The sequence below is a fragment of the Ursus arctos genome, unplaced genomic scaffold (genome assembly GCF_023065955.2).
Source record: "Ursus arctos isolate Adak ecotype North America unplaced genomic scaffold, UrsArc2.0 scaffold_3, whole genome shotgun sequence".
Lineage (NCBI taxonomy): Eukaryota > Metazoa > Chordata > Mammalia > Carnivora > Ursidae > Ursus > Ursus arctos.
In genome coordinates, this window is record NW_026622985.1 from 93,256,719 (window position 1) to 93,400,897 (window position 144,179).

Below are 144,179 nucleotides of genomic sequence, written 5' to 3' on the forward strand. Positions count from 1 at the left end.
GGGCTAGAAACAGAAGGAGGGGGACAAGCCAACTCTGAGCTGAGTGTGGAGCCCAACACAGAGCTCAATCCATGACCTGAGGCAAAATCATTGACTGGTTAACTGACTGAGCCACCCAAGTACCCCACCATTACATATTTTCACATGTCTTTTAATTTTTGGACAAAGTAAATATTCTGGTACTCATCAGGAAATTCAGAGTTGATTTTATGGTGTGATATGGGATTTCAGGTCTTCTCGAGGGACACAGGCATTTTGTATCAGTCAGCTTTTTTGTTGTTGTTGCAATATCATACAGCCCTCGAATCTCAGAGGCAGGTGACGAGAACATTTGTTTCTTGTTCACATGGGGACTGCATGGTGAGTTAGGGTTGGCTGGGCTCTGCTGGGCTCAGTGTCACTTGACTTCATAATTCAGGCCTCAGAGTGACAATGGCTGGGTCGTGCAGTTCTCAGGGCAGAGGACAGAACCGGAGAGAGAGGGTGAGGTGGACCAAGCAATCACATTAGAGATTCTTCTTAATCATAGCAAGTGTCATGGCTGATCGTATCCCTTGGCTAAAGCATGTCGGAGGACCAAGCAGAGAAGTCAGTGAGGACCAGACGCTTACTGCGCCCATGGACGGCACAGGAATTCTCACATGATTGTAGCTGACTTCCCATAATCTTATTGCAGGAACTGAGCAAAATAGTTGGGAACAGTAATCCAGTCTCACACATGCCATATCCAAATCACCAACATAGAATCACAGTCCAATGTGGCTCTTCACAAAGTTCCCAATGAAGATTTTTACTGGAGATAGAGAGCCCTGCACCCTAACAGGTCACTCTTTATTTTCTGTGACTGCATTTCCTCTCCACCCACCACATACATTTGAATTTTCTGTGGCGAGCCCAAGGACAGAAAATGATTTTATTAGTTTTAGATTTTACTTTTAAAATGTGTCTTACTTTTCCATAGCTTTTCTGTCCTTACCACCCGACCCTGAACTTTAGACTTTCTTCATTTGCCCAAACTCTAACCAGCAAAATTTTAACTTGACTGCCTGTTGCAAACCACTCCCATTTTGTTTTGTGGAAAATAACTCTGTTGGCACAAGAGAAGGTTAAAAAAAATGCGGAGAAAATGAAGACAGCAGAGATGATGGGACCTGAAATCTTACTGTATGTCAGGAGTAGGAAGATAAGGAGGAATCTGGAAACAAGTTGGTAGACCAGGTGCTGCTCAGGACCAGAAGAGAGCATTTTCTCCAAAACATTCACCCTTCCACATGCAGAATGGGGCAGATTAAGTGTTGTGCTTTCCATGGCCCTATTTTTTTAAAAAGAAAGAAAAAGTAAAATAAAATAAAAACATTGAATAGCCAATCACAGAGTCAATGGGATAAAAGAAAGCTGTTCAGACCATAAATATGATTATGTTAATTTCCTACTTCAAATGTATCCATGATGCCTTATTGCTACATGACAATGATGATGGTGATGCAACAAATATGAAAGCAATAACAACTACTCCTGCCAATTATTGTTTGCCTAATAGGTGCCCCACTTTATCCTAGAAATTTTACAGGCAGATCTTATTCCTCACAGTAAAGATGAGAAAATAACTTCACCAAATTCCCATAGTTAATAAAAGTCCTTCCTTTTAACCACCATAGTACTTGGAAAATGTGTAATAATGTACTTTTCATGATTTTGTCCCATCCGGCGTCCCCAACTTGTCTCTTGCCTTCCCCTCTATGATTTATACACTGAAGTACAAACCCACAGAAGTCCTTGCCATTGCCTTGTGCTCCCATTCTATCCCAAGCTCTGTGGCTCTGCATACATGAACTTCTCTGCTTGGAATCTCTTTTCTAGCCACATTGCTTTTCCTCCCACCTGGACGAATTCTGTGTCTCTAGGAGACAGTCCTTAGACCACCAGCTCTAGGAAGGCACAGCTGCCTTCTCTCCTGCATACACTGTCATCACCGTGCACACAGGGTGCTGGGCTTTGAACATCGACCTCTTCCTTGGCTCACCCAAGTCTTCCACCCTTTCCTAGGTGTGAACACCTTAGGGAGCTTGTTTCGTCTGACTTTAGCTTATGTTCCAGTGCATGTTCTAAGAATTACTCAAGTAATTAGAATGGAAATCCCAATATCCAAAATGAGTTTTTGCTGTATATTCTTAATATTTACTTCTAAAAGAGAGTTGGATGGATTCAGTGCAATCATCTGAGATAATCATATATCATAGTTAATACTGTGATAATCATAAAAATTGAATTTTAAGAAATACCTTTATCAGAACCCTTGAAGAAACAAAAACTCCAATGAATCTGAAATATATTCTACCTTCTATAGATACTAATGTATGTAAATATAGTATTTTACTGTCTTCATGCACATGTCATTTCTTCTAGGGGCTTTGAAAGCTTGCATACACATTTTATCTTTCCAAAATAAATGTTTAAAAAATCAAGGAATTTAGGTGTTAAATCAAGCATCTGAGCTCTAAAATATATATTGCTCTTATCACAGGAGAGGTAGTCAGGATGAAAACCAGGCATTACAAAAGCATAAATATTTACTATATTGTATTGAGAAAAAGAGTCCAATGATTTTACTTTGTTAGTCTTGTGAAGTAGCTGGCATGATTTTACAGGAAAAAAATCTGTTATTTGAAATAGTACTACATTTGTGATGGAGATGACAGAATCTAATAGTATCTAAAAGTATCATATTATCAACAGAACCTAAGTAATGTATTTGAAATTTTGTGTCTGAATTGAAAAGAAGTATGAGAAGCTAAACAATTATGTGCTGAGCATTATCAGAATAGGCAGCCATAATGAGTAACTCACGGACCTAAAACTACCCTTTCCCCTCAACATTTTGGAAAGAGATTGACTTATTTGTGTATAATCTGCAAACTTAAGTCATTCCAATATTTTTTAGCCATTAATAGTATTTACTTACCTCTTCGTGGCTGTGCTTTGTCACAAGATAGAATTCAAATGTAACAAGAAAAAAAAAAAAAAACACACACACACACACCAAAACCCAGTTTTCCAAGTAGGGTGGATCATTTTAGAAATAAGCCCATTAGTCTGACATGTTCCTGAATGGCTATTGTCATGGATCTTATTGTCATAAGATGGAGTGGAAATTCTTACTTTTAGATTTACAGAAGAGTTGCAAAGAGTGCAGGGAGTTGCCATATGCTTTTCATCCAGCTTCCCCTAATGTTAATATTGGACATAATCATGGCATATTTATCAAAATTAATAAATTACTATGGGTAATCTACTATTAAATAAACTATAGACTTTATTTGAATTTCACTTTTTTTTTTTTTTTTGCTAATACCCTTTTGTTGTTGCTTTTCTAGGATCCACGGTTCATTTAATTACCACATCTTCTTTATCTTCTCCGATTTGTGACAGTCGTCTTTCTTTCTTTTTCATGGCTTTTGAAGAGTACTTTTGTATAACGTCCTTCAATTTGAATCTATGGAATGTTTGCTCATTATCAGACCTCCAGGAGCGAGGAGTGTCAAAGAACTTGTGGATATATGTTAAAATCATTAGAGTAATTAATAAATACTTGGGGGAGAAACTTTGAGACTGTCTAAATATCCTGTTTCTCCTTAAAGTTCTGCTAATTAATTTTATAATTTATCAGTGGATCTTCCTACAGCAATTATTACTATTTTAGTGGCACTTTTCAATTTCTTTCTTTCTTCCTAAGCTTATTATTTGTAATTCTTTATTAAAGAAGATTTGTCCTTTTTGTCCATAATTAATTGATTCAATCAGTATAGACTATGGCTATATATAGATACACACATATATATAGAGACAGAGAAAGAGGGAGAATGACTCTGACTATGTGGGTATTTTATCCTTTGAGTTATAATATAGAATTAATATTTATTTACTTATTCAAATTGTTTCAATTCAGTTGTTCCATTGAAATTTAAAAAAAAAAAAATTGGTCCCTATGCCCTTGATGTCTTTTTGACATGCTTCCATCTTTTCTTTCTTTTTCTTTTTCTTTTCTTCAGGTTTGGGGGACTGGAGTGGGCTCACTTTCTTACTTTCTGGGATTACAAGATGTTCCAGGCTCCTCTTGTGTTTTCCCTGCCCAATGATAGAATAGGCATTTCTCTAAGGAGCCTGCTTCCTTTTATTGTGAAGATAATACGTCTTATGTTATATGATAAGGGAATAAGGTAATGCATTTTAATGAAAAATGCTTACAGTACTCCTTGGCATTGAAGTTCTTAATAAACATTGCTTTCCTTTCACCACTGTCCCATTCATACAAGTCCTACACAGGGTAAAAATGATAAAAAATGACAATGAAAGCAGGAAGGAAGGAAACAAATGGAAGAAGTCATTAAGATTTGGCTCTATGACTTCCGAGAGATGCCCTGTCAGATGGGTTCAGATGAGTAATGCTTTATTGGTTAGGGGGGTAGATGGGCAAGGTTATTTTAGGACAAGATGAATGGAACCAGGGTAGTACATGTCAAAATAAGGGAAACAATGCATTGTACCCTTTGTCTGGAGTTTAATTCAATGTAGTAGGAATATTTTTGATAAATAATTACAAATATTAGGTGCATGCCAGATGAATCAAGATCTTAAAAATAAGGATCCAGCAAATATTTATGAAGAGAGAAAGAGGTAATCAGAAATGTGAGTTTCAGTAATTTGGCTTTTAGCATTTTCAGGCTATTGCCAAGAAATATAGGAAATATAATGAATAGGCCAAATTTAAGTTTTTCATACTGAAGTTTAGAAATATAGATTAGTATTGCATACTAGGGATCAGCACTGATCATAAGCAGTAGAGCGGCTAATTTGATATCAGGCAAATAGTGAGCTAAGATGTACCTTTCTGTGCTTTTCTTCAGTAGCATATGTTACCTAGGACCTGCCTTAGCATAAGATGTTGGCAGAAACAGGGGCTCCTGGGTGGCTCAGTTGTTAAGCGTCTGCCTTCGGCTCAGGGCGTGATCCCAACGTTCTGGGATCGAGCCCCACGTCAGGCTCTTCCGCTGGGAGCCTGCTTCTTCCTCTCCCACTCCCCCTGCTTGTGTTCCCTCTTTCGCTGGCTGTCTCTATCTCGGTCGAATAAATAAATAAAATCTTAAAGAAAAAAAAAGATGTTGGCAGAAACAGATGAATAGAACATGCAAAGAGTTAAGAAAAAGTCATAAGAAAGAAAGGAAGGAAGGAAGGAAGAAAAGAAAAGAGAAAAAGAAAAAGGCATAAAGGCATCTGGGGCATTTGGAGTAAATGGTTCAAAGCAGGCTTCATGAATGCAAAGCTGGGTAGTGAGTACTTGGAGCACAGTGCCGACTCCATTCAGAGATGGTACAATGCAAAGCGGGGACAGTGCGCCTTTGTGAGTTACGGTGGGTTTGGGCTGTGAGAGGCGTAGCATGATATGGCTGGAAAATATAAGATCAAGGTTCCAGATGTGGCACTGGAGCAACCCATCATGAGGACGAGATCCTGGATTTGAGAGTGAAGCTTTTATACAGGAAGAAAAGTAAAAACAAGAAGGATGAACCCACTTCAGTGGGACTTATATTTTTACTTCTTTAGTTTTGCGTATGTGGAAATCTTATTGCCAAAGAAAAGATCATTACTAATTGTATTAGTTGGGGATGAAAAGAGAAATATTAGCTTATTTTATTGGAGAAAATTCAGCAGCCAAGATGTATTGAAATAGTCAATAAGAAGGAATTCATGCATGCATAAACTGTGTTGGGGGCAAACCCCATTGGAAGCCTGTTTGGGTCATAGGTCTTTCTGGCCTTTTCATTCCTGCATCTTCAGCAGATCAGCATAACTTTCTAATTCTAAATCCTGAAAATTGCCTATGAGCTAAATTCCTATTTGATTAAAAGTGCAAGAGAGACTTCTACAGTCACTTCAGCTCTGATTGAACGCATCGATTGAACACATGATAAAATGTAATGCAATTTGAGCATTTTATTTCATGATTGTAGTCCTTAAATCTAAGGTCCATTGTATAGAATTTTTAAAAATTAGAGAGAAAGGGTTTTTTAATATTTTATTTGCCGTTATTGGTATGTGAAATAATAATGCATGTGGTATTCAGGCTTTCTATGAAAAAATATTTCTAGTCAAGATACTAAAGAAAAATAATAAACACCAAATATACAAAAGAATAATATTTTGGAATAATAATAATTCAAACACAGCAACCACCAAAGTTGCTGCCTTTGTTTTAGTAGCAATAAAATACCAATTAAAGAAAATGTAATATAAAAATATTATAATAAAACCTCTTAAAAGATATCTTCAGGAAATTTCATTCACATACAAAATCCTATTACCACAATGCTGCAGTATTTTTTTCAACCTGCAGTGGGAAAACTGAGATAGAGAGTTAAGTAAAATGTCTAAAGTCAAATAAGAAATAAATGACAAATTAAGTTTGAGGGTTTTTTTCCTGCTACCTCCAGAAATACCCAAGGCATCAAGGGATTCATTTAAACTAGAACAACCAGAATGTGTTCTAGAAATGGCATCCATAGGATAGTTTAATAGCTAATGGTAAAACATTTGTCTACAGTGCTTTCAAGTATATCTTCACTTTGCTTTTAGCATTTTACCTGTGTTTGAAAAGTTTCATTTAAATAACCTCATCTACCAATTACTTGCAAATCCATTTGGCCTTATTCAACAGTTCATTGCTCTTATTTTCCTTTAAATAAACAACTAACCAACTGCTATTTTTTTAAAAGATTTTATTTATTTATTTGGGATACTGAGAGAAAGAGAGATCACAAGAGTGAGAGCACAAGCTGGGGGAGGGGGGATGAGGGGCAGAGGGAGAGGGAGAAGCAGACTCCCCAGTGAGCAGGGAGCCTGATGCAGGGCTGGATCCCAGGACCTGAGATCATGACCTGAGCTGAAGGCAGACGCTTAACCGACTGAGCCACCCAGGAACCTCTAACCAACTGCTATTGTGCACACATTTTGTATTGGAATTATTTTGCTGTAAGAGAGAGAAATTATTTAACTGACGGATATAACATGTGGAATATAACGTGTACAGAGATATCACACCAAACTCAAGAACAAAAAATACGGCCAGAAATTACATATGGCCAAACAGACCACAAGCAAAATATGGGAACAAGAGTGGCTACTTAATCATTTCTGTCTCTCTTTTCTCATCTGCTCTATTTTCCTACCTTTGTCCATAAACCAACACCCTCTGTTGTCCACAAGACCCTAAAATGTCTGTTCTAGTTATACTAAGTATACCTGATTTCCCAACTTCAACAATGATGTCCAGCTAATGGATTTCCAGTCTTGAGGTCTCTTAGATTAAGTCCTAGAGGGAGAGAATATGATTGGTCCAGGTGTCCTGTTGGATGGTATTCCATTCTGTGAGTAGGAAGGGGCAGGATAACAGAGGATAAGCATGGAAGCAGGGGACCAACATGTTAGCCTAGACTAATGTTTTTCAAACTTTAAGACTGCATCAGAATAATGGGAGGCTGTATTTATGCACAGGTTTCTAACGAATGTTTAGATGATGCTAATATTGCTGGTCCAGGGACCTTACTCATAGAAGTGCTAGTTATGCTATAGAGCCATAACATTATCAGCAAGAGGAAACAGGTAAAATAGTTCAGTTTTTTGTGCAGTTGAATTGCTTTGATTATCCAGCTTTTTAAAATTCATTCATTGAACATTATTGAGAAGTTATTACTCTATAAGCAAATAAAAATGTATATATACATAAAAATTAGTTCCTTCATAAATGTAGTCCACTTATCTGCCTGAATGCTAAGCCTATAGTAATTATTTAATTAATGTATATTTTTGAACACACAAAGAAAATATCTAAAACAAATCTACTTTTTATTGAATTATCTAACTACAGAATAATCATACTTTTCAAAAGTACAGCAGTATATATTTTGTACTTCATTTATTTTTCCAAATATTCATATTTACTAAATGTGCAATATTGAAAGAAAAAAACACAACCAAAGTGGTTGCAGTGTTGGTGCTTTTGAGATTTTATTTACTATAATTTTCTTTATAAAAAAATATTATGGGGCGCCTGGATGGCTGTCAGGTGTCTGACTCTTGATTTTGATTCAGGTCATGACGTCAGGGTCCTGAGATTGAAGCTGGTATCTGGCACTGTGCTCAGCAGAGAGTCTGCTTGAGATTCTCTGTCTCCCTCTCTCTGTCTTTCCCCCACCCCGCTCGCACGCTCTCTTTCTCAAATAAATAAGTAAATAATACATCTTTTAAAAATACTATATGTCCACATAGTCTTGGGATCAGGTATAAATTTTACTTATTACTACTATTTTCAAGAGTCAGAATACTTTGAGGGCGAGTAACCTCTTTAAACTACCTCTCTTTAAACCTAGTCCCACAGTAACATAGTTTCCTTACGTGAGTGCAAAGGCATCAGAGATCAGATACTTTGTTAATAATTGCTACTTTCTTCTGAAGTGATCTTTCCTATTTGCATGATCTCTGATAATGTTTTATTGCATAAATTATACTGTAATTATCACAAGCGTATAGTGAAAAATAACATTTTTTTTTCTTCATTATTTTAAAAATACTTAGGGGCGCCTGGGTGGTGCAGTCGTTGGGCATCTGCCTTCGGCTCAGCGCGTGATCCTGGTGCTTTGGGATATAGCCCCACATCAGGCTCCTCTGCTAGGAGCCTGCTTCCTCTCCCACTCCCCCTGCCTGTGTTCCCTCTCTCACTGGCTGTCTCTCTCTGTCAAATAAATAAATAACATCTTTTAAAATATATAAATAAATAAAATACTCAGTTACTGAGATTATGACTAGTCAGTAAGTCACTAACAACATCATTTTGTAACTAAGAGTCACAATATTATTTCCCCCCAATTTTATGTGTGTTATTCATTTCGAATTGGCCTCCTCAGCTGTGCCATTCTCATCTAAGTCATTCTATTTCTCAACTCCCCAGGCTACCTCGTGTACAAGTGCAATTGTGATAACTAATGTAGAATTTACTAATGAGGTTTTGTGAAGGGGTGAAAGTGCATGGGTACACCAGAGATTATGCAGTTACACTTTCTGAATGTCCTCATATGTGGTCATTTTCAAAATTTCCTTCTCTAAGCCGCTACCGGATCACCATACTCACAATATCTGGCAGACACTTCTAGAATATCTGCTTCTTTTTCTCCCCAGTACAGAATCTCAAAATCCAGATAAGTTTCATACCATACTCTGCAGGACTTCAAGCTAGCTGAACAGTGTCTGGAAAACAGGAGTTCAGCCCGCAGTTCAAAACGCTTCTGCTCAAACCTAACCTGAGTCTAACTCCACCCTCTTACAAATAAAATCAATATTATGTCTCACTTTGAAATGAAGTCCCAGTCTACAGCCATACCACCCCGAATGCACCTGATCTCGTCTGAAATGAAGTCCCATTATTTATCTGGGCTTTTTTTTTTTTTTTTTTTTTTTTTTAGAAGTTTCTGAGTGGATTCTATGCTTGAATGACATTTAGAAACCGTGATTCTATGGATAGAAAAACATAAATTTGGACTGATCAATAAGCAAATACCTCTGAAAGACTGCAAGAAGAATTCTAAAATATTCTGCCACATCAGTTGTTAGAAAAACTCTTTGACATGTGTGCTGCTGCTGTGTTTATTGTGCTGTTTGGGAAGTGTGAGAGACGCAGGAAGGTGGGAACTTCCCACAGCGGGCTTCACCGGTCCTTTCCCTCAGGTGTTCTGTTCCACCCCTTTTGCAGGACTTTAGCCATTAGCTCTTATCCCACCCATCTTGATAAGTCCAGACTGCCCATGAAACAGCTGCTAACCACAAGAATGATTCCTGCCTTTTCCAGACACCATTTTGACCAGCCATTCTGGAAACTATCTGAACTTCAACTGACCTCTCTTGCTGACCTGTAAAATGCTTGCCCCCTCCATTTCAAGTTACAACACTGCTTTAAAGTCTTTGCTTACCTTTATTTTCAATAAACCTCTGTTAGCAGTGCTCTGGATGACTGTCTTCCCCTAGAACATTCCATGAAATCCTGATGAGCAAAGTGCTAGCTCTGTGTGCATTTCAAGATACAGAAAGGAAAGATGATTTTGTCTTTTCCAGCGTATGTAATCATTTTCCAATGTATGCAATATCAAGATTCTTATTGATAATTTTTTTAAAGTAAGAAACAAGCAAGGAAACATGACTTTAGCAATTATTGTTTATGATGCATTTTGGCAAACAACAGGGAGTAGATTTTCTGATGGTAACTACTGTTGAACAAACTTCATAATAAATAGAAGCTTAGTAACAGCATGAAAATGGGGGAACGTTAAGGTTAAAGATTATGTCTTCATTTTGGTACCTGTGATAAAAATAATAGGCATCTGATTTTGGACATTGTTTAAGAAACGTGATTTCAGTTTTAGAAATACTGTGATTAAGGTAAGAGTAAGTTATGCACTTATGAAATGTGGGAAAGAGTTGGAAGTATATGTAGGAATCACCTTAACTCTCTGATCCTTAACATCTTATTACTAATTGCTCAAATTCCTACCTCACTCTTTGTTGGAAAGGTTACTGAACTCCCGTAGATTTTCTGCAAACCTCCAGGGAATTTTTACTCTGACATTCGTCTCTGCCACAGACTTCTCATCTTGGTAAATAAGGTCAGCCCCAGCACTTTGGTCCACAGGCTGCCCGTGTTCCTCAAGTGTTGAACTGGAAGTGGAAAGCAGTTCTTTTTTTTTTTTTTTTTTTTTAAACTTCCACAGAATCCCCCTCAAACAAGACAACTGTAGGTTTGGGGAGAGAGGTAAATGTATATTACTATGTAAACAACTTAAAATTAAATACTAATTTTAAAACTTATATTTAAAATTATTCTCTCTTCTGACTTGGAAATGCTCCCTTGTCTCCTCACTCTAACTCTCATTTCCTGTTCATTTCTTCTCTTCTCCAGCCCTAACCTCTCAGGAAAAAAAAAAAAAACCAAAAGAAAAGTGATGGAAAAATATAACCTCAGGTTTTTGTATCAGAGCAATTCAGCTTTTCTAACCTTACAGGCAGATCAGAACTTATATTTTTATAAAAGATATTGAAATTATTATCTGTTAAGTCCTGCCTAATCAAATATTTAGATAAAAATGCACTTCTTGTGCCATCCTGGGGGTGCAAACAAAAAAAGATATGGTTCCATTTTTCTTACTTACATAGAGAACAGAAGATCAAGAATGATTCAAGGATAAAGTTTGTGGTCAGGAGTCATCTATGAAATAATATTTGAGAAGCAAACTAGAGAATTAAAGACAGATCTCTAAAAGAAAATATAGAAAGAAAACAGGAAAGTTTCAATGTTCACTTATGTTTAAAAAAGTAGGGTAATGAATTAAAGACAGTGAAATTCCCTGAAAAATCATTACAGTAGCTGTGTGGGTTAGATGCAGTTATTTTAATTTATTGTTAAGCAAAGTAAGGCATGGAAGTGAACATATTTGCCTGTAGTTACAGAGCTGACATGCAAAAGGGAGGATTCTTCCCCAGCTGCTTTGACTGAAAGATTGTCCCCTTTTTAGGACATTAGGACCTCCCTACTGAATTCATTGTCCTCTGAAGAGTCAGAATTGAGAATAAGAGAGTGAGAAAGTTTTACTTTGGAATACTCCAATGCAAAGGAAACAATAAAAGCTATTAAAAAAGCTTGTATATGAAACAATTTTCATAAATAATTTTTATATAAAACAATTGGCTGTGAGTCAATAAGAGAAGAATAAAATAATTGGTATAGGGTCTATCCAGTAAAATTGAGTGACTGAATATCTTTTTATGGCTTATCCATCAAAATCCATTAGTTTGATGTTTGGTACAGATGAGAGTGGGAGTAACCTGAACTTTGACATTGATATGAGAGACCTGAGGAAATAGATAAGGCATAAGGGACTACCTGATGCTGGGAGGGAAACCTGAAATGATACAGCACAAAGTGCCAGTGAAGCAAGGAAGCCACAAAGAGGAGTCAAGAGCAGTTGATAGTTTGAAGGAGTCCATTTCTGGTAACTTTGACTGTTAGAGAAGCAGAGGGTTGTGGAAGTCACAAAAAGAGAGTGGTGACATTGATTCGAAGCAGACAGGGAGATTACAAAATATGGTGCTCCAAATGTGATTGCCAGATGACTTACCTTCTAGAAATACTATTCTTGTCATTATATCACAAATATAGTGAAGACCAATTATTCATTACTTTCAAGGGGAGACTAAGTGAGTAGCCATATTCATAGTGAGGTCAAATAAAAGATTGTGACTATCTTTTTTTTAAAATATTTTTTTATTATATTATGTTAGTCACCATACAGTACATCCCTGGTTTTTGATGTAAAGTTCCATGATTCATTAGTTGCATATAACATCGAGTGCACCATGCAATACGTGCCCTCCTTACTACCCATCACCAGTCTATCCCATTCCCCACCCCTCTCCCCTCTGAAGCCCTCAGTTTGTTTCTCAGAGTCCATAGTCTCTCATGTTTCATTCCCCCTTCTGATTACACCCCCTTTCTTTATCCCTTTCTTCTCCTACTGATCTTCCTAGTTCTTATGTTCCATAGATGAGGGAAACCGTATGATAATGCTTTCTCTGCTTGACTTATTTCACTTAGCATTATCTCCTCCAGTGCCGTCCATGATGCAGCAAATGTTGAGAAATCGTTCTTTTTGATAGCTGAGTAATAATCCATTGTATATATGGACCACAACTATTGTGACTATCTTAACACACAGAGGAAGGGCTGCAAGGAGGAAAACACCAAAGTTTATAAAATCATTTTGGCTTTATTGAATGTGAACATAGTGTGACTCTGGGAATGCTGAAAGTATGTAGCCCTGTTGTTCTTTAAAAAAAAAAAAAAAAATATATATATATATATATATATATAAAACGTAGCAGGTTTTAGAAGCTAACAATCTAAAAAAAAAAATATATATATATATATATATATAAAACCTAGCAGGTTTTAGAAGCTAACAAAATTAGTCTCAGAAAATTCCTTTTCTGTTCAAATATATATATATTTTATATATATATATATAAAATATCATTTTGTACATAATCATTACATTTTATTAGTATTATATTATACATAAATATTTCATTCTATTATATTATAAAACTGCTATATGTAATACCATTATATATGGTAATGTATTGTTGAGACATGTTTCTAAACTTTTTAAAAACACCATCATTTGGGTATGTTTTCAAATCTAGAATACTGAGTTTGATGTAATTTAATCAAATGCAATTTGGAAATTTCTACATTATATTATTGTAATGGGACATTTGGTGTTATCATTATTGTTTTGTTTTGCTGCTTCACAAGAATTGATTGAGCCTCTTTCTTATGTTTGGAGATCTCTTACTGATGGGTCTTGGAAGTAGAAGACCATATAAGCCTAAAAGGGCAAATATACCCTGTCCCATCTTCCCTGGAAAGTAATTATAAGAGTTCTATGGGTCATATGCAAATTATATTAATTTATTGATGAGGAAAGTGAGGACATAAGCATATGACCTCAGCTTGGCCAGTCTCAAGCATCAGTCTGAAAACTGTGGAGGCAAGAAGACAAGACTAGCATAGGTCCCTTCAGGTCCTGGCAGTGCACAGAGAGTTCTGATATTTCAGAGCCCGAGATGGTACAAGCTAAAGTGTCTCGTGCTGATAAATGGTGCTAACAGTGTCTTCATTGGACACTTATGTGGAGTGATTTTTGACTCTGATCCTTGCTGTCTAGAATTCATGGTTTCTTCTTGTTTTTCTGAGCTGGTGTTTTAAAGCACCTAGCAGGTTTTAGAAGCTAACAAAATTAGTCTCAGAAAATTCCTTTTCTGTTCAAATCCTTCAGAGTTAGTTTCTGTTGCCTTCAACTAAAAACTTTGACAAGTCGAGTAGATAAGGCATAGTTTGGGACTATAACTTGATTTTTCATTTTTGGAATGAAATTTAACTTGTGGAGAGACTGATGTTCTCTATCTCTTCAAAAATTGTTTTTGTTATAAGCTCTATTCATAAGTGAGTTGTAATGTTAAAGAGAAAAAAAGGATTTTAAATTGCTTCCTGCAGCAAGATGTGAGGCAGTAAAAAGTACAAACTGCTAAGCGGAGAAAACAAGACAATAGAAAGAAAAAACTGCTCTAAAGAGCAACTGACAAGATTGGTGTGAAAAAATATACGGTCTAGGTTTAAACTGCATATGTGACATGAAAGATGTTGTGACAGGGAGAAAAATGTTTGTTTACTCACAAGCCCACCGTATCTCGACTTCAAACATCTGCACACACACATACACACTCTTCTGAGGAAGGTTCCATGTTGCTGGATTGCTTTTTCCAGTTGGGTTCAAAGTTATCTTCAACATAATAGCTTTTCATATACTTGGATACAATGTAAGGTGATAGGTGTCTAGTTATTTAAAACAAAATTATAAAAGCCTGGGCCAGTGCAAATAGTGTTGCATAAAGAAGGGGGGATTGGGGAGTAGAGATAGGTAGGAGAGAGGACCAGGAAAGAAAGGAAGATGAGGATTTTCTCAGAGGGAAATTCTTAGTACTGCTTAATATAACACTCCCTCCATTGCTCATCAGATGGCCATCAGTCTCCTCTGGTCATAGTGGTTTGTGAGATATACTTGAATAGCAGGTGATGCTCTAAAGCACTAAGTTACGCAAAAAGTGGAGAGATATAATGAATTGGAGGCCAATTACATCTGGGCCATGTATTATTTCCATATTTATGTGGTCTTCTCTTTGTGGCTTGGACCTGCCGAAGGTCCTAACTGAATGAAAGCTTTCAAACCCAGATACTATAGTAAAAATAGCAAATATGAGAGATGTATAAATCCTCTACCACATATATTCCATAGATATCACAATAAAAGAATGAAAATGCAAAGAGTCATAATGTCCTACCTATAATGTATTTTATTCATGTGATTAATGAACATATGTGCCAAGACGTAGGAGGAGGAACATGAGAAAACCAAAGTCCCTGCCCTCATGGAGATGTTTGAGGCAAGAGAAGTTAGAATTTCTAAAGGTGTTGTGGTTATAAATTCACCTCATATTACTCCAGTGAAAGACACTGCATTATTTCTTTGTCCTTAACCATAATAATATTATATCTTATTTAGAGCTCCAGCTAAATATAACAGCAAGACATTCAGACTTAATCAAGTCTGGGAGTACTTTCATCTCTGCCTAGTGTTGAGTAAATATCCAGGAAGCTCATGCAGTACCGAGAAAGCAGGAGAGGTCTAACCCTTCACAGAATAAGGTAAAACTTCAGAGTCACCTTTGCTCTTAGGGCTACTAGTGTTGCTGAATCTGGTCCTCCTTCTTATATTGAAGCCCTCATTCCCCAGGTAGTACTCCTCTTGGCCCCAGAACTTCCCAGGTCCATCTTTTGAGGTCATCCTACAGCCAGCTAACTACCTAGTCAGTCAAATAGATCTTCACTATGAACAGGATTGATGGATTGATTGATTCTTTTGAAGAACAAAGTTGTTTATATTACACTATCAGTTTCTAAGCTTTACTGTAAGTCTGTAATAATTAAGATAGTTTTGTATTAGCATAAGAATAGACAAAGAGAACAGTGTGACAGAATAACAGTCCAGAAAATACTTCAAAACATTTCAAATACATGTCTCTTTCTTTCTCTCTCTATTCCTACTCAGTTCAGTGGGAAAGATTGTTCTTTTCACTATGGAAATAAATGAACCTTGACCACTACTTCACAACATGCAAAAAATTAATTTGAAAAGGACATCAAACTAAATGTAAAAAACAAATCAGTAACATTTCTACAAGAAAACAGAATAATATCTTCATGACTTTGGGCATGTGTGATACCGTGATTTTTATTTAGAAATATGCCTTTGGTCTTTGTGTTTCTGCTACAGAGCTCCTAAAACTCTTAGAATTTCCTAAGTGTTGAAAGAAATAAAAGCATTTTTTTTATATATCAGTGTGTTGACTTTTGGGAAGCACCCAACAATGGGGGTTGGTTGCTAGGAGAATGAACCATTTGACTGGAGGATTGGATCTTTTAGTCCCATCCCCCTGACCTCAGGAGAAGGGAGAGGGCCTGGAGGATGAATCAGTTGTCAGTGGCCAATGATTTAAACAGTCGTACCTGTGTAATGAGGCCTGTGTAAATATCCAAAAGGACTGGGTTTGAAGAGTTTCTGGGTTGGTCAACACTTGGCGATCTGAAAGAGTGGTGTGCCTGGAGAGAGTGTGGAAGCTCTGTGTCCCTTTCCCACTTACCTTGCCCTGTGCATCTCTTCCAGCTGGTTCTTCCTGAGTTATGTCCTTTGATAGGAAAGCAGAGATTTAGTAAAATGTTTTTTCTGAGTTCTGTGAGCTGTTTTAGCAAATTAAACAAGCCCAAGGAGGGGAGAATTAGTTATTGGGAACCTCTGATTTATAGCCAGTAGGCAGAAGTACAGGCGACTACCTGGGCTTGTGACTGACTTCTGAAGTATATGTGGGGGGTGAGGTGGAGGCAGGAGGCTCAGTCTGTGGACTGACCCCTTAACCTATGGAATCTTATGCCATCTTCAGGAAGATAGTGTCAGAATTGAGTTGAGTTAGACACCCAGCTGGTGCCCAGAGAATTCTTGTTGGTAATGTGGCAGGAAAACCTGTACCCACACATCGGAATTTGGTCCCAGGACACTATTAGCATGCAGAGATTTTTTTTAAACAAGATACAAAAAGCACTAGCTATGAAATTAAAGTTTGATGAATTGTACTTACTTAAAAGTAAGAATTTTATTCCTCAAAAAGCACTTTGAGAGAGAGAAGAGGAAACCACAGAGTATTCGTGCTGTACAGGATATATGAAGAATTCCTATATTTCTTCTTAGAAAAATATAGATAAATCTTTTCTTTTATGAAGTCACAAAGATCTGTGGAATAAATGAACCCTGATAACATCTCAAGAATCTCTAGTGATGCCTAATTTTCATTCCTGGTTATTGGTAATTTTTATTTTTCCATTTTTTCCCACCATGAACAGGATTTAAAAACAAATAACAACAAAAACCCAGGGCCTGACTGGCTTGGGGAGATATGACTCCTTTTACCCTTTGGTTGAATAACCTCTCCTCTTCCAACTCTCTCCTTTCAAAGTTCTCTTGCTTACCTTTATCTGGATCTATTTCTCCACATCCATCTCCAAAATTGCTCCTGGGGCAGAAGACCTTGTACCCAGAGGAACACAGAGGAGAGGACAGCTCATTTAGTTCTTTTCTTGGAATAGAATTAAGGGAGAAAAATAGCTCATGTTCTTTCAAGATGGAGCAAAAGACAAATTAATATTTCACCAGAGTGTCCAGAGCACATGCAAAATCTACGTGAATTGTCTAATTTGATTGATTGGTCAAAAGATTCACAAGAAGATAGTTCAACAACTACCTCTGTACTTTCGGTGAAACGTAGCTGAAACACTACTAGGATGAATTGGTTGGAAATCTATAAAGCAATGAGAGAGAATAGCATAATTTAAAGACATCCTGTTTACCCAGCGATCAAAGTCTTCAACCTTTAATAGAGACTCTTCATAGAAGCTGGCAAAAGGGTGCCACACCAGAGAACATAGCTTGAGTATGGCACAGAATAATCAGGAAGGGATCATTATCCTACAGAAAGATAAGGGAAATTTTATGTAGGTGGCATAGGTATGATAACTAATACATTCCAGGAAGGGTTACCAAATTGAATTTTTTACAAATCTGAACTTTTATTCCAAATTATTGCTAATTTTGTTATGGGGGAAGTAATCCAAGATTTATATTACTTAATTCATCATTGAAGAAAAAAATGTTATATGTCAAATATACATTTTAAAAACAAGAAAGAAAAACATAGTATAATAATATTTTATTTTACTTTTGAGGTCTTTGTGTTGGGATTAAGTATTAGTAATGGGAGAAGAAAATCACTCTTAAAAAACAACCAAAAGGGTATACAAATTTAAACAATTACTTGAACAAATGTAAACATAATTAATTCTGACCACCTCTGTACATGCATTCCAATGGCTGTGGTTGCTTGTTCAGATAGTTACCATTTGTTGTTTTGTCTGAAGATGAGAGACAACCTTGACTGGCAGACTATACCGACAGCTCCATATCCTCCTGACCTTCCTCTGGGAAGTCCACTTTTGCCTTTTGTTCTCTCCAGTTTCAAACATTGTAATATCTTTTATATGTTTCTGCCATTGTAAAAGACAAGCGACTCAAAACATGTCATCTCTTCTGGAATTCGTATCTCTCTTCTCTTCCAGTGTTTATGACTACTGTCTCATTTCCGGCTCTCATTTCACCCTTCCTTGGGCCATCTCAAGAGTCTTATAGCTGGCCTTTCTCACACTACTCTGCCTGTTACCCACTTCATCCTCCACACTGTCGCTGTAATGATCATCTTTAAATTACAAATCTAATCATATTATTCTTCTGCCTGATTGCCTATAGCATAAACTACTGAGTCTTTTCTATTACGTACAAGACCCTCCATATTCGTAATCTGTGACTCTGGTCCCTAGCACTTAGCACAAGTACCTGGCACATCGTAGACTCTTAGTAGATGAATGTATATGGGGTAAAATGTATGTGGGGTATGTATCAGTGATTAAGTGTTCCTTCCACCAAATAATGACCCGTTCTCTAGCAGTAAATGAATTTTGCTTGTTTTTAGCAGTTGCTTAAAAAATTTCAGTCTGGAATCTCTTAATTAGAAGAATTAGAATTTCTTAATGATGAAGAACTTCATCAGTTGTTCTGATTAATCCATCTCATTTTACTCAATTGCTATGGTGGTCATCAATAATTAGTAGTATTAATAACTGTAATATAGAAGGAAAGAATACAATTTGATTTCAGACAGTTTTTCACATTTCAAAAATCTGTTGTTGTTTTAGAATCAATTATGTCATGAGAACATACTCACTGAAGCAGAATTCCAGGGCCAAAGACCATATAACATCTTAATCCTTAAGATACATGTTGTAACATGGTTCTGTAAAAACAAATCAGTTCAGACCCAGATGTTTAATGTTATAATCAAATTACTACATTTAATTGTCATAAAGAAAAGTATATTGTTTCATACATAGTACAAATTTAAAATTTGTTAGCTTAAAAAGTATGAAGTCTCAATGATCACAAAACAAAGATTCATTCAGTAAGAATTTCTTGAACACCTAGTATGTATAAGACACCATCCTAGATAAATAAATAAATAGAAATGTAAAGACTACAGTTAATGGAAAAGATGATTATGTAAACAACCAAAGTCCATAAATTAATTTGGAGTTGAATAAAAATAATTGTTCTTTATAAATATTCAGCATTATTCTTTAGTGGCACTTGCTGAATATTTTTTTCTCAGAATGTGTTAACTTGTGATTTGCTTCAGATATCACAGGTTCACAAAAGGAGTCTAACACCTTTTCTTACAAGACATTTTTAAGCCATATTTAGTCATCGTGACCAAATTTATCAAACCTAACCCTAAAACCATGTAATTTCTATGTATTTTAGTTATATTTTAGTTTCTACTTACATCTCAACAGTGTCAGATGACCCCAATGGTCTCAAGTAGTTTATACAAAAACACTGTAAGGATATTGCTTTGCTCTATCTAATCTTAGACTATTTAATTAACAATATAATTTAAAAATTCTACTTTTTTTTTTTTAAAGATTTTATTTATTTATTTAACAGAGATAGAGACAGCCAGCGAGAGAGGGAACACAAGCAGGGGGAGTGGGAGAGGAAGAAGCAGGCTCCCAGCGGAGGAGCCTGATGCGGGGCTCGATCCCAGAACACTGGGATCACGACCTGGGCCGAAGGCAGATGCTTAACGACTGAGCCACCCAGGTGCCCCAAGAATTCTACTTCTTTAAATTGAATTAACTCTTTAGCTTCAAAGGACCCCAAAAAGAATGAGAAATAATGAAAAGTATTTTAATGAGCTTTTAACTTTTTATAAAATATTTGCTTTTATTCAGTCACACACTAAAAAGAATTTGTGAAAACAAGCTTCATAAATGTTATGTTAAAATTGTTCTATTTTAGGTTTGATTTTTTTGTGGTATGTTTTGTTTATTTTATTCAAGGACAAATATTAAATGAAATATACCCATTAGTTTTTATAATTTCTAAAAATTTCTTTTAGAATCCTAATATTTTTATTGTCAAAATATTTACAAATCTGTAACATTTGAAGTTATTTCTTGATATCTTAGTATATTATGTTTATTCAGATTTCATGCCCATCTTTATATCAGTTAAATTATTGCTTAAATTGGGTTTAAGCAAAAAATATTTTATTATTACTTAAAAATAATGGCTTATTTTAAAAGTGTTTTGCATTAGAAAAGATGAAAATTTTCAAAACGATTATATGGGAATTGGATCTTTACCTGCCAATAAATCTCTAAAAATATGTAAAATTTTATGAGTAATCAGAGAAAACAAAATTAGTAGAACATTGCAAAACTATTGCTTTTCTTTATGCAATTGGCTAAGTTTTCAAAAATGATAATATCCCACTGTCAGCAATGACCTGGAAGTTACTCTTGCTCACTTTTGTTAGAAGTATAAGCACAGCTTTTCCAGAGGGCTTAAAATGTTATATACCCTTTAATCCAGTAATTCCACTATTATGAATTAATCCTGAAAAAGTAGAGGCCTGAATCCTGAAAAGTAGAGGTTACAAGAAGTGTGTGTATGTGTGTGTGAATATGTGTCTGAATGTATGTGTGTTTGTGGGTATGCACACACACATGTAAGTGCCCACGTGGGTTGCAGTATGCAAAAAGAGCCAACAGCAATGAATTGGGGAGTAAATGGGAGCAAAGAGTGATTTTAGACAAGTCTTCCAGAAGTTCAACAGGAAAGAAAGGAGAGAGAACAGATTGGTAGCTACAAGGAGAGATAAGACTGAGGAATATTACTTATGTTGGGGGAGATTTAAATCTGTTTAACCATTAATGAGAAAGAAAAAATAGGTGAAAAGTGGAGTAGACAGAAGGAGCATTGATGGAGGAAGTCACTGAGATACATGAGGCCCAACATCTACTGTGTAGACCGGAGGATTCCTGTGACAGGGAGCTGAGAAGCAGTTAGCCATAGATGGGTGTGTATGTAAGAGGCTAGGGGAGCTGAGCAGAGGGACAGAGGATTTATCCAGAGGCAGAACCACAAATGCTCTCCTGGGAAATGAATTTTTAATAACAAATGCCTCACATGCAAAATACTTCAGAACTCATTTGATATGTATTGTGAAGACTGACACTATTCTCAGCTTACCTAGCAATTAAAAAAAAAAAAAGGTTTATTCACAATCATACCTAAGCCAAATATGAGAATAGAAGAGAATTCCTTTATGATCTAGAACAGTAATTGGTAATTTTTTTCTGTAAAGGGCTAGATAGTATTATAGACTTTGCAAGCTATACAATTTATGGCACAACTGCATAAGTGCAACATTGTAGTTATAGCACAAAATCAGACATAGATAAATCCTAAACAGAGGTGGTTGTGTTCCGGTAAAACTTTATTTACAAAAACAGGTAGCAGGTCAAATTTGGTGAATGGGCCATAGTTTACTGACTCCTGGTCTAAAACACAAACCAGTGAAGGAATTCACAGTCATAAGCTCAAGCCTTGGTCTCTCATGGTGTTTTAAGCTCATGCTTGAATTGGCATTGTATATCTTATATGCTGAGATTTTCTTCTGTTCATAACAGAACATGGGAAAGAGCCTCTGTCTTGTGGTGAGTCTGGATTTTAGGTAAAGCCCTCCCACTTCTAGAGAGTTACTTAAAACTTTGTAAAATAGAATTCCTGCTTTAGTCCCTGCCTTTGTAAAATGGGGCAATGACCTTGTCTTTCATCTTCATAGATCATAATGAAAATAACATGCACATATATAAACGCTCTAAAGTACCATACCATTCACGCATAAGGAAATCATTATCACTTGCTACAAAATCTAAAAAAGTTAGTTCAGTGCCCGTATGTAAGACCTTGGCATGTTGTATGTAGTCCTGACCTCGTAATGGTGTAGGCTTTAAATGAGATAAGAAGTGTGTGCTTAGCCTCAGTGCCTGAGATACAGTGTATGCCCAATAATTGTCACACGGTGTTATTACATTTTTAAAGGTCCATCAACATTGTCCAGTGATTCTGACACAGCACCTGAAAAGACAAAGCCAAGTTATTCCGGGGATTATCATCCACAGGCTGGCATTTACAGCAAAACCCTTTCTATTAGCCTCCCAGGCCCGCTTTGCAAATGGTGTAAAAAAATGGGTATTGACAGTTGCTGTGGAGGCCAGTGCCTCTGAATCTGAGTTTTCCGATGGATATCAGGGGAGCGTTTTCATTCTTCTGTGATTTGGAAGCCACAGTCCCAGAATAAAAAGAAGGACTCTGTCTGATTCTATGGTAACACAAACATAAAGAGGCCAGATGAGACAGCATGGCTACCCCGGGGCAGCTTTAAATTAAACTGCAAATGTACTCATCAGCCCTTCGGAGAAACATTTGCCCCTATTTGTTCAGTATGTGCGGTTTGTTCACCGGACCAGGGAATGCTTGGTTATTATGTGATTCCACCCCATTAAAGTTCTCCAGGCCACACAGGAGGGGCAGGGTAAGCATCAGTCCGTTTTCCATGGATGAAGAAGGATTTAATGAGGGAGAAATGTGCAGCACAGGTGCAATTCTGCCTGGCTTCTGAGTGAGCGTATGGGAAGCCTTGCTGGTCAGGTGTGATTCATCAGAAGGAAAAGCATTCCCTACAAGAGTCAACCTACCTTTTCAGGAGAGGGTGGGCTTTTTCTTTTTCTTTTTCTCTCCTTTTTTAAATTAATTCTTTGGAAGCTGTGGCTCTTCCATTGAAATCCATGGGAATTATCACTGATGCAGTCTTATGCAGCGCTCTCAAAACATGGACCTTCACCTGGACGCTTATTATTGGCAACAGTGATGATTAGGCCTTCAGCATTTAATAAGCCATTTGTCTTTGTAATTTTGAATCCCTGGCTTCCGTGTAGATTTATTTTTGACGTAATGCATTTATAAAGCCTGAAGGGAGAGGCTATCCCTGCTGTGCGTCAGAAGTTGGGTCAAATACTGGATACACCTGTCCACTTAGCGTAAATTCTCTCTCCTGTCCAGGATCAAAGCAATGTAATTCTTCATGCTGTCCTTCTGTCATGCTCATGATAGGCAGCTTGAACATCCGTGACACTTACAGTGTAGAAGGTTTTGTTTTTATTTTCCGATGACAGAGTTGTTAAATGACGCTAAAAATAGTGACTTCACATTACAGCACGCAAACTGAGAATTGAAGCACAGGTCTTCTGACTCCAGATACCACATTGGTTTGTTTTGAAAAAAAAAAAAAAAATCTAACTTAATTTTTTAACTCAGAAAGACAAACGTATTATGTTAAAAACATTGAAACTAGAAGGCTGTTGGATATAAGAGTGGTATTTTGTATGTTCTGCAGGGAGTTTGCTTCAGTCTGCATTTCTGTAATAGTTCTTTCTAACGCTGAAAATCGGTAAATTCCCACGTGTGTGCTCACACGCACACTTCACACACTCTTAAAGTAAAATGCCTAAAGTATGCTGTGTTTCACATCCCTTTCTTCTAGTTGGGTGCAAAAGGTCCCATAAGTCTCAAGAGGCTGTTCTATCAATCAAGCAACGGGGGCCATTGAGCCAAATTCTCTTGGGACACGGGCTGTATTAAGTTCCACTGTCCCATTTCTGACAAATTGGCTGTGGATAAGCGAAGTCAGTCACTAGGGTCCTATAGGTTGGTTTATATGAGCCTCTGTATCCTCCAACCTAAGGACACATACCCATTTGCAACCCAAAGAATGTAGTGGGTAGCACGCAATGAGTCTGTGTAAGGCCACCCCAAGACTCTTGTTTACATAACTGAAGGTTTTGGGTTTCCCATTCCTACCTAATTCAGTCCTTCAGTTTGCCAGAATCACTCTCAGGGCAGTGGTTTTCACCTGGGAGCAGTTTTGCTCCTCAGGGTATGTCTAGCCAAATCTGGGGATATTTTTGTTTGCTACGAGAAGTGGGGGGTGCTACTGGCATCTGGCGGGTCAAGGTCATGATGCTCCCAAATATCCCATAACCTGCATGATAGCCAAGAATCATCCTGCCTAAATGTCAGTGGCAGAGATGGAGATGTGGGGGATGCATGGACACTTGCTAACCACATTCACAGGAACTAATCTCTCTCTCCCTCTCTCTCTCTCTCTCTCTCTCTCTCTATATATATATATATATCAGAATGTCTTGTTATTAATTTGCAATGATGACTGCACCTATCAAGAGGACCAAGATAATGATACCTACTAATGAAGATATTTCCTCCCCTTAGAAAATCTTCATGAGGAGCCAAATTAGAATCAGAGATTTATTTGTTAAGCAAAACATTACTTCTACAGGAGATAATTAGATAATCCTCATAGAATGTTTCACAGGTTGGGGACTTCCTGAGTGTGTTTGTTTATCCCTACAGGAGACTTCCTATTATTTCCTAAGGTTTCCTAAAGTTTCAGCATTTCACGAAGAAATATGAGCAGAAAATTGCAAGAGAAAGCGGTGAGCGCTTTAGCAGAAAACAAATACAGCATGCTAAGGGAATACCTAAGAGGGACTCTTGGTCCAGCCTGAAATTTCAAGGAAAGTTTTGTGGATGAAATTATTAAGTTATCCCAGACGTATTTTGAAAGTTGAGTAGGTACTTTCCAATTGACTAATAAGAGATGAAAGGACAGGACAGGAAAAACAAAACAAACAAACAAAAACCTAAAGCAGAGAGACAAGCAGTCATTTGGTTTATCATACTATCTAACAGCGTCAGGCTGTGACCACGTGAGGGAGATAGAGAAGCAAAGGGCACTGAAATATCACAGTCTTGGAATACTTTCCTCTGCAGACTGTTTTAGGCTCCAGGATAAATAGCCTCTTTAGACAATTGATGGGACTGTAGCTTTAGATAGGCTTGTGTAGTTCACTTTTATGAGATTATTTCAAAGTTATTAACTCAATATATTTGAAATTCTTCCCTTAGTTGTCCCTTGTGCAGACATCATTTACTGTACTTCTTTCCTGATTTTTAAGACAGAGCATACATTGGAAATTCTGGATGTCTTAAAAGATAGGAAGACAAAGCTGTTTATTCTTTTCCTCTGCAATTTGAGTTAATGCCCTCTATGTGGCATTAGTGTGAAGACCACTCATTAGATTAGAAATTAAAAAAAAAAAAAAGAAAGAAAAGAAAAAGGAAAACAAAATTAAGAAAAAATTATTTAAAAGAATCTAAGGAAATAGAGATTACTTCATTTTTAATCCCTTTTAATTTCACCAATTCTATTTAGTTTCTTTGCACACAATTTATTATGTTTCTACTCCGTGCCAATCACTGTGTCAGCTCCTTAGTATGAAAAGATGGCTAAGAGAGCATGTTCAGCCATACATAAATTATAATTTGGTGTGTTTTGAAGGTGTCATTTTGCCTGACAGTATGAGCAAAAAGCAGGAAATGGTGATTGATTAATCTTATTTTCTGGTGATGCAGAAATCTAATAAACTCAAAATGTGAAGTGAAATGAAGATAAGGAAATTGAAGTAATCAATATTTCTGGTTGGTGCTCACTTTCATTACAGTGCTAAGAGTCATCATGGAAATAAGAAAGGATAGATGAATGTACTCTTGCACAGGTCCAGCATTAAGATGGGTTTAGACCACTGTGTCAGGGATGGGAAAGTCACAAAGCTGGTAGGCTTAACATATGTGATGGTTAAAGGTAAATCATTTTAAATAACTTCGAAACTCTTACCTCAAAGGTTCCAAGTCCCACAAGAAAGGAACAAAGAATGTAGGAGTATGTGGTTTCTTCACACATCTCAAAAACTATAATTTTCTAAACCTTCTAAAGAATATTGTGAAATGGATAGAAACCTCTTGAGAAACTCCTGTTGTCATTGTATTTTGAAAGCTGTCGTAAATCACTTTTTACCCTTACTCTAAATAATGAGAACTGCTCTTTTTTGTTGTTCTTAAGATATATGGTAAAAATTGCAATTGTACAAATTGTAATACTATAGTGTATCGTTAAAGTAAAAACTGCATCCCATTACAACAGTTATGCATTAGTTTTTGAAAAACCGATATGTAATAATATAAATGTATAGAAACTGATTAGGAGAAAATCATTCATCTTTGTCATAAAAGTTTTTGTTCATAAAAGAAGTACACTTGGAGAAAAACACACATATACATATAAATAAAAAATAAAAAACACACAGATACATATAAATAAAGGTCATATTGTTAACTCTCAAACTGTATTAAGGTGTGTATAGGTACCTCAGTTTATTTAAAATTTTATAATTAAAACTATAATTTTATATTATTTTCAACTTATTTTAAACCTTGTATATTTTCATGAATTTATTTTAGAAATTGTCTAACGTCCTGCTTATATATTTATGATTATTGATTGATAACATTTTAGAGATGCTTATTAGTTTTTTGGAAGAATGTAAAATAGTTCTGCTGAGTGAGAAAATTTATCTTTATATCTAAATTAGCATTTCTTTGATTAATACTATAGTGGAAATTTCTTCTGTATCTTAGCAACTTTTATTTCTTGTTTTGCAATTTATTATTTTTATTTCTTTCCATGTGTAAATTGTGAGCAAATTATTTTCCTCATCAATTTGAATAATACTGCTTTTTAAAATAATATTGCTTTTTTAATTTGGAAATCTCTAATAAAATTTCACAGTCCTATGGAAATATGGATATGAGTAGGAGACTGCAAAGTTATCTGTTTAGACCTATTGATTACAGCATTACATTAGTTATGATAAATCGTAAACAGTGTATGTGTTCATCAGTTGGGGATTGGTCAAATATATTCTGCAATAACTTACTGTCAGGAAAAATGAATTAGATGTTTAAAGACTAAAAAGACTAGATAAAAAACATGAATTAGAAAAACAAGAGAAATAATATTTTTATAACAATACACAAATCTGGAGGAATGTATACATACATATATATGCATATATATTTGGTAATATATAAGCTAATCCCTGCTGATGAGCTAGGAGGGCTTTTAATTTCTAAATTACATGTTTCTGTGATATTTTGAGCATTCATTTTACAACCAAGAAAGATACCAAATACTTTTTAAATGCCTTTTTTGTAGCATTTCCTGTATTTTCTCATTTTCTTTCTTTTTTTATTTAGGTCTTTTTGATACTTGGATATTTGATAAGGCTCATTTCTTGTCTAGATGTGTCATTTTATTCCTTCTCCTGTCTACTCTTCCATGAATACTACACTGTTAGATACTGTGTGTTTGAAATGTATTAAATATTGTGCAGAAATAATTCTGCCTTCTGAGTTTTATGTGTGAAAGTTGTTTTAGCTAGACTTATCCATATATTCTTTCAGGAAGTTTTTTGATTAATATGGTGAAATTCTATACACGCATGTAAAGCTCAGTGAGCTTTTGATGGACAGTGAAGCAAACATATGCTTAAACGTGATTTGGTATTTTTTACAATACTAAAACTTGAACTGTATCTCAATTTATGCATGCCATCTTGTTCATGGAAATAATTGTCTTTGTCAGAGAATTTTTAATTACACAAAAGCCTGAAACTCCCAAATGCAACCAAAATATGACATATGCAAATGACAATAGATGAGAAAGTACTTTTTTAAAAAATGCTTTGTGTAAATGTTTATAATAATAGTTATTATTATTACTATAACTATAATTATATAAGTTAAATTATATACATAGTAATAGTTACTACTATTATTAAGAATGGCCCTGAAGTGAAATAGGAAATAGAAACTTTTACTTTTTTTTTTAAAGATTTTATTTATTTATTATTTATTTATTTATTTATTTATTTATTTATTTATTTATTTGACAGAGAGAAAGACAGCCAGTGAGAGAGGGAATACAAGCAGGGGGAGTGGGAGAGGAAGAAGCAGGCTCCCACTGGAAAAGCCTGATGCGAGGCTCGATACCAGAACCCCAAAGGCAGACGCTTAAGGACAGCTACCCAGGCGCCCCGGAAATGGAAACTTTTATATTCTCTCCTCCCTTCCTTTTTTCCATAGTTCTTCCTCCCTGTCTCTGGATGCCTGCCTTTTTTTTCATCTCAAGAAATCTAGTCCCCATCTCAGTTCTTCCTTGACATCAATCCTTGCCCTTTGACATTAATAAGCCTTGATACAGTGTCCATGTCTCTCCTTCCCTCCACTCCACCTTCCACTCCTCTTGCAGCCACATGGAATGACCTCCATTCCAGAGTCTGAATCAGAGTCATTCGAAACTCTGGCTGCACATTAACATCATTAGGGGAGGGGTTTGTTTGGTTTTGGTTTTGGTTTTTTGGGTTTTTTTTTACAAATATGACCATCAGTTGTTCACTGTATGCATTTCCTCACCTCCCCACCCCTGGATTCTAATTTCACTTGTGTGGTCCAGGCATGGTTGTTTTCAAAGTTCCTGGGGTTGTTGGAGACCCATCCAGTTTTGCTAACTTCTGGTCTAATCCTGTGAATATAATCCTATTGCCTTTGCCAGAGTTCTGTCTTCAGGATGGGGGACTGTAAGTGAGTGACCAGCCTCAGCGCTAGCCAGGAAATTCTTTGAGCCAATGAGATAGTATCACATATTTGCTGAGGGCTTCTGAGGGCGAGGGAAAAGCTTCCTTTCTCTTTGAGAGAGTTTTCTGCAGTGACTGTCACTCTTTCTGAAAAGCATGGCCATCCTGCGCTCGCTCTTGGGGATGAAGGCTACTGAGGGGGAAGGACTGATCTACAAGAATTTTAGAGAGGAATCCAAGTTCTACATGAGCCATGCCTGGTCACATCTCTAAGCCTGGATGTTTTAAGTTATTTGAACCACAATATTATGTGTTGTTTGTGTCATCTCAAGTTTAATTTTCTGCCAGTGTGAGAACATTCTAATGAATGCAGCTTTCCTTGACACTGAGGTCGAAGACATTGATATGGCTTAATATGATCCTATAAACCAGTAGCATTTTTCATTTTAATAAAGGTTGAGTAGCTTTCTACTAAAGAATAAATCTTCTACGGCAGAATTTTAGGCATCAGCAAGACGGTGAGGTAGAGATGGTACCTTCTTGGTATTCCTGTCATGATTTTTATCTAATTGAACATTTAACAAAACACATTGAAATAAGATGCTAATGTGTATCGTTGTACTAGCTTTTCGCTTACTACCTGTATGATTTCATTTAAATTACCTAATTTCTTCAGGTTCTCTTACCTGTAAAAAGGTACATATATCGTAGGATTATAGTAAGGATAAAATGAAATAATGCAGGTAAAATTTCTTAACACATCAGCTGGCCCGTTAGTAAAGATAGGCCTTTCTATATTATATAAAGGATCCCTTACAATATGTGTATATGCTTTGTTTCTCTCAGTTACAAAGATCTAAAAGCCCTAACACCTAAACATATAGAAATGGAGAAAGAAAAGTTTATGTTAACTCTGCTGTTTGAGATATGGGTACAAGTGTTTACCTGATTAACCACTTTTTTTGGCTTGATAATTTGTAGATCTATGAATAGAAGCCGGTTCTGTAGAGGCTCATGGGAGGGCTTCTACACCTGAGTGGTCCTATTCTTGATCTTAAGCCTGTGCTTTATACCTTTTGCTTCCCAAATGGCAGTTGTTGAAATGCAAGGGAAAAACGTGTCATAACTCCAAAGTGTTTAGGGCTTCTGATGCTTAAAGACACTGACTACAGACCATTCCTCCACTCACTGTATCTTCTACCTTGTTTGTCTCCCCTTCTGATGTGAATGATTGGATGGAATCCCAGCGCACGTCGCCTGCCTTTGGAATACACTATACAACTTCAGTAGTCTCTCTGATGCCTGTCAAAGCAGTTTATTGTATAGGTAAAGTCCAAATCCAGACTCACAGGGCACAGAAACATGATTCAGGAAGGTACATTTATACTATTTCACCTGACATTAATGGGATTTAAAAAATATATATATTATTGGGTGCCTGGGTGGCTCAGTTGGTTAAGTGTCTGCCTTTGGCTCAGGTCATGATCCCAGGGTCCTGGAATTGAGTCCCACATCAGGCTCCTTACTCAACAGGGAGCCTGTTTCTCCCTCTCCCTCAGACGGTCCCCCCTTGCCTCCCTCTCTCTCTCTCTCTCTCAAAAATAAATAAAATCTTTTTAAATATGTAAAAGAATAAAAAACCAATATTATGACTTAGAGTACTATTGGTCTATCGTCAGGAATAAAAGACCAATTTCTAAGGGACTCGGGATAGGTTCCTGAGAACCAGGTATTGTCAGCCAGAGAAACCTCTCACTGTCAGCCAACAGTAGGCTATAATTTTTAAATGAACTATATTCAGGATTCAGAAGTAGCAGGCCATGTTCTCAAAACAAAATATGGTCTGATAATAGGTCAGAACATTTTGAAGTTTTGAAACTCTCTAGAAAAGCGTGACCCACACACAGCTGAAGTTAGGGCTTCTCTTGCTATGTGGCCAAATTTGGTGCATGGATCCAGTGAACAATTTTATTATTAAAGCTTTAATTTTTTGAGCAATACTTGCATACAAGTATTGCATCTGAAACTGGAATATTAAATCCTCAAATATTTATAGGATGCTTATGTGCTAGATACTATCAATTATTATGAAACTCTGCCTATGATTTTACAAATAAACCAGAAAAACCTATATGCCTCATCACATATTGCTTGACATTTGATTTTTGTGTCCTCTTTAGTGTAAGCTAACACAAATTTCCAACTATGTTACTATTTAAAATAAATCTCACCTCAGTGAATACTTCATAAATTCAAAATCATATTTTATTATTTGGTAATATTGTGAAAATTCAAAACATCAAATGTATCTGAAAAATTTTGGTGATGTTTGTCTCATAAAGAGGTATGCAGTGGATCAGGAAATTTTAAGTCTTAAATTCATCTTCTTTTTATAATACTAAAATTCTTAGTTATAAAAATGGAGTAAAAATAATCATGTGAGAAAAATAAGTGGCTCTGGATATTTTTGAAGAAATTAAAGTGTATGTCTTTATTTTATTAGCAATTACTAGACTTACCCGGGTGAGTGTTCTCCATAGTAAAGGTGTTAGCAGTACATGAGTATGGGATATGAGACATGGGAAGAAAAATTTAGATCTACTTTTGTTTATTTTTATCTAAAAAATAGAAGTAAAGCTTTGCCCACAATTTACAGTGAGGTCTGCACTTGTCCTTATGTCATTTCATCATATTTTACCTTTGGGGCCAATATTTCCTTAGCAGAAGAGAAGATAGGATGACAACAGACATTGTATTTATCTGTTAACTCTCCTAAAATGGAAAGTAGCTAAGGAAGGTTCTTACAAGGAAATTTCATCATGAATGTTACACTAAAAATTCAAGCACAAACAGCCACAAAACGGAAAAGTGATATTTATACTCCCTTCCTTGGCCACATTATGTTGTCAAAAAATCAATAATGATTTAATCAGATCTGATAAGAAATTGGCCAAGGAGACCAAATATTATCCCAAAAATAATTTGAAATGTGGATAAATCTGGTATCATTATTAGTAAGCCTGACTTTGTGTATATTGTTGATGACAAACTAGTAATAATTGTTCATATACTTTATTTTTTAAAATACACATTTTGAGAGTGTGAAACCGCAAAATTATTTTGTTGACAGGGTTACACAATCTAAAAATAAAGTGACTGATGTAGAGGAAAAGTACATGATACTCCAGTTATTTCACCTGCTTTCTATAATAAAACCAAAAGCATTTATATACCTTTTGTAATGTATCATTCTCTTTTCCAATATATTGTATGTTAACTTACATAAAGACCTTACAAGGTTGATGCTTTTTCCCCGTTTTATGAAATCAAGGTTTTGAAAGATCAAGTTGTCCAGGGGTGTAATTAATAAATGCAGTCGTGATCCCCTATCTTATGATTTCAAATTCTTTGTTCTTCCAGTTTTAGTTGCAGACAATCTGCTTAGATAAAATTGAATTCAGTTAACTGGCACCCAAGGTGCCAAAACAAAGTCCCTGTATTATCTGATGTTCTCCGTTTTTACTTTTAAAAAAGGTGTCAATATTGTATCGACAGTAAATTCACCAGCCATTCATGAGATTAACCTTCCTAAAGGATGGTCCAATAGAGGCAGCCTGATGGGCTTTGACAACTCAATTTATCACTGAACAGGGTGCAGGTAGGTGAGGGATAACACTGCTTGTCTTCTAAGCAGACACTCATTTGTGCCATCTGGACTAGCAAGTGATTTCCCTTCCATTCTCCATACCCCACCTCCCAACAGGCTCTGAAGATGTCTCCTGCAGCTGATGGCTCACTGCTGAGTTGTGTTAGCAACTACTTGACACTTGGCTTCTGAATGATGTTCATGCAGTTTTTCTCTAAGGTTCAAATCCCTGCAGCACTTCTCACAGCCGTTCAAGGCCTGTAGACATCTCTTGGAAATTGATAGAATGAGAAGTATTCGACTCATTTCCCTATAATAGATAATGTAGGTTAAGCTCACAAAAAGAGATGATATTACCAAATTTAAAAATTATCTCCCCTTTAAGCAAAATAGCTTTAAATAAAGTAGCTAAGTGTTCACCCTGCAGATATTGACTTGATATAGACATGAATATTAGTATGTAAAACAACGATCTCAAGTGAGTTTTGAAAGCAGGTATAATGTAAATTCCTAATTAATTTTGAGTATCACGAGCACATCCCCATTTCCACTTTCTCATGTTTCATGACGTGGAAAACTACTCACTCTGTATTTATCATACAGAAACATCTAAATTAGGTACAATCTGGTTAACATCGATCTTCTGTGCTAGTGAAAATTGTAAAATTTGTACACCGAAGAGAAAATGTGTAGATTTTTTATTAGGAAGTCAGCCATTTTTATACAAAATGTGATTCCTTGAGAAGAAAATGTTATATTTCCCTTTGTCATGTTAGGGTCAATAACAGACAAGAGTTTCCCTTACGCTGACTATATTAGAGCTTTTTCACAGAAAGTCTAAAATGAGTCCATGAATAATTAACCTCCCATATACTCTAAGGAGCTGGGGCTTCCTAAGCATTTGGTGTATCAGGAGACTATCTAGTCCATGGGCAATGGCATTTCTCAAGAGGCGCCCCATGCTGAGCTAAAAATAACATGGTCTTTGGAATCATACAGAGAATTTGACTCTCACTTTAACCCCTAATTTTGTCACTTGGGAAAACTGCTTTATCTGAGCCTTAGTTTCCTCATCTGTGAAATGGTAACAATAATAGCTGCCTTGTTTCGTTTTGGTTTTGTTTTTTTAGTTTTGAGATTTCAGTGATTTTGCATAAAACCTCTAGCATAAGAACAGAGTCCAATCAACTTTGTTTTTGAGCCACTAAAATCTTTTCAGTAGAAATTTCTTCAGGGACAGACTAGTCTACCCTGATTTTTTTTTTTTCTGTCTCTTCAGGCAGTTTCCCAAATCATTAAGAATTTTGCTTTTCTCCACACTCAGCCATTCTTCATACTCAGCCAGAATGAGCTTTTCAAATAAAAATGTGATTGTGTCGCTCCCTGCTAAAAGCCCTTGAATGACTTCCTATTGTTCTGGGATAAGAGCCCAAATCCTTAGGTAACTTCAAGGACCTGGGTAGTCTGACCCTGTCCACCTGGGCAGAACAGAGCAGTAATTCACGATGTGCTGCTGTCCCCCACCCCCACTGTAGTTAGTGACCTTCCTTCAGTCATAACCCGATGCATGTCTGTAAGCCTGTATGTAATCATCAGAACATCTGGTAATAGGACAGATGACGCCATTAAAAACACACAGGTGATTAGAACATCCATCTGAAACAAACAGGAAAATCTCAATAGGAATGGCAAGTATTGCTTAGAGTCACATAAAGGCAAATGCAACGTTAATGTGAATTTAAAGAAAAAAAAACAAGTGAGACAGAAGGGAGCATTTCAGTTGTTGCCGCCTTTTCCTAAAGAATAAATTGCTTTCAAATTATTCTTTCTGCCTTTGAAAAAAATAATAAAATTTGCCTGTCCCAAGGGAGGATGACTCACACTGCTGAAACTCACATAAGATCAATTTGTGGGCCATCCGATCAATTTAATAATTTACATTGGGAACTATCTCTTCAAAGTAGGTGTCTCCACTGGGACGTTGAATTAGCATTAGAAGGCTTGGTTGGCAAACAGGGAGGCTGATGTCTGCAGGTGCCGAGAGGCAGATAAGCCTGCTAAACTTAACAGGTGGCCTGTCAGGGCACCTTCTCCCCAGTCTCCTGCAGCTTTATTATTATTTTTTTCTCTACAGTCCTCGTTTGCAAAGATAGGAGCTTATTTTCCAACTCATTCTTACCTCCGAGTTGACCTCAGAAATAAACTGAATGCCACGGGGGAAGAGCTTCCAGCAGACACTAATCTTTTTTTAGGGCTTATGACTTCTGATCTTGTGCTTCTATCCAGACACACGTATTTACCCAAATACTGCCGTAGATGGGGAGATTTCATATACATTTGTTTGACCATATAGAGGTAATATGACAAGAATCTCAAACTGAGCTATTTTGAAGTTTGCCACAGTTTTGCTGCTTAGATAAGAGGTTTTGGTAATGTAAACAGGACAAAAAAAAATTCCAGATTTGAAACTTAAAATTATAAACACATGTGAAAAGTTACTATTCTCTTACCTGTAAAAAGATATAGATACATTTTAAATGTTACAGCTACTTAAGGAGAAGTACAAAAATTGTTGTGTCTAAATATTTAAATGAATATTAAATTCCCCTCCCATTCTTAGAATTTGAAAAATGATTCCAGTGTACATAATTATGTGATAAAGGGTTTATATTTCCTTGGCTCAACCACTAGGGTGCACATTAGGTTGAAAGATATGGGGAAATTAATTATTTTTTACTGATTTTAGAATGTGTACTTGAAAAATTAGATGAGTCTTAAGGATATTAAGATTTGTTGACTGCCTGAATGAATACAGCTTCTTAACAGAGAAACTTAATAAAATACTGTATGTTCATAAAATCAGGAAATTGTAAGTGCTACTATACTTTGTACAATTGTGGATAATTTAACCAGTCTTCTGACCTGCCTACAGTATAAAGACAAATAATAGAGTGAAGTTAATGCATTTTGTGCTTTAGACCTAACCACTCACTCAGACAAATGGGAATTGATGTGGTGTAAGGAGAAAAGGGTGCTCATTTCCATTCACCTTGGTACAGATTTTCACCCCTCTTCTTACAGAAAAGAGCAAACTTCAAAGAACAAAGACAGGCATATTTTTATGTTTATAAATTACTTAGCACTTAATTAGTGGTACAACATATTAATTTGATTGGAAAAAGAAATATAATCGAAAGGTGGGAGGTAGAGAGTTGCATTCAGGCATATGACATGTTATGCATCCATGGATTTTAAAGAAACAATGAAAATGCTGACTATTTAATTTCCTTTGTGCATTGATTCATTATTTTATTTTAAAATCTTGTTTGAAATTATAAAAAGAGTACATCTGTCCTTAGTCATTTTCGGTATTCACCAGAGTGGTATAAAATCAACAAGTTCAAATCAGATTAAGCCCTGCTCCCTGCCTAGTTACTCAATGTTATGTATGAGTGATTTGGACCTTCAGAAAGAGAGTGTTTATATTCCAACTCATAGTTAAAAGTTGTCTTTATTTTCTTTAACTCTTTTAATAGGAAAAGGCAAACTTCACACCCACGATCTGTTTTATTAAAAAAGAAATTTTATTATAGGAAATTATCTCATTTTGTATTCCAGAGCAGAACCATGAAGGCGAGGTGAATCCTTAGTACAAAATACATTTCTGTGGCAAATATTCTAACACAAAGATTGCCAATTTCATTATTTCAGTATTTCTAATACTTACTTTTTTGTTTGCCAATAAAACATGGAACTGTTCATTTTTTTTCTCTTGTGCTAATTTGTTATTACAATTTTAACAAGTGGATACTTTTTTATTCCATAAAGTCAAAGATGACTGGCAGAATAGGATAAGACAAATAAGACAAATAATAATTTTACCTTAAAATATGTAAGCTTATAGCAACTAGTAATTACGTGTATAACCTAATTTATATGTTTAAGGAGAGGAGAAAAGTGTGTATGTGTGGGGAGGGAGGGTCTTTCTTTATGGCTGCACTTACAGAAGAGTAACACGGCAGTGAACCGCAGACATCACCTTGTTCAGTTCTCCAGCTTGAACATGGAGACTGTTTTAAGCCCAAGTTTAAATGCATCCCCTAACTTCAGGCCTGAGAGAGCAAATCAGTCTGGTGCTTGCATGTTGATAGGACTAAGAAATACCCAGGACCCTCCTGCATTTGTTTAAACTGGTTCTGTGGAAAGCTTATCTGCTAACACACAGTTCTCAAGCAGCTCGGAGCTGTTTCTGTATTGGTGTTAATTATTTATTAATGCAGTGAAAACACTTTAAATTCCAATTAAATTGTCACTAATTACTTGTGAACTAGAAGCTAAGATGCTTAGTTTCCTACTTCCTTCTGAGAAAATATGAGTGTACCCCCCCCCATCCTTGGAGTCAGTGCATAGGAGAAAGAGCATTTATATTGGAATCAGAAAAGAAAACAAAAACAAAAAACAAACCTGGGTTTGAAACTACCTGTGTGCTCGTGGACAAGCTTATTAAACACTCCCAGCCTCAGATTTCTGCATGTATTACATCAGCTTAGACGACTGATCTGAGTTTAATGGCTCATTTAAATTAAAACATATAGCATCTGTATGTATCCCCTAGTACATTCAAATATCTTAATGGCAGAGTCAGTGCCAAGAATGTTGCCAGTGTATAGCAAAGCATTGCTCAAATGAGCTGAGATTTGTTTTATTGATACGTAGTGGTTGTCTTAGTTTTGGAAACTGTTTTTCTTATTCTGCCATGCTCCTTTTTCAAATAGAGACAGCAGAAATTACAGAAATTACAGTAGAGTTCCCTTGCCAGCTACAAAATGTTCCATTTTATTCTCCCCCCCCCCCCATTCTCTAAAATCCGTTACATCAGTTTGGAGCCAAGTATACTAAGATGGCAAATGATGAAAATCTTTCCATGAAATAAAAACTCGATGATAAATCCTTAAAAATTTTGTAAGAGAGAGGTCTATGAGACTTGAGAGGATAGGGAAATGTTTTATCAAAATATCAATCACATAAGAAAATTTTTTTTAAATACTGTGAACCGAAGGTCAGCAAACTATAGCTCAAAGACTAAATTCAGTGAGGTTCTGTTTTCATATAGCCTGTAGCTAAAACTTTTAAAAATCATTTTAGAAAATAAAAGGAACATAACATTTTATGACACATGAAAACTCTATGAAATTCATGTTTTGATGTACATAAAGTTTTATTGGAATGCAGCCACACCTATTTATGTATTGTATACACTGCTTTTAGAAAGTTTAGTGACTGCCATAGAGACCATGTGTGGCCAGTGAAGCCTAAAATATTTGCTGCTTGGATGTTTACAGAAGTTTGCTAACCCCTGCCAATAAAGAGTTGAAGGCAGGGATAGTATTAAACCTTAGCGCCTGGCTACGTGTTTGGCATATAGGTGTGCTCATAAATATGTAAAGGCAGAAAGAACATGTAAACACATTGAGATTATGTTCTCATTATAAAAATGGACAAATACAATTTTTAAAAAGTCAATAAAATTGTCTTTAATTGAAACAATAAAAATAATATATAAATGACCAGCACAGTCACTGCTTTTTAAAATTTGTAATACCATGAACAAAGGAGTTTACACGAGAAAGTTTGAGGCTTATGAGACTATAATTAGTGAAAATTGCCAGGTTGGTCTCCCTCCCTCCCTCTTTCATTTTTGGGGAATTTTTCAGTTTTAGACCTGACTGAATTCTTTCATTTATTTTAACAAAAATGGAAATGAAAATCATTCTATGTAATTATTCAACCTAGGCATCTATGATTGTTTACTTATTAGTTCAAGTCCAGAGATGGCTAATAATACCATGGAAATACCTGTAATACTAAGTATCTGATGGCAAATCTCTTCATAATGGAGGTTTATTCCTGGAAACAATGTGTTATAATTACATATCAACATTTAGTAACTAAATACACTAGTACATTTTATTTCACATTAGGAATTTTTCCTTAGGAGGAAGTAATTTTGAATCCATCCCATCTATCTTCAGAATTTTGTCAAATATAGACATATGAACTTTCATGCTGTCATTTTAATTTGTATTCTTTTATGTTTGGTTTGGTTTGTGTTTGCTGTTTTTTATTCTTCTTCTGATTTCTCTAATTTGAAAAAAAATTGCTGCTAAATATATACTCTCAAATACTAAAGGAAAAATAATATATAGTTTGAAAGGAATTAAAAAGGCAAAAAAAAAAAAACCCCAAAAACAAAAAACAAAAACAACCCAGCAGTGTGATGAACTTTAAAAGTATAAGGGTTATTTTATTTAACAACTCTATTTAAAGAGTCTTCTTCTCCCTCCTTTTCCTTCTCTCCCTTTCTCTCTCCCTTCCGCTCTCTAATTATTGCTCTCTCTCCCTCTCTCTCTCTCTTCCTCTCTCTCTCTCTCTCTGTACGTGTGTATATACACACACACACACATTCACATTTCAAAATTTCTATATATAACAACTACAAAGTTGTGCTAGGGAGGTCACTAATCCTGTCACTAGAAAGATTTTCATAACTTATTTGATGAGAAGGAGAGAAATCTGCCCCGTCAGAGACTGGTCTTCACTTCTGTTCTTTGTGGACTGGACTTTCCTTCTGGCCAGTGATTAGTGTTCACTAACAATTCAACAAAATCACAAAGTGGAGAAGCTTTAGAAAAAATGGGTTAATGGTTTTGTAAATCCAGTACCCTAAGCAAAATTAAATTGAACATTTAGTCATTCATCACAAGCATCCTTAACAATTCAGAGCTTCCCAGTATGCCCAGAAACAAGGAATTCAAATAACTTTTACTGACAGCCAACTTGGGCCAGACCATGCTAACGACTACTGCATTGAGAGGGTACCTGTATTCTGCCCTCCAGGAAATCTGGCTGGAGAAGGAGAGCTCACTAAGAGACTAACCATTCCTTCATAGGGGTGGATCCTATCCTAGGACAATGCCATGTGGTCTGTCTCCAGCTTCATGCTTATGGAAACCCTGTGTGTGTGAACTCCTGCCAAAATGTTAGTCTCAGATACTCGTCACATCCTACAAATGCAGTCTCTCCCAGTACTTTCCTTATATATTGAGATAATTAATTTTACTTGTCTTTGGCTTAATTTATGATTGACAAAACTTACCTCACTTTTACCATTTGAGATTTTTATCTTTACATTAACATCCAGGAACAAATCCTGAACCATACAGAATTAAGCTGGTTGAAGTATTCACATTTAATAGTTTATATATTTTTTCATGTTTTGAATTAATTCCAGAATGTTATCAATCATATTGAGATGTGATACAATAATTTTGCTTTTAGGTACAATTGTAAGACTCAGTTATTAAAATAGTAGTTTAGGAGTACCTGGCTGGCTCAGTTTGCAGAACATGTGACTCTTGATCTCGGGGTCCTGAGTTTGAGCCCCATGTTAGGTGTAGGGATCAATAAAATAAAATAAAATAAAATAAAATAAAATAAAATAAAGAATAGTAGCTTAATTTTTGTTTGCTGAACGAAAACTCTGCCTAACTTCAGTTAGGAAGTTAGTAGTTATTTGCTACTTTTAGCTATTAACCAATCAAACTATAAGGTGTTAGAAATTCCAATATTTTTCTTTCATTTTTTTTACCCACATATACTAAATTATCATCAAGATGAAAATAATTGGTCTTATTACATTTTTAGTTAAATAACTCCAAATTTAAATATCAGACACTGGAAGTCATGTTTTATATCTGAAAATTAACAAAATAGTCATAGCCCTTCCATTTCAGCCAACAAATACTTAAGAGCATTTGCTATGGACCAGTCACTACGCTGACGATAACAAGATGAATTTCACAACGTGGTACGAAGTTCAGTACCATTATTTCTACTGCCATCCTCAGGGAGGAATAAGGAAGAATAGGTGTGTGGGCTCAAGATTGCAAACAAAAATATTTTTCCCCAAAAGCATGGGGGGATGGGACTTTTACCCTTCTGGTTTTCCAGGCTGGTTAATCTTTTAACAATGTCCATAAAGACGTATTTTCATAAATAAGCACCATGTCTCAAACTCAAGTTGAGAATTATTCTCATTGAGTTTTCAAGTTTTTAGACATGTAATAACCTAAAAAAATAGATAATAATGTAAGTAGATATTATCCCCCCTTTCACCCATTAAAATACTTTTTTCTACAAATGTGAGCAACATCGTTTTCTGTAGATTTTTTCACCCCTCAATAATAAAGACAATAAAATTTTCCCTAATTTTTTTTTTCAAATACCAGATGAGTCTTATAGTCCTACCTTAATTGTTCTCAATCTAGAAAGCTTGGAATTGTTCTCCTGAAAATAGAAACAAAATTTTCATGAAAATGTGAAAAATCATCTTAGGTGAACTATCTCATTTTACCTTATTTAACTTGTGTTTGTTGGAGAATGTCTAATAGAGCAAAGCAGAATTTTTTTCTTGAGGACGTACTATGCTCTCAGACTGTTTTGATTCTGGAAAGGAGATTTCAGAAGGTGGCGTTTCTAATCTGCTGTAATAATGTTAAGGGAATATGCTGCCTGATAAATTAGGATATTGCATGGCAGTCCCACATCCCATTATACCACATATTGTTGCTTCGCCCTGGTAATTAAGCCAGTGTCCATTAACAACACAAACTATACAAATTAATGTGGCCACATATTTTAGAGCAGATAATACAGCTGCAAATAATGGCCTGTTTATCATCCTGTCACCTAAATCTATAGTACCAAGATCCTGCTGAAACCAAGAGGTACACAGTTGAAGTTGCAAAAATTGCATATATGTGTGTTTAAAGTTCAGTTTTTCAAAGCATGAAAGTTCTAAGTATTTATAGAAAATAGATCAGTAAAGTATTGAGTTCTTATAAAGAGTAAGCCAGATATTAGCACCTATACCATTTCTTTCTATATATTCCTAGAATGTTATTCTAATAGTGATAGAAACAACAGAAATAATATTTCCTCTGTATTACTTTTTAAAATATAGCAAAATCCCAGAAGTAAAAGTTTATCAGTTACCAGGCTGTTACTCCATTTGTTCTTTCTTGAATGAACATATCCTATTTACATCACATGTTCAATGTAATACTTCTCAATACTCATATGTAATAGTATATATACAGAGAGAGAAAAAAAATTTTAAATGAGGGATCATTGGTCTATCAGTGTGATCTCTTAATGTAGCTATATTCAGGTTTTATACGTGCTGACATTTTATAAAGAAAAGGATATCTTTTGATATTTAAAAATTAATATCAATGACATAAAATTTTATTGAACTAATCATCTTCAGTGTTAGGTATATACTTTAATTTCATTTTATAGCCATTTTGGGAAACTAGAAACAGGAAGAGAAAATAGAGAAAAATAGATGGATGACCAAAATTATAGACTCATAAAGGCCTAGGAAACAAACATGAGAAAGGTATGGGCCAATGGGGAAAACGGGGAGATGAGCACAGAGGAGAAGAGAGATAGAGGCAGAGCCAGTGCTGGGAGAAGGAGAAGATAGTGGGTGGATGATACGGAAACTCATGTGAAAGGTTCAGTAGAGATTACCTGGTTGCCATTTAGGGAGTAACCATCAGAGAGTTAGGACTTTGATAGGCTTCTCTTTGAAATGTTTATTACACAATATTGATAACTTTTAGGTTTTTCTATTGAAGTTATTTGCAGCTCTGCACTTGTAAGCATAACTAGAATAAACACCTTCTTTGTGCAATGGGCCTGATGAAAGCTGTACCTGGTATCCCTAAAAAATGTTCCCATAAGCGTATGCACACACACACGCACACATAGCACATAAATAAGCAATGAGAAGTGTATTATATTCACTGCTAATACAAAGAAGTATATTTTGTTTGAGGAAATACCATGCTCAGCCTCTTGCCACTTGATATAAAAGAGGAGATGCTGTGGACAAGGGAGCGGCCATCAACATACCAAAGGAAGCTATATGCTCCTTCCGTGCAATCAGGACGGGAAACTGTTGGTTTTGCTGCTAAAAGAGTAAAATGGGGGGAGAGAAGAGGAGGGAAAGATGGAGCCTGGGGCTTTGTGAGGAGCCAGCCTTGGTCAGTCTCATGTGTTCGTCTTGCTGTTGCCAAGTCTTGCCCCGTGTCTCTTCATTAATCTTCAAAGGGTCTGCACCGTTCACAAATGCTCGCAGTTGGGGATTTTCTTATGGAAGGCGAGACAAGCATAGAAAGAGCATATGCGGCAGTTTCACTCAGGAAACAGAAGACATTATTAGCAAGTAAATTATCCCACTGCCCATCCCCTTCAAAAATTCTGGGGAGGTTCTGGGAGGACTTGACATCTATAATCTGTGGAATTGGGGGTGATGATGGGGTCTCAAGTCCGTTTTACCTAAATTTCTGAGGGGTTGGGTGCTGTAGGATGACAGATTTTTCTCCAGATCTAGGATTATCAAGTTATTTAGAGTTTACTTTTGATTTGCTTTTCCTTATTTTATCCATGTATTTTTCACAAAATCTGCCTGGATGTTTGATCCACAGTAGATGTGATAAATGCATGTTTTTAAATGCATGTTTCACACTGAAGGCAGTAGGTTGGGCTTTTCACCTCAGACAGATCTGTTCCAGCCTTTCAGGTGGAGGGGATGAGAGGGAGGGTGCTGTGCCGTCTTAAAGAAGAGTGGTGTGTGGGCCACTGGGTGGCTCAGTGCATTAAGCATCTGCCTTCAGCTCAGGTTATTATCCCAGAGTCCTGGGATTAAGTCCTGCATCGGGCTCCCTGCTCATTGGGGAGTCTGCTTCTCCCTCTGCCCCGCCCCCCCCAGCTTGTTCTCTCTCTCTTTTTCTCTCTCTCTTGCAAAAATAAATAAATAAAAGTACTTAAAAAAAAAAGAAGAAGAAGAAGAGTGGTGTGTTAACCACTTTGAAGGTAAGATCATGGCCTTGACTGTCAGCCCTCCATGAGTTTGCATCTCAACTCTTCCGTTTGAGCTCAGGCAGCTTTCTTGAACTTCGAAATTTTAGTATGACTGTTAAGAGGAACAGTGCACACCGTGTGCTTTAGCACCGTCGTTGTTGCGCAACTGTATCGTAGCATTATTATCAATAGTGTTGTTAAATGATAAAAAAAAAAAGTCTCAAAACCAATGGGGATTTTGAATCCAGTGTATTTCCCAAGTATGGAGGGAGTAAAATTTAAATTAAGCCTTAATGAATGTATGGATTTTATGTAGATAGAAGGAAGTAGGAATCTTAGTTCAGACATGAGGAAAAGTCTATGCAACTGTAGGTGTTAACATGGCATATGTGGGGACTGGGGGTGCTACCTGCTGAGAATTCAAGGTAGATGTAGGTTTTTGATGGCAGGAAATGAGATTAGCTATGAAGAATGGGTCTAGGATATGACAGAGCTTGACTTTTGGAGGAATTTTAGCTCAATATCGTGGTTTAATAGGAGCCAGTGTGTGTGTGTGTGTGTGTGTGTGTGTGTGTGTGTGTGTGTGTAATGTATTTTGGAGCATGGAAGTATTATAAGCTGGTCTTGGGAAGTTTAATTAATTGCATTATATTAGTCAGAGACTCTTCAAAAACATGACTGGAAGGTTCTGCAATTGTCAGGGAATAAGGTGAGGGGAACTTGGGGTGATTTTGGGTGAAAGTAAAATAAGCTTTTATATAAATCTATAAGTCTGTAAGCAAAGAATCCTTATGTACAAAATAAACAATAAGAATGCTATAAGTAAAAGAGTAGTGGGAAAAAAAGCATTATGGTTCATCCATAAACTTGACTCAAGTATCCTTAATTTATTACTGAATGATCTAAAGATTAATAAATAAATATTGCATCCATCTTCTGTTGTGGAATGAAAGCAATCTTCATAAGTTTAGCCAATGGGAAATTGGTCCTGCTGGATAAATAATAAGACCTGTGCTTGAAGCATTACGAGAGAGAACATTAAACTAAATAGATATAATTTTGAAAGTTCCACTACATTAAAACTTCAGAGCATCTTTCTAAAAACAGACCAACTTGAGGGTCCCATATTGTATAAAAATGTTATCTTTTTAAATATTGGAAATGGTATGGCTGGTTGATTTTTATGGTGAAAAATAACCAGAGTCCTTTTACACTGGCCATACAGTTTCAAGTTATCCAGTTATCAAAAAAAAAAACAATGGATTTACTTATTTAAAATTATACTTGCCTGCTTCAAGACAGAGTGAAGAAAACTAGAAGTTGCACGTAGAGATAGCAGTATAAGATATTAAGGAAAAATCAAAGTAGGCACTATTGAAAGGCAGCAGAGAAGGTACCTATCATTAGGACCCATGAGGAGTTTGTTATTGCATGCCGGGGTTGTTCTGAGTTTCCCGACAGCCAAGACAAAAAGGGAAATATATTGTATAATGGATTGTATAATGTTTATCAAAATCTTTGAAATTAATCTACAGAAACTTTTTGTTTCTATCCAAATCCAAAGCATTTATTGCTCACCATGACAGATAATTATCTTTAACTTGAATTTTACAGATGTGCTATTTAAGACAATTACATTCATTTTTTTTTTACATTCATTTTTTTTAATAAAGACTAAGAGGCTGCACTTCAGTGGTAACATTTCCTTAAGACAATAGAAGACCCCAACATTTTAACAAAATCAAAATTAATATTATATAAAATTAATGCAATTAAAAGGTAGATGTAGTATATTTTAATGACATTTCTGAAATCTGTTGGACTCTATACAACTTAATTGAAAGACAGTAAAATTCACTCAGGATTAATTTGGGAAGGGGAGAAAAAAGTACTGTCTTCCATATGCCCTTTTATGAATTGTTGTCTCCTTTCCTTTCAGAAGATCTACCAGGTGACACATAAATAGCACTAATTGAAGGGTACCTGGGTGGCTCAGTGGGTTGAACGTTGGACTCTTGATGTCTGCTCAGGACATGATCTCAGGGTTGTGGGATTGGCCCTACATCAGGCTCCATGGTCAGCAGGGCAGTCTGCTTGAGGATTTCTCTCTCTCTGTCTCTGCCCCTCTGCCCTCTCCCTCCCTCTCTCTCTTTTTCTCTCTTTCTCTCAAATTAATTAATTAAAAAAATAAGCAACACTGATTGAATGTCTACAAATAGCTGAAGTTCTATGGGTGATCTCCAAATGGATACACATGTATATTCACAAAGTGCTAAGAACTTTCTGGAAGGAACAAACACAAGCCCGGGAGGGTAGAGCCTGTGTGTTGTGGGAGAAGTAGCCAAGACCATGGATGTAGTCGTAATGTGAAGACTGTGGTAAACCTCTTCTCAACAGAATGATTGTGGTTGAGTTGTGAGTCCCATCTACATTTTTATGCCCAGCAGGTTCTTTTTTGGGCAAGCACTCAGGGCTTGGCAGAAGGACAGCTCTTCTTTCTGCTCTTTCTGGGAAACTAATGGAAGCCTATTTTCCACAAGCATAGAGAAGCATAGTTCCAGGTAGTTATGAAGTGGTTATAGTGGTAATTGGATAATTTCTAGAGTACAGGAAAAGGTGCAATTAATGATAAAATGACTGGACAGATGTTTTCAGCAAAGCAAAAAATGTTAAGGTGTAATGAAGAGTTTTCCTTCATGACAAAAGGATTTAAATAAAAACTACCTAATCCCTTTTCAATTTTAGGTAAAGATGTTTTAAAGCATTTTGACAGTCTCAACTTCTGTATCCATCTGATTTATGTATGTGTTCATTTGTCCAACTTATTCACTTCTTTAAAAAATTTTGTGTGCTTACTATATGACAGATATGTTAGTAGCTCACACATATAAATATATCATATTCCAGAGACACTATTAAGTATCATACATATATTAATTCATTCCATCCTCTCATGGAACCTTTGAGGTAGATGATTCTTCAAAATTTACGGAAGGGGAAGATGAGGCACAAAGAAGCTACATAAATTGTCTCAATATTGCATCACTAGTAAGTGTTGGAGGGGGCACTTGAAAAGGCAGTTTGGTATTGGACTCAAAACTCTTAAATGATATGACATGCTGTCTCTTGAGTCCCAACTGATGGGCTGAGTATAAAACATGGGTCAAACCATACAGTTGCTGCCATGGATAAAGAGTTCTTTATCACCATCATTGTCTTATTACTATTATTCATTATTATTACTGTTGGTAATACTTTGCTGTGATAGCCCTGTGCTCTGTTACCAGAAATTCATCTCTAGAGACCTGCTTCATTTTTAAACAGAAAATGTTTCTGTTTCCTCTCTCCAATGTATATATGAACTTTGTCATAAATTTATTATTTAACCAAAGTTATCAATTTTCTGCAGTATAGCAGACACCGTTGGTATTGTGGACTGGTCTTGCCCTCAAGAGTTTCAGTTCTAAGGTTAGAAATAGATGAGGGCACAATTATATAAAATAACAGGCATCAAAATAATGCTATTGGGTATTCAGAGGTTGGGAGCAGCTGCATGTGTGTGTGTGTGTGTGTGTGTGTGCACACATGTGTGTCATGTGTTACAGGAGGCATAAGCAGGGTTGCACAGAAGGTTCAAGAAAAACAAAAGGGATGTGGATTCAGGAAAGGAAAGGGTAAACTGAGGCAAAATCTTTTAGTATCTTTATTTTGGACATAAAATAATTGAGAGTAAAAGCAATTTGCCAGTCTGAAATTGTAAACCCTCCCTCAACTTTATTTTTATTTTATTTTTTTTAAAGATTTTATTTATTTATTTGACAGAGAGAGAGAGACAATCAGCGAAAGAGGGAACACAAGCAGGGGGAGTGGGAGAGGAAGAAGCAGGCTCCCAGCAGAGGAGCCTGACGTGGGGCTCCATCCCAGAACACTGGGATCATGCCCTGAGCTGAAGGCAGACGCCTAAAGACTGAGCCACCCAGGCACCCCCCTCCCTCAACTTTATTTTTATTTTTATTTTTTTTAATATTTTATTAATTTATTCGACAGAGATAGAGACAGCCAGCGAGAGAGGGAACACAAGCAGGGGGAGTGGGAGAGGAAGAAGCAGGCTCATAATGGAGGAGCCTGATGTGGGGCTCGATCCCATAATGCCGGGATCACGCCCTGAGCCGAAGGCAGACGCTTAACCGCTGTGCCACCCAGGTGCCCCCTCCCTCAACTTTATTATTTTATTTATTTATTTATTTATTTATTTAAAAGATTTTATTTATTTATTCGACAGAGATAGAGACAGCCAGCGAGAGAGGGAACACAAGCAGGGGGAGTGGGAGAGGAAGAAGCAGGCTCATAGCGGAGGAGCCTGATGTGGGGCTCGATCCCATAATGCCGGGATCACGCCCTGAGCCGAAGGCAGACGCTCAACCGCTGTGCCACCCAGGCGCCCCCCCCTCCCTCAACTTTAAAATAAGAAAACTATTTTAAAGTTAACACAAAACTCCAGGCAATCTTTTACATCCAATGTTAATGTTGGGCTTAGTTTCATATACCAAGTGCAGGTTGGAGAAATAGATGGTGAGAGGAAGTGCCTTTGCCATCATTGGAAATGACCTAGATATTGTTTTGGCAATGATAATTTTAAGATACCTCCTTACTGACCACCAAAATCTTAGAAATACTTCCCATATTAACTTTGGAGATAGGTGTGATAGTGTGTCTTGCTGGGTCTCCAGACTGTGTGGTTTCTTTATTTATTTTAACAGTTCTGCCAAAGCTGCCATGCGGGTTTGTGTAGATTGTGCCCCAAAGAAGGGATCCTGGCTCAGGCAGTGTGTGTGAGCTGACATGGAGCAGAAGCTTGCTCCCCAAGAGCACAGGGGTGCATTTCTGTGTCTCAAAGGCCAGTGGTCCTGGCTGCAGTAACTGGAACTCAGAGCCATTTCCTGGGGCTTCTCTGATCCGCACACTGATTCCGAATCACACTTCTAGTAATAAAGAGGAACTATAATTTGACAATCTGAACTAAATTCAAAGAAATGTCTTGGCTGCTACTTGACATATAATTGTGATGTAGTACTCGTGCAAATAGGTCATTGGATAATTACTGTGTAGAGTGGTTTTCTGTATGATTATCTTATATCATATTGGTAGTGCTACACAGTATGTCAGAAATTAAACTTGGTATTTTTAATGCTAAAATGAGTAAACACTAATCAGAATGCCAGCAGGTACAACATCTTTGAATGAAAATACCACATTCAAACAGCTGTTTGGATTCCTTTTGTACATGGTCTGCATAGTTAGCATGATAAATATGAATAGAATTTTCATACTGACATTTAATTAAAATGAAATTACCTATCATTGTTACCCACTACATAGAAGCTATTATTTATGTTGATATTATTCTAATACCATATTAGGCTGAGATTGAATTTGTATCAGTGGTTTTTTATGAATTGAATATTTCTGACTACTCCGTTTTTTAAAAAGCCAAAGAGTAGATACTTTTTGCATGGTGCATAGATACAACATATTTTCCTCTTCTTTAAAGAGTTAGATATTGAGTAGTTCCCTGTAACTGCAGTTACATACTGTTTCCTCGTTTGTCCCTTTGGCTTTAAATATTTTGGTGCTTTTACTGTGTCCTGTGTTAATTTATATTTTACTATCTGAGCTAACATTGAGATAAATTTTTTAACCATTAATATCCCTCTGTCTAGTCTCCCATTATGTTATTATGGTTGCAGTTACTTTAACTTACCACAGTCAAGGTAGCACTTCATAGTCAGTAGAAAAATGATATTTATGATCGATCCACCCATCCATCCACCTGTCTATCTCTCTATCCATCTATCACTCCATCTATCCATCACTCCATCCATCCATCCATCCATTCATCCACTTATCCGCCCATCCATCCATCCATCCACCCATCCAATCCTTCCACTCACCTATCCATTTCCTCTTCATGTACTGTGGATATCCAGGGCTAACATACACTAAAGCTCCTTGGAGTTTGATACTGTAAATCTCCATTTTACCAATGGCAGTACAGACCCCTTAGTATGCAATTCAGAACTTCCAGATACTTGGTTTTTTAACAGTTGCTTCTATTGACTATTATAACACAGTGTAATACTCTGTAAAATCACTTTGGCAAAATTTAAGTTTTAGTTCTAAGGAAATAGCACTCAGTACAAACAGGAAGAAATTTTGATGGTTTACACTGTCCTTAACTTTCTAAGTTAAGCAAATCAATCTATTGTGATTCTGACGTATTCTTTTGGACAGATAGTTATATTGATAACAAAGCAAAAACATGGCACTAATATTTGTTCTCCATTAAATGTGATTATGAATTTTGAGAGTAAACATTTTCCCTTAAGAGTCATATATATCTTTTTAATTGTGCAAATAGAGGCAAAGCAAATTTCTCTGATTTAAACTCATACTCAAGTTTGCATTTATACACTTTAACTTAAAAACAAGTGACCAGTTCCTTTCTACATAGCAAATAACAAAAAGAGCAAATATTATGCTGAAATAGGAAATATTATGTATCACTTAATTTTTAGTTTAGAGGAAATCAGCTGATTCTAAATTGTTGATTATGGTAGAATAAAAACAGAATGGATGAGTAGTAGTAAGTATTCATTCATGGGATGGCACATACCAATGAAGAAGAAAAAAAGAAAGTCAACATCTAGTATATAAACAGCTGCCCCCGTCAGTTGATCAAAAGCTGTCTGGTATTATCTGTTTTAAGTTCCTGTAAGGATTTTCAATGAGAGGAGAGAGTATCATTCCCTACCACCCAACCTATCCTGAATTTATCAGAAAGAGACTAGAAGCAACAAATAAACTGTCAGCACTTTAAAACCACCTTATCTGTCATCTTAAAATCTGTGATGAATCAAAAGGAGCTACGATACAATTCTTTTTAACCTCCACGACCTTGAGCAGCTTCCTGAAATTTTTGACATTAATTTACTGCAAAGGAAATGTCTGATAAGTTGATATTAACTGTTAGAAACTTGTGCACCTGACAGATGAGGGTTAGTTGATGAGTAGACTTGGATTTTCAGTATCCCCAAATAACCAGTAACATATGTTTTTTTGTAACATAGCATCATTTTACTATTAGGCTGTAATGTGATGGGAATTTTTGACTTGTGTTTATTTACATTTTGTGTATGCATTTGTTTTTTTAATTAGTGATGCCACAATATAAGAATGTGGCTTTATGCTATCAATTATGAGTAGCCTTACGTTAATTGCTATATTTAATTTCCTACTACAGCTACAGATTCTTGTGACTTAGAATTGCCTTAGAATGTAATAATTCTAGCAACAAAAGATAACAGATTGAAATGGACCAGAGATTCATCTGTTCTCTCTTTTTATAAGGAGCAAAACAAAAAAGTGCTTATAATTTTAGACATTGCTGCCCACTTGAAATAATAAACAGCTGCTAGATTAAGACATAACTGCATATTTTTCTTAATTTTTCAAACAAATGAAGTAAACTATAGTCAGAAAATACATGATCATTTGTCTTATGATTTAATTTTTGACAATGCCTTTTAATCTTCTGAGTTCATTTTAGAGGCCACCTGCCTTCCTTATTAATTGTTTGTGTTTATCAAATGATCTGTAATTATTTGTAGATAATAATGCCTTTTTAGTGTAGATTTTTTTCCATATACCTCAAGTTACTTCATAACATTTGTTTTATTATTCTCTTTTGATCTTCAAGTAACAGAGATAAAGCCTGGTGCTCCAGTTTCTCATCAGTTATAGAAATTAAGGGAGAAAAGAAAGGGGTTGCATGACCGAGTCAAAGTCAGATTATGCCTCTCATCAGAGCCTTTCATGCAAATACTGAGCACTGTATTCTTTTATTGACCTTTCATTGTTGGGGATCCTGATGTGCCAAGCATAGAGGACACAAGAATAATATTGATTACTTAGATAAGAGAGACTTAAACCAAAATTAGTGCTGAGAATTCAGAATACCAAAGAGTAGTTAAAAACCTGAGTGTAAAAGAAATACCATTATAAACCCACCCATGATGGGAGATACAAATCACATGGCTATGTTTGGCTATAAGAATTTGTTAGATTCCACTACTGGATTATACTGAATGTATCTCAATGAAATATGTAGACTGAAGGGATAAAGAAGATGTTATATGTTTGTAACTGTTTCCTGTATTACAGAAATCATGATTTTTTTCAGGAAAATGTTCTTCAAATACTACTCACTCCAACTGTTGCGTGGCTCCCCCTAAGTTCTTCCATTCTTTCAGAGCTTGAACTGGTTTACCCAGAAAGCGCTGCAGCTCTTGTTCTCCTGCCCTAATTACCCAACTAAGAGAGGCTATCAATGGAAGGGCACCAAATCCAGAGGGCTGTGGGACTTGTGCATTCATTGATTCACCTATACTTTCAACACATATTTAGAAACCAGTCAACCTAATCTCTTAATCAGGTGGAAAATTTCATTGTTTACCACCTAACGTTGTCATTAAAACTACATCTTCCTATCTTGTAGAGTGGTGAAGATTGACAAACGTTTGTATTTTCTTAACTCTTTTGCATGTGTTCATATACATTTTAATATTTAATTATCATAATGTTTGAATTTCCTTTGAATATAGAATTTTTTATATGTGCACTACATTGAAGTTAGACTTTAGCAGTTGACTTTATAAGAATAATTACTAAACTTTGTAATTATTCAGACACACAAAAAGGTAATTATATATACTGAGCTCTAAATTCCACAGAAGTGTAAATTTAATATACTTTATGGTCTCTTCATGTAATCTTTCTGAGAATCCTTGTGTAATTTGACAATAGTATCAAGTCTAAAGAAAAAAAAATCTCTCCATTCATTCCTTTTCTTGCATGTTGTGCCTGGCAGTGGTTTGTTTTTTTCTTTTTTCTTCTATGGTACTCCTTTTGAATATTTTTTTCAACAGCAGAGATTTATTCTAGTAAACAGGCACTCATCACGTGATCTGGAAAGTACTGATTTCTGCTCAATCTGCCATAAATACAATTAAGCTGCTCTGTTTCTAGGGTCGGCCACCACTGCTTTCTGAAAAAGGAGGTCTCTAAATTTCTAGTTTGAAACTAAGCTATTTTTTCCTAACTGGCTCTTTTGTGTTGAATCAAAACATGCTATACAGTTGGCTGTCATACTGGTAGAATTTCCAAAAGTTCAAGCTCACATTGCTCACATCAGCTTTACTTAATGGAGTATACACAGTGGATTTATTCAAAAGAATGTACTATTATCTCTGGAGGTATTTTGTTGTTTCAGCACAGTTCTGGTTATAAATTGTGATTATCATGATTATTAAATTTGTAGCAAAATGGATCTGGCTTTATATATTTAGTTCTATTTTAATTATATTTTTCATATTGGAAGGAAAATAGGAAAGTGTTGAGAAGTCAAAAACGCCAAAAATGTGAGTTCTTATCTCAAAACACATTTTGTCATCATGTGTATCTTATTTCCATACCAATAATAATGTCATGTTACTTCACTGTTAATATATTGTGCATGTAAAATAGATAAAATATGTAGTAATTAATTTTTTAAATTATAGTATAGGCTTCTGAAAAATCACTATTCAAATGCTTATAACTTTTCTACAAAATCAAAACAGACATTTTGTAGTATTTAGAATAATTTTACAACTATTTTAATCCCTTCTCTCCCTAATTATATGTAGTCCACGCTTGGAAAACACATACAAATTGTAGGTATTTAGAGAATTAACTGGTGTTATTTCAAGAGAGATCTGGGGAAAGCATCTACCATAATAAATTACAGAATTACCTCAACTAGGGTAATGGTGGGGCTGTGATGGGTAGTGTATGAATTTTTGGAAATGTTGAGAATACTTGAATATTTCTATCTGTAAATGTTCTGCCTGACCCTTTAGTTCATTACTTTAGGAAACACTTTTGGAGCACTTACCGTATGCAAGACACTGTTGTGTTTGCGAATATTAACTGATTTGTGCCTGAAAGCAGATACTATTGTTGTCCCATTTTATAGTTGAGAAAACTGAAGCACAAAAGGTCACGTAACTTGCCCAAAGTCATTGGTGTAACGTGGTGGAGTTGGTATTTGAGCCCAGGCAGTCTGGTTCTGGAAATGTTGCTCTTAAATACCTTGTTCTGTTGCTTCTCCATAAGAAAGTGTCACAGAATCGTCCTGATCTTCTAGGTCAGATAAAATTTACTGTGGGAAGGCTTTTGCTGCCCTTCTGAGACTTTAATGTTTTTTTTTTTTTCTCAGCATGTGTGTGAGTCTGAATATATCAAATCCATTCTTCCTAACATTCTTTATGTAGGTTCACAGCAATAAAAATGCTTAAAAAAAAAAAAAAAGAACTTCCTACAATTACACACTGATAAAGGAATTTTGGCTGTCATGTCTTCAAAGTGTATAGGCTATTATATTAATATAAAAATTAAAATACAGGAGTAAAAGCCCTAATTGATGTGTCCAGGTAAGACTTTCCTGTAAAGTCAAAGAGATTTTAAGTGTTTTGAATGTGGGTAGACAAACAAATGTTAGAAAATAGCACTCTATACAAAATCCCATCTCACTTCTTTAGCAAAGCTTGTGGAAAGTATGCAGCTCATAAATTTGGGCTCACATCATTTTGACTTCTCACTGTTTTGCTTTCTTACTCTCTTGAACTCAGACTTGACCTACATGTGTATATTTAGGACCTGATTCTCTTCTATATAAATTGGATATCCTGCTTGATGTCTACTAATATGAAAAACTTGAGTGGGCATTGAATCTAATTTTATTTTAACATGTGTTAATAAAAACAGTATTCTGTGTAGCTTATCTAATTTAGCCGGATAGCAGATAGCAGAATAGCAAGATGAATTGTCATCACTGGGGCATGTCTGTGGTGTCACTCTGATTAACATCTGCCTTGAGTAACATCATAGTTCCTGCTCCATAAAGAAATTAAGAAGCAAGCCCATTCTTTTGGTTTTACACAGTAAAAGTTTCCGTTTCCTCTAAATGTGCTTCATAGGTAAGCAAAATATTTTTAAAATATATATACTGTTATACATGGCAAGAAGGAAGAGGTACCAGATTAGATAGAGCCTTTTTGAAATGTTGTATTTACTTTTATATTACAGTTACAGTGTGGATTGAGCTTCTCCACTGCCCCCCTCCAGGATCTGACTCTATGATCAGATATATTTCTTTCTCTTCTTTGAGTACATTGAAGGTATGGACAGTAGTTCATGTGGCTTTCACACTAGTAGGTTGATTTAACTGATCAAAATTTAGAGTCATCTGACTATGCCAGCATGAAATTACATGGAAAGGAATTTTCTATTTCCACTCGTACAATTCCCTCAAGTTTTTTTGACTTTCTGAGTTCAAACATTAGAGTTTTTAAAAAATCAACAATAAATAAGGAAAACAGAAGTTATTTTCTAAATGGCTTGATTTCCAGGGAACAGGCAAAAAATGCAGTTATATTGAAAGATTTTCTGATTTTTAGATCAGGTAATAATTAAGAAGTGTTTATAACCAGACAGATCAGTTTAAAAATGATTTTCAGAAGTATAATATAAAGTATGGGCATGGTGATATTTTTGCTGATAATATTTTGCCTAAAGGATGAGGACACCTTCAATAAGAGAACAAAAAAGGAAGAAACATGGTGGCTGGAGCAAGGACACGGACAAAGGCAAGCCCTGTCCTCACTCCATGGGACATTTTTCCCATTTGAGTAATTTGATTGTCATAGAATTAGATGTGAATTTTGAAACAATTGAAATGGGGAAACAGGAAGCTTTGTTTTACTTGATCAGTTCCCTGCAAGTAGGTGGCACACTGCCTGGTTCTCCCATCCGAAATGCAGGACTTTCTGGCCAAACCTCTGGAGAAGAAGGACCTCACTAGGCAGAGCTCAGTTTGCCCATCTGTGCTTCATGGATCCTGCACCTTCATCCATGCTGAGAACACGTATGGGCTACCGAATTACCCTCCTAAGTACCACCTAACATACTCCTTGGAATGAGAATGTGGCCATCCCAGTGGCTTCAGCAGCCTCAGAAATGGAGAAGATGGGGGGGCGCCTGGGTGGCGCAGTCGTTAAGGGTCTGCCTTCGGCTCAGGGCGTGATCCCGGCATTCTGGGATCGAGCCCCACATCAGGCTCCCCCGCTGGGAGCCTGCTTCTTCCTCTCCCACTCCCCCTGCTTGTGTTCCCTCTCTCGCTGGCTGTCTCTCTGTGTCAAATAAATAAATAAAATCTTTAAAAAAAAATGGAGAAGATGGAATGTGGAATGCAGACTGCACCTCATTATGGTCTTGCCCCAGAATAAAGTTATGTGGCGTCACCGTGGTGCATGGGAGTGATGGGCAAAGCCAAGAAGAAAGATGGTCTTCCGTGCCCAGCTAGCACACAGCAGCACTCTCCAGTCTGGGGATGCTTCGGATGTTAAGAAGGAAAATATTGTTCAGTGGTGGTCATAAAGACAAGGCTTAAGAATATGTAGAATGGATGATGGCCTCCAGGGAGGATTAGTGGGTTCATTTTCTCCCCCAGCAGTTTTACACGAGACTTAAAGTATATATTAAGGATTCTTCCCTCTGTCACCTACAATTTTTTAGCTTGTAAAAGTGGCATTTTTTTTTAAAGATTTTATTTATTTATTTGACAGAGATAGCGACAGCCAGCGAGAGAGGGAACACAAGCAGCGGGAGTGGGAGAGGAAGAAGCAGGCTCATAGCGGAGGAGCCTGATGTGGGGCTCCATCCCACAATGCCAGGATCATGCCCTAAGCCGAAGGCAGACGCTTAACAACTGCGCCACCCAGGCGCCCCAAAAGTGGCATTTAAATATGCAAAAACATCTGGGAAAATAATTCCATTACGTTAGCACAGTTGATAGGCCTTCCAGAGTGAGTCAACAGCAAGGCCACATGGAAATAGACTCATAAGGAGGGCTGTGCAGGCAGACATCAGGTAGCCTTCACTTTTTTCTGCCCAGGGCCAGTGGTGACAGAGACAACCCGAGTGACATCCAAATTAGCACACATTCTAGAGCTTGTCATTTATAGCACCCTAAAATGTTCATGTGCTTTGATCAGTAGATTTTATTTCTTTTCTACAACTCAGCACACTGAGGACGCTCCTGTGGCAGTGCCGAGCTATAGGTTTGAGTAAACCCAACAGCTGGACCCAGTATCTGAACCCTCAGATGAGTGGCATTCCCCACTTCACAGTAAAGAAGTGTCCTTCCCAGTTCTTAACCATCAAATAGCTGACTTCCGATGTGTGAGTTCTGGTGGGAACTTAGCTGGCCTCTTGAAAATGCCTATGATGTCTTGGGGCATATTATGACTTTTGGAAACTTATCGGTTACTCCCATTTCAGGAAAGCCTATCTCCAAATCGAGTGTATTGTTCGTATTCTGGAATTAATTCATCTACAGATGCAGTCTCGGAATGAGATATGTACATTTGAATTTGGAAAATCTATCGGATCCTCTTTTACTTTCAAGGATTTTTGTTTTCCTGTGAATAAGATGAGACTCTGTTGTATTCATCCTTTTTATTCCTAGTATGACAGTAACTGACAGTAGGGCTTCACTCTGTGTTTGTTGACTGAATATATGAGAGCACAATGGAGCATGAAAATGGGGCACACAAAGACAGTTAGGATGCTAGGAATGACATTGTGGCCACAAGTTGTAGAATTTGCAAAATAGAAAATCTGATTTTAGTGGATGGTTTACCATATAATGCACAGAAGAGGATATGAATTGGAAATCAGAAGATATGAATTGCTTTTATTATAGTGAGAGAAAAATTGATAAGCATTAGAAAACAAAAATGGAAATCAGTAATTGTAGTGTTTTCTTGCAGAATATTGCTCTGGTCTTTCTGATGTTTTAAATAACATGGCATTGTCAGAGTCTTTGAATATTTAGAGTGAAAAGAGTCTTAAATGCGACCGTTTTATTAAAGATTTTATTTATTTATTTGACAGAGAGAGGACAGCACAATCAGAGTGAGTGGCAGGCAGAGGAGAAGCAGGCTCCCTGCTGAGCAGGGAGCCCAATGCGGGATTCAATCCCAGGGTCCTGGGATCATGACCTGAGCCAAAGGCAGATGCTTAACCAACTGAGCCACCCAGGCACCCTTAAATACCGTCTCATTAAACTTCTTATTTCACATATGTTTGGGAAGACTTTCAGGAAAATCTTCCTATGTGTGACCCAAAGTTCTCTGGAAACACCGTGTAAGAAGTTTTTCTTTTTATGGGAAGTAGACGGCATAAAAGTGATCAGATGATTAAGGAGAATAAGGCAGAGTCCACTTGCCTGTGTTAAGAAATCATGAAATATCTAAAGATCTTTTGTTGAGATTTTTTTTTTTCTTTTCGTTAATTACGCTTTGTTGAAGGGTTCTTTGTTGAAGCCCTGGCCGGAACTTGAAATTGTAATTGGGAAAAGGGGGAGTAAAACCTTTTGATCTCTGTCTCTTGGTGTTACCCAGGATCTTTATCATTGAGATCAAAGGAACCAGAGCATCACTCTGGCCAAAGAGAAGCCGCAGTACTGATTTTGGTAGAGACTGGAGACAGCAGACGAGGGAGTGCATGAGAATGACACGATCAAAAAATAAAACCATTGAGTACCTTTCTGCTAAGCACCCTTGTATCCATAAATAACATGAAGATCCATAAATAATAGATCCATCAGTAGGTTCATAATATTATCCATAATATGAATCCCTGGTAGATCTATAAATAATATTGTCCAGGAGAGAGACCCCACTCCTCAGAGAGAAGCTGCAGTCCAAGTGTATTCCTAGAAAGGCATTAAAATGCACTTTTATTAAAAATCCTGAAGGAATGGCTTTTGCTCACTCTTGAATATGAAAGCTTTGGGGGAGAACTAAAATCCTGGAAATACAGAATTCCTTATTATAAATGCTTCACTTATTGAAATTGTTTCTCCCTCTCCAGCCCTTGGCCTTATGATGTTAATGAAGTTCATCTTTGTTATGATGCACATTCGTTTCTATTCTCCCCAGTCTCCTTTTGTTCCAGGTATTTATGATCACATTTCTTAAAGAAATTCCTATTATAAGATATGCATTGGTAAACTAATTCTCAGAAGAGTTAAAGTGACTTCATGCCTTGCCACTCCAGGGATTACTTGCATTTTAAAGAGACCCATAAAAGAGAATAATGCTTTATCTGAGTTTCTAGTACCCTGATATGTAAGTGGAGTTATTATGGGCTGTTAGAACCAGTTGTGTCCTCATTCAGTCCAGACCAAGAGAAAGACACACACAGACACACACACACAGACACACACTCTCTGATAATGCTGTCCTTTGACTCCCATTTACCCTCCAGAAGGATTATCCTTGTGTCTCCTGTTTAAATAAGGTCACGTTCCTGGTTTTGTGTATCTAAGGCAAATGTACTCAGCTTATATTTTTCCCCTATTTAATTTTTGCATATTAGGTGTTTTCCTGGCCAAAATAGACCTAGAATGTCAGACTTAGGTGGCTTACTGAATACCATCTTTCCTTTTCCCCGTTTTTTATATATTTTCAGAGCTGTCTTTATAATTCCTATTTAGGATTACAGTTGAGAGAGTGAAGGGGAGACATACACAGACGTACACGCAGAGAGAGATTAAATGTGAAAATGTGAAGTGTGAATATGAAGGACTAACACATGATAGGCATTTGATGATTCAGCTCATTTCTTTGTTTTCCTCCATCTTCCTTCCTTCCTACTTCCCCTCTGAGATAAGTTTCCAGTAAAAATCTCCTAAGTTAATATTGGGTCGGTGAGACGGATCATGTGAACTTAGTTCAGGTAACAATAATTAACTTCCAGTTCAAATACAACTTCATACGAAGACATTAGACAGACTTACTAAGATTCGTCTAGGTATTCATCTGGTCAAAGACTGAGCCTGCTTTACCAGTTTCCAAAAGAATTGCTCAGACTTGGCACTGTTTTCTGTTGATGTTGATTAACTTCTGGAAATTATATTTTGACTAAATAGTATTAAGATCCAAGTTAGTGATTCTGTCTACAATTATATGTGCTTATTAGGCACCTAACGCAATGCTCAGACATGACATACTTAACAAATATTATCACTGTCCTCTTCCTGAAAATCCTAATTCTATTAAGGATCACACATACACACACCCAACTGATAATGAATAGGGAAAAACAGATAACTGTGTTGAGGCCAGTGAAGGACACTTACATTAATATTTCACACACCTGCATATACATGATTCAGAAAATCAACAAATGATTATTTCCGTTTGTGCTCTCAAAGTCCGCAAAGAGAACTAATGCAATCCATTTCAAAGTCCTAGAACCAGCCTTGCAGATCTCCTCCCTGGATTCTCCTGAGTCTCTAATTCTTGTCAGAACTGCTATGAATCAGTTGCTTGACAATGGGTGTCATTCGCTGATAGCAAATTAATTCAAACAGCCCTCAATCCGTGTAGGACAAAACTGTCATGTGCCTCTTGGCACTCTTCTTTGTGTTATAAATTGAGGGATTTCAGCACTTACTATCCCATTTACAATTTTGTATATGTTGGTGACACATCGTAGCCACAAGGAACTGTGAAAGCACCCAGGGACGGGTAGGTGCACAAATCAGACCTTTGCCGCAAAAAAGTAAAAACTCCACCGATTAGAAGAGTGATGACTTTTTATATTTAACTTGTGACAGCTGTGGACAGCACTGCTGGCATCCAGCTCACAGCACTGTTTTACTCTCCACTTTGTGATTGATCCAGCTGGATACAAGGTGTGTTAACCAAATGTAAAAAATAGGTCTCGGGGCACCTGAGTGGCTCAGTCAGTTAAGCCTCTGCCTTCGGCTCAGGTCATGATCCCAGGGTCCTGGGATCCAGTCCTGCATCGGGCTACCTGCTCAGAGGGGTGGCTGCTCCTCCCTCTGCCTGCTTTCCTCCCTGCTTGTGCTCTCTCTTTCTCTCTCTCTCTCTCTAAGAGATAAATAAGTAAATACAATCTTAAAAAAAAAAAAAAGTCTCAGCTTGTCGGGTAACATGCTCCCCAGGGGAGGTCCAGTTTTCTTATGGAAAGAAAGTCACATTTCATTGATGTTATTCTTACTTAGATGTCCAGTATAGAGGATAAGTTATTTTCCATCATATGTGTAAAAGTGGTTTGACGTATTCCTCCCCGACCCTACCCCGCCCGGGGAAAACTACAAAAATAGAACAACTTATTTTAGACTGCAAGTCTTAAGATATGACTTGATAAGATGATAGTAAAATTTCATTGAGATGGCGTGAACAAGGGAGAAATTTCACTGATTTCTTAAACTTAATTCTTCAAGGTTATCTGGAGAAAAAAATAAGACATTTAATATATATTGGACTCAGTGGCTCCATTGCTTCTCCTCTACACAATATCTTGATTTAAGGGCAATCTGAGCCAGCCAAATAATAGGGGGTACTATAAACAATATGCTCTGTACCTTTTTGTACACAGTGGATCAGCTGTGTTGGTTAAACACTAAATTTTAAAAACATTAGCATCGGGTAGATAGCAGAGCACCTCTTAAATAATATGAACAATTGTGTGTCTGGTTGCACCAGAACAATGAAACTTTGATAAAAAAAAAATACTCGAAAGTGCTATCCTATTCATTCTGCAAAATTTTGCAGCTATGATGCCGGAGATACTTCAAATGAAATTAAAATTTAAAAAAACCTGCCTCTATGACCGATAGTTCATCTAGCACGCAGTCCATTCATACTTTGATTGCTTATCAACAAATGAGAAGGCTGTAAACGCTCAATGCATTTTGAAGGTCAGTTTTTATGGCTGCATAATTTTAAACTAGCTTAATCCTCAGTGGCTATTGTAATAAAAAGGAATGAATTAATGGCCTCTTAACGAAAGTGAACTTTTGATACAGAAACAAAAGGAATATTAAGCCTGCCCTGCCTTAAGTGAAAAGATTAAGCGCTTTATTCTGTGGAATAAATTGGGCAGGACCTAAGATCTAGGACTTTTGCACTGATATCCAGGATATGAAAAGGGTGATAAGAGAGGTGGGGATTGACTATTGCTGGAAAGAGGCCCAGAACGGTATGGTGAGGATTCGTGACAAGATCATAACACTAGCCCGTAGTAACCACAGGGTGTGCATAAGTACCAAAGTGATGTGCTCTGTCTTAGCTGTGTCATCCAAAGTGTCGAGACGTTTTCTCCTTGACAGAGTTAGAATCAAACCTTTTTTTTAGAGAACTTCAATTCATTATGCTCCAAAGAAGCACCGTTCAGGATTCTGGAAATACTGCAAAATTCTTGTATCATTTTTGTTGTTGTTGTTGTTGTTGGGGGGAGTAGTAGAGTGGGTGGCTATCAGACTTTCTTCTCATAGAACATATCATCAAATGAGAGTATAAAAAATAACAAAGTATGTTGGATGGGGATAAGGGATCTGAAGACAAATGAAGTATGGTGCAAGGACAGAGAGTAATCAGGAGGATGGGAAGTGCTCAAGAAAGGCCTCTCTGATTTGATAAAGAACCTCAGTGAGGTGAGGAAGAAGCCCTTGCATGCATCTGGTCCCTGAACTTGCCGTTCTAAGAGAACAGCAGGACCAAAGAAGGAACATTCTTGACCGTTGGAGGAAAATCAAGTAAAGATAACATGGTGGTTTAGAATAGGGTTGTAGTAGCAAAATTGAGGGAAAGTGTTACGTGCAGCTTCAGCTTTCTAATTCACCAATTAGCAAGTATATACTAGCGATATCGTATGTCCAGAACAGTACTGGATCCCCATTCTTTCCTTTAAATTAGCTCAAATATAATCATGCTGCAGTGTCTGCAGAAAAGTAATATTATGATTTAATGATTCCAAGGTCTAAAATATGATCAAACTGTCTATAAGACCTGAGCAGTAACCAGAAGGTTTTATTCAATAACCAAGTATCAAATAAATCACTCTGGCATTTATCAGCTTTATTCCATTAATCCAGCAGTGGGATTTCTAACTGCCTTAGTCACTCAGAATATAGACTCAAGCTCAGAGTAAGCAAGAAATGGTCTTTGAACATCAGAGGGAAAGGAAAAATTTTTTAAAATTTGTAAATTCCAAATTCAGGTTTCTCCCCCACCTCCCTTTTGGGAGAGGAAAGGAAGCACCGTAGCTCCCAGTTTAGAGTCTACTGATCACTCGCTAATTAAGCTCAGTTTATCCTAGTCACCTTGAATTTATTTTTGGTCTTCTAATTATCTATTCTGGTGTACCAAAATCCCCTCAACTTAATGTCTTAAAATAACAATTTTAATTTGCACATGATTTTGTGGGTCAGAAATTCAGAAAGGGTGCCAATGAGCAATCCACTCCTGATTCATGTGGCATCTTCTGTGGTAGTCAGAACTGGGAGATCACTCCCCAGATGAGGGCTTCATCACTCACAGGCCGGGATCTTGCTGCTTTTTGGGCTCCTTCAAGGACCCTCCACGTGGCACTGGGTTTCATGTGGAATGGTGGTCTCCGGGTGGTCATACTTCCTCCATAGTGGCTGACTTGCCTCAGAACCATTGTTCCAAGAGGCCTGCAAAGAAGCTGCTGGACCTCTAATGTTCCACATCATTCCACCTGTCAATGAAGTAGCAAAGCATTTGTAGTCACCTTTAACATGTCACACAAATCATGCAGAATTTAATGACTACGATATCGCAGGATATGATGATAATGATGTTGTACATGAGGATGCCTTTAATCTTCATGGAAAAAAGTTAAAGTATGTTTGAAACTTTATTTGCTATATCAGTGAACAAGTTGTCACACATTTTTAAAAGGTTTTTATTGAGAAAATTAAAATTATTTTATCTCTCAGTTATTGCTTCTTATGTATATATATGCATCTATATATAGTACACATCTATATATAGAGAGAGATATATAGATAGCCCACTAATAAATAAAGTGGGATGGTATTTAATTCCTAAAAAGGTAGTAATATTTATATTGCTAAGGGCCCAATGTGACTCAAACTATTAAATCTTATAATCAAATGCATATTTTTGTCTTGGGATTACTTAATTTATTCTAGTACCATTTACTCAAAAAGTAAATAGGGAGGGAAAATAACCATAAAACTCTCATGTATTCATACTGCTGATACCCCCTGAAAAACAAAATTGGAAACATCAGGAAATCAATTGCCTAAAGGAAAGTTTAAATTAATTATAATGTCTTAAATATTTTGTGAGGCGTAATGAACCTGAAAATGTGTGTCCTTTATTGTGGTGACTTTGTACCAAATGTTCTTCTCATTTAATAATTTCTTATTTATTTATCTGCTCAATCAGAAATCAGCAGTTACCCTTCAAAATATGTCACGTATTCAGTTATCTCCAAGTGTGAATTATCAAGAGATCTCAGAGAAATTTCCAAATGTAAAACTGCATTTATGAAAGAGTCAAAGTGATTTGTGAATATAGGCTTTCATTATCTATTCATCATCCCTGAGAATTATTCACTAACATGCTTCGTTTGTGAAGCAAACAATAAATATTACTAATGTGAAAATAATCATTCAGTTTTACTTTTATGGGTACTGGATTCCTGTTTGATTTTGTGCCGTGAAACATATCCCCAACCCAGGAAGTATCATTTATGTGCATGCCCGTATATACCATGAAAGAGAAAGGAAGAATGCACTGGCCAGCTCCCCGAGTGTCTGGGAACCAAGGTCAATTCCTTCATTTAAAAGAGTAAATAATGTCAATCTGAAACTCCCTTTAGAGTCAAGAAGATACAAATATACTCCCAATGTTGTTAGATAATCAGAGCGATGGAGGTGATTAACTTTTGCATTTTCAAAGAATTTTTATTGACCCAAACTATAAGTAAAGATTCACTCCCCAGCAAAGTCAGTTTCTGTGAAAGTATATAAAATGTCAGAGTAGAAACACATCCCTCATCTCTCATGCCCTAAAAAAAAGTATATGTGTACATATGCCTATATATAGTGTATATATAAATATATTTACAAACATACTTATATATTGTATATTTACATATATTTATGTTATTTAATGTTGTTATGCATTATATAATATACATATTATTTATATTAGATATAAATATATTTTATATACACATAATGCATATGTTTATGTAAACACATTATATAATATACTATGGATACAGATAAAATAAATTGAAATTCCATATATATACATATATACACATACTGTACATAGTGCTTATTTAGAAGAATGAATGCTTGCTTTTAAGCTTCCTATTTAAAAAAAGATATTTGCAGATTCCCTTCAACTTTGAATAAACCAAAAGATTTGCTTTACCCTGGCTTTGAGGTTCTTTCCCTGGTATATTCAATTATTCCATAGTGACATACCCTAAGATAATATCTATATTCTCAGAGGTGGAAGCTTTCATTCCCTCCATAGATGATAGTTTGGGGAATGTAAGATACTAGTTACACGAACACCATGTATTTTGTATTGAACTTGTGTATTTTATCAATACCAAGTCTGGGCATGGGTTATACCATTTTGTTTTGTTTTGTTTGTTTGTTTGCATAGTTCAAGGGTTATATGAAAACAGTACTGATTGTTGTACAAACTATTATGATGGAAAGGACAAAAACATTGGTGGATTTTGTATGTGCATGTTTTTAACTTTAAAATAGTAATTATCAAGAACCTCTTACTGAGTTATTTATTTAAATTTTCTGGAAGTTTTGCTTTGCATACATTTATTCCATTACTTAGGAGTGATATTTTGTGGATAATCCCAATCGCATTAATGAGCCCACCTGTATATAAAATATATCAAATATAATGCTAAAATTCTTACAGATTATGTCAGATGGCTAAAAATGCTTATTGTTACAGAAAAATGGGACAATCTTAGAATGTATTGATTATGCAGAAATGAAATGCATCACACGGAATCTACATTTTAAATGAGGGAATATTAAAGGTTAGTATAATAGAAATGGCAAATTTTGCTGTTCTTTGTGGGAAAATCTCCTGGAGTGTGCTTTAGGAGAACCTTGCCTTCACTGACTCTCAGCTAAATTTTAACCAGGTTGATGGCACAACAGCACATGAGATGGGAGTGTACTTTGGCCCAGACAAGCAGTATGAACATACCCCTTTTCTCAGTAATTGGTTAAGGGACAGGCACATGAGTCAGTGTAAGCCAGTCAAAACTAATATCAGGTTTTGCTTAAAGCTGCCAGTAGGAGCCACCACTTATTTTCTGCTGGACTTAAATATAGGAGGATAAATAACTAAAGCTACTGGCAGATATCTTAGTATTATCTGGAACTTATGAATAAATCAAAGTGGAGGTGAACAGGGACAAGAAACTCCCTAGTTCTAGAACATGAGGCCCTTCCTCAAGCATTACTTAGATTTAGTCACAGGTAGGGGTGTGTGTGTGTGTGTGTGTGTGTGTGTGTGTGTGTGTGTGTGCATGCATAAGAGTGTGTGTGTGCATGAGTTAGAGTGTGTGTGCATGAGTAGGAGTGTGTGTGTGTGCATGCACACGTGTGCATGCATAAGTGTGTGTGCATGAATAAGAGTGTATGTGTGCATGAGTAAGAGTGTGTGTGTGCATGAGTAAGAGTGTGTGTGTGTGCATGAGTAAGAGAGAGTGTGTGTGTATGTGTGTGTGCATGAGTAAGAGTGTATGTGTGCATGAGTAAGAGAGTGTGTGTGTGTGTGTGTGTGTGTGTGTATGATGGTCCATTTCATCAGTCCAATGAAGCCAAAAATACCTTTCTCAAAATAATGTTTTTAAATGCATAAAATAAAATACATAGGGTTATATAGACAAAACTAATCATATTAAAAACTAGTTCTAACCAGGGAACCTAATTATGTTTTGGGGGTTTTTTGTTCGTTTGATTTTTGGGGTTTGGTTAATCAATTTTTTAACATATCTCTGAGACGTTTTCAGATTTGTCCTGTTTGTTGTTTATGAAACCTAAATTAAAGAAAGGGGTGACTTTTGTCTAACTAGTTACATCATTATCTTATTTTGGGAATGGAAAAGCATTTCAGAAATTGAGAACAAGACTAGGGTTAACAGATAAAATACAAGACACCAGTTTGGTTTGAATTTCAAATAAGTAGCGAAAAACATTTAGCTTAAATAGGCACCAAATATTGCATGGGGGTAATCTTTTACTAAAATATTATTTGCTACTTATCTGAAATTCAAATTTAAGTGGACAGTCTGTATTTTTATTTGCTAAACCAGCAACCGTACTAAAACCAATCTAGAGCTAACAAATTTTAGAGGTCAGTTGTCATGATCAAGTCCCAAGGAAGTAGAACTGTGTCTATTAACATTAATTCTACCTGACAAATATCAACCTCATGGATTGGTCTCAGAGCAGTCCCTTATATTATGTTTTGTGAATTCTAGGTAAACAAAGTTTTGCTCAACTAGATTTAATTCCGTGCTTTAATGTATTGGTGATCATATAAAAGTGGTAATAAAAGACTTTCATTATTTTTAGAAAAGGCAGTTGAAGATACTGCCTAGTATGTTCCCAGAAAATCTGCCTAGACGTTAATGCCAAGAAAAAAATATCGCTTACAAAATTATTCATTGAGCTTACTCTTATAAGCAAAGTGTAATTCACTACATTTTCTCCTTGCCCTTTCTGTAAGGGTGTGTGATTTTAGTTGTAATGCTTAATAGTAATTGAAATCAACCTCTCTATCCTTCAGTTTAGACATTTTAACATATCTGTTTTATGTTTAACTGCCCTATTTTACTGACATTATTTTAAGTTTGCTCACTCTTTACAAAGTGATCACATTATAAGTGAAATACCACTAATTTAAATAATTTCAGAATGTAAAAGATTGTTAAGAAATTTTATAAGAAAGTTGATATAGCATGCAGAAACTATAGGTCTTAAATCCCAAAATATCTCTAATTAAATTATTTTGATGTTTGTTATTATTACAAATAATATTGAGTAAAGATTGTAAGTGCCTTTGATCATATTAAAAATTATTACTAGATATTTTAGCACAAATGAAATAGTGATGCATGCAATGGATCAATATGTCAAATTTAAGAAAGATATAAAAAGAGTGAAGCACTTTTGTACAGTAATACTATAATTTTGGTGTACAAATAAAATGATTTTAATCACTGATAATGTAATAATGCTCATAAATTGCTAGAAAGAAAGGATTTTCACAATGAATTTAAAGGATTGGAAAATAATTTGTGAAAAAATAGATTTAGTATTTAATTCTGGTGTTAATTTTGAAAAACTAAAAGAAATATTTGAAAAAAACCCAAAAAACAGACTTGCCAAATTGTCTAAGAGGTATTCATTTTAAGGGTACTATATACTGTATAGTGAGTGCTTCATAATTTAAAATTTTTATGCACATGCTTAATTGCGTTTAGATCCTCAAAGCATCTTTTGGGGGAGGTGTGGCAGGCATATTATTCATTACTTTAGAAAAGAGGTTGAACTTTTTTCAAAAAATTGTGTCTACTTTTTGGGGAGCATAATTCTTCGTTTCCAGCAATAATTCTTGATGTCTGTAGCATGCTATGTTTTATTAATTCTAAGATCTTTTTGTCACCAAAACATTTACAAACAATGAAATCTGAAAATCATGGTCACCCAGGTTGTCCTTCCCATTTTCTGCATATGTACAAACCTCAAAAGCCCCAGCAGGAAAGCTTGTAGAGTGGGTGTCCCTGTGGAAGATCATTCTCCAGGACAATAGTGGAGCACTCTTTTATCCCTAGGAACCAAATGGTCAGAGTAATATTTGAAGGAGGTGATGAATCAGATATATTTACCAATAAGCTACAAGCTGATATCAAAATGTGACTAGCCCTTCATAATCGCAGATTCAGAATTCTAATGCCAACATCAATGATTTTTTTCTTCAGAAATATCACATAACCAACGCTCTTAATATCCGAAAGAATGCCTGCCATTGTGTGGAAAAGCAGAAAATTTAAAAACTCTAGATCTAAAAGTGACTTAGAAGAGTTCAGTTCCAGGGCGTCTTGGTGACTGAGTCAGTTAAGCCTCTGACTCTTGATTTCAGCTCAGGCGGGGTCATGTTCTCAGGATGGTGAGATCGAGCTCACATTGGGCTCCATGCTAGGTGTGAGGCCTGCTTAAGATTCTCTCTTTTCCCCCTCCCCCCCCACCACATTCAAACTCTCTCCCTCTTAAAAAAAAAAAAAAAAAAGAGTTCAGTTCCAAATGTAAAGAAATTATAGTATATAATTAATTTATTTTACTTCTATATTTTATGTATGTGTATGATGAAGTCTACCTCTAAGGGTAGATAAGTTCTTTCAATACACATGAAAATTCTAGATGTTAGAAAGCACATAATTTTTTTTTTTTAAGATTTTATTTATTTATTTGACAGAGACAGCCAGCGAGAGAGGGAACACAAGCAGGGGGAGTGGGAGAGGAAGAAGCAGGCTCATAGCAGAAGAGCCTGATGTGGGGCTCGATCCCATAACGCCGGGATCACGCCCTGAGCCGAAGGCAGACGCTTAACCTCTGTGCCACCCAGGCGCCCCAAGCACATAATTTAATTGGCTGGTTGTTTTCCTTCTTAAGGGGTGAGTCTACCAAAAGGTGATATCTCAGGGTTGAGTACTGCTATGCTAAATACTTAGTATCCTAAGTTCTGGTTTGTAGCTGTTTTGTCCCATTTCTCTGTCTGTCGACTCTAGTACCACAACATTTTAATTATTTTACACATATAGCACATGCTAACATTTTAGGGTAAGACATTACCTCTTTATTGCTCTTCATTTGTAAAATACTTTTGGCTATTCTTTCTTGTTAATTTCAAATTTAACTTCAGATTTACTGTCCATCCCCTTTCAAGCAGTCCCCCCACCCGGATGAAGCTGAATTGCAGTCATGAATAATCAGGATTCAGTATTTGGAATCTAGAAACACAAGATGATTTTCCACTTTTTCAAATTTTATTGTAGGTTGTTGGGTAAGGAACTTGTTTTTCTTTTTTCTTAATATAGGTGGCATATCTTTCTTGTTCACTCTACTCTCTAACAGAGTATTTCCTCTGTTTATTTCTGAATGAAGAACAAAAAGTATCAAGATTTTCCTAAGAACATGTGGGTTGAGGTTGTGGTATACAAAGTGCTAGTCTGTGGTTGTGTGGAACAGAGATGTAGAGAACACTGCATCTCTGGTCAGGCTACAGATCTGAAGCTAGACATGGAGTTATGAATGATCTAATTTCACACTTGTATTCTTTTTTTTTGTAAAGAAAATAATCCTGTACATACTACATATTGTGCCTGTCACATTTAAAATCTTAAATGTGCAATATGCTTGACTCATCCAGTATATTTATCCTTTGCTACAATGACATTCAGCAAGGCAGAATTAAGTACCCTCATATATTAGAGTTGTTCATGCAAACTCTTTTGAAATATCTTTTTAAATGTTAAAGAAATCGCCAGCTGTGATCAATTTTTAAAAGAGAGACAAGGACTTTGCTTGAATATCTGAAACATGGAAGCTGGTGATTTAGTAAAACATGCTGTTAAAAGAAAAATTGTGTATCTAATTGAAACAATCTGATGTAAGTGAATTATCAGAAATAGCTCAAAAGGCAATTTAGGATTTTTAAATTATCAATTAATATAGGAAATTGGATGTTTCATTCGTTTCACCCTGGAACTATTGCTTATCTTTGAAAGCTTAGGAGAAAGAAAGGCTGTGTTTCAGACCAATGACAGTTCTTGTTCGTATCTCTACGTAATTGGTAAATAGGAATAAATGCCTTAAAATATTTATTAAGATTTTGTAGGCTCTTCAAAAAGTGAGAAATCAAAGCAAAAGAAATTATGATTTTTTTTGATTTATTAATTTTTTAATTTAGAGAGAGGAAGCGTGAGCAGGTGGAGGGGCAGAGGGAGAGGGAGAGAGAATCTCAAGGAGACTCCCTGCTGAGCATGGAGCCTGACACAGGGCTCCATCTCACAACCCTGAGATCATGACCTGAGCCAAGATCCAGGGCCGGTCACTCAACTGACTGCACCACCCAGGTGCCCCAGGAATCATGATGCTTTTATAAATTGTGCCAGTAATTCTTCTGTTGACATTATGGACAATATAAATGAGAATTCTTATGTTTTTGTAGTTTTCAGAACATCACTTCTGTGGATTCCTAATCATAAAAAAAAAAAAAAAAACCACAAACGACTAAAAATATAGGAAGGGAGGGTATGGAGAAAATGTTATTTTACAAAATTTGAAGAGCAGTGTTTTTCTGCTATTTAATGGTCAAACTCTAAGAACTATTTCCTTTATAATAATTCTTCACTATGTATTACCCAAGTTTTGAGGAAAATGTTTTTGGACTGTGAAGCCTCTGTCACCGTGGCCATGGACCAATCAGACACTGGGTTCTAACTTGTCTTAACTGGACCGCAAATTCCCGTAGGTTATCTTCACCAAAGTAAGTTGCCCCTACAATGGCAAATATCTGACATCCTAACTGACCATTTAGAAAAGTAGAAGTCATTTACTTAGGAAAAATATACTGAAATAAAATTAGTTCATTATATGTGTCTTGAACTGATATATCAAATACACCTGCTTATGCAAAGCTGGTGTCTCTTAACCTACCACCTTTTCCTTTGGACTAACATCTACTAGAGCATGACTATTGGCCTCACAATTTAAACACCTGAATCCAATAGTTAGGTATCTTAAAACATTTAGAGAAAATACAATAAAGTTACTAAAGATCTGCGTAAAAATAATACCCATATTAGAAATGTGAGAGTCTGGCATTAATTTGAAAAAGAGAAGCTAGAATAGTCTGGAGAATAATATGTATGATCATTGTAACGCAAGGTCAGTGAACAGCTGGCTCTCCATTTTTATAAACACTACTATGTGGAATGGATTGAAAATCTAGCAGAGACTTCTTTTTTTCAGCAAAAAGCTCTTTAAGTATATATCGTTAAGGGAGGCAGGCAAACATTCTTTCTAAGTGGCTTCGTGGAGTTGTGCCTGACTGAGATGGTCTTGGTATATGGATGAGATGGCAAATGAAGGAATTGATAAATGTTCTGTCAAGCTGTACTATGTTCCAGTGATAATGCTCTCATTTTTTTGATGGCATATGCATCACGTGTTCTATTCAATGTGCGTTTTTTTTCTCCTGTGTTTTGTAGGATTCAACAGGTTAAATGAAAGGGTGGGATCTGGCCAAAGGGGGTTGTTCTTAAGGCATGTTAGTGTCCTTTTGGATTAATTATAAGAGGTTGGCTGAAAGCACCTGCTAAACTGTTAGGGGTCATCATGATGTTGACATTCCTTTCCAATTTCAGTATTTGGTGAGCAAAGGCCAAGACAAATAGAGCTTCCCCACTGTCTTTGTTGTGCAGGATGCTATGCTGAGGAGAGTACACACACACAGACAGACACACACACACACACACACACATGCACACACACATATGCATGCATGCATGCCTACACCCACACACAACCTGAGAAGTCTGAAATGCCAAAAGTCACACAGTTTGTTAATGACAAGGCCAGCATGATGCCTTAGAACTACTCATTTGTTTTTCCTACTTCACTACACTTTCAATCAGCAATTTCAATCATCACAGTTTTTTACACCAGAGTTTCACAGAATGTCCTCTAATTACAATGTGAACAAAAAGGAAATTGAAAGAAAATGGCATTTTGCTTTAGATACTAAATGCATTCAAAGAGGAAATGAAACTCTTCCTAGTGGTGTGGCTGAGAATGTCAAACACATACCAGTCGCGACTTAAAAGCGAGCCTTATGTAGTGGATGATGTCATGTAACATCCATGGATAATAAATGAATGCATATGTACTGAGTCCCTACTAAGAGCTCTGCAATGCTCTGCTTTTGTAACAATAAGATAAGAGTACTATTCTCGGGGGGGGGAGGGCGAGCAGGGGGAATGTTTAGGGAGCTGGGCAAAAATATTAATGCAAGACGCAGATAAAAAGGGACATACTCATGGAAAAGACTACAAAGACAACATGAGTTCATCCAGAGGACTGATAGGGCATAACCACTAATGTTTATCAGGATAGATTGAAGGGCTTTTATTTATTTGTTTTTGTGGAGCTCCTTCTAAGCAAGGAGGTGGGGGCGGATGCTGCGGGGGAGGAGTCTAATGTTCCTCCAGTAGGCAAAAGGCTATATTTTGGAGCTCTTTGGCCCATCAAAAAGGAAAACTAGTAGAGTATGGTTAGGAATCCAGACTCTGACTGAAACCTGCTTTCGTCATCTGACATGCTTATTTCAAACTGTTTGAATGCTATAATAAAAGATGGGTGGGAGAAAAGATTTCAGAGCTAGAAATGCAACAGGATAAATGTCCAGGCAGAGACAGAGGCAAGGAGAAAGCAGAGAGCACTGGGAGGATATTATTAATATAAATCAGACTCGCCACCATCCCAGTCCTAAACTCACTGGTCAAGAGCTTGAACCAGATACTAGAATCAGAGCTTCCTGAAATCAAAAGTGCTGGTAGAGGTCTTCTCAACCTTCTGAATCTTCACTCTGTCATTAATCTTATGGGTCCCATGGTAATGCTCTGGAATATTTTTCCTGGATTGGCAATTCCCAGTTTTCCAAAACACACAAAATTATTTATCTCCACTGAATTTCCTGTCAGCATCAGCTTTTCTTCTTTGTTTCGTGGTAAAATACTGTAAGCCTACAACAGGAAATTCTTTTACCTTGAGCATCAGAGACACTGCAAGTCTGCCCCTGAAATACTTAGCACCGGATGGCAGACTTTTATTCATGACTTTGGGAGAATAAACACGTTCTGTGGCCTTTCAGAATTGGCTCCCTTATCTGGGGACGAGATGAGCTGTGGCTACTAAAGCCATAGACTTATTAGCAATATATAGTTTTTTTCCCCCCACAATGGCTCTTAATAGGCATGAAGCAACAGAAACCTTGACTACAGCAAAACTAACGCAATCTTAGTTAAAATTAAAACCAGCTAGGATTCTAAATGTCCCTTCTAACAAATCCTTTGGTGTACCCTCAGATGTTAACTAATTGGTTCAGAAGTTCTCTTTTGAAAACTTTTTCTGGCGTGTGCAGCTCTTTTCTTGTTCCTGCTGTTAATTGTCACTGTATACGTTAAAGTCATGCATCTTTGAAATCACAGGTTTGTTTACACTTTCCTTTCAATATGTTAAAATTATCTGCTTTTTATCTGCTCTCAGTAGGAATATTAACAGATTGGTCTTTGTATCTTGTCTCATTAGCACCACGCAAAATAGATATTAACCAAGATAATAAGTTCTTTTTCATTTCTTCTTTTCATGATTAAAAAAAAGTACATTATGGGGGCACCTGGGTGGCTCCGTTGCTTGAACATCCAGCTCTGGATTTCAGCACAGGTCATGATCTCAGCCTGAGATCAAGCCCCACACTGGACTCCACGCTCAGTGCGGAGTCTGCTTGAGATTTTCCTTCTCCCTCTGCCCCTCCCCTACTAGCGCTCTCTTCCTCTAAATAAACAAATAAATAAGTAAATAAATAAAATCTTTAAAAAAATACATTATATATTTTTCAGTGTAAAAAAGTTGAATGATGGAATGAATTCCTGTGTATCCATTAATTAGTTTCAAAATAATCTTGAACTCATTCCCCCACCTTAATTTTGTTGTTGCTTTGATAGAGAATTTTTGTATATAGCTGTGATTGAAATCATAGTATATTAGTTTTCTGTTGCTGCCTAACAAATGCCACAAAGCCTGGACCTTTATTCAAAGGGTTCTCCTAATTATATCAGGCCCATCCAGGATTATTTCCCTGTTGATAAATTCAGAGTCAACTACGGAGTGTTCCATATTACATCTAAAAAATCTCTTCACCTTCGCCATACTCTTTTTGCTAGAATTGAGTTGCATTTTCTTTCGGCATTCTAGGTAAGGTGCTAGAGACAGGGATTATACACAGGAATCTCAGGGGTAGGGATCATGGAGCCCATCTTAGAATTTTGTCTACCTAACTCAGCAACAGCCTTTTACCCCAAATGGTATTTCTCATTTCTATTTTTTTGTATGTCTTGAGCTACATATGACATAACAAAGAAGGAAAGGAAAAGCTCAATGCAAACTTGTACATGTATGAAAAATTTCAAGTATGTGAAAGGAAGACTCAGGATCAAAAGAATTGAGAAAATACAATAAGTTTACTTGAAAAGGAGTTGTAACATTTGCTTTCAGAAGAACTGGCCCATCAACTAAAACACACAATGTGTATTTAAAGGAAATAATGCAAAATTATTAAGATTACCAAATTAGCATTAGTCTAAAAGTTGGTTGTGTGGGTTTTATATTTACTTTTTAAAAAAAAAATTTTATCAACGTGTAAGAAATGTAAGATAGCACAAATATTTTGTATACCACTTGCATTAAGTTGCCATTAACTAAATGATGCCTGTTGATTTATTAGAGCTCTAACCAGGTAAAATAGAAATTCTTAGCTTAGCAATGTCTTAGAAAAATTACTTGCTTCATTAAAAAACCTTTGCTGAACCTCTTTCTTTTTTTAAATTCATTTTTTCCCCTTTTACCTCAGGCATAGACTATTGAATAAATAATAATTTTTATTATAACACAAAATGTGATTCCTGTTTATTGCTTTAACTTACTTTATACTCTTTGTCAGTTGAATGGCTCCCAAATTATCTTGTCTTGGCTGTCAGCATTATCTAAGTTTTTCTGAACTTAGTTTCTGTGGTCAATGAGGAAGAAATATTGCTTTCCAAAGTGGCATTTTAATATGTTTGTTATGCGGCGTCTGACGTTAATTATCACCTCTGTTCCCTTCCATGAAAGCTACAGTAAAATCTGTATCCCTTTCTTAGGCTTAAAACAAGTTAATTTATTTGAAAGGAGTTAAAAGAACTTGCCAAACATTGGTCTTTCTTGATGAGTGTCAAAAAGAGCCAGTATACATAGAGGAAAGTGAGACTTTAAGAGATTAAGTACGCTTTCAGGGTCACAGAGCCAGGAACTGGCAGACTTGGGGCCCCAATAAAGAATTCCAAAGTCCATATATTTTTTTAAGATTTTATTTATTTATTTGAGAGAGAGTGAGAGCAGGAGCAGGGGCAGGACTGAGGGAGAGGGAGAAGCAGACTCCCCAAAGTCCATATTTTGAACCAGTTTTTAGGGTTTTATTTTGTTTCACATCACATCAATGGTGCATTCTTTGTTTTTCTATGTATGTTGTATGGTATTCGTTATGTAACAGTATCACAGTTTTTCCACTGAAATATTTTGTTTTAATTTTTGCATAAATGTAGCTAGAATTACAAAGAAAGACTGGGCAAAATTATAATTTTTAATAATTTTAAAACTGTTCCTTTCAGAATAGTCTCCTATAGATTTTGCATACTTTCTCCCACATCGCTGTCATTGATTTAAAAAAAAAAAAATTGAAACCACTTCTTAAATAATTAACTTCTTAGTCTGTGTCCTTATGCCTTTTGTTGTCTTAAATATGTAAAATCTCCAGTCTTTCAAAGGAGGTTTGATTTTTACAAATGAATCTAGAACTCAGTCAGAACAGATATGGTAGATGAAATATATAAACAAGATGAATAATAAATTGGTTTTTTTCTCCAAAACTACTTCATCATCATTAGAACATGGTTAACTCCTGTAGCACCGTAAAGAGTGTGTATAATCTGTAAAATGTCTATAAAACCATCCTCCTCTTTGAGGGACTAATTACAAATAATGACAACTGAAATCAAAGAAAAAATCTGCATAATCTTCTCAAACTTTTGATAAATGTAATTCTCCCATATGAGAAATATTTTAATAAATTATGATGTTTGCATTATATTTTCACATCTTACTTGAATTACACTGTGCATAATTTAGTATTTTTCCCAAATTCAATTTTTTTTCTCCAAATCCTTGAAAGATCAAGACAAACGTCTTGATCTCTACTAATTCTCAAATTGTGTGACAAATTCATCCAATAAATAAATGCTCTTCATGCTAATTTTTTCTTTGAGATCAGTGTTTTTATTTAAATTTAATTAAAAAAATGTTGGAGAGAGAGTGAGTGAGACAGAGCAGGGGCAGGGGCAGGGTCAAAGGGAGAGAGAGGCAGATTCCCTGCTGAGCAGAGAGCCTGGACAAGGGGCTTGATCCCAGGATCCTGGGATCATGCCCTGAGCTGAAGGCAGACGCTTAACCAACTGAACCATCCAGGAGCCCCTTAAATTTAATTTTTAGCCACCATTCTCAAACTAACAATTCATCTGAATGCATCAAATAGCTGACCCCTTCAAAAATTTCATTGGTTTTTGGAATAATTATCACTTCATATATGAGCAAGGAATTTTCCCTTATCTTCTGAAAAGTTTTTCTTTTTTCTTTGCCAATCAAATACTCTTTACTTAATTTTTTTCTCTATAAGCTTTGTACAGGTCTATGTGTATATTCCATTAAAAGAAATTAAACTTCACACAAATCTAGTATTACTTCTTTTGTCTAAAGTTCTTCTTTTTATTTATTTATTTATTTATTTATTTATGTATTTATTTATGTATTTATTTAAAGATTTTATTTTATTTATTTGACACAGAGAGAGAGACAGCCAGTGAGAGAGGGAACAAAAGCAGGGGGAGTGGGAGAGGGAGAAGCAGGCATCCCGCTGAGCAGGGAGCACGATGTGGAGCTTGATCCCAGGTCCCCTGGGATCACACCCTGAGCCAAAGGCAGACGCTTAATGACTGAGCCACCCAGGCACCTCTCATCTAAAGTTCTTCTATCCCAGAAAGAATCAGCAGAGAACTGCCACAAATTATCACATCTTCCATTTATCATTTGCATCTTTGTCTTCACACTTTGACATTTTTCTGATTACTATTGAAGAGCGCCCCTGTGCTCAGTGAATGCTCAGTCTCTTCTTTGCTCCCATACAAGGCATTATAGCTCAAGTCCTCCCTCTCAGTGTCTCTCTAGTGGAAAATTCCATCAGCATACACACATTTGTTTGTCTGTTTTTTTCAATAGACACACATTGTAACCATGAAGTCACCGCATCTTCAAAATAATAACAATCAAACCTGCTTGACTCCAATCTTACGGCAGATATTTTCTTATTTCTTGGAGCATTTACAGCAAAACTCTTAAAAGGACTCCTTGGGGCGCCTGAGTGGCACAGCAGTTGGGCTTCTGCCTTCGGCTCAGGGCGTGATCCCGGCGTTATGGGATCAAGCCCCACATCGGGCTCCTCCGCTCTGAGCCTGCTTCTTCCTCTCCCACTCCCCCTGCTTGTGTTCCCTCTCTCACTGGCTGTCTCTATCTCTGTCAAATAAATAAATAAATTCTTAAAAAAAAAAAAAAGGACTCCCTGGATGGGGCGCCTGGGTAGCTTAGTTGGTTAACTGTCTGCCTTCTGCTCAGGTCATGATCTCAGGGTCTTGGGAACGAGTCCTGCATCGGGCTCCTTTCTCAGTGGAGAGCCTGCTTCTCCCTCTTCCACTCCCCCTGCTTGTGCTCTCTCTCTCTAATAAACAAATAAAATATTTAAAAAAAAAGACTCCTTGGTACTTAGGGCTTTAATTCTTCCTCTTTCATTTGAAAAAAAAAAATCACTCTAATTAGGCTTTTATCCACAGCTTTCTACAAAACTGTTCTTGTCAGTGCCACAGGTATCAGTGCTTCCTCCTCACTGGTAAGTTCAATACTGAATTCTCCATTCTCATCTTTCTTGACCCATCAGCAGTGCTTGACGTGGCTGAACATTTCTTCACCCTTGAAACACCTTCTGCACGTGGCTTCAGACAGTGCTTGCTCTCGATTTCCCTTCTTCAGAATGGATCACTCCTTATCCTTTTCTTGGCATCCTTAGCCACAAATTGTTGAAATGCCATATTTCTTGGGGCGCCTGGGTGGCTCAGTTGTTAAGCGGCTGCCTTCAGCTCAGGGCTTGATCCCAGAGTCCTGGGATTGAGCCCCACAAAATTGGTTCCTCTGCTGGGAGCCTGCTTCTTCCTCCCCCACTCCCCCTGCTTGTGTTCCCTCTCTCGCTGGCTGTCTCTCTCTCTGTCAAATAAATAAATAAATTCTTAAAAAAAAAAAAAAAGGAATGCCGTATTTCTCAATCTTTGGGTCTCTCCTCTGTCTACATTAATGGATTCCATACAGTTTTGTTTTTAAAATCATGCACATGTCGATGATCCCCAAATTTATATCTCTGCTCCTGACGTCTCTTGAAAAGTCCAGACTTCATTCCAACTACTTATGTGACATCACCACTTATAGAGATGTCTAATAGGCATTTTATTATTAAAATGTTCAAATCCAAGATCTTAGTTCTTTAAAAATCTGCCCTCTTCACAGTGTTTGCCATATTGATTCATAGCAGCTCCATCCCTTCTGCTCTTCAGGTTCTAAATATCCACATTCAAACCATCCTTTCTCTGCCCTGAATAGGTAGGTGGCACTTACCACCTCCACTGCTAACATCCTGGAGAGGGACATGACCATCCATTGCCCATGATATTTCCATCCTCTTCACAGTAATCCTCCTGCTTGTGTCCCAGCCATTTCTCATTTCACTCTATGTTCAAGACAGCAGCCACAGTGATTCTTCATATACTAAGTGCTAGAGCGTGTCCTGCTTTTCTGAAAACTTACCAAGGGCTTTCTGTTCCACTCATAGTGAAAGCCAAAGCTCTCACAGTGAAAACACAATAAAGTTACTAAAAATTTGAGTAAAAATAATACGCATGTTGAAAGTGGAAGTCTGGCATTAATTAACGTGAAAAGAGGTGCTAGAATAATATATGTGAACATTGTAAGGCAAGGTCAGTGAACAGCTGGTTTTCCATTTTTATGGTGAACGCTACTAATTGGAATGGATTTAAAATTTAGCAAAAGCTCTATCTGAACTTTTAAGTGTAGATTGTTAAGGGAGGCAGGAAAGTGTTCTTTCTAGGAAGCTGTGTGGATTTGTGCCTGGCTGAGAGGGACCTTGTATGTGGACGGGAAGGTTCATTTAAGAGTAAAAGCCAAGGGCGCCTTGGTGGCTTAGTCGTTAAGCATCTTCCTTCGGCTCAGGTCATTATCTCAGGGTCCTGGGATCAAGTCCTGCATCTGGCTCCTTGCTCAGTGAGGAGCCTGCTTCTCCCTTTCCTCCTGCTGCTCCCCCTGCTTGTGCTCCTCCCTTCCACCCCCTCTCTCTCTCTCTCTCTTGAGTAAAATAAATAAAATCTAAAAAATAAATAAATAAAAAAATAAAAACCAAAGCCCTCACAGTGACCTGCATGGTTCTACTGTCCTGGCCCTTCTACCCCCCTGATGACATCTTGCAATACTCTGACACAGCCATTCAACTCTGCTCAGAAGGGATTTCTAGCTATTCCTCAAGCATATTTCTGCTCCATTTTCTGTTTCCTCTGCCTAGATCACCTTTCCCACTGCTATCTGCCTGAAGACCTCCCTCAACTCCTTCACGTCCTTGCTCAAATATCATTATTTCAGTGGTGTATTCCCTGACTGACATTTAAAATTTCTAGCCCTCCGTGGGGCTCCTGGGTGGTGCAGTCGGTTAAACGTCTGACTCTTGGCTTCGGTTCACGTCAAGATTTCAGGGTTGTGGGATCGAGCCCTGCCTCAGGCTCCATGCTCAGTGGAGAGTCTGCTTGAGATTCTGTCTCCCCCACTCCCTCTGTCCCTTCCCCTGCCCGCTGATAATTTCTCTCTCTCTCTCTGTCTCTCAAATAAATAAATAAATCTTAATAAATAAATATATAAATAAAATAAAATTCCTAGCCCCCTGCCCTGCCTCCGCCAGCATGACTTTACCCATTTGTATTCTAGGTTTATTTAGCTTTTCCCCCACCTCCAAGGTGTGTATATGTTTTAATTATATATATATAATCTATCTAACGCCCATTAGCCTATGAAATCCATTAGGCAGGAACTTTTATTTGTTTTATCTACTACTACATATCTGTTGCTTAAGACATTAAGTCTCATATATTAAATTCTAAATAAGTATGTGTTGAATGAGTTTGTATTGATCATTTGTTTTAGCGTGTATGTGAAGAATATACAGACATTTATTTACCATCTGCATCCCAACTACTGGCAACCCTAAAATGTCTTTCTGCAAAAATATGTTTCTTTTCATAGTTACAAGCCACACAGAAACTTAGTATCCGCTTTCCTCTGGAATATTTTTGTGAATTGGTGTGTGCAAGGATGAAAACTCATTAATCAGTTTAACCACTTTTGCATATTTTCACAAAACATTTGGGCTGGGTTTCAAGTATTCATTCTACAGTTACTTAGCACACTATTTTGCCGTGATAATTCTGCCAGAGCGTGATAGGCACTGTCAGCCTCTTTGCTGTCTTGAAAGTTTTTATCAAAATTCTCTGATTGTGTCTTCCCACTGAGGCGTTTGGAAAACTTCCTTACATTACAACTAAGCATGGCAATCCAGCTACTCAGCAATCTGCCTATCAACAGTAGAGTATATACTCATATACCTAAAAAATATTCATAGCTGCATTGGGGTCGAAGACCAGATTGCAACCTGTTAGGTTTATATGACTTATTTAAATAATTATAATAATAAAATGAGACTCTTCTATAGGATAGTTGTAATTATTGGTGTCTGTGAGTGAGAAAATATATATCAACAGAAAGTTTATTTAAATTGATTTACAATTTAAATTATACTTTATTAATTACAACACCACCTGCATGTATTTAAAAACATTGCTATCATAATTGGTAATGTTTATTCACATTAGCTACCTTGTGTTAAGCCCTTTATATACTGCTACTTTCAGTTGAGGAAATTGACTTTGGCCTAGAAGTTCAGTAACTTGTCCTTGATAATGCAGCTAGTAATGATAGAACCAGAATATGGACTCACCTCTGTCTGTCTCCAAAGTCCTGACTTCTAACCATCCTGGAGAGGGAGAAAGGCAAGGAGAGGGAAGGTTGGCTACCACCTATTGCCCCAGTGCTATGACCCTAGACCAGGTGAGAATATTTGTGAAAAATATTCATTCTTGGGGCATCTGGGTGGCTCATTTGGTTAAGCGTCTACCTTCAGCTCAGGTCATGATCTCAGGGTCCTGGGATCGAGTCCCACACTGAACTCCCTGCTCAGCAGGGAGCTGCTTCTCCCTCTCCCTCTGTAGCTCCCCCTGCTTGTGCTCTCCTCTCTCTCTCTCTGTCAAATAAATAAATAAATAAATAAATAAATAAATAAATAAATAAAATCTTTAAAAAAAAAATGCTCATTCTTCAGGTAAGGTCTGGTGCCGGTTGAGGCATGATTACTCATAGTGCAATTACCCTGCACCGTTTGTCTGTACATTTGGGAAGCTGTTCTTGAGAGGAAAGATTGATGCTAGAGGTCAGAAAAACCTGTTCTTGTCTGTTTTTTTGCCACTTACTAGTTATGTGACCTTGGACTTGAGATGTATGGCTGTAAGCTTTAGATTATATGTATAGAAATAAGTATAATGTTGCCAGCTTGGTCTACTTCTCAGGGCTTTCTAGATTTAAGTGAAACTTTAAAATCTCTAAATATAAAGCATTCTAATTGTTAATGTCATTGTACTATAGGCATATTTCATTCTTCAGTTCCTATTTTATTAGTCTTTTAAGGAATCACATGATGTTCTTATATTGAGTGGGCAACCTGGTCTCTTTCTTAACAGATTCAATTTCAGATCATTAAGGAGGAGAAAGAAATTGAGCTGTGCCTTTGGGCATATTCTGGCCAATAAAAACTGGCATGATTTCAGTGGGGTAAGGAGGTATTCTGACCAAGTAAAAAGTGGTATGATTTCAGTGGGGGAAGGAGGAAAATATGAGACACATCAGTGGTATAAATTTATATTTGGAATAAAAGGATCCATGGAATGGTAGCAAGCAGAAGGAGTGGCAATAGTCACAAGTCTACAGAGTTGACTGTATGTGACAGTTTTGTTGCATAGTCAATTGTACAGTACAAACTGGGTCTCAGAGGACATGTGTGATTTCTAAAAATAAGTATGATCAGAATGCGCTTGTAGTTTTAAAATGTTTTCCTGCTTTGTTCAAATTCCATATACATCAAAACAAATAAACCTTGTCAACCATGTGTTTTCTTTATCCACTTTTCAATTATTCTTTACCTATAAAGAAGAAATCAGAATGTAGTTTACATTGCAAACTTAAACAAGATGATAATTTAAATATGCAAAAGCTTGATTTTAGCAATAGCCAAGTACATAGAAATTTATTTTTGTTTAATAGATTTATGTCTAATTAGCTGACCAATGGGGGGTAATGCTAATAGTGCCAGATAACTGAAGTAAATGTTATTTAACAGCATGGGGTCCCAATAACACAGGAGCAACCTTCTAGGCATTATATCATCCAAGCCCAGGAAGCCCCCCATGGTGGCAGCACTGCATTATTTAAAATCAGTTCATCATGTTCCTCTTGAGTATTGGCCACCTTTCAAAACCCTCTCTGGTCATGAGCTATTTGTGCCTGCTTTGTGATAATAAATCTCTCCTATAATCTCTAAAACTCAGGCAGACGATGTCCAGAGATTCCATAAGAAGAGAATGCAGAGGAATTCTGCTCCCTGTTTAATCCCTAATTAAATAAAATTAGATTGTATAGTTACATTAATTTACAGAATCCACAATACCTTTATCAAACATCTTTTCATTTGACAATGTATTTTTTTTGACAATGTATTTTTTGTTGTCTTATTCAAGTAGGGTTTTTTGACATTTTCATAACATTTTAACATATGATAGAAACTATGCACATTAATTTTTTATTCTATCTTACATAAAGTAGTCACTACAGAAATTTACAGAAGCAAGATGGATGGTTAAGGAAGGCCCAGTCCTATGGGCTATTCTCAGAGGTTATAGGTCAGAGTTCACTGGGTGGAGGGGGTTCAGACTACCCAATCAGGTAAGAGGTGAAGAAAGGCTAAAACACAGGCACTGGGTTCCATCAGTATCCCAAGAGTACACATCTCCTACCTAAACACCTATGTGGATTTGTTCCAAGACTTGGAAATTCCCATTACAAAGATGTCTGTCCCCTGAGGCACAGTCCCAGATACTTTCTCAATCCCAGCAGCTCTGGCAGGAATCACTTGTCTTTCTCTTCCTTGCACAGAGTGGGAAGACATCTGCAACGTGTAGACACTATTGATCCCTTCCCCCCAAATTTGGTTTATGTTTGAGTATATCAATCAATAACCTAAACAACGTGGTCTGAGTTGTCCTTCAGTGACAGGTAGTCATAAATACTTGTTGAAAGAACGGAAAATTCAAGTCCTCCGAAGTCATATGGTTCCCAAAACAAATTATCAACTGACAGAAGAGGGTTCTGGCTTCCCATTTGCTGTAGACACTCTACTTTGAGGCAGTAGTTCAGAGGCTTTTTCAGAACTTGGACCTCTGTGATCTGCACCCATCTCCAGCCATCCACCTCCAGCCCAGAATATCCACTGGACCTTCAGCAGTTTCTTTGACTGAATGATCTTCAAGGGTTAATGAAGGATCAAAAAGCAAGGGTGAAGGAGGGTACTTTGTACCATCACCCACAACATCTAAGTCCTGCTCGGGCTTAGAACTCTGAGGAGGCAACTTCCAGCTGGCAGTGGGCAGCAAGGATCCTCAGAGAGGCTTACAGGAACTAGTTTGTTGCGGGGTACCTCTTCAGAGCCCTGATCATTTGAAGAGAACTTGATTTGTGTCCTGACAAATACGGATAAGGCAGTGTCTGGTCTTTGGAATAGACTGATTGGAATAACAGACGTCATCCACAAAGGCCCAGCGCCTCTGACTGAAACAAATATTATGAGCCTGTTGGGCAGCATCATCTGGGCCAACATCCTGTGTTCCTTCAGGTGCCTATGTAATAAGGTTTCCCCTCCTTAGTGCTTATGATACTGCGGATGACGTTTCAGACACTTTAAGTTCTCTCATTCTTTGGCCAAAAGTCCCTCTGGGCCACTCAAGGGACTACGACTTAGAGCCTCATGTTCCACTTTGTGATTATGTAAAAAAACGTACTGAAGTCAATTAAACTGATCAATGTACAAAGATTGCAAACAAATTAGCTTCTCACACATAATCAGGGCAACTTCTGCTGCTGCATAGACACCGGCATGTCCAGAATTCTTCTGGCTCCAATGTGGCTACTTTCTGGAGACTGAGACGCCAGCTCTGTGTTAGCATAAGAGCTCAGCTGGCACAAGAGTGTTTCACCCATAGGCCCTGAACTGGTCTTCTTCATTTGAGCATGAAATGCCAGGGCATTCCTATGGGCATGTTCAGCACTGAAAGACTCCATCTTTCTTCTCAAGTTTTGGAGCAGCACTGGGATATTTTTTTTCATTCTTCATCAATGAAGGGCACATTCATGTCTTCAAGGATATGCTTAGTGCAAAATTTCTGCCCCTCTAGACAAGATTGCAAGCATGGGAGATGAGTGAATGAACAAGACAAGGTCTCCTGAGACCTGGGCACTGGGGTGATCCTCCCTGGATTGGTCAGCAAGAGGTGCATCAGAATCCTGTTCATACCAGAACCTCTGCCACTGTATTGCGCTGTGCCACTAGTCCTCTGGTTGTGCCAGCCGCTTCTCTCCAACAGGTTTTAGCTCTTGGGTGTGTTGTTAGCTGGTGGAGGGGCAAACAGAAATACATGTTCATCAAACTAGTACTCTTTCCACTTTTTTCATTCTCCCATTGGGTTTCTTGAGTTCTCTATTTTTCATGAGCGTTGCTTTCATCTTTGTACAATGCAGTGACAAGGGGATCTGAATGTCCTTGCTCTTACGGCAGAGTCAATAATTGGTGTCTTAACTGTATGTTTCAAACAAGAGAAATGACCCTTTCCAGCTGAAAGTCTCAATCGAGAGACATACGCACGTAAACACAAACATGGGCACATACACATGCACACATTACAGAGTTTTGTAAAATTAAATGATATTTTATTTTCTGGGCATCTCTATCCATTGACATCAGATGGATTATGTCTCAAAGTTTACATTCTTATTTGAAAACCCTCCACAGGAGATTCCGGGATTATACTCTGAGTTTATAATTCTAACAGTCTATGCATTTAGAATGCAAGTTCCTGACATCTAACTGATAAGATGCTGGTTACCAACCTTTAGCCTGGAGTGACAGAGCCTTGAAACTCCATCTCCCTAGCTCATCTCCCCATTGCTTTCTAATTAATAGCCGCAAATAACTGGCCTCTGGGTACCTTCTTCTTTATTTGGGGTGTGAAGAGAGGCTCACTTCCTGATCCCAGCTCTGATGAGAGGAAAATTCTGTCTCAGAAACATTTACATGAAAAAAAGAAAGTATAAGAGAGGGGGAATGAATGGGAGGCCTGAATGAACAAGGTCATAAAACAATATATTAATCCAGATTAATAAAAAAATAATTGTAACCACGAATTTAGAAATTGAATTAAGGATTTGAAGGACATATTGTTTCATTTTTAAGTGTTTGAATAACTTCAATAGAAGCTACCTTTAAAGCAATGAACTAATGAAAGTCAATACAAAGTGTATTCTTTGAGCTCTAATTTGCAAAAAAAAAGGATGATTAAATAATTATTAAGATAGGAAATTATGCAAAATTGTAAATATGCCAATTTATTATTTCATTTATTTCATCCGAACTGCATAATTAAAGGTTCTCCATAGAGTTTGTACGTGGGACTGAAATCAGTGTTTCATACACAACATCAATTCCTATGGGTTTTCAACTTTACTAGATCTTGTCAAGCCTCTCCTCCTCCCTTCAAACACATGCATGCACACACACGCACTTGTGCGCGCCCGTGTACACACACTTTTTTTTTAAGATTTTACTTTCAGTGTTACCTTAAATTCCTAAGCATGACAACTTGGGAGCCCACTGTAAGTCACATTTCTCCAGGTCACTGCTTATGGTTACAGCTTCTGCACAGAAAATTGTCCTGCCATGTTATCCCTCATCTCATCAAGCACAGCTTCCTGTCTTGCAAAAACAACTGCAATGATGGAGGTCATTATAACATCTTGTCCAATGTAAGCAAAACTGAGTTCTTTAGAACACCGTTTGACTAAAGATCAGACACTCAGACTCAGTCTGGGAAAAAGAATAATATTGATGGACCTGTGGAGTCTAATGAAAGAAAGATCAAAAGAAATCATTACAGCTGGATTATGAATGTTGAGGAAAGATAGTATTAATGTGTACAAGTTTTAATAACAGCAAGCTAAAGATTGTTGATTAGAATTCATTATTTTATAGAGTATTACCAACCTCAAAAGAATGGTCTTTTTTTATACTCCCCCCCCAAAAGAGACAATCTAAAATAATGATGCTTCAACTGAACTTTAAACTTACACTGAACTGCATGATTGTAAGTTAAAAAACAGACTCTACAAATGAGTGAAAGGAAGATGGTGGTTTATCCTCCCCTCTCCTCAGGTGATGGGGCCAGTGTGGTAGTTGGTGATGTTTTCTCAGGTGAAGAAAAACAGGTGCTTTATACATCACCTCAGTGAGATGGTGCCAACTGGGGCTGTCACTGAATCTTTTCTGGGAAGCAGCTGCTGTTATTTATCTTTTGTTGTGGTTGATCTCAATTAAAAAGACTACTTTATGGTAGAAGAAAGCTGTGGTCCCATTTATTCTGATTATATTACATGCAGAATTCTAGGATCAGAGGAAGGACCCCATAACTTAGAACAAACAGAGATTTGCAGAAGTGAATGCGTGAGACTGGGCACAGGGCTAGTGAATTCAGGGCAAGGCACAGACACCACTAGTGGTAGGTAGATTGTTTCAGGTGGTGATTATGGGTAGTTGAGGGAAATCTCTCAAGGTTTTTAAAAATTTCTCATCTGTACTCAGGGAAAAATATGAAGACTGTGAACAAGTTACTTCTATTTCTGAGACCTCAGTCATCTCATCTGTGGAAGTGAGTTGGGGTTCCATGATCCCTAAGGTCTTTTCAACTTAAATGTGCTATAATTCCAACTCTGGAATTATTTTGTAACCACAGAGCCTTCTAATGAACAAACATCTCTTATCCTTTATCACCTTAGGGCAAATTCTTGTTCACTGGGTGGATTGCCATGACTCATCACACTTGCTACAAAATTGAATGTTAATACAGCTATAGAGTTTTATATATGTCTTGTAGGATTATAAAAAAACATAATGTCTCCGTGAACGGCACCATATTTCCTTCGTTGAACTATTTTGAAATTGTCATGGGGTCTGATAAATAACATATAAACATCAATTTTGTTATAGAGTAATAGCATAAAGTATTTCAAGGGACTTTGCAAGAGACAGTCTGTATAAATGCCTGTGTGTGTGTCTGTATCCACACACACAAGTGAGCATTTGAAGTAATACAGCAATGGCATACATTGTGATGACATCAGAAACAAACTCACTGACTTCATTAGTCTCCCCTCTCATCGAGAATAAAGGATTACAGTCTGACTGATCTCTTTGATTTACAAGTCTGAAAAGATCTCTCCCAGCTTAAAGGTTCCAAATTATCTTAGGATAAAATGCTTAACATCTTAACATGAAACAAAAGGCAGCTCAGTAGTAGAGTTGCATTAACTCCTACAGGCCGAATGTCCACATTTCTCTCCCTGACGTGGTCTCAGCTCCAGCTATTCTGACCTACTTTAAAATGCCTGAATTCTCTATTTTCTTTCCAGTGTTAAGCCTTTGTAGGCCCTGTCTCCCTTGACAGAAATACCCTTCCCCTGCTTCCTTGACAGCCAACTCCTTCCTTTCCTTCAGGTTTCAGCTGGGTAAATTTGACTTTCCATGAAGGAGATTATAACCATTTCATAATATCAGTTCTGCCTCTGACAACGGGGAAACAGCCTAAGACTTTAAGTAATTAATTCGTATTTATTGAGCACACACTACTACGGTGTAAAAATGCCACAGGTGACCTAAATAGGAACAAGATACAGACCTCTATTAAAAGACGATTTGTGGAATATATACACATACTAGGACTAATGCAGAACGCTACGTGGGAAAACCCAAGTGCTTTGGTGATGTAGAAAACAGGGTGACCACATTTTGTTGAATTTGGAAAACAACTTAATCCGATGTTATTCTAAGAGTTTAAAAACAACATTGGCCCAAAGGACCTTCAGCTCTGAAAGGTACCAACCTTGGGTGATTGCCTAAGGTTCAAGTGAGTGGGTCTTAGACCCTCAAATTCCACTTAGAACAGTTCGATTGGTTTTCTGTGGATTTAAAAAAAGTTTGATAGCTGCAGGTGTTTTCTATTGGAATAATAGTATATTATGACATTAACAGATATTCTCAAGTTGATTTTCCCTTTCAAGGACATTGGTGGGTAACAAATACACAATCTCTATAGCAGAACTTGCTGCCCAAGTCACTGAAGCAAAATAGTGATTCATCAGTTCATGGCCATGTGTGATATCGAGGCACCTCAGGACACCTCACACTTGCCAGGTGCATTCATTTTTCTTCTTTATTTGCTTTTAATAGAATTTCACAGAGTATTTATTGGAAATTACTGTACAGCACTGTGATCTCTGAGAATGAGTCAATGTCCTGTGTTAATTGCAAATGTGTCAATATTGCAGCAGGAGTTTTGTTTTTTGAAGCAGAGGAGAAGGGTACTGAGCTTAAGAACTACAAACTCCCAAAATATCTGTCGAAGAAAAATGACATCTTCACTACATTTTTTCGCCTGAATATGTGTTTTGGCATGTGATTCAAGCTACTTTTAATTTCTGTCTTAATCCTGCTTTGTTGTGAGCTAAACTAAGCACACTTCTCTAGAATTCAAGTGTTCACTATATGAGGTAAATTAACTCTTCCAGTGCTCTAGGGTACCAATTAATGCCCCAGAGGAGGTAAATTACTAACTGGTACCCCGCTGCTCTGCAAAGACCGAATTTGCCTCAGATGGTTTGCTTGCTCTCTGTTAGGGAGTAGATTACTCCCAGAGGTTCTCTCTAGGACAGGATCCTTTTTTACATGGGAAATTAGATTCCATCTGATCGGCAGGCTCAATCTTCCCAAATGTGTCATCTGATAGTCATGATTAGATTACCAGAAGCTATAAATGCCTGTAATGAAAGCTTGACAAGTCAATGAGTAAATATAAGGACATGAAACAGACTATTTGGAATATTTAAAATGTTTAAAGTTTTGTGAGCATAGTGAGAACAAGATATTTGATTTTTATTAAGGTAGAACCTTCTGTCATTATTCAGAAGCATTGAGTAATGTGGTATTACAGAAATGTGTTATGAAACGGTGTTCTCTTCTTCACTGTTAAAATTATAGAGGGGAAGATGCAGACATGTAGACTATTTTTCACTCTCGCATCCTTTGCCCATGGATTTTTAATGTTGTTTGAATACTCGCACTGCTTTAGAAGATGCTTTTTCAGTGAGTCTATTTGAAAGTTTTACTTTGTACTGAGGTAAAAACGACCTTCCTCTCTCTTCGTTTGTTCATTATTGCACAAGCAGTTGTGAGTGCCGGGTAAGTCCGAGACACCGCACAGTGAAGGGAAAGCAGAATTCCCGCCTTCTCAAACTATATGCTGTAACAGAGAAGAACAAAAACAAAGCCATGAACATTAAATTGCGGTAGGTGATATGAAGAAAATAAATGAAAGAGTCCAAGGTAGAAAATCATTAGGGTAAGGAAAGGTTAGGGGCAACCATAGATATGTAACTGTGGAACATTGTAGAAGGATAAGAAGTCATGTTTCCATGTAACGCCAGTGGTTGTGAAGGAGATGCCTTTGAAAAGCAGAATGGGGTGGGGTGAATATGTGAAAAATCTGCTGAGGCAGAAGAGATGTTTTCACTTCTGAGGAGCTGAAGAACCAGACCCTTGTGACTAGACGCTTGTGAAGAAGGAGTGGGACGGGGGAGAATGAATCAAGATGGAGGGAAAAGCTGATATCACACTGCGCAGGGCATTATGAGCTAACGTAAGGAAGCTGAATGTTATGCTAAGTTCAGTGAAAAAATGATTTTAGGTAGGTGAGTGACATCATCTGAATTAGTGTAGAAATAGCAATGATATTAAATTTACATAGCACTTATTTTGTGCCAGACACATTTTAAAGGACTCGACGCTTATTAATATTTCTAATAATGCTATGAAATAGAATTAAAGTAAGTCACAGAGTCATTTCATGATGCCCAGGGTTGCATAGTTAGTGAATTACAGAACTAGAGTTTAACCTGAGTAGCATATGCCCTCACTAGTAACCACTTATGTTGTCCTAGCTAGATAGCTACATCTATCAACTTTTGTAAGTTGTACATAGCAGTATTAAACTGTGCTTCAATGCACGAGAATAAATGAGGTGTTTCAGGGTCTGAGTTTTGTAAGAAGACCGAGGACTGAGCCATGCGTGACCCCAGCAGTGCACATTGAGTGGAAGGACAAAACTAGCGAAGGACACTGAAAATCAATGAGCCAGTAATGGGGGCACTGCTGATGGAGAAGTGATAGGGAACTAAGGGGAGTGTCCTAAGAGGAAATGGGGGTGAGTTCTGCTTCATGCTGCGGAGAACTGAATTATGCGGAGAACTGAATTAGACATCTGTGCTGGATTATGTCGTGGCAGTCATTGATGACCATGAAAGACAGGTTTTCATGAAGAAGTCTAGAGAAAAGACTGAATAGATAAGAGTAAGGGTGAAAGAGATAAAGTCAAGATAGAATATATGGACAACTGTTTAGAATTCTGTGGTAATAGAAGAGAAATAGCTGGAGAGAGAGATTGGGTCAGGGAGAACACATGCACACACACACGTGCGTAAGAAAAGAACAACAGAGCATCTGCATCTGCTGATAAGAGAAAAGGGAGCCTTTGAGCATGCAGGAGAGAAAACAATATCGGTATATAAGTTTCTTTGAGGAGCCAAAGCAAGAGAGGATTCAGGGTAGAAACGGGAGGTTCGGTGTTCGCTGGGGGAGGGACTTTCCTTATTGAGCGTATGGGAGAAAAGTTGTGTTCAGGGGTAGAGAACTTAGGCTGGTGGGATCTCGCTCTGCATCTGGAAAAAAGCAAATAATGAGAAATATTTAATATTGTTTACTCTGTCCCCCTCTATGCTAAATGCTTTACATAGGTTATTTCAGTTAATTCTCAGAAAACTCTTCTCAGAAACTTCTCAGAAAAAAATATTTTTAACTTTTAATTAACAGCTGATGGAACTGAGACTCACAGGAATTAAGTGACTTGCCCCAAATCACAAATCCACTAATTGCTAGAGCTAAAAATCTGAAAGCAAACAGCCTGGCTCCAAAATCTAATTCTAGAGCTAGAAGTTTATTCACTAGTAAGTGAGTGGTGAGACTCAGAGAGCTAAACCAGCCTTTCCAAATATATGCACCTGCTTGCTGAGAGTGCTCAGTGTTCTTCCACTCTACCTATTTCTCCTGCTTTAGAGGCAGGAGGCATTTTAAAGTGAAAATATGTGACTGTTTATCATGAACTTTATTCGCTGAAAATGTAGTGAAATTTGGGGTGGAGACTGTAAAGATTAAAATCCTAAGAATCAGATATAATTGTTTTTCAAGACAGGAAAAAAATAAGTCAAAGGACTCTTCATATCGCTGGTATAAATTTTCCTAATGAGAACTCCATGTAATACAATTAGTTTTAAAAAAGAATTTTCCAAGTGCCTGATTAACTTTTAATCAGGATGCTAAGATGATTAAGCACAGTCTGATTATGTAAGAAAAAATGCAGTGAAAGACAATGTTCTGCTTTTTTGTACACACATGCACTACAGAAGCAATTTAAGAGGAAGTTCAACAATTCTTCATTTAACAAATCTCATCAAAATTAGCAGTGGCAATTATTCAAAGGTTGTATCTGCTTTTGTTAATTTTTTTTTGCTGTATCACAGAGAGATTTCTAATTTTTATATTTTTCTAATAGAATGGCTATCATACTTATAAGCTCTTATTATACAATGCTAAGAGGATTTTTAAATTTCATATTTCAAGGAACCAAATATGTTTTCCATTAAATCCTATTATTCATTGTATAGTTTCAGTCCACTTATATAAATGTAGCATCCTAAAGACTTTTTGCTTGTTTGTTTATTTTTCCCAACTCTCTTATGCACCACTTAATATGCACATCTTTTGCTTTAGTCCATGATGTCTACACAGACAGCAAACAGACCTAACATGTGCAACCTAACAGCATCTCAATACAGATCCTGCAGATTGTGCTTCTCTCTAAAGAGACTCCGAATGTCCCACAGCATCACACACCTGCCCCTCGAAATGGCGGCCAACTTGCTAATACAGCTTGTCTTGGTCTTCCTTCTTCCTTCCTTCATCCCTCATGGCCAGGCTAAGACACTGGCAAGAATTAAATTTCTATCTGCAGAAGCATAAAGAGAAGGCACACATGTCTTTCTGTTTCACAACCATATGCCAAAATAAATCTTACTTTGTTAAAACATTCACCCACAATTTTGTTTGTGTGTTTTTCAACTCCTTGTCTGCGTTTGTGTTTTTGTAAGATAAATGTTTTAGGATCTTGAAGACCTAGGAATTTACCTCATTCTTCAAGATGAACTGCAATATGACCTATAATATGGTAACACGAGTCAGTTATGTTTTATTGTTTAAAGTGATCACATGACCTAAAAAAGAATGAAATCTTGCCATTTGCAACAACATGGATGGACCTAGAGAGTGAGTGCTAAGTGAAATAGGACAGTCAGAGAAAGACATATATGATATGATTTCACTCATATGTAGAATTTAAGAAACAAAAAAAACCAAACAAGCAGAGAGACAAAGGCAAACAGTGGTTTCAAGTTTTTATTTAAATTCTAGTTAATTAGCATGTAGTGTAATATCGGTTCCAGGCATAAAATTTAGTGATTCATCACTTACATAGGAGACCCAGTGCTCATCATAAGTGCCCTCCTTAATCCCCATCACCCATTTAGCCCATTCCCTACCCACCTCCCCTCTAGTAACCCTCAGTTTGTTCTCTATAGTTAAGAATCTCTTATGGTTTGCCTTCCTGTCCCCCCCCCCATTCCCCTGTGTTCATCTGTGTTGTTTCTTAAATTCCACATATGAGTGAAATCATATGGTATCTTTCTCTGACTGGCTTGTTTTGTTTAGTGTAATACACTAGTTCCATCTACATTGTTGCAAATGACAAGATTTTATTCTTTTTGATGGCTGAGTAATACTCCGTTATATATAAAAAAATTACAGATAGATAGATATAGATATAGATCTCTCACATTTTCTTTGTGTGTATATATGTATACATACCACATCTTCCTTATCCATTCATTAGTTGATGGACATTTGGGCTCTTTCCATAATTTGGCTATTGTTGAAAAAGCGGACTCTTAAATACAGAGATCTCAAACTGGTAGTTGCAAGAGGGAAGGTGGGTGGGGAATGGGATAGATAAAGGGGATTAGGAGTACATTTATCATGATGAGCATTGAGTAATGTATAGAATTGTTGAATCACTATATTGTACACCTGAAACTAATATAACACTCTATGTGAATTATACTTCAATAAATTTTTTTTTAAAAAGATAGACATAAAAATCAGTCACATGCCCAATCACGATCCGTTTTATGTTCCAGTCCCTTTTCAATGCCTGACATTTGACATGAAAAAAAAATGTCAATTTAATAATCCAACGTTAAGTCAAACGGGCTGCTCTCATCAGAAGTGGAAATGAAAGGAACCTTGCAAAATAATTGTTTCATTGGGCTAAGAATAAACGTAATCCTGGGAATGAATTAGTCATCACGCTATACTACCTGCTAAACATCTGCTGGTGCTTCTCCCTGTGTTGGGTACCCAGGAGGTCAATTCCTGATTATACTAAGTGGGAGAATTCTTATAGTCTACATTAATGCTGTACTTTAATGGGAGAATTAACACTGATGTTGTCTATAATAATGAGGATGTTTTTTATTTTTGCTTCAATTTTCTTTTCATCATAAAATTGATGAAATATGACCCAGAGGATGGATAGAGAAACATAGATGTAGATATGGATATATAGAGATTTGCATACTGACAGTGCATATTCTGATAGATTTAATCATTTTCTCATACTTCTGTGACACAGTAAGATTTGGAGCTGAGAATTTTTCTTTTTTTTTTCTTTCTTTTTTCTTTTTTTTTTTGGTCACACAGAGAGAGAGAGTGCCAGAGGGTGGGGAAGGGGCAGAGGGAGAGAGAAAATCTCAAGCAGACTCCATGCTGAGTGCAGAGCCCGATGTGGGACTCGATCTCACAACACCAAGATCATAACCTGAGCTGAAATCAAGAGTTGGACTCTTAAATGACTGAGCTACCCAGGATCCCCAAGAGCTGAGAATTTTTCTTGAAATAGTTTTTATCCATAAAATCAATATGATTGTTTTTAATAAATACCAGAATAATGAATTCATTTAGATTTTTGTAATGTGTTTCTGATACTGTTTTTTTCCTGAAAGGTTAAATTATTAATACCCAGAAAACCATATATCTGGACAAGATAAGTCAGTTGCATTGAATCCACAGGAAAGGAAGCTTATATCACATTACCATTTAGACAACAATATGGGAAACAAACCTATAGGTACCATTAAAACCTCAAAGAAAATTCCTCTACAAAAGGAATTTTTGACATCAGATGATGGGCCCTAGAAGACCAAAGGGATTTGGGATGTGTGCTCAAAATTGGCCTTTCATGTGTGTTTATGTATTCAGCTTATCCATCCATCAAAAGCTCCACCTGTCTTGGAGATATCCCCCATCATTTATTTATCTGCAGAGAGACTGGCGTCTGAATTGATCTTTATTTCAGTCATGTACTGAATGTAAGAATTCTGAAAAGCAATTTGGAGTCAATACACATCCTTTTTCCAAGAGAAAAGTTGTACTTCACAGGGATCTAGAGCCTTGAAGCTCAGATCTACTTTTGGAGAATAACGTAAAATTCATAGGAAACCCCCCTATTCCATTTTTAGACTGGTGTGGACATTTTGTCAGGTCTGATCATGAAACTAAACCTGACATAAGCTTTCTCAATTATATCATTCCTTGGAAGACTATAGTTAATTGAAACATAATCAAGTATTTAGAAAGAGCTGCTTTGAAAACTATCAGTTAAACTATAACACTGTATCAGACCCCAGTAACAACCACCAGGATGTTCCCACCTCTGCCAGCATTTTGAAGAAGAGTGCATGATTTCTTCCTTCAGCCAAGAAGATCAGTTGGCAATGACGACTAGTTACTCTCACATTTGTGGTGCTTGCTGTATGTCACACATTGTGTTACATGTGTTATATGAATAAAGTAGCCTTTGTGAAAATGCCATGGATAAATATTATTACACCTACTTTAGGTTAAGTAACCTACTCACTTAATTTGTAAATGGCAGAGCCAGTGCAGTTAAACATTTCATTCCATGCCTGTATGGCGTAGGAAACGAACAAACACGTAAGCCTTTGGTATATTTATATACTAAAAAACTCTTTAATGTAAGAACTTAAAAGGTGGTACGTGACACTGATTGTAGATGAAGCAATATATGGTGGAAGATGGAGAGATGGAAAAGAAGGTTTTCACTCTTAGGAAGCTTGCAATTTAATAGTGGAAATAAAGCAGCACATGCCTGTCCATAATAAAACTGTTCGTATCTGTGGAGGCTTAACAGTTTGCACAGTTCTTTCAAGCCTTTTAATTTTATTTCATGGTATCCAACGTTTTTATCACTAAGTGATCTGTATGCCTCAGTCTCTTCTATACGTGGCTCCATTGTCTTCTTAGCACTCTCAGAAATTCATTAAAATTTTAAGACTAAGACATTTTGATTACATGTTCCTTCTTAGTATTAATACATATGAATGTATAAAAATGATTATTTCAACATTCATCATATGATGAATAAAATGCATTTGTCATAAGCTTTCAATTCAGCATAATTTAGACATTGGCTTGGCACTGGCCTTAAAAGAGAGCAGAGTAGGGATCTTCTGGCCAAAGTCCCCTACTACCACTTCCTCCCACCTTCTTTTCTGTTATATGATGAGTAGGAAAGGTCTCTTCTTCCTTAAAGGTTATACCTTCCATTTCTTCTCTGAATTCTCTCTTGTTTTGTGTTCTCAGATATGTCTGTATATTAGATATAATCTTTTTTTAAAGATTTATTTATTTGAGCGAAAGAGAGAGAGAGAGAGAGAGAGAGTGAGTGGGGGGAGGGGCAGAAAAGAGAGAGAGAATCCCTAAGAAGACTCCCTACTGAGCAAGGAGCCTGACATGGGGCTCAATCCCATGACCCTGAGATCATGACCTGAGCTGAAATCAAGAGTTGGATGCTTAACCAGCTGCGCCAGCCAGGTGCCCCAGTTTTCTCTTCTTAATCTCCAGTCCCTTCCTTTCCCTCATCTATAGTCATATAGGCTCTGTGCTTACATGTGGTCGTGCTCCTGTGTGTGCATGCATGTGTGTGTATATATTCTCTCTTGGCCCCATGTCCCTCTCCTGCCATAGCTTTCTTTGTATGTAAAGGGAAAAAATTCCTAGAAAGCATAACTGAATCAGTCAGATTTAAAGTAGGAAAAAATACACAGCAAAATAATATATCCCAGGGATATGGGGGGGCAGAGAATATATATATATTATAAGGTCAGTGAATTAGGTATGAGGAAAGAGCCCACGCATGGTGTCAAAGTCTAGCATTTAGAGCTGGCTGTGCCATTTACTTATCTCTTTGATACTGACCAAATCACACAACAGCAGTTTCTTCATCCATAATAATACCTTCCTCTGCTACTTGAAGTTGCTACTCCAATCAAAAAAAAAAAAAAAAAAAAAAAAAAGAAAGAAAGAAAAAGAAAAAGAACGCCCATTTCTGTTAGAAAGCGTTGCAAAACTGCATGGACCTTGCCTGATACAAATATGAGATGGCATTGCCTTTCATTGAGATAAATGTCCTAGTGACGCTTCAGTTTTCACAAACAAATCATTCTCTTATCCCTAGTTTTGCTGATTTGTGCAGCTCCCCATTTACCTAGAACACAGAATTGCTCTATTTCAAGTAATTGTCAGGGGGTATAATATCCAATTCACTGCTGCTCGATTCGCCAGTAGTGAAAAATAATACCCATGGATGTTTATCTGAATGATACGCTGTTCTTTCAAACTTCTAGGCATCCTAAATTTTAGTATTATTGGATTAAGCTCTCCAGCCAGGAAGCCCGAAACCCATCATAGTAGTCCACAATAAAATAGATTTTTTCAATTCTCTTAGAAAGTTTGGAATGATGAAGTTATATACCGTATAAAGTTAGATTATATAAAAAGGGAGCTTTCTGTAAATTGTTTCACTTTGTAACGTAAAGGTATTGTTATGTCAGTTACACACCATCCACTTCAACTGGAACACCTCAGTGTCGCAAATAGCTGTGGTTCTTTCAGAAATTGTTTTTAAATCTAATCATCACTGATTTGTGTAAATGGCCATGTCCTTATCACGTAAAAGGCATATTTGTGTCCCACCTCTTGCAAATGTACCAACTTCTAAATTTTCATACATTTTCTGAATCAGTCTCATTCTTAATCTCAGCATACTTGCCATTCTGTACTTCCCCTTTGGATCATTTCCCTTTACCAGCATTATTTTTAATGTGTGTGTGTGTGAGAGAGAGAGAGAGTGTGTGTATGTGTGACAGTGTGTTTGTGTGTGTGTGTGTGTGTGTGTGTGTGTGTGTGTGTGTGTGCATTTTAATGGGTTATATAGGCACTTGGTCAAACATCAAACAGCCAGAAAGAGGAATACAGGTTCCCCCTGCTATCTGAAATCAGAGCATTCCTATGAAACTTTTCGTAAGAAGCAATTGCCATTAATTTATATGGAAAAAAAGTTTGAGCAACCCCAGACCCCAAAAATAATCTCTCTTAGGCTTTTGTGATACCTTAGGACACATCTTGCTAATGAATGCACAGAATCAATCAAGATTGTGTTTCTACACATTCTAATGGAAAGGAACTTTCTGATATTTACTCTTCTGAATGCTGAAAAGCAATGTTATATTTTAAATTACTACTTATCTTCCTAGGAGCATAGTGGAACATAAGGCATAGGTCTAAAAGCCACTCCCATTTCTTTATTTATAGTCCCTTGTTTACTCACCCTCTTTATTGACAGTTATTTTGTTTGCTTTACTGATTTCGAAGTCCTTTTCTTGTAAAGAAAATAGGGTTTTTGAATACATCACATCCATCACAAGTTCCTGTTTATCTTTGACTTTTGTTTGCAACGTTTTGACATCAACAGATTGCTAATATTTATTCTCTTTATCAGTATTGTTTTTTTTAGTCCATGGGTTTGTGGTGAGGCTTAGAAAAGCTTTTCCTAAATGAAGACTTTTGTGTATTTTTATTCATTGTCATGTCTAAATCTTTGTTTGATCTGGGGTTTACTCTGGAGTAAGTAAGTGATAGCTCCAACTTTGCTTTTATTTTGTTTTGTTGTTATTTTTCATCTAGATGCCTTCCAGTTGCATAAAACCATGTATTGAGAAACTCGTTTTCTCGATGATTTTAAGTGTCATCATTATTATTTATTAATTAAATATTTATGCATTTACCATAGTTTAGGACTTTATATTTTATATCATCTCTATTTATCTATTTGTCTATTCAGACACTGTGAATTAGTACAGTCTTAACACGTGCTTAAATATTAAGTAGAGGCAATTACCAATTTTCAGTCTTTTCCCTTTTTTTAAATGTTAAATTATCCATGTGAATTTTATTTTTTATTTATATTTATTTTAGAAGATTTTTTATTTACTTGAAAGAGAGAGTTAGAGAGAGCACGAGCAGGGGTGAGGAGCAGAAGGAGAGGGAGAAGCAGCCTCCCTGGCTCTCTGCTGAGCAGGAAGCCTGACTTGGGGCTCGATCCCAGGACCCCTGGATCATGACCTGAATGGAAGGTAGACGCTTAACTGACTGAGCCACCCAGGCATCCCCCCCCATGTAAATTTTAATGTCAGTTTGCTTGTTCCAAAATAAAATTAAAAAAAAAATAAAAACAATAAAACTGTCCAAAGTTTGTATGGGAAAGTGTAAGTTCATAGAATAATTTGGTGATAAATGTCACTCTGTCATATTGAATCTTATCCAAAGTGGACTTTTGTCCATTTTTCAAGACTTTTTTATGTGTGGTAAAATTTTCAAGTATTTTTACACAAATTTTGTACATTTCTTGTAGATTTTTAGAACTTGATAGCTATCTTGTAAACAGTATTTTTCCTTTACTCTATTGCAGTACTGAATATAATTTGTACATGATAGCTAACAATTCCTGAAATTTTAATTTTATACTAAGCATTATACTGAACTCTCTCATAAGATGTAATGATGATGTCGCCTTCTTTTGAATTTCCTGAGTAGGTGATCATACTATAATTATCATTATAATTGTATAATTCTGCTTCTTCCATTTTCTGTTTGCATCTGCTGTTTTATCCTTTTGCTTGATGCACCATTTACTACCTATCGCAAAATATGTAATAATAGTGGTGATGGTGGACTTTTCATAGGAATGCTTTTGCTACCTTGTCTAAAAACAATGTTAAAATATAACTTTTTATAAACATAGATGGACCCAAATAGCCTTTTTAAACTTCTATTAAGTTATCTTGCAATATATTTTATGTCATTACTAATTCTTACTTTTTTGAAACAAAATTTTGCATACATGAAATTTTTAAAAATCTGTTATTGCCCTAATTAGAGAAGCTAGAGAGAAATAAGAGTAGTTGGAAAGAAGCTGTATTTGCAGGACCAATGGAGGGGGTGATTGAGGACAGAATGAGTGCAAAGAACCAATTTTGAAAACCGTCTCTATTAAGAAGCACCCATAGAGGTCAATTTCTAATGGTCTCAGTACCCATTTTTACATTGACCATATCTTTATCTTGAGTAAGTAACGAGTAGAAAACCACCACTATATATGTTAAAGAAACGTCATAGATTCCTCCTTTCTTCTCAGCCAGTGCCACGGAATGCTTTTACTACCTATTATAAATGGTCACAGAGTAGCAGATTGTCGAACATTTATATGGAAACTAGCAAAAAGGAAACAAACCAAAACCAGATAAACAAAACACTTGAAAGCTTTGGATAAAATGTTCTAGGGATTTACCTACTTTATTTATTCGATTACCTTCATAACCATTTCTTTATTTACATGAGCAAATAAAAATTCATCACACGTTTTAAAAGTATCTGAGTCCAATTTTTAGTTTCAACAGAGTAAAGTCATTTTTATTTTCCCCAACAATCACCCCAAATTAAGAGAAGAGTAAAAAGCGGAAATACAGACTGCAGCCAAGATAAAGAAAGCTGTAACTCTAAATTTGAAATGAAAACTCTGAATGGGTGAAAGTGGAATACCAGTTTTAGGATTTTCCCCATAAAGACAAGTGTAAGAAATTATTTGAAAAACGGCCGAGGCTTTGTGCACGACTATGAAAAAAATAAAATTTAGTGTAAGAGTTCAGATGTTGAAGGGCGCCTGGGTGGCACAGCGGTTAAGCGCCTGCCTTTGGCTCAGGGCGTGATCCCGGCATTATGGGATGGAGCCCCACATCAGGCTCCTCCACTATGAGCCTGCTTCTTCCTCTCCCACTCCCCCTGCTGTGTTCCCTCTCTCGCTGGCTGTCTCTATCCTCTATCTCTGTTAAATAAATAAATAAAATCTTAAAAAAAAAAAAAGTTTAGATGTTGAACAAGGAGTTAACTAGAAATGTCTACAACCACAAATGGTAAATAGCTTCCAAATTTAAAGTATTTCTGCAACGCATAGAGTTTACCAGAATTCAATTCATAAATATTAGTAATCTCTATAGCCGGAGAAGTATATGATATCTCTTCACTAAATCTGTTGTATCTGCTTGTTGCTAAAAGATCTGATTATCCTTATCCATACACAAATACAGTAAAATAGTTAAGAAAATGGGATAACAAGAAAGATAGTCAAAAGAAGATGCATTATCATTAAAAATTCACTTTAGCTGCAAGGAAGGGTTTAAGGGAAAAGCACGTCCTTAGTATGAGGGCTTTGATGTAGCTGAATAGATGTGTAGCTGATGTGACCCGAACCTTTTTAACTGATGCTTTACAATAAAAGCAAATATGCTGGGCTCCTCATTAGGGAATGTGGGAAATTAAATAATGTGCTTTACTTTTTCCTAAAGCATATAAAAATGATCAAACAGGGGCATATTTTGAAATCTATTTGTGAGCCATACCATTCATGTGTATTAAAGCAGCTAAGACTTCAATATTTGTGGTTCTGGTTTATTTTAACGCTGTTTTCAACAATATTATGACATTGTAAATGGAATATACAATTGAGTGTGAATGTGCAACTCCAGAATTTATTTTACATCTTACAAAGTCTTATTATCAGATATTTATGCTGATCTGCTAGCTTGAAAGTGTCTGGTTCCAGGGAACATATGTCAAGTCGTTTCAAATATTATTATCAGTTCTACTGATAGAACCCAAAAAAGAGACATGCATTGTATTGTTCATATTGCCTTTGAAAAATACACTAACAAGACCAAAAAACTTCCTATAGCAATTTCATTTCCCTCATTTTACTTTTTAAAGTAATACATGTATTAGTTCATTGCTCTCTGTTATCAGAGTGTCTCGTGAGAATTATCTCAACCATTGGTTTACTTCTCCCGTTCAAAGGAAATCCTATAGCTTTTTCTCTGCGGCCTCGGCACTTAAACGGTGTAGGAATGGGGACTCCAATTGGAATAAACCACTGTGACATTTGCAGAGACCCAGAGAGACCAGAATGGTCTTATCCATACAGTCACGAATAATCTTCTTCCAGGCCAGACCGCACAGTGGGCACCAGGCTCAGCCTGGTCCGAGTACGGATTAGCGTGTGTCTTTTGGTGTGTGTGGTGTGAATCACGTTCCTGTAATGGGAGTCTTGCATGGAATCAGTCTCACAGTTCGCAGATGGGAGACCGAAGAAAAGCTGTATGCATGAAGCCACCAACAATTCCTATCCTCTAAACTTTAATCAGTTAATACTACGTTTATATTTTATATTTTCTCCTGACAGATTCTCTCAGGTTTTTGACATGTCTTCATGAGGAACTCTGATTGCTCTTAGAAAGAAAACCAAAACAATGAAATAAATATCTTTTCCCACATAAGTCAGTTGATCTAAACTTATTTGAGTGTGTAGATCTAGATTTTTTATTTTATTTTATTGGACACCCAATGCAAGACATTAGATTAAGGTCCCTTGGTGAGACTCGTATAAGCTCCTCTTACTCCCTCTCACACACAATGTCCCTTCATTCCCCCTCCCTCCACCCTGAACCTGCCTGGAGAAGCCCCAGGTTTCTTCACCTTCATTTTGCCTTCACCAAAACAGGTGAATTTTGCTGAAGAAGTTATACAGCCTGGTTGACCTACATTCAACATGGCAATGTTGCTACCTCTTCCCGGTAATGGGAATTCCAATCTCTTACTTGACTGCTTCTCTGATGTTTCCATGAAAACAACACTGCAAGAGACAACCACACTCACCTTCCCACAACTGAATTTACAAATTTGCCAGTACACATGTTCACATTCTTTTTCTTTTTCTTGTGGATACAGTAAAAAAAGGGGGGGTGCTACTTTTAAGTCCCATTCCATATTTACACTTCAAATCCCTTACCGTCTTGCAGTAATCTTCCCATTACTCCCATTACTCCCGTTCTGTACCTGCATTGCTCCTCCGTCCCCTACATAACCATTCCCTTCAGGCATCAACATGGTATAATTATCTCTCATCCATAAAATAAAGATGAACAAATAAAGAGGAAACAGTTAAAAACACAACTCTTTACTTGACACCGTAAACTTCCTTTGTGTTCTGACATAACAACATGTCTTCTAAGAGTTGTCTAATATTGACTGTTTTTCTTCTCCCCTCATTCTAGCCACACTCATAGTTCTTTTGTTATCTAGCTTATAGTAAAAAAGGAAATAATTTTTAAAAATAAAAAAAGGAAATAATCTCAAAACTTTGGTATTTTCCTCACACCACATGACTTATCGGACACATCCATGGAGTAATGAAAGTCTGAGGGAAAACGGCCCGGCTCTCTACGTGAACTAACATCCTTTCCTCTTAATTTGTGGTCTCTTCACCTAAAGCTCTTTTATGAATGCTACCATTTGCTCAGCCCAACAGACAGTAATGTGCACCCATTTATCTTTGGGTCATTCAATACCATGGAGGGTTTTCTCCTCAGAACATTCTCTTGTCTCAGGCCTGTGACTCCACACTGCTCATTTTCTTCCAGTCTCATTGGCTCAGGCCCATCAGGGTTCTGTTCTGTTTTCCTCCAGTCATCTACATGCCAGGTACCTAGAACTAGGCTTCTTTTTCTCTTTATTTACTTTCTCTTTCAATCTGACACATAACTTCAAATACCACCTCCGTGTTGATGACTTACAAGTGTATGTCCCTGGCCCCAATGGCTCCCCCATGTCCTGGATCATCTGTCTGGCTGCGTACTTGATAGTTAGTTCCATGGGATTATAAAACAGGATTCTGAAACCTACTGTGTCCAAAGGACAACTGTTTTCCCCTCCGCTAATCATTTCCTTCCTCTCTCCATAACCGCCCTCCCCTGGGCCTCCCATCATCTTCTCTCCATTTCCTACAGCCCTGTAAATAGTATCTTCATCTACTCTGTTGCTCAAATTAAAAGCCTAGAGAAGAGTCTTTATCTTTAATGATATATACTAAAATATTTATAGATATATTTATATGATGTCTAAGATTTGCTTCAGAATAATTAGAGCTAGGGCTATAAAAGAAACATTTGCCGTGAGTTGATAATTGTTCAAGTTGGATTATGGGTAACATAAAATGCAGATTCTGATTAGGCCTGGGATGAGGTCCAGGATTCTGCAGTTCTAACAAGCTACCAGGTGATGAGAAACAAAGAAATGGAGGCCTTCTTTGTGCGTCATGTTTCAAAGAATCCCCCTACCTTACTTACAATCATCCTTTATGTCATCATACTATGGATTTTCTTAATAGGAATTTCATGATACTTATGTATATTTGCTTATCCTTTATTTTTATGAAGTGATTGCCTTTCCCACCATAAGGTCCTGTATCTTACTTCAGCTCCTTGTTCCTACATCCCAGACCCAGCCCAGGGCATAGAGAGTAAATGCTTAGTAAATATGTATAACAATAGTTCAGTGGGCAATCTGGACAACAGTTAGCAGATGCATAATAGATGTAGGGCTGATTCATAGGGCAGTGTCATGAAACTGCCAAAAAACCAAAATAAACCCAAAAAATGAAAAGAAAGTACTCTTGTGAGGCTACAAATTATTGATGGTTAGGTCTTACTCCCCAAATTTGTTTTGAGATGCTGCCTTTTTTAAAGCACCTCAAACTAATTTTAATTTGCAAGTGATGTTAATAACCACTGCCTTATGGTGATGACAGTCATGGTGATAATGATGGTGATGGTGATATCAATAAACACTATCCACTACTGAGTACCTGCTATTTACTTGAAAATGTTCCAAGTGTTTTACATTTTTAACTTATTTCATCTTTAAAAGAATCCTTAGAGTAGATAATGCTACCTTTATCTTGCAAGTGAGGAAATTGAGACACAGAAGTGGTATGTAACTTTAAGATCAACCAACTGTACATCAGGAAGCCATATTTAAACCAAGGCAGTATGACTCAAGGCTCTTAAGTGTTGACTTACGATGACAGAGATATCACAAACAATGGTGTAAACGTATAATTGTGTTTAATGTTATTTGTAAAATATCACTTAGCCAAATGACATGGAACAGAAGATTCGAACATGGCAATGAAGGAATAAACTTTGTTCAGCAAAAACAAATACCATACATAATTGTTCCAGAAGTAATCCTTTCAGGGAAATCAAGAAAGCAGAGAGAGGTAGGAGATGGAAGTTTAAGGAGAATGAATCTGCAATAGATCAAGCATCATTGTGTTTAGATCCAACACCCAGAGGCACTGACGTGAGCTCTGCTCTTCATAGGGTCTGCTCTGACTCTGGCTCTCCTCTGCCTGCATCACACACAGCACTGAGCACTGAAGTTGTGCCTCTACACCTTTCTCTTAAACTATGCTCTGAGGACCCAGGACCTTGGAAGTTCCTACCTAATGAGCTCATCCAACTTCCAGAGTTTGTATAACTCTCCCTTGGGGATGCTCTTCTGGTGATGGCTAGGAGGTATTTGCTTGGGAGGAGGGCTTAATCATAACTTGGAACAATCAAGTGGGTATTTGATGTGAGTGCTAGAGAGGCCAATTTGGTGCAGGTGTGGGAGGGAGGTTCTTAATGAGGGAAATGGCGGACAGATCTTGGACAGCTAATTTTTACTCTTGCCCTATGGGTGCCCTCAGGATGACCTTGAAATTAAATTCTAATTCCAGAAATAAAGTTGAGAGGTTAATCTTGAGAAAGTAGAGAGTTCATCTTGAATTGGAGATGAGACCCTAAAAATACCTTACTTTGTGATCTTAGACTGTCTGACTGATAGCAACTTCTCTTTCCCATTCTCGGACTCCCCGTTGGATTTCAGCAAAATCAAAGCCGATTGTTTTGAGTTGCTAGAAGAGGGTGGAAAAGGGCTTCCATTTTCACTCCTGCGTTTGAAAAAAGAACCAATACTGATGTTAGTCTTTTTGTGGGTGTTACATCCTCACCAAAGAGGCCTCCTCTGCCTCCTTCAACTCTGTTTGTCATGTAGATTAATGATAAAATCTGAGGATCATTTGAGATTCTTTTGTAGATACTTGGGACAATAATTTGGGTCACATCTTGAGATTTTGTGTACATTTCAAAAATACAAAGCAGAGTCAGCCTTGTAACAGGGAAACACTTTCATAATAGTCTTTTTTTTTTTTTTTTGTAGCTTTCAAATTTAGCTAAGCATTTGTTTCCTACTGAATAATCAACACTTAGAGAGCCTGAAGTTATAAATGTAAGCTGTTTTAAATTATGTACAGGCTCTCTGCAATTCTTTTTTCTAGAACAAGAAAGTACATTATTTTCTCTTTTCAGGTAACTTAAAAACAGCTGAATATGTTGAACTTAATGTGTTTTCTGAGAATGCTGACTTCTTGAATGAGAATAAAAAATATTAAATTTCTGCTTAGAAAATGTTGGGACCAATCAGTCTTATAATGATTTTGCTTTTTAACTGTGCATATCCCTGTATACTGCAAAAAATACATTCAAATTGCCTATAGCTACCATGAAAGGTAATGATGCAGGGCATTTAATTACTGTTTAGTAGTGCTTTTTATTTGAGCATTTCAAAGTATTAGTAAAAGTGTTATATCTCATATTCCTATGAAGGACTTAAATAAAAGTGAGGTAAATGAAGATTTGTTAAACAAGAATTTCACAACTAGGAGAAGTAGTTTTTTCGCTCAAAGTAATTTATGTCATCTTCTCTAGAAAAGGGAAGATGAGCAAAATTACCATCGAAATTATCTCTAGTTTTGTCTCTTTGCTATCCTTGGCCAACTTACCAAAGATTCTGTAAAACGGTTGACCATCATGACATTTTCTCTTATAGTTAACCATTACAAAAAATTGCTGGTATAGTAAACATACCAAAATATTTTCTAAAGAACGTTTCAGGTAGTTGTTTTGTGTTTTCCATTATTCTGCCTGTGTCTATCATGGTGGCAAATAGTGCCAACGTTATTCTGCATTTGCGTTATTTCTTAATACATTTAAACACAAGAATTTACAATACTCAAAGGAAAAATGTAAATGCGTTTTATTTCCTGCTATCCATTCTCTTAGACATATGTTCCCCTTCCACAGTGACTCTGAACTTGGCTGTGTTATATGCTTTGGCCAATGAAATATCAGCAAACATGTGATAAGCAGAGACTTGATGAGCATTTGCATGTTGGGATGTGCGCTTAGATCACTGCCCTGAGATTGCCATGCAAAGACTATCAAATCTAATATGATTTTGTTCACAAATTTGAGAATAAGCACACACTTGAGATGAAGAAGCTCCTACTGATGGATCGCTTTAGCAGAGTTATACTAGCAGTCAAAAAGACATTAGCTTATTTGTTGAATATGATAGGACTGCTTGATTTAGAACTCTGGCTGCCTTATTTACTGGATGTGTGATCTTGGGAAAGTCATTTAAACTTTCTGCGTCTGTGTCCTCATTTGTAATATAGTGATGATAATAGCACCTTCCTTAGGTTTTTGAGGAAGTGAATGAGTTAATATTTTATAATCCTTAGAATAGTACATGGTGCATGTAAGTGTTACATAAATATTTGTCAAGTAAATAAACAAGAATTAGACATGAGGGATTTATGAGGACAAGCTTCCTTGCAAAAGTTCAAGAACCTGAGTCAGTTAAGGAGTCAGATCCCAGAAAACAGAGCTGAAGGTAAAGGTTTATAGGAATAAATTTTTTTCAGGGGAGGAGATGAAATCTAAGGGTCGGAAGTAGAGGACTAGGGAAAAATGAAACAAAGATGGAGGGAAACTGCATGCATGGGTGGTTTCTCCTACTGGCCCCCAGGGCTTGATTGTTGCTAGGGTGATGTAGACAGTGCCTTAGAACTATCTGCCCCACAGAAAATGGCAGGAGAGCATTTGTCCACTGGCTCCCACTCCCCCTTGATCAAGGTTTGACCCTGGGATGATAACTTTTTGGAACTTGCATGTGTTAATAAAGGAGTGTGGTTGGGTTCCCCTAGGTGGTCTTTGCAGAGGCATCGGGGAAGACTTAGCTCACAACAAGAGATTGTCTGGACAGCTGAAGGAAAGTGTTGTTAGGTTACATGTGTTGGAAGCGTACTGACAAATCAGTGCATGGAATAAAAGGTAGACAGAATATCCAAAGCAGAGGCCAACAGGAGGCACTTGGGAACAGGTGGGTGTCACAGACTTCCAGTGGTTTGTGGCCCTTGAGTTGCAGAGTGAGGTACAGTCAATGAGAAAAGCAAGGAAGGATGGTGCATAGAAAGAGGGAGGTGCTAACCTTACTTGGAGAGATGAAAGGGGATGAAATAATTGGCAGACACAGGGCAGGAGAAGGAACAAGGTAAGGGAGTAGTTTGGGGGAAAGTCACCCACCTTCTGAATGCTTTCCTATGCCATTTCATTTATACTTTTTTTTTTTTTGATAGGGAAGTTTGCTTGAAAAGAAGGTAGAAATTTCTGATGTTTTTTGAAAATTATGTTAGTGTTCATTAGGCTACACCAATTCTATTATCAGTAAAATTGCATAATTACTCTTCAGGGTACATATAATCACTTTCCAAGTAGCTCCATCTAGCAATTTAACAAATATAATAGATAAATAACATTTAAAGATATTGAAATCAACATGGCTATGGAAATGCAGAGTGCTCTGTAAACAGAATAATTCATCTAATAAACCTGAGGTGGCAATCCAGTTTTCCTCTCAAGTTCTGCTTAAATATATAAAGCTAACAGTTCTCATTAGGACGGCAAACTACACTTAGATGCTTTCAGAATTATCCTGCTATGAGTTAGTATGAACCTGGAAATATGTATTCTACAGATGGAGTCAGAGAAAAACATTTTGAAGTATTTGTGCCAAGGCATACATGAAGAATTTGAAACAACTATATAAAATCTTTGAAATTTATCTCTAAAATAAAATAGGATTTTCCTTTTGGTTTAAAAATATCATTTTCCCCTTCACTGATAATTTTCGCCCCAAATCTATTTTATTCTTTTGAAATCCCACTATAGCTAAAAGGGCATCTGGTTTAGCTGGTGTTTTCAGTGAACTCATTGATTATTTATTGTCATGGAAACAATGAAGATGGGTGTGGAATAGTACATGCTGTAGGAGAAGCTGATGCACTTTATTCTGAAATTTAGAAATCATATATCACAAAAGCATGTCAATTTTAAAGACAACATCAGTAGCTGACATAGATTGATTAATTTTGGGTAGCTTTGAGTTGCTAAAATCAATTTAATTCAGTTAATCAAAAATTATAAACTAGGTTTGTATAGCCATTTAACATTAGCTTTTCAGTGAAGTTTCTCATTTATCATCTAAGAAGCAGTATGGCATATTGAAAAGATCATTAAAGTAGGAATCATGTGGCTGGCTTTTTTGAGAAGGTAGATATCATGTTAAGGGTTCTTACACACACACACACACACACACACACACACACACACACACACACAAAGAAACTGTTGGCGGGGATGGAAATGTTTATTACCTTGATTGTGGTGATGGTATCGTGGGTGTATGCATATGACAGACTCATTAGATTATATGTATTAAAAATATGAGCTGTTAGAAAATTTGACTTACATGATCTCTAAGTACCCCATACTTCCTAAAGTGTAGGATATTTTTTGATGACGATTCATTTTTGAGTGTGATAGACCAGTGGACCTGCTCTATCAAGTGATTAGTTTCAAACTTCACTCTTACTATAAGTTTCCCATTGTTTAGTGCTAAGAAATTAAATTGGTGTGCTACTTATTACCTTCATTTTTTTTTTATTTTTACAAATTCCATTGCCTTTGATAAATTCTGACCTTAGACATTCTGGATTAAAGCTTATACAGCATTTGGAGAATAGCTTTGTTTTATTTATGTTTAATTTCATGTTTTATGAAGCTTTCAGGAAAGGCTATATCTAGAGTCATAATCCAAGGCTTCTATTATCTCTTAGCCTCAGCAAGATTTGGGGTTGCATTGAAGGTATCAATGAATTCAGGGTTTTTTTCTTAAAGAATGGACAAACTGCATCTCCAGCCTGCTAGTTGCATGGGAAGGAGCATCACTGGTTTCATAGAGAACCGTGGCTCACTCTCAAATGACTTGCACCAGATGGCCCAAAGCAAGACTGAGTATCCAAAGTCTCGTGCTGAAAAAGCAACAAACAGGAATCTCTGAAAGTCACTGAGCTTCTCTAACAAAAATATCCAAGGAAATACCTCAGAAAAAAAAAAAAAGAAGAAGAGGAAATAATGCAATATGATGTATAAAGTTAATTGTGTGCTCTCTTTCTCAGAATAATTCACAAAGTTAAAGCCATTCTAAATCTACTCTTATTGTTAGAACTATTGCTATACAAAAATTATTTCTGCTTATTGAAATATAAAGCTCAATGGAACACGAGACTCCCAGCTTGAAACATTTAATCAAGCAGTGAAGACATCCAGCATGTCATGAAATGAGGAGCATAAACCAAGCTGAAGGGATATGGTGCTTTTCCCCTTTCCTAGTCATCAAAGACAATAAGTACTTATAAATGGAGGGATAAGCTGTGGTTTATTAAATAATTTCTTCAAATTTCATTTTGAGCAATTTTCCCCCTGTAGGTTTGAAATGTACTCTGTAGGTTAAACTTTGCACATGAACCAAGAGATCTTGATTCCCTGTGTTCTTTTGAATCCACTGTCAACGCATAATCTTATGTAGATAAAGTTGTTTCCTTTTAATTTCTTTATTATTAAGCAAAATGCTGCTGGAGACAGATAGCCAACTTGAATGGTAAAAAAATTACACATATATTAATTCCCCGGGCAAACAACCTAGTTGGGCCGAAGTGATTAGATTAACCCAGGAATTGCTCTTAAAGCAGGGTCAATGCCTTTCAACCTTCAGGTTTCTTCCTCTGAGAGTTCCCTGACGCTTGTATCATGTTAGGCTCTTTTCAGAGTACTCACAGAGCAAATTTTCCTTCCCCTACTATAATCCCATCATACTTTAATAGTTTGTTTACTTGCCTGATTGACCATAATAATCACTGGAGGGAGGAAATACACTTATTCGGTTCACTGTTTTATCCCCACTGTTTGGAGTGAGCCAGACACATGGCTGGCCTTCAGGACATTTGGTGAGTGAGTAAGAGTTTGTTCCCGAAGTCTCTGGAACAGAGCCTGTACATGGACGTTGTTCAGTATATGCTTGTTAAACTGAACTCAACTCTAATTTCACTGGGACTGTTAATACATCAAATCCCTTTTTTCCATTTCCATTCCATTCTTCCACCTCTCAGGTTCTTTCTAGCTCTAAAATTCCTTAATTCTATCAATTTCAATTATTCATAATTTCTTTTTCTTTTAATCAAACTTCTTTCCCTCCATTAGTTCTGCATGTAGAGAGTTAGGTGCTTGGGTAATGCTGCCCCAGGAAATGATCTTGGTCCCATCTTTCTTTTAAAACTAATAACTAAAAAACCTAAGAAACAAATATCCCACTAAAGTTACATATATGAACGTTTGTTTATAACTGAGCTATGGACAGTCCGTTCACACCGTATCTCATGCTTAAGTACAATCATTTCAAGATACAAAAGAAAATTAAAAGGCAGTTGAAACTCAACTTAATAGTCTTTTTTCTGCCTTAAGATGGGTGAGATTTATCTGGACTGCTCTTCTATGCTTAAAACTGGGATGGATGCTCTTGCTTTTCTGCTTTCTAGTCAGCTAGGAGCCAAAAGGGTAGAAGTTCTACGAGTTATTGATTCCTCGGGGTTTCAAAGCAGCCCATTTTTTGTCATATAAGACTTAAAATAGTTTTCTTTCTGTTGCAAACATTTATTTTCTAAAACACAACAATGGGCTTTTTTTCTTCTTTTGCAACGCTGTGCTTCTTTGGATGAAATCTTTACAGTAAGCTGTCACTGTATTTTAGCTACTTAAGACAAAAAAGAAAGTAAAAGTAAAATGAACCACTTTCCACGGGGGTAAATGAACTATTACTATATCTTTATTGAATTTTTATTTTTATCAACATATCACATATAGTTTAAAAATCAAGTAGTACTGCAGTCAGGCTTATAGTAGAAAATAACAAGACTTCCCTCCTCATCCTTCCCTGTAACCTATATCCTGCTCCACCCAGCAGTAGCTTTCACTTTCTTAGCTGTTTTTTTTCTGGAGTTTACTCTTATGTTAATAAATGGAATAGTTTGGGGCGCCTGGGTGGTACAGCGGTTAAGCGTCTGCCTTCGGCTCAGGGCGTGATCTTGGCGTTATGGGATCGAGCCCCACATCAGGCTTCTCTGCTATGAGCCTGCTTCTTCCTCTCCCACTCCCCCTGCTTGTGTTCCCTCTGTCGCTGGCTGTCTCTATCTCTGTTGAATAAATAAATAAAATCTTTAAAAATAAATAAATAAATGGAATAGTTTTACTAGTATTGCTCAATATATACTATATATATTATATATATGTATACTTACATATTATATATATGTATTTACTTCCTGCCCCGCAGTCCATTCTCACACACATTCATCCATCCTGCGCCCCCTCTATCCCATCGTAGAATATGTCAAGAGTTTTGGTTAAATCAGTTTTCAGTGCTCACATGATTTTGATTACATAGCTATACCATTTAAAGTTGAACCACACAGAGTACTGTAATTTTATGTTTTGTCTTTTCTAACCATTTGCTTTCTTTACCATTAATAACTGCCTCATTTTCACATATGCTTTATTTTCTCTGTGCCGTTAGTTCTTTTCCAAAAATTCCAAGGAACCATAAACTAGTTCTGAGAATGATCAAATTCAGGATGTCTGTGACTCAATATGTCATTTCCTTTTGAAATACTGTGCCCTTCCCATGTCATATGCTTGTCCCCTTCAGTGACGGGCTGCTAGGTCTGGTTTGGGAGCGCAAGATGGCCAGACCCAGGTCCCTGTTTATCTTCAAGAGCTCACCATGTGGAGGATGAATGCCTTTAAGGTGGAGTACCCAGAGATCTGCCAAAGCACTTCTAAGTCAAGACTTCATTCACTCTTTGTTCTTTAGGAAAGCAGAATTGCAAGGGAGCATTCCTTAGGTTGTAAGTCACCAGCCCGTGACATTTGAGAAAAATGAGAAGTGAGTAACCCCTGCATGTTTTCCTCACTTTCTCTCAGGGAGGTTTGGGGGCTTTCCTGATCTTATTCCCAGGACACCTGCATCACAGGTATAGTTACAGCAGAACTCTTCTGCCCGAAACAATTAGGAGGACATGAGCAGACGAGATTCTTGTAGAATCTCACAGCCCAGTCAGCTGTCTCCTGCCCCATGGGACTCATGAAACAAGCTTAGAATAGCCCTTGACCTCAGAAGGTTTTCACCATTTGTTTGTGTCTTTCTTTTTAATCTTCTTTTGTTTCTTCTCCAGCTCCCCTGGGTGGGTAGACCTTGGAAGGAGATGCTAGTATTCCTAATAAATGTATCATTTTGTAAGGATAAATGGTCATATTCTTGAAGTAATCCATTTTCTTCTTGGTTTCTTCCTTAGTTCTTGAAGATAAGACTCCTGAATTCTTGTGCAGTGTGTTAAAAAATTGGTTGTTCCCAAGCACAATTGACAGGACTTAATTTTCCCATCAGGCTGTGAGGTTTTTTTTCCTTGTGCTTATATGAGATCTCCTGTGTGTTGGCATCTGTTTTTGGTTCTTTTAATTTCTCATTTTGGTGGAGTACCTTGTGAGCTTCCTAAGAAAGAATATATGGGGGACAAATTTTCAGACTTGTCTACCAATAATGCCTTTAGTTTACCTGTATTCTCAGTTAATTTGACTAATTAGGTGTCCAGGGGGAATATACTTTTCCCTCAGAATACTAAAGACATTCTACAGTCTACAGTTGTTGAAAGGAGACGCAGAGACCAGTATTTCAGCAAGGAAAGAAGTTACATAGAGTTCAGGAGAGTCAGATTTCAGAACTGTCTTACCAAATAGAAAAGGTACACTCCAAGATGGGGCTCAAACCTACAACAAACACAGAGATGAAGAGTCATATGTTCCACCGACAGAGCCAGCCAGGCCCCCCCAAAAAACATGTTTTAAAAGACAAAACAGAACAAACAACAACAACAAAACCTGTGAAATATCCAGATTACTAGGTTAAATTCGTCTGTCCGTGGTAGAAAAACAGGAACATTCTCACATGATTATCATATCATTATTTTCAGACATCAGTATAGCAAAAAAAGGGATTGACACGATTTTTATTAGGGATTAAAGTATGGGAAATATTCAAGAACCAGTTAGGACAACCCTATTATTTTAAGTTTATCTCAGTGAGAGAGAGAGAGAGAGAGAGTGTATGTTTCTGACTGGAATTTGAAACAATCATTGGAAGCAAGGCAGTGTCTGTTTTTTGCTTCAATCCTAGAAGTTGATGTTTTTTGGTTCTCATAAATGTTTTTGAATTATTTTTTTCATGCCAATATCATGCTCATCATCCTCTTTTTTGTTTGCTTTTTCTATATAACACCATCCTTTTAATTCTCTCTTTCTAGAATTCCTAAATCAATACTTAACTCAATTATCTTTTCTATCCTATTTTCTGTGGTTTTTTTTTTTTTTTGCTTTCTTTTCTGGAAATATTCCTCAAATTTCTTATCGAGTTCATTTATTTTTTTTATTTTTAATTTATTTATTTTTAATTTTAAATGTCAAAGTTTCAGTTTAGTATGAGAATATTTTCTTATTTGTTCTTTCTTTTTATAGCATCTGTTTGATTTTCATGGATGTAATGTTTTTCAATTTCTCTGACATTATTAAAGGCCTGAATATTTTATGATCTTTATATTTTTCTCTGTGCTTTTTTTCCTTTTGTTTTGGCCTCTGTCTTTCATGTTATACGCCTGAATTTCTTATTGATTTGTAGTTCAGTTGTAAGTATAATGCATAAGAAATTAGGTTGCCACATTAACTGAGAGACCATCACCAATAATGGAGCACCCTCTGTGAGACCCAAGGAGGATTTACAAAGCATCAGTGTGTGACCTAGATCTCACAATGAAGAAACAATCAGACACATGCAGATTTCGGCAAATTCTACAAAACAACTGGCCAGACTCTTCAAATATGTCAGTTATGAAATTAAAAAACATTTAGGTGGACTGGGCCCATTCTAGAATTCAGAAGACAGGATGGGGCACCTGGTGGCTCAGACGATTAAGTGTCCAACTCTTGATCACAGCTCAGGTCTTGATCTCAGTGTCATGAGTTCAAGCCACACATTGGGCTCCACGCGGGCATGGTGTCTACTTAAAAAATAAAATTAAAAAAAATAATAAAAAAGAAGACACGATGAGTGAATGCAATGTGCACTTCTTAATTGATCTTAAGAAAATATGGGGTGAGGAACAGTTTCTGGGGTGCATAACTAATGCTCACACAGTTTCTTACTTGTGTCTTACAATCCACTATAGCTCTTCAGAAAGAAAGACTTGCTTTTGTGATGCCTGCCCCACACCACCTGACAAACATCATTAGCACCTGGATATTTTGAGTTTTTGGGGTACTCATTCATCTGCTTTTTATCATCCAAAAAATGCCTTGTCATGTCTCATCTATTGTAGTCTCCCTTATATTTTTACTTGTGTGTTTATCATATTGTATTCCTGTTATAATTTTATGGGATTTCAGGAAGGAGAAGTGATATATACTCATGTTCAATAATCCTTAATAAGTGGAAGTCCAGGACTTTTTAAAGGATTTAGCTTATTTTCTATATGCCCAAATTCGATTATGTATCATATGCATTAACCATACATTTAAAATAATTCTAATTTCTAGTCAAATATTCAAATAACTGTCCACTTGTACTGTTTTCCACAGTGGCTGCACCAGTTTGCATTCCCACCAACAGTACATGAGGGTTCCTTTTTCTCCACATCCTCACCAATGATTGTTTCTTGTCTTTTCAATTTTAGCCATTCTGACAGCTGTAAGGTAATATTCATTGTGGTTTTCATTTGCATTTCCCTGATTATGAGTGATGCCCAGCATCTTTTCATGTGTCTGTTGGCCATCTGTATTTCCTCTTTGGAGAAATGTCTGTTCAGCTCCTCTGCCCATTTTCATTCTTTCTTTCTTCTTTTTTTTTTTTTTTTTGTTGTTGTTTTCATCATTATCACATCTTTGAGAAGCATAAGAAAGGCGAGATGGTTCACAAACAAAAAACAAACAAAATCAAGAAAGCTGGAATGTAGATTATCATGATATAAAGTATTTAAAAAGATGATCAAAATACATGACAATTATCCTCTAAATCTTGGACCAAAACTAAATCTGTGTTTACCCCTCTAATAAAAGCTGCTCCGTTTCGAGTTGAAAGCATAGAGATAGAAATTAGGAATTTCAGATGCTTGAGAAAATGTTAGAGATTTGTGTCAACTTGGATTACTCTGAGTGTTCATTCTAAATAGTCAAACCTTCTTGTATGTTTAATATTTCTTTTTCCTAATAAAACTCAAAATATCACAGAATGGCGGGGGGGGGTTTCCCCTGGCTTTTCTCTCTGATTTTAGAGCATTTTTAAAATATTCACTAGAAGTGTGGTTTTCAGTGCTGGTATTATCCACTGGAGAAAGAATGACTTTGGAAAACATTTAGGTATGGGATAGACTAATTGTGCCTCTGTCCAAAGGATCTTTAAAAACTTCCTCAAGCTAGGATTTCCAATCATCTTCAAATCTTCTTTTGAAAGAAAGCAACTGCTGAGTGATCACCTGCACTCAGGCAGGGTTTTACAAAACTATTTGAGGTTCAGCTGAGGAAAAAGGGAGAAAAAGAGTCCACTGATGCTGGCAAGCATGGTACCCAGAGAAATGACAAGCAGGTGACCTCCTTGGCTCATCTTCAAAGCATCCAAAGGACAAAGCTTCAATTAAAAAAGAGAAAACATTGCTTTTTGCAATTACCGTCTGATAACATGTGTATACTGCTGGATTTTTTCCACACAATGGCTTATGTCAAGGATGTAGGATAACAGTACTTATACTAAGCAGATGATATTCAGGTGCTTATAAATTTGCTATTGAAGGGCTTTTCCATGCAAAGTTCTTTAGTATCTTCACATTTGGAAACCTAATGACTTATTTACAGTCTTCACTCCCTGACAGGTGTTAGGTATGATATAGTAGATGCTTCATTCCAACTTGGAATAGCAAGACAAATGAATAAATAAACCTACCTGAGAGAGATATTTATACTGATTTGGGAGATTTTTCTTTGGTGTTAGGGATCTTGGTAAACCAAACCTCCATATAGCCATGAAGGTGTCATCTTTTTTACGTTTTGAAAAAGATAATAGGGCCAGTCAATGGGAAGGAGTCAGAATTGTCTTTTATATCATTTTGTGCCTGATTTTCTGATCCAGACCTAGAAGAACATCTGCCTACTTATTGGGATTCCCTATTGGACCTGCCCTACCACAATTCAGCCTGTAATTGCTAGGTCTCCCCATGGAACTGAAAGACACATGCAGGGGTCCCATCAGTTTCGTTCATCTCTTGATTCTTGCCCGTTCTCTAGAATATTTCTGCATAGATATGGCTGATCGGCAATGCCATTTAATGTTTTTCTGATTAGCCTTATATAAAAACAAAATTTTTGGATGACTAATACAGGAATATTTACTAAATAAAATATAAACATTTAAAGACAGAATAATTAAGAAGAGTCATAAACCTAAGTACATGTACATTAAGTCTATAGTTTTTATACAAAGATGTATGTACATTTAGTGGCAGTTTCGTTTTAATGTTACATTTGCTAACAAAGGAGCAAATTTTATTGTTAACAAGTACTCTGTGACACAGTTGTCAGTACGTGTCTTTTCTTTCAGATCTTTTAAAAGCCTGGTTATTGTTTTATTCTAAAGAGTTGATAGTCAGTCTGGCTGACCCATGGCAATTTGTGTTTGGAAGAATGAGATTTACTGCCAGGGCTTGTCCTGCATGTGCATTGCCATGGACATTTGGATGGCATTTCCTAGGTTAGTCAGGTGTATAGATAAATTTATCTTGAATTGCATCTTGATTACCTAAGTAAAGGAAAGAAAAGCAGAGATTTGCTATGAAAATAGTCATGGAATAAAGGAGTACTGGGGGGAGCAGGTAACTAAATGCTAGTTTTTAAATAATGTTATACCAGACTTAAAGATACATGGAGAATAAGACATGACCTGAGAACTTGTTAGCAATAATGGTATTTGGATTGGATTGTGGAGAAGAATCTCAATCTATCCTTTATTATTCAATCCAGAGGAAGACTAATCCCCACATTCTATAAATATAGTTAGAGAGTCTTTTCTGGAAACTGAACTCTGTGATAAAATGAATCTTGTTTATTGATCTTTGCAAGTCCAATTTATGACTTAGGTCTGGCACAGAAAGGTGCTTAATATATGCTTTCATGAAAGGTTTAGTGAATGTATGGGCTGTAAGAGGTAAACTAAGAGTATTTAAAATTAAAGGTTATTTTTTGTAATTTATATTGCTATAGCATTTCCCTTTCAACAATTAAAGTACTATCTGTTTTACGTCCAGAACTCTTCCAGTATTTTACACACCTAAAAAAAGGTGTGGTTGTGGTACAACCACACAGTGACCTCTAGAGGTAGGTCCTTGTATTACCTCTATTTTACAACAGGAAATCTGAGACACAGGGCTAGTTAGTGGAAGAGATGACATTCAAACACCAGTCTTAACCACCATGCAGAGGGAAGGGCAAGGGTTTTGTTATGCTTTATATCATATACACCTAGTTGGGAGGCATTGCTTTGTACCCAGTATATGTTCAACACATGATCATGCTGAGTCTTCTCTTCTTACAGCTTCCTGTTGGAGGGTAAGGGGCAGGTAGAGCCGAATAATTTCTTCCTCGTATTTGTCAGTCCTTCAGATAGGCACTAAATACTTAACATATCACAGTTTGAAAGTATTGCTATAGAAAATGAATTGAACAGTGTCCTTGCTTTCAGAGCTAATATTCTAAATCAGATTAGATTGATAAAAATAAGTATCAATTCAGCTAAAAGTTGTGTTCAGTGTAAATACTTATATGGACAAATTCAAAAATAGCATCACAGTCATAAATGGTCATTGTAGCAGAGCAGAAAGAAAAGATGATAGCTAGCTAGACTGCTAGATAGATGGATGGATGGATGGATGGATAGAAAGCCTTATCCACAAGCAAAGGGCAAAAATGAGTATCTGAGAAAGGAAAATTTAGAGTGCATAAGACAGGGAAATTTTCCTAGAAGATTTTAAGTTATTAGTCTGTAAATGGAGAATATTTTCATGTCTAGAATTGTTGCAAATTTAGATGAGTTAGTATTCCTGAATGTTCTTTGTGCAGTGTAAATGCTTAATCTTCTTCAATTAATATACTTCCCTCCTTCCATACTTGACCTGGCATCTGCTAGGTCATTTCTTCTTACATGCTATAGCCTACAGCATGTGTTAAATGATATTTCTACTCTTCAGATTTCTGAGAAAATAATGCCTATCTAGTCAGTTTCCTTATCTTGTTGACTTTTAAAATCATATTTCATAAGGTATCGCGTTTTCCCTTTCTCTCTCTCTCTTTTTATTTAATATTTTAATTGTAGCATTTCAACAATTTTCCTGAATTGCATACTTCATTTTTCCAGTGTTTAATATAAGTCAACATTTTAAATTTAATTATATATTTTAAAATAAGAGATTAAGCAAGGAAACACAGCATCTGTTAAGTTGTTTTTTTAAATGAACCATGTAGTTTTATTTTCTAAGTTTAATTAGTACTACCAAATCATTAATTCTAGGTTAGAATTATAAAGCATTATCAAAGGTACTCACAGAATATTGCAATTAGAGTTTACTTGATTAGGCAATTATAAGAAAATGAACTTTATTTTCTGTGTGAACAATGGAATCAGTTAAAATGTTTTGTGGAACTAATGTGATAATAGTAATATAGGTAGCATAATTATTGCAACAACATTTTTATCTTGAATTCTGGAAATGAATCCATCCTGGCAGAAAAAAATATATATACTTTTTAAACATTTGTTAGACAACTAGCATTTATGAGTATTAAACAGGAAATAAAGGTATTTATTTGCCTGCAAGTGAAAACATGTTAATTTGCATATTATTCCTTGGATACACTAATAAATAATATAAATTTTCTAATTCTTACCTAACAAACATAGCAATCTACTTTTTAGGAGTTATTTTATTATATATTGCAGCCTTTTTGGTTCATGCAGTACATTATTTCTCACAATTTATAACGGACTTTAAACAATACTGACCTTTGAACCTTTATTTGACCTTTACGATTTCACTTTCCAATTACAATAAATAGATGGAATATTACTTGAAGCTGACTGCAAAGTGGCTTCATTCTCTGAAAATTTTAGACCCCACGGCTTTAATAACATTTGACGTGGATTTTGGATCCATTTTCTCTTGACTGGTATACACACTTCCACATGTCATAGTCAGGCCTTGACTCTTCTGCTGCTTGTCAGTAGATTCTTTCGCAGATTTACATAAATATATTTCCTAGAGGCAACATTTACAACATTTACTCACGACAGCAATGATCCTTGGGCATTTCACATACTGTAGTTCCGTGTCATTCCGGTAGGATATTGTTGATTGCCTGTCATTCCTACTGCCTAGATGTCATTCAAAGGGTATTTGTTATTTTAATGTATAAGAATCTGAAACATTAAGGTCAATTAACCCAACAGGGCCACAGTATGAGTCAGGTTCAAATGAAAGTTGGCTACTTATGAGAACTGTCTTGAAAAATGATGAGGAAAGAGCTTGCAGCTAATGACCACGCTGTGCAGTCAGGATTATTTGTTGTTGTGAGTATCTGCATTCCCCATGTTCCCAATTTCTCAAGTAATTGTGAAACTAATATTTTCAAAATATCTGGACATATATCTCCCTCCCTCGTTAATATCCAGTATCAGTATAAGGAAGTATACACGACCCTGTCAGTATATAAATAGAAATAATCCACTGTTACAGAAAACAAGTCACGAAAGTGAAAGACAATAAAATTGGAGGGCAGATTGGAATAACTTAGACATTTTATCAAGCAGAATGCCAAGAATAACTTCACATGCTTGTTTTTTTAACACACTAGAATCTTACATTGCATTTTTCTCTGAATCTAAAAGCTGAAGCTTAAACATGCTTTGATATAGCATCCACAAGGGAGAAATATCTCTTATCTCTGGAGGGAAGTGAAGTTGGGTCTAAACACATTTTGTATTTTCTGAACATTTATGCCTGTCTCTCCAGAGGATAAGTTAGTTGGGACTCTCTATAAAAAGTCAGCGCTGGTTACTTTGAAAAAAGCATTTGGCTTTTTAAACTTTGGAGACTTTGGAGCCAACCAGGACAGAGAGAGGCTGGAAATAGTTTTTTCCTCATGAATTCAAAATCTTAGAAAATATTTCTTCTTCAAATATTTGCATTATGATTTAATTTAAAAGATATAGGATTTCTATTTTCTTTATTTTTTTAAAGATTTTATTCATTTATTTGATAAAGAGAGAGAGCACAAATGGAGAGGGGCAGAGGGAGAGGAAGAAGCAGATTCCCTATTGAGCTGAGAGCCTGACACGGGACTCGATCCTGGGACTCCAGGATCATGGCCTGAGCCGAAGACAAGACACTTAACCAACTGAGCCACCCAGGTGTCACAGGATTTCTGTTTTCTATACTGTCTCAGTTACATAGATAGACTTCCTTCAACATTTTTTTCCTCTAAAGATACATTTTCTAGTCACTTAGCTGTTATTTTTGTGACAGAGCACATTTTCCTTCCAATTTTATTCTTTCTATTTCAGATTCACTTAACTAAGAAGAGAAATGTGTTATCTCTTTATTTTACTACTGTTGTTTAAATAGCGTGAGTCCTAACACTCATGTTGACTTTCGGGGGAAACCACTGGTGGTCAGTCAGCATCAGTTCTGGGAGAGATCAGACGAGAAAATTCTAGTTCTAGCAAGAGAGCTCTCTTTCTTTATATCTTCCCTGGGCCAGGTCTGGTTCCTTAGGCAAATCTTCCTCCCTATACCACAGTGAACCAATCATTTCCTCAGTCTGAACTGGTCCATTTTGCCACAACTGTCTCTCAGCTGTTCACTAGAATAGAACTTCCGGAACGCAAATGGAAGCAGAGTTTCCTGCATTTGCCTAGTAAAGTAATTAGAAAAAACTCCTCTAGTAAAAAATATGAATGAAGAGGATATTGGGAGTCAGTAGATGAACTATTAATATTTTTTCCTGAATTACTTTTTTTTTGGATGGTCGGCATTCTTCTTGCCCATTGTTTCTGCTGTATGTAGTAAAGCATATTCGGCTGGAGTAAGTAGACAGACATGATAACTTGATGCAGAAGACGGCTTGGAAATTCATATATTTAAGTTGTTTAAAATGGTGCTTGTCTCAATGAGTTAGAACTAAGGCTATCACATCACTATCAAGTGAAATTTAGTGTGAGATCTAACAGGCATATAATTTTTGCAAAGGAATTTTCCAGTTCTGCAAAGTAGCTGAGAACAGTCAGTAAAGGTTCAAATGAAACATACAGAGTGGGATTCTGGGATTGTTTCTTTCAAGATCTATGACATAACAAGCTTTGAATCATAAGGAAATGATGTGAATGTCATATATGGGTAGAACCAGTTTTGACAAGTACTTCTTGATTGCACCCTCAGAAACCGAATAGGACATTAAAAAAAAAAAATGGGCTTGAGATATATAAGGAGTTCGAAGGGCTGAAGACTTTGGAGCTTTTAGGCACAAGAATTTGAGTAACTTTGCAGGACTGGACTGAAAACTCTTGGATTGATAAGGAAATTCTTTCTTCACAAAGGATGACCAGCAGATTCTGAAAAACTGAGAATCCTCTTGGAACCAACAGTGAACCTACACTAACCAAAATCTTCGCAATAGTTTCAGTGCCTTGGTATCATTTGAGGATAATTGGTAACAAACAAACAGACCAGAAAGTCTTCCAAGGAAACATTTAAAAGAAGTCAGGAAGAAAGATACAGATGAAGAACAAATAGTACTATTTAAATTTCATTGTGCACCTGGGATGACTTTGAATAATGCCATTTTGCAGTCTCTTGAGTCTATACAACTGCCCTAATGTTGCACGTACATTCCACCTGCTACTGGGATAGCAGCTAGAACTCACTTTATAAAATAAAAGGAGAGAGGGTTGATAAATACAGTGTAAAAGTGATTGCCAGCGGATGGGGTGGGGGAGATAGGGACAGGCTGGTAAAAGTGTACAAACTTTCAGCTATAGGATGAATAAGGTCTGAGAGTCTAATGTATAACATGGTAACCAGAGTTGATAACATTATATAATAGAAATTTGCTAAGAGGGTGGAACTTAAATGTTCTCTCACACACACGAAATGGGAGCTGGTGATGGATGTGTTGATGAACTCGATGGGGGCAGTCCTTTCACAATCCGCATGTATATCTCATCACCACAATGTACGCTCCACATGTCTTACGATTGTATTTGTCAATTATACCTCAAAAACGCTGAAAGTAAAAAAGGAGAGGGTTGTATTTATTTCTTAGACAGTAGGGCAGACAGGGGCTAAAAAGCACATCTCATTTTACAGTTGATATGGGTAGAGACAGGGCACGTAAGAGAGCTGACAGCAGAGAAAAAAAAAATTAGTGAACTAAGGGGCAGCTGGGTGGCTCAGTTGGTTGAACGTCTGCTTTAGGCTCAGGTCATGATCCCAGGGTCCTGAGTACCCCCCACCCCACTTTCCCCTCTCTCCCCTCTACAGTCTGGCTCCCTGCTCAGTGCTCAGCTGGAAGTCTGCTTCTCCCTCTCCCTCTTCTCCTCCCCCTTCCCCCCTCCTATGTGCACCCTTGTGCTCTCGCTCTCTCCCTCTCCCTCTCAAATGAATAAATAAAATCTTTTAAAAAATAAGTAAACTAAGAAGTAGAAAAGAACGTGAGGAGCTAGAGAGGATCAGTGAATTTGACAGGCAGAAATATGTTCCCTCATGTTTTCCTGGCAGAATATTCTGTGATTAGACATTTATTTGGTACCCCATAAATCTGTTCCTTGGCAGACTCATAGTTTGGTTGATTTCGTAGAAAAGCATATGCTTATTTCTCACACATATGCACACTGTGTTCTAATAGCATCTTTGCAGTTTACATTCTGATTAGTAGATTCTGATATTTTATTTATTTATTATTATTATTTATTTATTTTATTTATTTATTTATTATTTATTTATTTATTTATCTTGATGAGTGATTTACATCTACCTTACATCTTTCGCATTTTCTTTGGAAAAATTTCCATTCTGTGAAATTTTGTGATATTTTCTCTCCTTTAGGTTTATTTAAATTTCTACTCAGTAAAAACCTATTTAGGCAAAGTAGTATAATTTACTAGCTATTTTTCTCCAAAATTTCCCCAACAAAAGTTTATTACATCACTACTATATATATATATATATATATATATATATATCTCCAATACTGTTTTATGCAAAAAATATTTCATACTGTAATTGGTCACAGTGTAAAGTTGGTATTTAGAAAATGTATTTTTCATATTTACAGCCATAATATTAGAAGCATAAAATCTAAAAGATTAAAATGTTTTATTTTCAACTAAGTGCATGATATACATGTATTGCTATTATAAATATTATATCTACAGATGAATTTTGCTCTGAAGTTGAAGATCTGCCGCATAAAATATGTTCCTATATAGTTTTCTTTTACATCATTTACATTGGGCAGCTGTTGCACATGTTCTTAATAAAGGAGTATGCGTTCATTTCATATTGCTAATATCTGCAGGAAACCTTCGAAGTACCAACTATTTTATTGATGTTGTGCTTTGTAGAGCACCACCAACATACGAAATGTAAACCTGTGCTTCAGCTGTTTACTGTGTATTTGAGCTAAAGTTACAATCTAAATTTTGCATGTGAATTGATAAATTCAATTTTTTCTCAATACGAAAGGGGTCAGAGAGAATCTCCCCTGCTTGGGCATGAGTCCAGGAACCAGATGGGCACTAGGTTCTATCCAGAATCAAATATAGCCATTGTTCTTTTTCTTGTTCTAAAGTAAGATGTAAAACCCCAAGCCTAGGTTGATCATGTTATAGATAAACTCATCCACACAAGTTACTCTGTACATTCACATTACACCTGAATAAGAAGAGGCAAATAGAAAGTAATTACAACACAATGTGGTAAGTTTTATACAGTTTAGGTGTAATGTGCATATTTGTTCTTACAGGAGTTGAACAGTCTGCTTACGTACAAGTAGGCTTCTGTATATTAATATACAGAAACTCGAAAAGGAGGGAAAGACATTTAGGATATAAAATAATTGAACTTGCTGACTGTGTGAAAATTTTTAAACCTTGGAGAGTTTACCAATGAATTCAAATAACTTTTTTGCTTTTTAATTTTGTTTTTTGTTTTGTTAATAGAAATTTTTGAATACTTCACAGATTCATATCCATGAATTCAAGTAACATAACCAAATGCTCCTCTGAATTTTAGAGTTATAGTTTATTATTTCTCTAATTTTATCTTCTCCTTTTGCTTCATTTGAATTACCAAAGCAATTCTTCATTAATTATTCTACTGTACAATATGATTAATAAATTGGTAGTTTGTTTTTGTATATTTGTGCATCTTTCAAGAGTCATCCATATACTTGAACAATTTTGAGCTTGGAATGGATGTCAGTTGACACATTTGTCATTTTCACATTTGTCATTTTTACTTTCTATGTATGTTGTATTTTTGGTTAAGGGCTGACTAGAGAGTTTAGTCAATTTACATTAAGATTTTATCCATAGTACACATAGAATTTTTGAAAAATTAATTATAATCTTTTCAGCAATATCAACTAGGATGTTCACAAAATAATTTGAGTGATAATTAGTACTTTCCAGTGGGCATTTACCAGCATACTCAGATGAAATAATTATATCTCACACAAAATTTTAGCCACTTGACAAATGGCTGGCTTCCTTTTATTTTATTACAATTCAAGAGACTTATTAACAATTTATAGAAGTTGTGTAATATTTTGTTAAAGTTTAGTTCTTGTGGCTTATTTTGTCAGTTTGTGATAAGACTTCGAAAGACACTATTTCAAATCATAAAACGTTCACTATTTTAAATTTTGATCAGTTTCTAATTAATGTTTATTTTAGTGGGGGAGCTGAAATGTTATTTTTAGCCCTAATTAAATATGTTTTTGAAAACAGATGTTATCTTAAAATCACAAAAATATCCACCACTAACCAAAGACCTTCACATAATAAGAACCTAAACAAGAACAGTTTAAATCTAGTTCCTCTAATCTCTACTTAACATTCTCCAATTTGAATAACACTGTTGAGCAGAAGAAACCCTTTAAAAAATTGTTCCCCAACATCAGAGTTGAATGAAGACTACCACTCTGTCCATTGAGACAGTTGTAAATTTCTGAAGTTTCTTCTGTGCTAAATACACAATTCTTTGAATTTCCAAGTTAATTCAAGAACAAAGAACATATCCTCCTGGTTTTCATAACATGGAATTAAGCAGAATAAAAATGCAGAGCTCTGTCTTTCTCCTGAAGATCGCCACGCAGAGTCAGTGTGCCACAAGTTTTAGTGGGAATGAAGAGAAGCCTGTAGCAGATAGACCCATGGTGCACTGTGTGACTTTGAGCGACAGATCATGGTAGGGGGTGGGATGAATAAATCTGATAGCATCCTGCTGAATTGTCCCTTGTAGCAGATGCTGTGTCGCCAGCCACGTTCCCAATGCTGTCTCCCAAATTCCAGCTCAGTCTGTCACCTGGAGGACTCTAACAAGCTCCTAATTCTCTCCACACTTTCCCCTCCTCTAATCCAGTTTTGTGCATCAGCCAGAGAGATATTTTTGAAATGCAAATCAGCTTGCTACGTTTTGTCCCAGTAACTATACGCTGCTCTTAGAATCAAGACCACAGTCCCTCGAATAACTGCACGGACTGGCAGGATTGGCCCTGTGCATCGCCCCGGCCTCATTTTGCTGCTCTACCCTGCAGGGCAGCAACTTCTCTCCTAGCCTCACTGTGCTTGGCCTGCAGCTGGAGTTTGCCTGTGCTGAGAAGCCTTCCTGCCCGGCTCACTTAGGTTCCCGCTCATCTCATCACACCTCGGTTCCCCTAGGAAGTCTTCCCCAATGCTCCAGATTAGTTCCCCATCTCCTCTGATAGCTCTCGAGGTGCTGTGCATATCACCGCGTTTGGTAATTAGGTACTTATTAATGATTAAGTAATATTCTGAGTAAAGAGTTTCTAGCCTGTCCAGCCAGCATCTCTTCAAAAAGAACTGTTTCTTTTTTTTTTTCCACACTGTTTAAAAATGTATTCCCTTCTTCATCAAAAAAAAAAAAAAAAAAAAAAGTTTGAAAGCAATCTTTTAAATACGCATCGACAGATGAATGGATAAAGAAAGTGTGGTGTGTGTATATACAATGGAATATTTATTCCGTCTTCAAAAAAGAAGGAAATCCTACTATAAATGACAGCATAGGTGAACCTTGAGCACAAGTGAGGGTCAGGGTTGGGCTGAAACAGTGTCAAAGCAGGTGGGGATCTGAGTCATCCTCTTGAGACTGTCATGAGGCAAAGTTGCGGGACTTTCGTATTAGAGTAAGGTGCCTGGAAAGCTAGAGCAACTGCCATGATTGTTCAGGGCTGGTGTCCTAAGGTCTGAAGGATGGTGGCCGCATATGCCTAGGAGCCACAGAGGATATGGTGGCTTATAATTTGCAGGTGAAGGGATCTTAAAAATGTTCTGAAAATTCTGTCGTATGTTTTTCAACTCATCATCTAAGGTCACAACTGTTTGAAAAAAGGTTCTCACAAAGGTTTATTTTCGTAAATTACTTTCTAACTAAAAACACTGATAGATGAGGGGATGATAGTTTTGATCTCTAGCAGGCCTGTGTTGGCTGCCAAGAATGGCCCTTGGGTACCTCATGGCAGAGGACATCAGTAGTGGGAAAGGATGTAGAAAGAAGAAAAAAATGGACCCAGAATAAAGTTCGTGCTTTACTAATATTGGTATGGTTTTCCTTGTAAGATATCAGGAAAAAAAGAAGTTTTGTTCTTTCCAGGAATACCAAAAAATGTTTCTTTCAATACCCAGTTTCACATGGTTTGGTGCCATGTGGAAAAATTGTAATCAGTTAGGATAGTGAACTAATAAAAGGTGTAGAGATTCGTGTAGTGATAAACATCATTAAACAATTTCATCTGTGGGGTTCTATTGTTGCTATTGTATGTTCTCCATATTGAACAAACATTCATCTATGAAGTGAAGTATTATTGTACCAAACCAAAGTAAAGCATGAAGTATGTCAAGACTTGAGACATTGAATCCACCCCATTCTAGTATATTGCTGCTTATGCTGGGAATTATCATGGGCTATAATGCAAACTTTGAGGATACAATTGTGGAAAATGAGCTCAACTGGCACAAATCAATAAAGGTCACCCCCTCCAGAAAGCTTCTGAGATTGTCATGCACATGTGTATATCATTTACCTCAAGATCATTTATAACCTCCTCTTCCAAGAAGCTCAGAAACATGATTTTCTTGAATAAGGGTTCAAATAGACCACTCTGCCACTTTTCCTCTGATTGTTTACAGACATGAAGCACATTGAGATTTCTGTAGACTGTCAATGGTCACGTATTTTCGAATAAAGTATCTAAATAACCCAAAGCTAGAAAATGCTCACCTAGGGTAACCTGGTCATCGAACATTAAATAATATATACAAAGTCCCACAAATCTAAAAAAGGTGAGGAAACATTGACTAGTAGTCATTTATTCAAGCAAAATTAACCATTAAAAATAGTCCATTTCTCTCTATAAGAGAATATCTATTGACTGAGTACATTCTAAAAATAGGACTTCACCCCCCCTCCAGTCAAGGGTTATTTACTAAAAGAAGTGACAAAACACTGAGCACAGAAGAACAGAATCTGCATTCTTCAGAACTACTGGGACTATCTCAGAGCCCTCTTTCAATTAGATACATAAAGTAATTTGGAGATCTCCTTGATGGTGAACAAACAACGGAGCTTAGGAAAGAGGGGGTCCTTTCAACCAAGTCACCCTGGATTAAAACCCACACCCAAGTGAACATTGGCCACTTAGCTTTGCACCGAGCTTCCTCATTGGTAGAGTGGCAAAAATGATGACTATATGGCTATCTCAATTAATCCTTGCAACAATTCTGAAAGCTAGACTAAGTGCTCAGCAAATTTTTGTTCTATTTTACATTTTCTTATATCGCTCATGGTAATTAAATGATACATTGCAACTTTATCTTGGGATGTTAAGTAAATTTCATGAAGTAGTTTAAGATGCTATTTGAATTTTGAACCAATTGATGATTTTCCTCCAGAAAATGAATACCATATTAAAAAATCTGAAGAATTTAGGTGTTTTGAAAGGCATATGCAGTTATATGCTATTTATGATTAAAAGCAATTGCTTAAAACAAGTCACTTGAAATCACATAAAAAGAAAACACAACTTTCTCGTAGAATTTTAGTAGTAAAGAAATTTTAGAATTCGTTCAATTTACTTAAGAAGTAAAATAGAAAATATTCAAGATTCATCAGTGTACCTTCCTCCCCAAAGGCTTCTAACCTTCCACTAGTGTTTCTCATTGCTTGTTCAAAGCCACAGTCTTCTTCCTCAAGAACCACTCTTAGGCAATTACCTGGAGAAGCGGAAAGAGCAGAAATTTATATTAATGGATCACGAATTGTGGTTCCAGTTTCTTTACACACTTGACACTTAACATTTCAAGCTCTCAGTAATATCCAGGGGGCAAGGGAATGGATGAGAGGAGTTTCAGTGTCCTTCTGACTCTTTCTGTGAGCAGGCTGTGTTTCTCCTGGGGACCCTGTAATGCTTCACTAGTAATCCCATAAGTGAGAAAATTAGAGCTGAAAAGGACCTCCAAACCAGGGTAGTTTTATATTTTCAGAAAAGTGTTCAACCCCCCCCCCCCCACCACCTTGCTTTTCTCTCTTGTCTGCTATGTGGACTTTTCCATATTTGGGCATGCCAAATATTCAGAGATTGTGGAGTCCTCACTAAATGCCATTCCCCAAGGAGTGGGTGGGTGGGCAAGCTAATGCCAGTCCTTGCAACTGCCTGCTTTTGAAAATAACTTTTATTGGGACACAGCCACACCCATTACTTCCTGTCCTCTCTGGCTGCTTTCTTGCTACAAAGGCAGTAAAGTAGTTGTGACTGTGGGGACTCACTGGCCACAAAGCCCCAGATATTTATTATCTGGCTATTTATAGACTTCGCTGACTTCTCTGCCCTAGAGGAATACACGTAAACCCTATTTGTATGTTAGGGGGATATTATTGGAAGTCCGGTATCTCTGTATTATACTGATTTTTGCACAAATAGTTCCAATCATGTGGTGCCCAGATTCGCAACTTTTCCCATTAACAAAAGTTATAAATGGGGGCGCATGGGTGGCTTAGTTGTTAAGCGTCTGCCAGGGTCCTGGGATCGAGCCCCGCATCAGGCTCCCTGCTCTGATGGGAGCCCGCTTCTTCCCCTCCCCCTCCCCCTGCTTGTGTTCCCTCTCTCTCTGTCAAATAAGTTAAAAAAAAAAAGTTATAAATGACCACATATGGAGGTGGTAGGATGTAAAATTGGCTTGAAGAAGACTGGCCTGTCACTTTGTATTTTGAGCACCCCCAACAGGGTTATTTTGAAGCTGTTGGTGAAGAGAAGCATGGAGCAGCCACCTTCCTTCCCCCTGGAGCCCTGCAGGTCCGTGCATGCCGGCCAGGCTCCAAGAGGGGTCCTAAGTCACTCCGGGGTTCACAGTGGCAGATTTCTTATCTGTAAATCCGAGAAAATGCTTGGAACCCATTCCAATGGAGTAAAGATTGGGTTTGTGAAAGTGCTTTGCTGTTTTTCTATCAATTTGGGGCTAAAGACTGAGGAAGAGTGTCAGGAAGAGAAATTTGTTGTTTGATTTAATTCAGTCAAATCTGGACAGAGAATCTAGACAAGACTTAGATTAGATTTCTTCAGGGCACACGCACGAATGCCTTTCCACGGTGAATAATACCTACTCCGGCCATGTGCTCATCCTAGCATTCGTGAGATTTATGTCGCATTCTTCCCTCCAAAGTGCTGAAGATGTGTGGTGGAGAGGTTTAAAGTTACTGCAGCAATTTCTTTTAGTTGCATATTAAAGCAGTAGTGCCTTATCTATGAGGTGGAGCTTTAAGTCCTCACGATGTCTTGCTTAGAATTAATTCACTACTTACAGCCAACTGGCATAGAAGTTGAGTCTGCCAGTTTAAAGGGCTGGTCAATTTTCTGTAGCTCCTTGAATATTACTGTGAAATCTTAAAGCTGATGGTGAAGGATTTTAGTTTACTCATATAGTAAACCCAAAAATCCTGGAATAAATGCCTTACTTCTTATCTGTGCCTCCTGGAAATGGATACATTTTCTATCTCTAGTCAGACTAGCTTTCAGATCTCAACCATGTGAAAAGGGAGACCGCTTCACTCTGGAGCGGCCATAAAACGCGGTTGGTTGTTGAAGAATCAGGTCATTATTCAGTGACACAGCCTGGGTTTTAGACAAATAAACTCAAGTAATTTTCTTCGGAAAGTATTGAAAACAGCAGCAAAATGTAGCCATTTAATGGTAAAAAAAAGTGGGACTTTTTTAGTATGTAGAATGTAAAAGGCCCTCGGGCTGGTTATTGTGCGTACTCAAGACTCAAATGGTACTCAAATGGTCCAAGTCCCAACTCCGCATCATAAAGAGAGGGACAATTGCTTAATGCTCTTTGGAACCATATTCTCCTTCTTCAGGGTTGTACTTTCCCCTTGGAATTTGGTGGGGAGGTATTCTTGTGCATTTCCCAAAATCCCAAAGAAGAAATAAAGAAGTTTCAGTGTTTCTGAGCAAAATAAGAAGCTGAGTAAAGACTCATTACACATTGTTGGAAGCAGGTTATTTTCTATTTATGGAGAAAGAACACTATAAACAAAGCTCCAGATCAGCTGGGCAGGTTGAAAATATCTTCAGCCTTGTAGGAATTTCACAGCATCGCCTTTGGGTGATCTCATCTTGTCACATTTTAACGTTTTTGTTGTTCTTCTTCTCTCTTTCTGCATATCCATTACATAAGAGATTTTAACCACTCGGATGAATTATAGTCGTCTTCTCCCCAGGGGTGACAAACTTTCAACATTAGCCTTGGAAAAGGAAAGCAGGGTTTACTGATTCTTCTTTCCTTGTTTTTGGAGTTTAAAAGATCATTCCTGGTGAAGCTGTTTTCACCTCCGTCAGCATCAGTGACCTCAAAGACCAGACAATCTGTAGCCCCTGCGGTTTGTAAAGTTTTTTTTTTTTTTAACTGAATACACAAAACTCAGTTGTTTATTCAGACAAAAGCCAGACATATTAACTATAATAACTGCCGAACTTGCCTGCCTTTCCATTTCTGTAAATGTCTGCAGCACAAGGGCCGACTCTATGTCTATGCGTACATCATCAAATGCTAAAAATAGTGTAATTTAGTCACAAGTTTTATGTCCTTTATTCACGAGAAACAGTCCGTGGATTTAGGGGGGTACAGGCCTTCACAAGCAGTGGAAAGTCATCCTGAGGGATTTGGGGCAAGAGCAAATTTTTTAGAGCGTCGGAAGAGGTGTCTTGGAAACAGAACATGATGGGTAAGAGGTCAGGGATTTCCTGCTAAGGCCAGCAGGTGCAACGTTCTAGAGTAAGGTAAGCTAGCTAAGGCTGAGTTGGAGGACTGTGATTGGCGTGTGGTAGGATTCCTCCACAGGTGTTTCCTCTAAGTGCGGGTGGACCTAGATTTAGATCTGTGATGAGGGCCAGGCCACTGGGGCGGCCTCCATTTTGTGGGTCCTGATATACTAATTAACTTTGTCAACATATATATACGATAATATAAATTCTTAGTGGTTATCAACTAGATATGAAGCAGCAGTTTAAGTACTTGCAGAATTTGAAGAAGGTGGTGTCGACGCTAAAGAACAGGTAGCTATCTTGCTGCTCAAACCTGGATTACAGGTATGTTTTGTCTAGTTCATATACTGTTGTTTTAAATTAGACTCAGCTGTGTGTCTGGTTTTAAAAGTTGAGAGACTTCCCGTGAGTCCCCAGAGACCGTGACTCCTCTTGAGAAATCTGAAGTTTTGGCAGGACTGGACCTGCATCCCCACCCCCACACCCCATCCCCCACCCTCACCATGCCATTGCTTGGGAGGGGACCGCTGTGACCTGTGAAACTCAGGGCGACCCTCCCTTTCTCACCATCCTGGCACCTGCCTTTTGTCCTATTTGTCTTAGCCCTGAGCTTAGCTCATTTGCTTCCTGGCCTCACCCTGTAGTAATCTGAGTTGCTAACCCATTGATCAGAAAGGGATGAATGAAAGGGGATGGAAAGAGAATGGGATGGGGTGAGGGTTTCCAGAGAATGTGGCAGAGGGCTGGGTTTGGAAGTAGGCGGGCCCTGGGATCCAGCCACAAGAACTTCTCAGCACCCGGGAGCAGGGCAACAGCCTGGAGTGTTGGCCCTATTTTGTAGAGGTGTAAAGGCCCTTTAAAAGCCTTTATTCTACTGCCTATCAGCAGTATGCTGAAGAAAATATCCTTTCCCGCTTTTCCAACACAGGTTAATGTAGGCTTTCCAGCCACTTTTTTTTTTTTTTAAAGATTTTATTTATTTATTTGACACAGAGAGAGACAGCCAGCGAGAGAGGGAACACAAGCAGGGGGAGTGGGAGAGGAAGAAGCAGGCTCCCAGCGGAGGAGCCTGATGCGGGGCTGGATCCCAGAATGCTGGGATCACGCCCTGAGCTGAAGGCAGATGCCCAATGACTGAGCCACCCAGGCGCCCCTACAACCACTTTTTTACATAAATACAATTTGCAGTAAAAGCAAATAAAGAAAATCCCTTTTGAGGGAGTAAGGTAGAAGGAAAGGAGCATTACATGGAAATATTGGAGATGATTCTGTAATGAGTAATACTTGCAAAAGTAACTTAGGAGCCCCATTGGCAGCAAAGGGTAGAATGTGGCCTGGTGTATATTGCAAGTTCTGTATGCCTAGTGGAGCATGTTAGTTTGTTTAATAGTGCTTCAAGTGGAAAAAAAAAATCACAATTGACAGTGTCAGTTCATAAGGAACAAAGCACTAGAATCCACAGAGAAATGAACTGCGCTGTGAGCACTCAGCTTCAGAAAAGCACAAGTACTTCGCTGGAGGAAAAGGTGGTGGATTTTCAAATTAATTCTTCTTATTTGTGCTTCTCTGCTATTTCCAACTATAAATGTCCTCATTTTGATTACACCATTTTTCTTTTTACAATAACGGGAATCAGTTTCGAGCACATTGTTTTTACCTGAAAATGATTGGATGAGTACACTTTAAGTAAAATTTCTTTATTTGCATTTACAAAATATTACAGCTAATAAAATGAAACTCTAATGGTTTTTATTGTCAAAAGAAAGATTAAATGTAATGTTCAACGAACTCTTTGAAAATTGTTAACTGTTACCTTAATGCAACTAATTCTGATTTCCATTAAATATACCTGTTGTTTTCAAACCATGTGATTTAACGCCCCTGTAGCTGAGAGCCCCACCCCTGTAGAGTCACAGGAAAATCTCTACGTTTTATTTTTCTTGTAAGTTAAGAGGACTGTGTAACAGTATTTTTGCCACGAGAGACTTATGTTGATTCTTATTTTAGTATTTTATTGGTATTTTCACTAAAAAGAAAGCTACATATATTTATATATCTGAAGTGCAGGAAAATTCTCTAAACTTATAAAATTAAATTGTTCTTATTAAGAAATCAGTATAAATTGTCTTTCAGTTGATGATGATAATGCCTATCCATTTGCTTCAATAAATAATTTCATAATGTCAAGACTCCTTTTATCAAGTACTATCTTAGAGAATAGGCATTTTGTGATAATCTATAAAATTAAAAGACTTCTATTCAAAAATAGCGTAAAAGCATTTGAGTTAGTTACAAAGTAGCACTGAAAGAATATCCATTAAATTATTTATATTTATTAGTTTGAAAATTGGTAATTTCATATCTCCTCATGTATAGCATTTTAACTGGCATTCATTTCATGACATGTAAAATGAGAATTGAGATCATTTGATCTCACAGCATTTTCCAAGTTTAGAATTGTATACAATTATTGTATTGGACCATTAAAATATTAGGAACATATGTATACATTTTATTTCTAATTTAACTGTAGAGCTATCTATGTAATTTATTATCTAAAAAGAAAACAAATATAAACACCAAAAAAAAAAAAAAAAAAAAAGAAAATCCTCAGTAGCCACTCAGCTTATAACCATAAAATGTTATAAGGTGATAAAACTCCCTGGAGCTTTATGTTTACCCTCTTGTGGTTAATTGTATACCTCTGTGGAGCAGAGCTTTTTTTCATTCAAAAAAAGACTCTCTTTCTATGTATTTCAAATACCTCTCATGTTAAGTTCTGTCTCATTAGGTCCACCACTTGTATTTTTGATATAAAGACAAGGATGAATCAATTGCCCAAAGTCTTCATCTCATTTAAATTGTCCATCTAAGCATTAAAAAAAAAAAAAAAAAACAAGGTACACTAAAGCACAATTCTCAGAATCTCCCAAATGAAAAGACTGATTATTTCTTAAATATTACGTGGCATTCTGTCCCTTGATTTTAGAACAGCTAAATGAGGACAACTTGGATTCTATTCTAAAATATTACGCAACAGACTCCCTCTCACAGGTATACAATAGGTTTGACATTTGATGAAGATTAGGGGACAGCAGAAAAGAAAGAATTCTGAACCACGTCTGCTTGTACTTAACTGCCCTACGGCACTTTAATTCTTGTCCATCTTTTATTCTAGTAAAACTGTCACCGAACCAAAAGATCTATCTGTGTGAAGAACTCTGTACTGTCAAAAAGTAAAGCTACTTGGAGAAGCTTATGGGACTTGATGTCAGTTTTCCACTTGAATTATAGTTATTTCACTAACTAGTTATCTTTTTCACATCTATTGTGACTAGAGGATGAAAAGTAGCAGTGATCTCTCTGCAATGCCATTTGTAAACGAAATTTATGTTATAGATTTGCATGCTAAGTGCCTCTCTACTAAGAGGAGCTCTCAAAGACAGCATGTTTATGCCACCATTTGTGTTTAAATCGGAATTCTAAAGCAGACCCAAGTTAAACATGAAGACAACTTGAGATCTTTGTCTGAAGTCAGATATGGATTGTTTACTTACCATCAGAGTTCTCTTTTTCTGGGCTTTTCCTTTGGGAGGCAGCTGTTAGCCCCATAAGCCGTGACCATTGTTCATGATCTTTCTTCCTTCCTTCCTTCCTTCCTTCCTTCCTTCCTTCCTTCCTTCCTTCCTTCCTTCCTTTCTTTCTTTCTTTCTTTCTTTCTTTCTTTCTTTCTTTCTTTCTTTCTTTCTTTTTAAGATTTTATTTATTTATTTGACACAGAGAGAGAGACAGCCAGTGAGAGAGGGAACACAAGCAGGGGTAGTGGGAGAGGAAGAAGCAGGCTCCCAGTGGAGGAACCTGATGTGGGGCTCGATCCCATAACGCTGGGATAACGCCCTGAGCCAAAGGCAGATGCCCAACAACTGAGCCACCCAGGCGCCCCCATGATCTTTCTTATACTAACTGCATAGTTTAAAAATTTTGTGTGTTTTGGCATTCTTGTGAAAAGTATGTATTTAAAATTCATGATTAGTTCAAATGATAAGACCTGGTGTTTCAAAGGAGCTTCCAGATACAGTATATGAAGTTGTACCTACTTTCATATACCGTGGGGTGATTTACTAGACACAGGCCATCCTGGTCAGTTAAATCATAAGTGTCTTTACTAGAACTTCTCATTCATTTCTCCATTGAACTCAGATATGCCACGTGTACTAGGCACGGGCACCACTGTAGGCTGTCAGGTGCAGGGGTACAAAGAAAGCACGTGTGGGGGTGCTGTTCTTGAAGCACTTACCTTCCAGTGGGGGGGGAGAGAAAAGGCACAAATAAGAAACTGGAGAACCAGATGGTATGAAGTCATGGACACTCATGGACTGGTGGATGCAGATTTCAGTCCTACTTTTCTTTTCTTTCTTTCTTTTTTTAAGATTTTATTTATTTGAGATAGAGAGCCTGAGTGAGCATGAGCATTGGGGAGGGACAGAGGGAGAAGCAGACTCCCTGCTGAGCAGGGAGCCCAAGGTGGGGCTTGATCCCAAGACCTTGAGATCCTGACCTGAGCTGAAGGCAGACATTTAACCAACTGAGCCACCCAGACTCCCCACAGTCCTATTTTCTTCTCACTCTACCTCATCTGGGAAAGGGAATTAGAATATGTGACTTGCCTCTTTTACAGGATAATAAAATTAAACTCACAACTTTCAGCAAGGGTCCAGGCAAATGAGCTCTGTGCGTGGGTGGTGATCTCAGGAGCTGTCCTCAGGAGCTCTGACCCACAGAACTCTGTGTCACTGCCGGAGACTACCGTGTGGTAGGACACATCCCAGCATGCGCTTCAGCTGCTTTAAAGAATCCCAATGGGAGTCTTTAAAAGAATTTTTGAAGTATAAAATTAAATCATAAACATTTTTTAAATAGAAAGGGAAGAAAAATAAGAAGATGAAATCCCTGCATGCCTCTTTTACAACCTGTTTCCCTCCCCAGAGGTAATTACTACCAACTGTTGGTTTTGCATTTTTCTCTATATATTCTACATAGTTGTATAAATAACTTCCTTTTTGCCCCCAGAAATTGGGTCAGAAAATACAGTAATCTGCAACTTTATTTTTTTGCTTATTGGTTTTCTTAAAAAGGTAAATAATTCATATATATGTATAAAGTATATAATGTATATCATAGAATATGTAAATAATGTAATAAATATATTTCATATATATCCATTATAAAGTCCATAAATATTCTAAAATATACAGATGAAAATCCTTCTTACATCTTTCTTCCCTTCAACTGCACCGCCCAGGAAACCAATGTTATAATAATATAATATACTATCTTCTATAAGATATTGTCATGATTGAGTTGTTGCTATTGGTAATTGTTACGAGCTGCATTGTGTTCCCAGAAACGCTGATGAGTGAGGTCAGTGTGTAAGAACTTCTTACACACCATATATAGACAGGTGAGGTGCCACCAAGAGTTCTTCATAAAAAGGACTTTTTATTGACAGAACTGTTTTCCTCCGGGCTACCCTCTAGGAATGTTGTGGAAAAAGAGGAAGTAGAGCTCTGTCAAATAACTTTTTCATAGCTTTCTGTAGCACAGAGGTATTTCAAGAGAGATTAGTAGCAATGAGGAAAAGGGAAATGATACAGGTGTCAGCACTGATTTTGACTTTTTGCTTTACTTCTTGTCGTTTGTATCAGTCTTCACGTAGATTAGTGCCAGGCTGAGTCAGCGGTGCTCAGGATGAGAGGGCTTTAATTTGTTAATATTGTGTTCTATAACACGTTACTTTAGTGTTCTATGAACTCTGGAGTTGTTGATGTCACAGCGTCAGAAAACACTTCGAAATCCCATTACAGTACATTTCACATTATCCTTTGGGATTTCTGAACTTTCAGATGTCTAAGCTTTAAAGTGCCTACTGGGGCTATCTATAGGTAAAAACTCAGTGCCCCGTATTAGTCAATGCTCTTCTAAGAAACAGAATCAATAGGACGTTCGTACAGATACAAACAGAGAGTGAGAGAGAGATTGACTGATTTTAAGGAATTGGTTTACATGATTGTAAAGTGTGATGAGTCCAAAATCTGCAGGATGGGCTGGAAGACTGGAGACCCAGGGGAGAATTGATACCGTAATTCCAGTCCAAAGACAGGTAGCAGAATTCTCTCTTCCTTGGGGGAGAGGTCAGTCTTTCCTCTAATAAGGCATTCAGCTGATTGAATGGAGCCCACCCACATCATAGAGGGTAATCTGCTTTACTCAAAGTCTGATTTAAATGTTAATGTCATCTAGGGACTACCAGTGGCTCTATCTGCTAAGCGTCCAGGCCTTGATCTCAGGGTAACTTGTGAGAAAACTTTAAATGTGACTATTGAAGTTAGCGTAGAAAATTAGCCAAATTGCCAAATTTGAGGAAAAATTCCCTATAAAACTGCCCTGACTTCTGACACCAATTGCTAATAGTGAAGGAGTCCCCAAACCACCCTCCGTTTTATTAATTCACTAGAAGGACTGAAGGGACTCACAGAAAGTTTATTATACTCATGATTGTTGATTATTGTAAAGAAGGGACGTAGAATAAAGTCAGCCAAGGGAAGGACACATAAGGGCAGAATCTGGGAGGGGTCCTAATACAGAGCTTCTGTGGTTATCCTCTCCCCATTGAGTCATGAATCATATGTGGTATTACCTCCTCCTGGCTATGATGTATGACAATATGCACAGAGTATTGCCAACTGTGGGATACTCACCTGACCTCAGTGTCCAGAGTGTTTACTCGGGTTTACATGTGTAAAATTGGATGATAGCCCTTATGCTTGAATTCAGTCTGCAGGTCAGCTGATACCTCATGATCCAAAGTCCCCAACCTAAACCACATGATTGGTCTTTCTGACTTGGGCAGACTGTTGGGTATGGCCAATCCTCACTCTAAACAAAGACTATCCTTTCAGGTATGACATAGATCACTTCCTAAGGTAGAGGCCTAACCTTTTCAAACAAGGCCAATTTCTTAGTACAGATTTAGAATATGATCCATTACTATTTGGAGATACGAAGAACCATGGAAAAGTTTTAAGGCAAGAAGATTCTAAATAACCAAAGAAACATGGAGATAGAAAAGTTATCAAGCTAAGCACTTAAGTTTCCTGAGTTCACTTACCAGATCTATAATATGAGAGTACTAGATTACGTGAGATCTAAGGTTCTGTTGAAATTTTATGATCTGTGGTTTTAAAAGGCCTGCAGAGACTGGAAAGATTTCTCCTTTCCCGTTTCACAGCTCCCTTTTAGTCAGTGAAAAATTCCAAACAACTTGTCTAGAGCTCACTATTGGAATCTCACCTTCAAGTTTGCGGGTCCTGAATGAACTTCAGAAGGAATTAATGTCAAGGACTTAATTTGCCTTTGCAAGCGTCTCTTTTGATGAACCCAGTCCACATCTCTCCCTCTCCCTTCCTACTCTACAATGCCTTTTTCCTTGCTGTCTTACCCATCTTCACGAGATCACTGAAGAATGATACAATAATGAATTTGTATTTTTAAAAAAGGGAGATCATTTTTCTCAATCTGACTTTTAATATTCCATTGTTGAGGTAAGAATGTTTTTAATAAGAGTTTCCTAGCAGTATTAATTTTTAGGCAGATAACTAAAAATGACAGTGTGCCTGCAAACAGAATACTATTACAGCTGGATGTGGCCTTAGTTGTCCAACTGTCTCACCCCAAACTGAAGTCCCCTTTATGACAGTCTTTATGGGTGGTTGTCCAGTTCCCATTGAGTGTTCCTGTTGATAGGGAGCTCATAAAACTGCCTGGTCATTTTACAGCGGCTCAAAAACTATGGAATTTATTCATAATATTAGGATAATTGTGTCAATTTACCTAAGAGGCAACATGAATATAGGAACCATCACTGATTTTCATTGTTTTGTTTTTGATCAAATGACATTATTAGAACTTTGTGGGCTCTCAGGTATTATTGGAGATTAATGAATGAAGACAAGTTAGGCAAGCTTTTGCACTGATATGCTTAGGATGCCCTTCTAATTATTTTCTGTTTATGACAACACATATATTGACTTGTATTACACAAATATTTTCTGTATTAATGTGAAGGATTTGGGGGGATTGACGGACTTCAAAATGAAAAGATAGTCACAGGTATAGGGTTGAAAAAGCCATCATGTCAAGAGGAGCAAAAATGAGAAAAAGAATTTTGATTTTACAGAACACTGTAAGATGGGCCATTTGTTATATCTGCTTCTAAAATGATGAAACCTTATAATGGAATCTATCTTGATATTAACTACCTTTCTCTTTTCCCAAGTATGTACAGCATGTTAGTGACAAAAAATTAGAATAAACTATCCCAATAGCAAAATTTGGTTATCAATTATATTATTAAGTAAGTATAGAGAAATAATGAAGCATATTACCAGACATGAAAAATTTAAGCAAAAATCCATGGATCTTGGTTAACTAGCTTCTAATCCATCAATCTGTCATAATGATCAGTTAGAATAATATTAATGTGTATATATCCAAAATTTTTCATGGTAAACAATTGATTTCAAATTAAAACTGAATTTTACAACAGGTAAAAAATGTAGCTAAGATCTAATATTCAGAAAATAATCATCTAATTATTTTAAATAGCCATTTAAATATGACCCATTTAAATATTTTGAGTCACTTAAACAGTTAATGATCTAAATATTTGTAAAATTTTAAGTAGTGAGCAATTTTCAGAATATTGTAACAATTACCTAAATGTACTAAAAGTAAAACTACCGTTTATACAATATAGATAGAAAATATATCAAGAACCATCCTAGAACTATAGAAGACTTCAGATACTTTGAACACGTATACAAGACAAAGTATAGTGAGTCTTCCTACCTCAGACACCGTCTCCTTCCATAGGATCATAGGTTCCACGTATCATCCCTTTCTTTTGTTTCTCTTTCCCAATTATCTATGTAGTTACATGAGTACATAGACAGATTTCTATACACAATGGACCTTTCTGTATAGATGCTTATTTCACTGAATGGTATAACTTGGAGATATTTTCATATTAGCCCACAGAAGTCTACTTCATTTTCAGTAGCAGTGGTATTGATGTATCATATCCCTATGGGGAAAATTTTATCTGATGTTTGTTGTTACAAAAAATTTTGCAGTGAACATTCTTATACATCTATCTTTTCATTTTTGTGTTAAAATATGTGAAAAAGTGGGACACTTAAGTCACAGCTATGTGTCAGGCTTTATTCTCAAGCCTCATAGAGGACTTTGTTGTGCTATTTTGGCTTTTTTATATTCCATTGATTCTTCCCTCTTTGTTTCCTGAAAGACCATGCTTTATTTTTCCCATTTGACACTATCTTTCTCTCTGAGAGGCTCTTTACCAAGTGCTTTGGGCAAGACAATTTGTAAGAGTAAACCGCCTTGCAGCATATAATACAAAATATTCATTAGTATGAATGTTTTTTTCCAAGCTAGACATACTTTGCCCATCCAAAAAGTTGTTTTTTTTCATATCTTAGTAAACAATTTCTTAAATATACTTTGCTTGCATTATATGTAGCTGATTGTAAAATAAGGAGATAAAATATAAATCAAAGCTACTTTAGAAATTTTGTCTTTAACTCTCTGTGTTTTCTATGAAGAAACTACTGTCACAGAACTACTGGAATTATTTTTTAGCTTCCTTCAAAATGTATCTAATGTTCCTTATCTAATACTTGTTAAAACCTTTTAATATGTACGTTCCATTCTCATATTATTTTATATCCTTTCCTTTTGAGTTTCTCATCTCTAGGGCAACTTTTCTTATTACAGTTCACATTTTAATTTCTTTCTTTATTCCTCTTGGGAAGGAAGAACAGCCATATATGAAATAATATTTTGAGCCCTGCACCCTTTAAATATTTACTGCAGATTATAATTACGGTAGAGACAAAACTCTGTGAGTGGATTCTTGTTTCCTTAGCTCCTTTGCTACTATTTATTTCTTTGAAAAATGAACGGTACGGTCCTTGCCCACAAGCATTTTGTGATTAATGGTTATATTATTGTTCATTAGTGAACTCCGTGGGGAAAGGTAGTAGGGTTGAAAGGCATGGGGGAAAATGCCAGAAGTTTTAGGGCCAGTGTGTAAGGGAGGAGGGCTGGAGAGATAAGCAAGTGAGCTCTACTCTCCCATTTTTGAGCACCCCACCTAGAAATCAAGGGTATTTGTGTTCTAATCTCTTAGCAACCACCAGTTTGCAGCCTTTCAGAGGGGAAAGCAAGTGACAGTGACCCATGTGAGAAATGACGGAAACTGTTATCCAAATGCTCTAGGTCATGCTGATCGGCCTCCTTACGCCCACGCGGTTCTCCTGGGCATGACATTTCTGCACACTAAGTATTCATTATGCTCGGCAGCACTTAAATCTGTAAACCGTTAAAACACATATGTTTTAGAGTAAAATAGAAGGCAGCTCTTCTCCCTGCTATTTTCGGAGAGTTTGTACACCATAACGTTAAGAGCACAGGCTTTAACACCAGGCACACCTTAGCTTAAATTTAGGTAAGACAGCTGTTAAATACATCACCATAATCTATCCGAATCCCTCAGAATATTCAGTGAATGCCAGTCCCTTTCATACTTTCCTCAAGGGGAACTTGGGGACAATTGCATGAAGTTCTCGCAGTCTGTGGTGGTGAAGTTTAAGAAGTTCAACGACAGAGTTAATCTAAAGTTATAAAATAACTATCCTGCAGGAGAGTCATCTTCATCAGATGCTCAGTATCATCAAGTTCAGTAGTGTGTTTGAATCTCCTAGACTCCCCTGTTCTCCGTCCGCCCATCCTTCACCCCCTGTTCCTGTGATTCACTAGAACTC

General features: G+C 36.8%; 1 pseudogene; it reads right to left on the reverse strand.

Moving 5' to 3' along the window:
• Nucleotides 1-83,857: 83,857 nt before the first annotated feature.
• LOC113241432 (KAT8 regulatory NSL complex subunit 2-like) lies at nucleotides 83,858-85,076 on the reverse strand (annotated as a pseudogene).
• Nucleotides 85,077-144,179: the final 59,103 nt, after the last annotated feature.